This window comes from Hypomesus transpacificus, chromosome 19, assembly GCF_021917145.1.
Source record: "Hypomesus transpacificus isolate Combined female chromosome 19, fHypTra1, whole genome shotgun sequence".
Lineage (NCBI taxonomy): Eukaryota > Metazoa > Chordata > Actinopteri > Osmeriformes > Osmeridae > Hypomesus > Hypomesus transpacificus.
In genome coordinates, this window is record NC_061078.1 from 11,791,406 (window position 1) to 11,935,584 (window position 144,179).

The 144,179-nt window shown below is 42.2% G+C and overlaps 2 protein-coding genes and 1 long non-coding RNA gene across 3 annotated transcripts; 1 reads left to right on the top strand and 2 right to left on the bottom strand.

The window, feature by feature from the left end:
- Positions 1-60,291: 60,291 nt before the first annotated feature.
- Positions 60,292-107,377, bottom strand: mapk6 (mitogen-activated protein kinase 6). The gene is made up of 8 exons (XM_047041489.1): positions 107,247-107,377; positions 92,296-93,122; positions 91,838-92,155; positions 80,867-81,011; positions 80,320-80,484; positions 79,155-79,350; positions 77,949-78,066; positions 60,292-62,697 (listed from the first exon to the last, which is right to left on the bottom strand). Exons 2-8 carry the CDS (start codon positions 92,530-92,532, stop codon positions 61,609-61,611), a joined length of 2,268 nt encoding a protein of 755 aa, XP_046897445.1. The 5' UTR covers positions 92,533-93,122; positions 107,247-107,377; the 3' UTR covers positions 60,292-61,608.
- A 23,034-nt stretch (positions 107,378-130,411) lies between these two features.
- On the top strand, positions 130,412-139,425 carry LOC124482049 (cyclic nucleotide-gated cation channel beta-1-like). The gene is made up of 16 exons (XM_047042379.1): positions 130,412-130,531; positions 130,607-130,646; positions 130,729-130,777; positions 131,266-131,368; positions 131,842-131,861; positions 131,990-132,004; positions 132,482-132,587; positions 136,314-136,338; positions 136,420-136,504; positions 136,593-136,711; positions 136,829-136,886; positions 137,085-137,105; positions 137,447-137,513; positions 137,665-137,689; positions 139,097-139,218; positions 139,309-139,425. Exons 1-16 carry the CDS (start codon positions 130,436-130,438, stop codon positions 139,423-139,425), a joined length of 1,068 nt encoding a protein of 355 aa, XP_046898335.1. The 5' UTR covers positions 130,412-130,435.
- Positions 132,810-134,719, bottom strand: LOC124482311. The gene is made up of 2 exons (XR_006957731.1): positions 134,646-134,719; positions 132,810-133,610 (listed from the first exon to the last, which is right to left on the bottom strand). It is a non-coding gene; the product is annotated as an uncharacterized LOC124482311 (long non-coding RNA).
- Positions 139,426-144,179: the final 4,754 nt, after the last annotated feature.

Consider the following 144,179-nt stretch of genomic DNA (forward strand, 5'->3'; position numbering starts at 1 on the left):
ACATAATTAGAAGTTTTGGGGTAGATTTTCACTGCTATGCAGATGATACTCAGCTATACATGTCTATAAAGACGGGAGAGTTTCCACATGCTATGGAAACCTGTGTTTCCGGGTTGAAAACTTGGATGACTGCAAATTTCCTTCTTCTTAATTCGGATAAAACCGAGGTTCAAATTTTTGGTCCGAAAAAACACCGAAATAATTTATCCCATCTAACCTTAGACTTAGACGGCGTCAAAGTATCTCAAAGCCAGCTGGTAAAAAATCTGGGAGTCACAATGGACCCAGACCTTTCGTTTGAGTACCATATTAAGCAAATCACCAGAACAGCATTTTTCCATCTACGTAATATTGCCAAAATACGAAAATTCCTCTCAAAGGATGATGCTGAAAAACTAATACATGCTTTTGTTACGTCCCGATTGGACTACTGCAATGTGTTGTTCTCTGGCCTCCCAATTACCTACCTAAAAAACTTACAGCGGGTGCAAAATGCTGCTGCTAGACTATTGACTAAAACTAGAAAGTTTGATCATATAACATCGACTCTTATCTCTTTACACTGGCTCCCTATCCAAACCAGAGCTGATTTCAAAGTTCTACTACTAACTTACAAATCTCTGCATGGATTGGCACCACTGTACCTCTCCGGTCTCCTTGCACCCTATTGCCCCGCAAGGTCTCTAAGATCTCAAAATGCCGGCTATCTGGTAATACCCAAAGTTAAGAAAAAAACTGCTGGAGGTAGGGCGTTCTCATATAGAGCACCTCTTCTTTGGAACAAATTACCCATCTCAATTAAGGAAGCTGATACTGTCTCGACATTTAAAACTAGATTAAAAACGTTCTTGTTTAGTCAATTCTATGATTGTTAAAGGGAAGTATGTGTGTACTTTCTATGTAAACCTGGGATGTGTGCTTGCCTATGTGTGTATCACATGTAACTTTTAAATTTTAATTATAGCTTATGTTCACATTGCCCAGCTAGATGTTACAAATAAAGTAAACCTGTTACTGTATATTGTTAGTATTATTATTATTATAGTTCCGTTGCTGTATATTGTTACTGTTATAGTTTTTATTACTAGTTGGAGACAACGGGGGACTGGCTGTTTTCATCCTTATTCGTATAAGTATAACCTACTTTAGAGTTATTTCCCCTGGAACAGATTTCATGTTCCAACTGAGGGGGGCTGTCGTTGTTTTGGTGTGTGGGGCTGCATCAAATACCCTTTTTGCTCTGTTAAATTGCTGCACTAGTCCACACTTGACCGGTGGGGATCTCATTCTATTTTGACTGTAACTGTTAGCTGCTCCTGGCATTCTCTAATCCCTGCTCTCCTCTCTGTCCCCCCCCCACACATTCCCTGTGGTGTGGGGGGTTTGAGCTGTCAGGACCTGCTTGGTCGTCGGTCTGCCAACGCTGAACCAGGTCGTCACCCGGAATCCAGTCTCCATGACGGCCAACAGCGAGTTTCCCGGTCCCATCCAACGTCTATAAAGCCGAACAATGGATTTTGGTGTTTCAAAACCCATTGACACTGTATGACTATGTTTAGCTTGTGTTCTGCTCCTCTCTCTTACCAACCGTCTCTGGAGGAGGGGATCCCTCTCTGAATTGCTCCTCCCAAGGTTTCTTCCATTTTTTCTCCCGGTGGGAGTTTTTCTGGGAGTTTTTCCTTGTCTTCCTTGAGGGTTTAGGTTGGTTGAGGGGCAGTTCTATGGGCGCATGTGAAGCCCTCTGTGACATGCTTGCGTGTAAAAAGGGCTATACAAATAAATTTGATTTGATTTGATTTGATCCACAGCCCAATCCCTCCGCAGTGATGCAGGTGCATGTGTCAATAGTATGAACCTGCAGAGCCGGAGAGCCGGAGAGCCGGAGAGCTGCTGTTTCAGGACCGCAGTTTCAGGGCCGCAGTTCTAGGACCCTGACAGCGCCACCTAGCGAATTGAAAGGCAGTGTCACTAGATCGCAACAAGATATTTGAACGGTTTGCGAGGAACAAGGAAAACTCGTGGTGATTTTTGGATGACACAATTATATAGAAAGGTATAATATTTGAAAATATGTTCTAATAATATAGAAAGGCATAATATTTGAAAAATGTTCGAATACTAAATATTGGATAATTGAATAAATCAAAATCACATACAATTTGAAAAAAAATGCATATTTCTTAGATGTCAAGATCCAGTGTAATTTGATAAAATTAAGTAAGCAAATGAAGAAAGATAAAATAGTCTAAAGAAAAGGTAGAAAATATATCAATGTGGACAGATGTGTGATGTCTGGAGTGGCCTTAAAGGTTTTCTGGGACTACAGAGAACCAATGTATACCCTGCAACATGAGCCTTAAGGATTGTGGCACCTTTGCAGATACTCTGAACTCGTTCTAGAGGGCTTAACTTCACCAAATAGCCAAAGTCAATAAAAGCATTATGTCCTGATAACATCAGTGATAACAAGCTCCTGGAGACCTGCTACAAACAGCTGGCCCTGTCTTCTGTGAACCGTTCAACTGGTCCTTGGAGGAGCTGGAATACACAGACCTCTGCCATCTGCCTTGTTCCAAAGAAGAGCAGACCCAGGCTTCCCAATTACTTCCAACATGTAGCTCTTTCATCAGTGGTGATGAAGAGTTTTGAATGTCTGATACTTTTGTAACTACAAGGGACAATCCAGAACCTGGCAGATCAACTCCAGTTTGCTACATGAAGTGTAGAAATCTCGATGATGCTGCCCTAACTTTTCTGCATCATGCACTCCCATCTGGAAAAACTAAAAGCACATGCTAGGCTTGCATTTGTGGAATATCTCTAGTGCCTTTAACAGAATGTAACCACATCTGTTGGGAATACAACTACTAAACATGAGTAAATCCTTGATTCATACAGCAGATAATTAAATTCCACACACACACAGGGTTCTGTCAAAATACTTATGCAATGTACGTATTCTGTGATTCGTTTCATTATTTTATTTTATGCTGTATTATACATAAATATCCAAGCTATCTGAGGAAATACAAGTTTAACTCTAATCTCCGTCCGTCCGTCATCTGCCGCTTGTCCGGGGATCGGGTCGCGGGGGCAGCAACCCAAGCAGGGAGGCCCAGACTTCCCTCCCCCCGGCCACTTCCACCAGCTCTTCCTGGGGGACCCCGAGGCGTTCCCAGGCCAGCCGAGAGACATAGTCCCTCAAGCGTGTCCTGGGTCTTCCCCGGGGCCTCTTCCCAGTGGGACGTGCCCGGAACACCTCACCAGGGAGGCGTCCAGGATGCATCCTAATCAGATGCCCGAGCCACCTCAGCTGACTCTTCTCGACGCGGAGTAGCAGCAGTTCTACTCTGAGCCCCTCCCGGATGACCGAGCTTCTTACCCTATCTCTACGGGAGAGCCCGGACACCCTGCGGAGAAAGGTGACAGGGGAAAACCCACCATCACTCCGCAGAGTGGACATTCAACATCCATGTATCCACGGCAGACCCGGACATGCTCTCAGGACCCCTTCACCACATACATACAACTTTAGCCAAGCTTTTTTGAATTATAATAAAGAAAAAATAAAATAAATTATCAAAATAAATGTAATTCAAAATGTAACTGTCAAACCAATCTCCTGGTTTAACTCCTCCACTCTTTGGGTTACAGCTTCACCTGGAACAGAATTTAGCAGAACATATCTCTTTTCTAGTTAGCATTTTTTATAAAATTGGTTAACAATTTTGATCCGCCTTTTCATCATGCTATGTGAAAGGTTTAAGTTGTGGTATTACATATGATCTCCAATAAATCAATTCAAATCGTGTTTTGCATCTGGTATAGGACTGGGAAAGACTTCAATTCACATAGTAAACATACTGTATCTATAATTACCAGGCAGTATTTTCCCCTTCACATGTCTTTAGTTCAATAAAGTTCATGCATATCATGTTTGCACAAATAGGGTATGCTGAAAAAATCTTACGGTTTTCTTGAATAGTTTTTAAATCCATATGCTATAAACACTCTTTCGTTATCTCCACCCCTCCTGTTTGAGACATGATTCATCCCATGGCTCAAATCAGCACATAACGAAACAGGTTCCATAAGTTCCTCCTGCGAATTTACATAACCTACCAGAATTTACAATCTGTTTCTTTATTTGCTCATTTAAACAAAATCAACTGTTAATCTCGTTTCTTTCACTTCAAAAAAGGTTTTCTTTCTTTTAAAAGTTATGTTTAAGACCTATATTGTTTCAGATTCTCCATTTTACCAAATCACACCTCTTTTCATCAAAGATAAATAAATGAAATATAGACAATTAATGTAGCTATTAACCTAACATTTGTCCCAATTATATTTTCTACAAAGGTCAGATAGGTAGAACTTCATAACTCGCTTTGCTGCAGTTCAAAACGAGTCATTTAGCTCAAACCATCATAACCACAATTCAGACTTCATGAGTCTTCCCAAATTATTTCTGAACTGAATGTTATGATAACCCTCTTAATGCACAAATACCATTTATTAATACAACATTATCACAGCCTAACTGTTTATCCCAAACATTATGCCAGGCTCTGATAAAACTTTCAAATAAAACTTAAAACCATATTACAATTAAAATCAAATTAAAAATACATTTAGTTTTTTCTCTGGCTCATGTTTAACCAAATGACATCTAATACCTTTATCAAAACTCTTAAAAACTCTAGATTTGACTATTTTGACTTAAAATGTTTGCCCCTATACTTTCAAAGTATATGCATAGTTTCCTCTTCAAAACATCATCTGTTCACATCCACAAAACATTCTCACGTTTCATTTCATAACCTTCCATGATCCACTCTAAACCAATCTTTTATGTAACCATCTAATCACTTCCTCAATCTTTCACATTTCCTCAAACCAAAATAAAATAATGTTAAATACATTTTTTTTTTTTTTACTTTACACTATATCATAATTTTGTGTCATGAAATCCATGTTTAGATAGGTTAAAACTGCTCCTAGACCTACGTCCCTCATGTCAGTATTACAATTGATGAAGAAAATTACGTCACCCTGCTGAAAATGATGGAGATGGGTTACATTTATGGAACTATCTAATTGAAAAGTGAATGTCTCAATTATTCCTTATATTATACTCTAAGTTGTATTATGGGAAATGTGATGCTAAGCTCTGACTGATTAAAAACAATAGAGGTGTGAAACGTTGATTTTAGCAAAGGAAGATAGGGGAGTACCACTCTAAGGAATGCAGAGGCCTAGCCGTGAATTAGAACGTACACATAGGGCCAAGCTGCAGGAAAACTCCTCCAAACCAAGTCTGAAACTGTCACCCAGGTCAGGCCTAGGTCTGTGTCAAGGGGTTTTCTATGTTTATAAAGCACAAGCATCCCATACCAACTAGAAGAAAGTCTAAGATATGTGTGCACCCAACACGAGCCTGGACATGGTCAGATTTATGTAAGGACAGAGATGCCAACGTGACACAACTTCTGTAATCAGAAACCCTAGTATAGGGGCCAATTGGGTGACGAAGCGTAGAAATGCTCATCAACAGAAAGGTACCAATAATGTGAGGATGCATAATGTATCTGTGACCAACAGTGTTGTACCAATAGCAAAAAATGACACAAATAATAGGCAGAAAATACAGTATATAAGAGGACGTTTTGAGAGAACTTGCCAGTCTGCTCTTGGGAGCTTACTCACTTGGATACCTTTTTTTACCCTGTGTTGGAATAAACCTTTGCATCAATACTCTGAGTTTCAGTGCATCTGTTGGGACTTAGCCTGATTTTTGACTGGTTTGGACTTAGAATAATTTTCAACGTTGGGACTTAGCCTGATTTTTGACGGGTCAACACTTAGAATAATTTTCATCGTTTGGACTTAGTTTATTTTTGACTTGTACGGACTTGGGATTTTCCTCACTTCGACACTCTGATTTATTTTCACTATACACGGGAACTAGAATAATTATTTACGACACGCTCTGTAATCATGTCAGCCAAACAATGCCCTTAAGACAAAAAGAAAATATAACTCAAAATGCTCCCTTTGTCGTTTTAAAACCCGCAATTTAACAATGTAACCCCTAAGACACAAAACCTTACTCCTTAACTTCTCAACAGTCTTATCAAAGCATGTAATATAGAATACTCCTTTGCCCTCAGCATGCGTAATGCATGGATCTCGAATTGACATTTGCGGACCCATAGATCGCTAATGAAAATATTTCATTTTCATATTTTGTTGTATATGATTGAATGTAATACTCTTCTCACTTTCTCAATGACTCTTAGTTTTTACTCCTCCCTGTTTGGCTAGGAATTATAACAAATGTTGATCATGCATTTGTTAACCACCAAACTTGGAATTCATCTAAACAAACACACAGCATTAATACTCACATAATTATGCAGAACCATACCCTCTGGGATCACTTTTGTAAGATCTCAAGTAACAGGACTCTTTTAGCCCCACCTTTCTCCATCTCTCCTCGGGCTTTCTTTAACTTCTTGGTCAAAGAAAAAACCACCACACTCTTCACTATTTTTATTCAACACAATCTGAATCCACACAAATATGACTTGTTCAAGGACTGAAACCCTCTTGTACCGGAGAGGACAAAGAAAAGAAAATACACCCCACACTCCTCTCTATTTTTATTGAACACAATCAGACTCCACACAAATATTGTTTAGGGACTCTAACAATTTTGAGGACACAACCTGAAGCATTAACTATTTTGAGGACACTTAACCTCAAGCACTGACTATTTTGAGGACACTTAACCTCAAGCACTGACTATTGTGAGGACACTTAACCTCAAGCATTAACTATTTTGAGGGACACTTAACCTCAAGCACTAACTATTTTGAGGGACACTTAACCTCAAGCATTAACTATTTTGAGGGACACTTAACCTCAAGCACTAACTATTTTGAGGGACACTTAACCTCAAGCATTAACTATTTTGAGGGACACATAACCTCAAGCACTAACTATTTTGAGGGACACTTAACCTCAAGCACTAACTATTTTGAGGGACACTTAACCTCAAGCACTAACTATTTTGAGGGACACTTAACCTCAAGCACTAACTATTTTGAGGGACACTTAACCTCAAGCACTAACTATTTTGAGGGACACTTTACCTCAAGCATTAACTATTTTGAGGGACACTTAACCTCAAGCACTTACTATTTTGAGGGACACTTAACCACAAGCACTAACTATTTTGAGGGACACTTAACCTCAAGCATTAACTATTTTGAGGGACACTTAACCTCAAGCATTAACTATTTTAAGGGACACTTAACCTCAAGCACTAACTATTTTGAATTATAAAATGGTTGATTTCCCACTACTGATGGTTTGACTAGGTACGATGAGACATAGTAATCGTCTAAATTTGGTTCTGAGTTCCGAATAGCAGTACTTTGAATTAACAGGTGTCTGCTTACCTTTTTTTTATGTTGAGGCACGCCTGACGATTATGTCTGCCTCCTCGTACCGGTGTATGGGTCTCTCTCCCGATCTGTCGGTCGGGCCGGAACCCTCTGGACTCCCTCTTTTCAGTGTCGGGGTCACCATTTGAAGGATTGAAAATATTTGTGTCTAATCCAATATGTAATGATGATATCCAATGACACAAATATGTGTTCTAGAAAGAGTGATCTGGAGTCGCAGAGGTCCGATAATATCAGCTTTAATGCAGCAGTTGGAAATCAACAAGTACAGAGGTCTGGGGTTGTCTACGTTTCCCTACCCGCAACAGAGTTTGGGTTGGTTCACGAAGTCCAACTGGCTATCTGTCCCTGCCCCAGCATATATCACACAGTGCAATTGAAACAGAAATATCAAACAGGGTTGAGCTTGTTCTCTCGTGTATCAAGGAGTTTGTTCTTCCCTACGCATCCCTTCTGCTCGGGTGCTGTCTCAGCCTGGATTCAAGGTTGCTTCTGAAATGGAGAGATAACACACAAAATACAGCCTGTGATGTATTTGGTGATTAAGTTGCCAGAAATATTAATAACTGGTAATTATAGATAGTGCCATGCCCGTGATACAACTAATGATTATTAATGACTGGAATTATAGATAGTGCCATGCCCATGATACAGCTAATGATTATAGTTCTAGAGTTGTACTTTAATGTATTATAAATTCTTTAGTATAAGGTGGATAGGGTGAAATGGAATAAGAAATGCAATGCAAAATGGCAGAAAGGGGTGTATTTATTTAAATGTACATATTGCCTCAATATCTTTGTGTCAGTAAATCAAATATCATTTTGACTGATGGTTTTTCAAAACTAATAGGGTTCAAAATTACATCACTCTGAATTACCATTAACAATTTCACCTTATGTCAAAATATGATTGAATTACAGCTGTTTACAAACTTTGGCTGAATCAAACAATGCTCTCCACCATGGGCGGAAATCCTGGGGGACACGACCCCCCCAATCCTGGGAAAAATATGATTTGTCCCCCCCAATAAATCACTGTAACATAACTATCTAATTTCAATAACATCAATGATATGCAATGAAAGTGCTTTGCTGATTATGGACACAATGGCGCTTTTTAAAGTTTTAAATGATTGCAAACCCCGCCCTTGATCCCACAATGGTTTGATCCACAGCCCAATCCCTCCGCAGTGATGCAGGTGCATGTGTCAATAGTATGAACCTGCAGAGCCGGAGAGCCGGAGAGCCGGAGAGCTGCTGTTTCAGGACCGCAGTTTCAGGGCCGCAGTTCTAGGACCCTGACAGCGCCACCTAGCGAATTGAAAGGCAGTGTCACTAGATCGCAACAAGATATTTGAACGGTTTGCGAGGAACAAGGAAAACTCGTGGTGATTTTTGGATGACACAATTATATAGAAAGGTATAATATTTGAAAATATGTTCTAATAATATAGAAAGGCATAATATTTGAAAAATGTTCGAATAATAAATATTGGATAATTGAATAAATCAAAATCACATACAATTTGAAAAAAAATGCATATTTCTTAGATGTCAAGATCCAGTGTAATTTGATAAAATTAAGTAAGCAAATGAAGAAAGATAAAATAGTCTAAAGAAAAGGTAGAAAATATATCAATGTGGACAGATGTGTGATGTCTGGAGTGGCCTTAAAGGTTTTCTGGGACTACAGAGAACCAATGTATACCCTGCAACATGAGCCTTAAGGATTGTGGCACCTTTGCAGATACTCTGAACTCGTTCTAGAGGGCTTAACTTCACCAAATAGCCAAAGTCAATAAAAGCATTATGTCCTGATAACATCAGTGATAACAAGCTCCTGGAGACCTGCTACAAACAGCTGGCCCTGTCTTCTGTGAACCGTTCAACTGGTCCTTGGAGGAGCTGGAACACACAGACCTCTGCCATCTGCCTTGTTCCAAAGAAGAGCAGACCCAGGCTTCCCAATTACTTCCAACATGTAGCTCTTTCATCAGTGGTGATGAAGAGTTTTGAATGTCTGATACTTTTGTAACTACAAGGGACAATCCAGAACCTGGCAGATCAACTCCAGTTTGCTACATGAAGTGTAGAAATCTCGATGATGCTGCCCTAACTTTTCTGCATCATGCACTCCCATCTGGAAAAACTAAAAGCACATGCTAGGCTTGCATTTGTGGAATATCTCTAGTGCCTTTAACAGAATGTAACCACATCTGTTGGGAATACAACTACTAAACATGAGTAAATCCTTGATTCATACAGCAGATAATTAAATTCCACACACACACAGGGTTCTGTCAAAATACTTATGCAATGTACGTATTCTGTGATTCGTTTCATTATTTTATTTTATGCTGTATTATACATAAATATCCAAGCTATCTGAGGAAATACAAGTTTAACTCTAATCTCCGTCCGTCCGTCATCTGCCGCTTGTCCGGGGATCGGGTCGCGGGGGCAGCAACCCAAGCAGGGAGGCCCAGACTTCCCTCCCCCCGGCCACTTCCACCAGCTCTTCCTGGGGGACCCCGAGGCGTTCCCAGGCCAGCCGAGAGACATAGTCCCTCCAGCGTGTCCTGGGTCTTCCCCGGGGCCTCTTCCCAGTGGGACGTGCCCGGAACACCTCACCAGGGAGGCGTCCAGGAGGCATCCTAATCAGATGCCCGAGCCACCTCAGCTGGCTCCTCTTGACGCGGAGGAGCAGCGGTTCTACTCTGAGCCCCTCCCGGATGACCGAGCTTCTCACCCTATCTCTAAGGGAGAGCCCGGACACCCTGCGGAGAAAGCTCATTTCGGCCGCTTGTATTCGCAATCTCGTTCTTTCGGTCACTACCCTTAGTTCGTGACCATAGGTGAGGGTAGGAACGTAGATCGACTGGTAAATAGAGAGCTTCGCCTTTCGACTCAGCTCCTTCTTCACCACGACGGACCGATGCAGAGCCCGCATCACTGCGGACGCCGCACCGATCCGCCTGTCGACCTTGCGCTCCATTCTTCCCTCACTCGTGAACGAGACCCCGAGATACTTGAACTCCTCCGCTTGGTTCAGGATCTCCTCCCTGACCCGGAGATGGCACTCCACCCTTTTCCGGTTGATTACCATGGCCTCAGATTTGGAGGTGCTGATTCGCATCCCAGCCGCTTCACATTCGGTTGCGAACTGCTCCAGTGAGAGCTGAAGGTCACGGCCCGATGAAGCCAACAGGACCACATCATCCGCAAAAAGCAGCGACCCGATCCTGAGGTCACCAAACCGGACCCCCTCAACACCCTGGCTGCGCCTAGAAATTCTGTCCATATAGGTAATGAACAGAATCGGTGACATAGGGCAGCCCTGGCGGAGTCCAACCCTCACCGGAAACAAGTTTGACTTACTACCGGCAATGCGGACCAAACTCTGGTACTCTCGGAGCACCCCCCACATGAGCCCCCGAGGGACACGGTCGAACGCCTTTTCCAAATCCACAAAACATGTGTAGACTGGTTGGGCGAACTCCCATGTCCCTCCAGGACTCCGCGGAGGGTATAAAGCTGGTCCACTGTTCCACGGCCAGGACGAAAACCACATTGCTCCTCCTGAATCCGAGGTTCGACAATCCGACGGACCCTCCTCTCCAGGATCCCTGAATAGACTTTCCCAGGGAGGCTGAGGAGTGTGATCCCCCTAAAGTTGGAGCACACCCTCCGGTCCCCCTTTTTAAAGAGGGGAACCACCAACCCGGTCTGCCAGTCCAGAGGCACTGTCCCCGATGTCCACGCGATGTTGCAGAGTCGTGTCAACCAAGACAGCCCTACAACATCCAGAGCCTTAAGGAACTCCGGGCGGACCTCATCCACCCCAGGGGCCCTGCCACCGCAGAGCTTTTCAACCACCTCGGCGACCTCAGCCCCAGAGATAGAAGGGGCCCCCCCGATGTCCCCCGACTCCACGTCGGAAAGCGTGTTGGTGGAATTAAGGAGGTCTTCGAAGTATTCCTGCCACCGATCCAGGACGTCCCCCGTCGAGGTCAGCAGCGCACCATCCCCACCGTATACAGTGTTGACAGAGCACTGCTTCCCCCTCCTGAGCCGCCGGATGGTGGTCCATAACCTTTTTGAAGCCGTTCGGAAGTCATTCTCCATGGCCTCGCCGAACTCCTCCTATGCCCAGGTTTTTGCCTCCGCGACCGCCAAAGCCGCGTTCCGCTTGGCCTGCCGGTACACATCAGCTGCCTCTGGAGTCCTACCAGCCAATAAAGTCCGATAGGCTTCCTTCTTCAGCTTGACGGCATCCCTAACCTCCGGAGTCCACCACCGGGTCTGAGGGTTACCGCCGCGACATGCAACGACCGCCTTGCGGCCGCAGCTCCGGTCAGCCGCTTCAACAATGGAGGCCCGGAACATGGCCCATTCGGACTCGATGTCCCCGGCTACCCCCGAGACATGATCGAAGCTCTCCTGGAGGTGGGAGTTGAAGCTCCTTCTGACGGAGGGTTCTGCCAGCCGTTCCCAACAGACCCTCAAATTATGTTTGGGCCTGCCAGGCCTGACCGGCGTCCTCCCCCACCATCGAAGCCAACTCACCACCAGGTGGTGATCAGTTGACAGTTCCGCCCCTCTCCTCGCCCGAGTGTTCAAGACATGCGGCCCCAAGTCCGACGACACGACTACAAAGTCGATCATCGAACTGAGACCTGGGGTGTCCTGGTGCCAGGTGCACATATGGACACCCTTATGCTTGAACATGGTGTTCGTTATGGACAAGCCGTGTCTAGCACAGAAAACAACAACAAAACACCACTCGGTTTCAGATCGGGGGGGCCGTTCCTCCCAATCACGCCCCTCCAGGTCTCACTGTCATTGCCCACATGAGCATTGAAGTCCCCCAGGAGGACGAGGGAATCCCCGGGAGGAGCGCTTTCCAGCACCCCCCCCCAGAGACTCCAAAAAGGGTGAGTACTCTGAGCTGCCGTTTGGTGCATAAGCACAAACGACAGTGAGGACCCGTCCCCCCACCCGAAGGCGGAGGGAGGCTACCCTCTCGTCCACCGGGGTGAACCCTAATGTACAGGCGCCGAACCGAGGGGAAACAAGTATTCCCACCCCAGCTCGACGCCTCTCACCAAGGGCAACCCCTCTCAAGGAGACTGGTTCCGGAGCCTATGCTGTGCGTCGAGGCGAGGCCGACTATATCTAGCCGGAAACTCTCTACCTCGCGCACCAGCTCAGGCTCCTTTCCCGCCAGCGAGGTGACGTTCCACGGGAAAGGGGTGTATTTATGTGAATGTCCACATTGCCTCAATATCTTTGTGTCAATAAATCAAATATAATTTTGTGTGATGGTTTTCAAACTTAATTGGGTCCAAGAAGACATCACTCTGACATACCATAAACAATTTCACCTTGGTATGTCAAAATATGATTGAATTACAGCTCTTTAAACTTTGTCAGAATCTAACAATGCTTGCCACAGGAGACACAGAATACTTTTATTATCCAGAAACTGAACATGATAATGTTCAACACAAAGAATAGCTCAATGGGCTGGGATGGTGACCTACAAAGTACAAGGTTGTAGGTTCGATTCCAGCCAAAATCTTTGGGCCTGTCATAATTTTGATTATCTGTTTAGTTAAACAGAATGACATTATTCTGAAATACCATGCGCAATTTCATTCAATTTCACCTTGAAATGTCAACCGTTTCTTAACCTTTGTCTCAAAGCTGACCAAAGCTAATACTCAAATCACAGTTGGAGCACAGCTAGATAATCAGCGTCAGCGCCCCTTGGGTACCCAGCATGCAGTGCGGTATGTCAAATAGGCAAAGACTTGTGGAAAATAGTGCGGTTACAACAGCCGTGCAAGGGATTTCAGTTGTTGTGTTTGTTCAGTTAGATGTTTGTAATATTATTGTTTATCAGTTAATATAATCTTGTTGGTCACCCTGATTGTGCATGTTTTTTTTGGACCAGAGAGTCGGCTGCTGTACTGCCATAGGCCATTCTCAGAAGGAGCTGAGCATGAGCTCTGCCCTAGCCCGGTTGCCCACATGACTATTGTTCATTGTGCATTGACTGAGATTCGGGAAAGAGATAAACTCAAGAAGAGTTACAATGTCTGCCGTTTTTCAGCCATCTTGGGAAAAATGTGTCAATTGTTGGAGGCATACCTTGGACTACCCCTAAACTTCATGTGGCCGCCGCAGCATTTCTCCCTTGGCATGACCTGTGCTGGGAGAAAGGGAAACAGCATGGATGGAAGTTGTGTGTGGGCAGATGTGTCTTTGTATAGGGTGAAATGGAATATGAAATGCAATACAAAATGGCTGAAAGGGTTGTATTTATGTAAATGTCCTCATTTTTATTTATTTTATTTCACCTTTATTTAGCCAGGTAGGCTAGTTGAGAACAAGTTCTCATTTACAACTGCGACCTGGCCAAGATAGAGCATTGCCTCAATATCTTTGTGTCAATAAATACAATATAATTTTGACTGATGGTTTTCAAACCTTATTGGGTTCAAGATGACATCCCTCTGAAGTACCATCAACAATTTCACCTTTGTATGTCAAAATATTATTGAATTTGAGTAGTTCCAACTTTGGCTCATACATTCTCAACAGTTCAAGTTCAAGTCTTTTATTTGTCAGGTGCACAGAACAACACAAGGTTAGACTGGGCACTGAAATTCTTAAGACAAGACAACTCAAGCACCTGGAATAACATATAAGTACACAGAACAAATTTACATCTATGCTGAGCTTAAATAAGTGAAACTTCATAAATATACAGATAGCAATAAATAATCGACTATACTAACCCTAATACTAAAACTTCCTAAATTACAGATAACAATAAATAGTACACTATACTAACCCTAAATGCACATAAAACCAGTTTCAACCCTATAACCTATTCTAACCTAAGTGGAGTACAGTACAATAGTGCAAATTTGCAGATCAGTGACTAAGTCAATGACCATACAGGAGCCTGGTGGCAAGGTACAGTGAGGTACAGTAGTGCAATGTTACTGATAGTGCAACCAGTAGCTGAAAGTGACAGAGTATAAGTGACTAGTGTGCAGTAGATCAATGTCCATATCAGTGTCCATTCAGAAGCCTGATGGCCCTTTGGTAGAAGCTGTTGTCCATTCTGCGTGTGCGCGACCGGATGCTGCGATAACGCCTGCCAGAAGGCAATGGGGTATTGAAACTAAAGGATGGGTGAGAACAGTCTCTTAGAATCCTGCCCGCTTTCCTTAGGCAATGTGTGTGGTAAGTGTCCTGTAGGGCTTGGAGCTTCCTGCCGATGATGAACTCAGCAGAACGGACCACACTTCTTAGGGCCTTGCGGTCCCTGTCTGTGCAGCTCCCATACCACACTGTGCTACAACCAGTCAGAATGCTCTCGATAGTGCATCTGTAAAAGTAAGTGAGGATGACTGAGTCCTTACCAAACTTCTTCAGTCTCCTCAGGAAGAAGAGGCACTTACGGGCCGCTTTGACCACCTTGTCCGTGTGAAAAGACCAGCCACCACTTAATAACTTCTGTTAAACTTGAGGCTGTCAAATGAACGACAAAATCACTCAGGAAATGCATGTCATGCTAACCCTATAGCTGCCATGCTGTTACGATGCGCCACCACTCGTTTCTTCATTTAAAGTTTTATATCGGACCATTTCTTCTTAATTTCTGCCATGGTCCGGTTCTCTGAACCCACAGCATTGATGGCCCTATAATAATAATGATAATTTTATTTTTAATGCACTTTACATTTAGCTAAATCTCAAAGTGCTGCAGGTTAAAAACAAGAAAGGGCGCAAATAGTTTTATACATGTGAATATTTCTCTGCGTAGGTACTTTTCGAGTTTTGGCCATACGCCATCTTCTGGTATGAAAGCTGCGCAATCCTTTATACATGAGGCCCCTGGTGAGGTCATTGCTGATGTTCACCCCGAGGAACTTGACGCAGCTGACCTTCTCCACTTCCGATCCATTGATGAGTAGGGGTGCATGCTCCTCCTCCTGCCGCCTCCTATAGTCCACAATCATCTCCTTGGTCTTGCTGATGTTAGGAGAGAGGTTATTGTCCTGACACCTGATGTCAGGGTGTCAATCTCCTCTCTGTAGGCTGACTCGTCACTGACAGAGATGAGGCCCACGATGGTTGTCATCAGCAAACTTAACAAGGAGGTTGGAGCTGTGCGTTGCCACACAGTCGTGAGTGAACAAGGATAACAGGATAGGGCTGAGCACACAGCCCTGTGGGGTGCCTGTGTTGGTGATCAGTACGGATGAGGTGCGGTCACCGATTCTCACCACCTGTGGCCTCCCCGTCAGGAAGTGGAAGATCCACTTGCAGAGGGAGGTGCTTAGTCCCAGGTCCACAAGCTTGGAGACCAGTCTGGAGGGGATGATGGTGTTGAATGCAGAGCTGTAGTCAATGAACAGCATCCTCACATATGTATTCCCCTTGTCCAGGTGGGAGAGAGCGGCTTCTGATTTGGGAAAGACCGGACAACCTTTTTGGGGACAACGTCATCAATGCAGTGCTGGATGTAGCTGGAAACAGTGTCTGAGTATTCGTTAATGTCCCCATCGTCTGCCTCCCTGAACATCAGCCAGTCAGTGGTGTCAAAGCAGTCCTGGAGGGTCGCCACACACTCGTCACTCCATAGGTGAACTGACCTCTCAACCGGTCTGACCTGTTTAAGCTTTTGTTCATATGCGGAGAGGAGAATAATGGAGGTGTGATCAGCCTTCCCAAAAGCAGGGCGGGGAAGGGGTTTGTAACTGCCCTTGAATGTTGTATAACAATGGTCAAGGATCTGGTCTCCACGTGTGAAGAAGTCAATGTGCTGATAGTACTTACATTTACATTACATTTAGTCATTTAGCAGACGCTCTTATCCAGAGTGACTTACAGTAAGTACAGGGACATTCCCCCCGAGGCAAGTAGGGTGAAGTGCCTTGTCCAAGGACACAACGTCATTTGGCACGGTGGGGAATCGATCCGGCAACCTTCCGATTACCAGCCCGACTCCCTCACTGCTCAGCCATCTGACTCCCTACTTGGGCAGGACTTTCTTCATGTTAGCTCTGTTGAAATCACCAACAACAATGAAGGCTACCCCTGGGTGCACATTTTCCAGACCATTGATAATCCCATACAGTTCATCCAAAGCAGCGGCCTTGTCTACCTGGGGGGGCTGTAGACGAGAGAAGGCAAGGCAAAAGGCTCTGTTTGTAGCAGAAAGCTCTGCAAGAAAAAGATTGGAGAAAAACAAAAAAGAAGTGGAACTATTGGAGGAACTGAAAAGGCATAATGCTGCACAGGCCAGACTACAGGTTTATGCTGGGGAAGAACCAGAAGACCTTCCTGCTTTAGCCTCTCTAGATAGACAAGGCAGTTGTGTCACCGCACTCAACTTGCTTGGACCTCTTGTTCCTCCACTTGTGCCCTTGCAAGGCTGCACGGGCTGCAAGGCTTGGTCCCTTCAATTACACCATCCTCTCTCCTCTTACAAAGCTCCAGTCATGCAGCAGCTGTACCTCAAGCAGACATACTAGTTACTGCACCTTCAGCTACCAGCTAATGACCTACTTGCAGAGGCAATAACAGCTAACAGGATTCCGATTCCAGAACCTGCTGTCTTCTTCGGAGATCCCTTGCAGTACACAGACTGGAAGCTGTCCTTTCAGACATTTATTGATCGTAAGAATTTGCCAGCTCAAGGAAAACTATTTTTTCTACGCAAGTACGTAGGTGGCTTGGCCAAACGAGCTATTGAAGGATATTCCTTAATCGGAACACAAGATGCCTATCGTGATGCCTGGGACATACTTGATGACCGCTTCGGAAATCCCTTCATAGTTGGCAAAGCATACAGAGACAAGATACAGTCAAGGCGTAAGATTGCTTCCAAAGACTGTAAGGATCTTCGTGAGTTTGTAGTCTTCTTAATGAGCGTTGAAACCGCCATGCCTTATTAACAGGGGTTGCAAACTCTGAATGACTGTGTTGAAAGTCAGAGAATCATCGCCAAGTTGCCTGACTGGTTGATTTCCCGTTGGAACAGAACAGCTACAATCTTTCTAGATGAACGCAAAGCCTTTCCTGACTTCAAATACTTTGTTCATTTTCTCAACAAAGAAGCCAGGATTGCCTGTAATCCTATCACCTCATTGCAACCATTAAAGCCAGCAGAACAAGAAGGGTCTAGACAAAGTGATCCAGATCACAAGCTTCAAAGAAATCGTAACTCAAGCGTCAAGACGTTTACCACAAGTTCAAGTGAGAAGAGCAGCTCTGTGTGTGTTTTTTGCAAAAGGCATGGACATACTTTGCATAAATGTCGAAAGATCATGGAAAAGATCATGATCACCTTCACTACCTATCCAGTTCTTCTCCACCTGCCCTCTCTCTTTCCTTAGGGCTCTGGAACTGCCAGTCTGCTGTGAACAAGGCAGACTTCATCCCGGCGTTTGCATCCCATGCTTCTCTTCATGCCGTTGCGCTGACTGAGACATGGATCCGCCCAGAGAACACTGCAACTCCAGCTGCTCTCTCCGTCAACCACTCCTTCACTCACTCACCCCGCTCAACCGGGCGGGGTGGTGGGACAGGGTTGCTTCTTTCCCCACATATTAAATACACATCCACACCACTCTCTGTTACTGCCAAATCATTTGAACACCATTATGTGATGCTAACTAATCATATCAAAGCATGCTTAATTGTTCTTTATCGCCCACCAGGACCGCTAGCCAACTTTGTGGAGGAGCTGGACATGCTCCTCAGCGTCCTTCCGGATGATGGAACCCCCCTGATAGTCCTTGGGGACTTCAACATCCACCTCCAAGGAATGCAGGCTGTCGACTTCTTGTCTCTCCTGACCTCCTTCGACCTGACGCTGCTGAGTACACCGGCGACCCACAAGGCAGGCAAACAGCTAGACCTCGTCCTGACACGTAACTGTATCACTGACTTAACCTCTGTAACCCCACTGCACATCTCTGATCACTACTTTATCCAATTCACTGTCTCTCTCCCTCCAACCCCTCCTACCTCCCCTCCTACCTCCCCTCCCCTCGTAACTTTCCGGCGCAACCTCCGCTCGCTATCCCCCTCCCACTTCTCCTCTATTGTAACATCCTCCCTCCCTCCCATTGACGAGTTCTCGTCCCACCCCACTAACACTGCCACCGACACCTTGCTAACCACTTTAACTGCATCACTTGACTCTCTCTGTCCCCTGTCTACCAGGCCTGCACGATCTTCTCCCCCCTGCCCGTGGCTTACGGATGTTATTCGTGAAGAACGGTCCACCCTTCGAGCAGCTGAGAGGAGATGGCGCAAGTCCAAAGACGGTCTGGACCTTGATAAGTATCACTCCCTCCTCAAATCCTTCTCTTCTCACATAACTGGTGCCAAAACCCTCTACTTTCTTACAAAATTAACTCCGCTTCAAACCCCCACAAACTTTTCTCTACGTTCTCCACCCTTCTTAACCCACCTCCCCCACCCCCTCCCTCCACCCTGACAGCAGACGACTTCTCCTCCTTCTTTGAGAAAAAAGTCGCCGACATTAGCAGTCGGTTCCCTAAACCCACCCTTCCTACCCCCTCACCCTCCATTACTGACCCAACTAAATGTCTAAACTCCTTCTCTCCCCTGTCCGAGGCAGAGCTCTCTGACCTCATTCTCTCTCATCGCCCCACCTCCTGTCCCCTTGATCCTGTCCCCTCCCCTCTCTTTCAAACCATCTCCCCCTCTATCATAACTTTTCTGCTCCATGTTCTAAACTCCTCTCTTACCTCTGGCACCTTCCCCTCTGCCTTCAAACAGGCCAGAGTTACCCCTTTACTCAAAAAACCCTCCCTTAACCCTGCCGTCCTCCAGAACTACAGACCGGTATCATTGTTGCCCTTCTTTTCTAAAACAATTGAACGTGCTGTATCCAACCAACTGTCTAACTTCCTTTCTCAGAACAACCTGCTCGACCCCAACCAATCGGGCTTCAAGACCGGCCACTCCACAGAGACTACGGTTAACCACCAGATCCTGCTCTCCAGACTTTCTGAGATGGGCATCACTGGCACTGCACTCCAGTGGATCTCATCCTACCTGTCGGGAAGATCCTACCAGGTCTCCTGGGGAGGCAAACTGTCAGGCCCACGCCAGCTCTCCACTGGTGTCCCACAGGGCTCCGTCCTTGGTCCCCTCCTCTTCTCTCTGTACACCACCTCACTTGGACCAATCATCACCTCCCATGGCTTCTCCTACCACTGCTACGCTGACGACACGCAGCTGTACCTGTCGTTCCCTCCGACCGATCGGACCGGGGATCTCACCTAGGATTGAGGCCTGCCTCGCAGACATCTCCGCCTGGATGACTGAGCACCACCTCCAGCTGAACCTTGCCAAAACGGAACTTCTCATCATCCCGGCCAAACCCTCCATCTCCCATGACTTCTCAATCACCCTGGGATCTGCGACGGTGACCCCCTCATCCTCTGCCAGGAACCTTGGGGTTACCATGGATGACGAGCTCTCCCTCACGGCCCACATTGCTGCGGTCTCCCGGTCGTGTAGATTCACCCTCTACAACATCCGGAAGATCAGGAGATACCTCTCTGAGCACTCCACCCAGCTGCTTGTCCAAGCACTTGTCCTCTCCAAGTTGGACTACTGCAACTCGCTGCTCGCCGGTCTCCCATCATGCGCAACCCGCCCTCTTCAGAGAATTCAGAAGGCAGCGGCCCGTCTGGTCTACAATCTACCCAGACGCTCCCACGTTACCCCGCTCCTCATCTCCCTCCACTGGCTACCCATAACGGCCCGCATCAGATTCAAGACCCTGGTACTGACCTTCCGAGCAGTGAACGGGACTGCGCCTGACTACATCAAGTCTCTCCTGCAGCCTTACACCCCCACCTGCCACCTACGGTCTTCTTCAGACAACCGCCTGGTGGTCCCACCTCTCAAGACCGCCCGGTCCCAGCACAAGCTCTTCTCCTGCCTGGCACCCCAGTGGTGGAATCAACTCCCCACCTCCATCAGAGACACGGACTGTCTCTCCACCTTCAAGAGAAGGCTCAAGACGCACTTGTTCCGGGAGTACAATGGTACTTAGGAATGGTTTGCTGAACCCAACGCTAGTTTCCTCAAGGTTCACAATGACTCTTGCTTAGACTGTTGCTCTTGTTGGTTAGTGGTAGCTGATTTAAACTGTTGTATTCTTTTTTTTTAGTTAATCCTATTTTTATTGCTTTCCTACAGGTACACCTGCACTTAGAGATTAATGTTGTGTAATTTTAACTTGTTTAACTACATGCTCTTATGGTTTCTTCCCTTTAGCACTATTTTTTGGTTGTTCACAATATGTACTTCTTGTTTTTGACTACCCGCAATGCTGTGGGGCTATCTTGTTGTTATTATCAGTGACCTATGCACTTTGTGAAGCTCTCTCTTGGAAGTCGCTTTGGATAAAAGCGTCTGCTAAATGAATAAATGTAAATGTAAATGTACTCTGAGCCCCTCCCGGATGACCGAGCTTCTCACCCTATCTCTAAGGGATAGCCCGGACACCCTGCAGAGAAAGCTCATTTCGGCCGCTTGTATTCGCAATCTCGTTCTTTCGGTCACTACCCTTAGTTCGTGACCATAGGTGAGGGTAGGAACGTAGATCGACTGGTAAATAGAGAGCTTCGCCTTTCGACTCAGCTCCTTCTTCACCACGACGGATCGATGCAGAGCCCGCATCACTGCGGACGCCGCACCGATCCGCCTGTCGACCTCGCGCTCCATTCTTCCCTCACTCGTGAACAAGACCCCGAGATACTTGAACTCCTCCGCTTGGTTCAGGATCTCCTCCCCGACCCGAAGATGGCACTCCACCCTTTCCGGTATTACCAGGGCTTCAGATTTGGAGGTGCTGATTCGCATCCCAGCCGCTTCACTTTCAGTTGCGAACCGCTCCAGTGAGAGCTGAAGGTCACGGCCCGATGAAGCCAACAGGACCACATCATCTGCAAAAAGCAGCGACCCGATCCTGAGGTCACCAAACCGGACCCCCTCAACACCCTGGCTGCGCCTAGAAATTCTGTCCATATAGGTAATGAACAGAATCGGTGACATAGGGCAGCCCTGGCGGAGTCCAACCCTCACCGGAAACAAGTTCGACTTACTACCGGCAATGCGGACCAAACTCTGGCACCGGTCGTACAGGGACCGGACAGCCCCGATCAGGAAATCCGGTACCCCGTACTCTCGGAGCACCCCCCACATGAGCCCCCGAGGGACACGGTCGAACGCCTTTTCCAAATCCACAAAACATGTGTAGACTGGTTGGGCGAACTCCCATGTACCCTCCAGGACTCCGCGAAGGGTATAAAGCTGGTCCACTGTTCCACGGCCAGGATGAAAACCACATTGCTCCTCCTGAATCCGAGGTTCGACAATCCGACGGACCCTCCTCTCCAGGACCCCTGAATAGACTTTCCCAGGGAGCCTGAGGAGTGTGATCCCACTAAAGTTGGAGCACACCCTCCGGTCCCCCTTTTTAAAGAGGGGAACCACCACCCCGGTCTGCCAGTCCAGAGGCAATGTCCCCGATGTCCACGCGATGTTGCAGAGTCGTGTCAACCAAGACAGCCCTAAAACATCCAGAGCCTTAAGGAACTCCGGGCGGACCTCATCCACCCCAGGGGCCCTGCCACCGCGGAGCTTTTCAACCACCTCGGCGACCTCAGCCCCAGAGATAGAAGGGCCCCCCCCGATGTCCCCAGACTCTGCCTCCACGTCGGAAAGCGTGTTGGTGGAATTAAGGAGTTATTCGAAGTATTCCTTCCACCGATCCAGGACGTCCCCTGTCGAGGTCAGCAACGCACCATCCCCACCGTATACAGTGTTGACAGACCACTGCTTCCCCCTCCTGAGCTGCCGGATGGTGGTCCAGAACCTTTTTGAAGCCGTTCGGAAGTCATTCTCCATGGCCTCGCCGAACTCCTCCCATGCCCGGGTTTTTGACTCCGTGACCGCCAAAGCCGCGTTCCGCTTGGCCTGCCGGTACACATCAGCTGCCTCTGGAGTCCTACCAGCCAATAAAGTCCGATACGCCTCCTTCTTCAGCTTGATGGCATCCCTCACCTCCGGAGTCCACCACCGGGTCCGAGGGTTACCGCCGCGACAGGCACCGACCGCCTTGCGGCCGCAGCTCCGGTCAGCCGCTTCAACAATGGAGGCCCGGAACATGGCCCATTCGGACTCAATGTCCCCGGCCCCCCCCGAGACATGATCGAAGCTCTCCCGGAGGTGGGAGTTGAAGCTCCTTTTGACAAAGGGTTCCGCCAGCCGTTCCCAGCAGACCCTCACATTACGTTTGGGCCTGCCAGGCCTGACCAGCGTCCTCCCCCACCATCGAAGCCAACTCACCACCAGGTGGTGATCAGTTGACAGCTCCGCCCCTCTCCTCAACCGAGTGTCCAAGACATGAGGCCCCAAGTCCGATGACACGACTACAAAGTCGATCATCGAACTGAGACCTCGGGTGTCCTGGTGCCAGGTGCACATATGGACACCCTTATGCTTGAACATGGTGTTCGTTATGGACAAGCCGTGTCTAGCACAGAAGTCCAACAACAAAACACCACTCGGGTTCAGATCGGGGGGGCCGTTCCTCCCAATCACGCCCCTCCAGGTCTCACTGTCATTGCCCACATGAGCATTGAAGTCCCCCAGGAGGACGAGGGAATCCCCGGGAGGAGCGCTTTCCAGCACCCCCCCCAGAGACTCCAAAAAGGGTGGGTACTCTGAAGTGCCGTTTGGTGCATAAGCACAAACGACATTGAGGACCCGTCCCCCCACCCGAAGGCGGAGGGAGGCTACCCTCTCGTCCACCGGGGTGAACCCCAATGTACAGGCGCCGAACCGAGGGGAAACCAGTATTCCCACCCCAGCTCGACGCCTCTCACCAAGGGCAACTCCAGAGTGGAAGAGAGTCCAGCCCCTCTCAAGGAGACTGGTTCCGGAGCCTATTCTGTGCGTCGAGGCGAGGCCGACTATATCTAGCCGGAAACTCTCTACCTCGCGCACCAGCTCAGGCTCCTTTCCCGCCAGCGAGGTGACGTTCCACGTCCCTAAAGCTAGCTTCTGCAGCCGAGGATCGGACCGCCAAGGCCCCCGCCTTCGGCCGCCGCCCGTCTCACACTGCACCCGACCGGGCCCCATGACCCCTCCTGCGGATGGTGAGCCCACTGGAAGAGGGTCCCACGTTGTCTCTTCGGGCAGTTCCCGACCGGGCCCCATGGGAAAAGGCCCGGCCACCAGGTGCTCGCCATCGAGCCCCACCCCCGGGCCTGGCTCCAGGGGGGGGCCCCGGTGACCCGCTTCCGGGCAGGGGCAACTGAGAACCATTGTTGTGTTTCTTCATGGTTGGTTTTTTGAGCCACGCTTTGTCTGGTCTTTCACCTGGAACCTGTTTGCCTTGGGTGACCCTACCAGGGGCATGAAGCCCACGACAACATAGCTTCCAGGATCACTAGGACACGCAAACCCCTCCACCGCGGTAAGGTGGTGACTCAAGGAGGGGGTGTGAATTTGTTGTAACATTAAAACAGGAGATCATGACTGTGCTCAAAGTGATGCTCTAGCTCCAGCGGTTTGCTTTTTAGGTGAACAAAACTTTCGGAAGAGGTAGCAGAATAACGAAAAATTACAGGATATGCTTTTTTTCCATTGGTTGTTGCATAAAATCTTACCCAGATACAATGGTGCTATTTTCCGATTGGCTTTTGTATAAACCCTTTAATAAACTTTTTTTTGATTGGCTGATTAGTGGCAGGCTCGACTAAGAACTCCAGGGGAGACGCGCTTGACTGCCGGTTCCATAGTGAGAGTGGTGCGGCCAGAGGAATTTTGGTTCGGTGCTGCGGCATATTAAATATATATATATTTTTTTTTAATCTGCGTGAGAAATACAATGTGTGGCGGGAGGGCGTGACAAAAGACCGAAATGAGTGACTGTCACTCTCAATGCGTGACACTTGAGAGCCCTGATTGTTGCTATGATCAGGCAACTTGGAACAATAAAGCAATAAAGGCACAGCAGCAAGGTGAGCAAGTTAACTTTTCAGAACTATACTTGCCACAAAATGCTACATACTGGGAAACAACCCCAGTGTCAGAAATGTTAATCTATCAAGCATTAAACAGTCAGTCGGTGAACAAGTTTAACAAAGCTTTATTGTTTGCGGCTGGCCCACAAGGAGACAAAAACATTGCACGCCATTGTGCTACAAAGTTCGTTTGCTAGCATGTTGTGCTAGCTAGCTATTTAAACACAAGCGCTCTTGACTGTCATTGGTTAAGACAAAACATGCAAATGTTCCATGGCTCTTCTTTCATTGGCTCCTTTGCATAGTCCTGGCCCGCATGTGTGCGTGGAAACTTACAGAGTTCTCTGACCCTAGGCTTGACCATATGATTCACTCAGCACAGATAAGGTTACACATTTATTGCACCTCTAGTAAGATAATGGTCAGCCTAGGTCAGTTTGTTTACGTAACCCAGAGTTCATGTTGGGAGAAGGCTCTCTACTGACAAGGAATACTGAACACAGAATCATTCTTATTACAGGATAACAGTTAAATCTTTAACTTTTCTAACATTTCCCTCCCGTTTATCCTGAATAAAATGTGTTATTCCAAAACCATGCCTACACACAGTCAATAAAATCAAAACTACATCATATCAAAATTATTCAAAAAAAAAAAAAAATACAGCAATATAGTCTAGTAGTGTGAATGCTTGGACATAACCGGGAAACCCCTGGTATTGGGATCTAAACCCGTCATCACTCAGCAGAGTGGTCCTCTGACGTCTGATGCATTCACCAGTAGACCTGGGGCCTCATGTATAAACCTTGCGCACGTACAAAAAGCTTGCGTACGCTCGTTTTCACGCACACTTTGTGATGTATGAAGATTTACTTGACGTGGGAATGTGCGGGCCGTCACAGAAACTTTTGAGCAGACGTGAGAATGTGCGGACTGTCCACAAAGTCTTGTCTGGCTCTGTAACGTGGCAAATTCTAACTGAAAAGTGCCGAAACTCAACAGTATTACAAAATAAAGTTTCCACTAGTACGTTTGACTATATTTCCACTATTACGTTTGTTGACTATTCAACAAACATAAAAAATAAAAGTTTGATCATTAATGTGGATGATCATATCAAAATGCCAAAACCCAAAATGGGAAATGTTATATAGCCTTCTGTTTATTCTGCCACCACTTAATAACTTCTGTTAAACTTGAGGGTGTCAAATGAACAACAAAATCACTCAGGAAATGCATGTCGTGCTAAACCTATATATAGCTGCCATGCTGTTACAATGCGCTACCACTCGTTTCTTCATTTAAAGTTTTACATCGGACCATTTTTTCTTAATTTCTGCCATGGTCCGGTTCTCTGAACCCACAGTATTTATGTCCCTATAATAATAATAATAATTTTATTTGCATTTAGCTAAATCTCAAAGTGCTCCAGGTTAAAAACAAAAAGGGCGCAAATAGTGACAGTTTTCCAGTCCGCCGACTTTCTTTTGTCGCTAATACCTGATGATAGGCCGCCAAACAGGACACATTTTCTCGCCTCCACGTCTGTTGTCAGAACCTCGATCTCACAGTCACCATATTTCTTCGAATAAACGCCACAGCGTTTAACGTTCATTTTTGATGCCGCATTTTTTCGAAGAAATATGGTAATTCAGACAAGGAAATGACCACAGGAGTGCATTTATAGTCCATCTGCATATTTATTTATGGGAGGAGGCAAGGTGGGGTCAGTGGCTCGTTCACGTGCGGTCAATCTCATGTTGATTGTGACTTATAAGGAAAGGTGCGCAGGACCTGGCGTAGGACCGGTTTTATATATGTGAATATTTCTGTGCGTAGGTACTTTTTGAGTTTTGGCCGTACGCCATCTTCTGGTATGAAAGATACGCAATCCATTATACATGAGGCCCCTGGACTTCATCTAAGATCTCTTTCACTACCAAAATCAAATAGAAACAAAGATTGCAATAAAGAAATCAATACAGAAATTATCAGGGTACAAACAGGCCTACCTATTGTCAATATGGTCATCTCTAAAACCATCAACCATTCAGTAAACTGTCAGTCAGATTTTTCTAAAACTGTCGAAACCAGGCCCCGATTGTGCTCTTCCTCTCCAGGTTAGGTGATAAGCATTCTTCTCCAGGTCAGGGAGTCATCATTTAACCAAACAAAAACCTGTTTAACCCTTAGGTCACCCCAGATTGTCTCCAGATGTACTCCCCCGGTCAAACTTATCTCAATTTTATAGATGGCAAAAGAAGCTCCCCCTCCCCCGAAGGTGATCTCTTACAGAGCAATCAAGACTTTTCGGTCAGCAGACATTTCTCTCCAGCCTGCTGCTAACTCATTTACAACCTCTGAATGATAAGACACATCACTTTGGCACAAATCCTGAAATCTCATTACGCGTTCTCAATTTATGTTTCTTTTCAAATTAATATCAACTTTCTGTAGTGCAAACAGGTTTCTCAAAAACAAAACATTACGCTTAATCCCAAATAATACCTCATCAGGGGCCTGTTCCGTAAAGGCCGCTCAAATAAGTTGGACTTTAAGGGCCCTATCCTGCACCCAGCGCAATTGACAAAGTCAACGGCGCAAGTGTCATTCCTAGTTTGCACTCGAAGCAAAGCCGACTTTTCCCTCCACAGACGCAAGTCAAAAAGATTTTGCGCTCCAGTGGGCGGTTCAGCGAAAAAGGAGGTGTGTTCCGGCGCAAATGTTCCCTGGTGCTATTTTGCAGTTTCCGAAAAGCAATTCTGCTACTGACCAGGAAAAACGTGGTCTAAAGTCAATGGCGTATTATTCAGATGCTATTTTAAGGGCGCAAGATGGTCCGTGCGCACTGCTGGCGAGGCCAGGGTCTTCTTTCTGCGAAGCTACGTTACATTATTTTGATTTATGGCTTGTTACATTTCTTCAATGATTATAAAAAGATTTTCATGAGATACTATGTATGTGAACTTGATTTGTAACAATTGTGGCAATTTCCTCCCACTCCTGTTTAACCGAAGCTAATTTGGGCGGGTTTTTTCTCCCATCTCCATGAGGATCAGAATCAGAATTTGGTTTATTCGCCCATGTAGCCTATGTTACACAAACACGGAATTTACTGTGGCAGGAAGGCGCAAACAATAACCATATAGGGCCTACCGGTCTTAAATTAAGTAAAAAAGTACAATAGTTAAACTAATTCGAAGAACTTAACATTTAAAAAGTATTAAAACAATTAAAATAAAATATATATAAAAATATGAATTTGAATGAGCAGCATGAGCGGGCAATTTAGTGCAATGAGAAAACTGCTCTGCCTTTCCCATTCATTTCTCTATCTTTTACGGCCCTGACGAGAACGTCGGTCTCCTCGGCTATGAACCGCTCCTGGCGTGCGCCTGGCAAATTTGCCTTATAATAGCAATCCGCCATGGAACAAGCGCTGCACTTAAAGGGAATGTGATTGAAGGGAACGCTCTGATTGGTTTATTGCACGTTACGCCCAAACCACACCCATTAGTAATGTAGCTCCTTCAGACCAACCAAAAGTAGCAAAGTCATTCATTCCGCAAGCAAAGTCATTCATTCCGCCGGTATAATAGCAACAGCGGCGGAGTCCCCCCCACAAAGTTACTTGCGCTTTGCGTTTTGATACTTGCGTTTCAGATCGTCAAAATAGGGGGGAAAGTCCCAAACCAGACTTGAATTAGCGGTTCCATAAGGGCCAATTTCAGCTCACGCAGTCCTACTAATTCAAGTCAGATTTAAGTAGTCAAGCTAATTGCGTGGGCACCCTATTCTTAAGCAGCCTGAGAGGTAAAACATGGATCATACAATCCACCACGGCAAAAGCAATGCACATGACCACGTGACTTCTTCCAGAAAGAACGTTCCCTTTAAGGCCGAATCCCAATACTCCCCCTTACCCCTTCCCCTTAGTTTTGCGCGTTCCCGTGAGAGCTAGTGGTGTCCCAATACTCTTTTGGAACTAGGGGTAGGGCTAAGACTAAGGGGTATACACCCCTTAAAACCAAGTAATATCGGGAGCTTACTTGAAACCTAGGGCTATGTGAATCCTGCACGACCGGCAACAATGGCGACCAGATCATCCAGAGAGTCCGGTAAATATAATATTTTCTAGGGTCAGAGGGGAAAGGGAAGGGGTAAGGGGGAATATTAACCTTTAGTTACTTTGTTGATTAAAAAACCACACCCTTTCAACACATGTAAATTTACTTTTTTAACATTGTTTTAAAGGTCACATGATATACTGTTTTTGGATGCTTTTATATAGGCCTTGGTGGTTCCCTATTACTGTATCTGAAGTGTCTTTCCTGAAATTCAGCCTTGGTGCATAATTACAGCCACTACGAGCAGGGCCTCAATGAGCTTTCCTCAAAACACGCAGTTTTTGTGTCTGTAGCTTTAAATGCTAATGAGGAGGAGAGGGGCGGCAACATGCGTTAATGTTTACAACGGATGTATCGCAATGGCTCGTAGCCCCCGTTGCTTTAAAATTTAGCCATTCTCATCTGATCACTCTGGTTTGCAGAGGTGCAGATTCATAGTCATTTCAATTAGAAGAAAGGCGGATATCGCGAGCCATAACACCAACAGCAGAACGGTTATCCAAATAACAAAGAAGTGAACAACACTCGCGTTACAGCGCTTGTATTCACACACACACTTGATGCCATCTACCTTTACATTAGCGACAGTAACTCAGCTGGCTCGTAGCCCCGTTGCTGTAAGATGCTTCGAATTTGCCCATTCTCATCTGATCACCCTGGTTTGCAGAGGTGCACACTCATAATAATTTAAATGAAGGGATAGGCGGATATTGCGCGCACCATAACACCAACAGCGTTATGGTTGTCCAAATAACAAAGAAGTGTACAACACTGGCGTTGCAGCGTTTGTATTCACACACACACTTGATGCCATCCATCTTTACATTACCAACAGTAACTCAGCTGTTAGCTGCAGAGCTAATGTTACAGCCACATTCTAAGGGTAGCAAGCTAGGTAACCATATACAGTAAAGCAACAAAATGATATAGCGTTAGTTAACATACTTGTCCAAGGTTTGTAGCTTGACCAAAAAGATTTAGTAATGATCCAGAATTTTATTTCAGCAAGGCCAGCTTTGTGTTGGCTTAAGTTGAGGAAACAGTAGTGGCTGAAATGTTTGGCTCAGACATACAAAACTTTGGGAAGTTGTGTCGGCGCATTTCCATCGAAAATAAAATTAAGATACTGGTTGTGCAGAGGCTTGGATGAAGGAACTAAAAAAATACTTTTGATTTGTACATCTAGGCACTGAGCAACTGTTCTGCTTCGTTTGTTTGCTCGCCATTATGTCTCTCCAGGAAAAAACGATATTGCACTCGCCCTTGCACGGTGATAGCTCAGTTTCTCATTGGCGGGCGTGATGATCTGGGCGGGCAAAGCAGAGAGAGTGGAGGTAACCTTGCTCCTATCTACGTCACTAGGAGGAGATTTTCAAACAGAGCGTTTGAGCCTTCATTTTGTCAAAGGCGGAGAAGAACACCCAGAACACCCTATGTTTGTGTGTGGGGGGGGACAGAGAGGGGAGAGCAGGGATTAGAGAATGCCAGGAGCAGCTAACAGATACAGTCGTAATAGAATGAGATCCCCACCGGTCAATTGTGAACTAGTGCAGCAATTTAACAGAGCAAAAAGGGGTATTTGATGCAGCCCCACACACTAAGACAGCGACAACTTCCCTCGTTTGGAACATGAAATCTGTTCAAGAGGAAAGAACTCTAAAATAAGTTATACTTATACAAATAAGGATGAAAACAATCCGTCCCCCGTTGTCTCCAAATAGCAACAGAAACTATAACAGTAACGATATACAGTAACAGGTTTACTTTATTTGTAACATCTAGATGTAACATCTAGATGGGGCAGTGTGAACATATAAGCTATATTTACTACTAAAAAAATATAGCTGCAAGCAATAAAATATAGCTGCAAGGGTTCCTCCCGCATCGCTGCTTGCAGCTATATTTATAAAAATAAATATATAAAAATGTACATTGTAGAAGGTCAAGAGTTGGACAACAAGAGTGCAAAACTGCTTGATGTTGGGCCAACTACAATAGGCTGAATTGGGATTTGAACTCATGAGCATAAGGTTACAAGGCAGCTTCTCTATCCTCGCTGCTACACACCAACTGTTGAGAATGTATGAGTAGAAAGGGCAGAGTATTAGCTTTGGTCAGCTTTGTGACAGGTTAAGAAAAGTCAGATGGCTGAGCGGCGAGGGAGTCGGCCTAGTAATCAGAAGGTTGCCGGATCGATTCCCCGCCGTGCCAAATGACGTTGTGTCCTTGGGCAAGGCACTTCACCCTTCTTGCCCTTGTACTTACTGTAAGTCGCTGTATAATAATGTGTGACTGAATGTGACTAAATGTAAATGGTTGACATTTCAAAGTGGAATTGCATGAAATTGCGCATGGTATTTCATAATGATGTCACCTGTTTAACTAAACAGATATTCAAATTTAAGACAGGCTAAATGACTGCGGTTGGATTCAAACCTACAACCTTATACTTTGCAGGTCACTGTCCCAGTCCATTGAGCTATTCTCAGTGTTGAATATTGTCATGTTCAGTTACTGTATAAAAAAGTAAGCTGTTTCTTCTGTGGTAAGTGTTGTTGGATTCAGCCAAAGTTTAAACTACTCAAATTCAATCATATTTTGACATACCAAGGTGAAATTGTTGATGGTACTTCAGAGTGATGTCATCTTGAACCCAATAAGGTTTGAAAACCATTAGTCAAAACTATATTTGATTTATTGACACAAAGATATTGAGGCAATGTGGACATTTACATAAATACACCCCTTTCAGACATTTTGTATTACATTTCTCATTCCATTTCACCCTATATAATAAACACACCTGCCCGTACACTATCCCAATCCATGCCATTTACCTCCCTCCCAGCGCGAGTCACGCCAAAGCAGAAATGCTGTAGCGGACGCATGAGGTTTAGATGTCGACCAAAAATGGCCTCCCTCAATCAAAACACATTCATCGCATAACTGTTTCCAGAATTTCTCAATGATGGCTTGAAGACCGCTTTCCAGAACCACAGTCAATTTACAGTCAAGAATAGTTTAATTGGCAAAAGGTCTATGGCACAGCCCATGATCAACTCCTTGCATGAATCAATGTACAAGGCCGACTCTCACTTCCGATTAAACCACACAACATGCACTCTCAGGGTGACCAACAAGATTATTTTAACTAACAAACAACAATATTACAAACATCTAACTGTATGAACGCAACAACTGAAAATCCCTTGCATAACTGTTGTAACCTAACTATTTTCCACAAGTCTCAGCGTTTTTTGACATGCCGCACTGCATACTGGGTACCCAAGAGCGCTGACGCTGATTATCTAGCTGTGCTCCGACTGCGTGATATGACAAGATGCTAGTGACGCGCTAAGGTCTCGGAGAAATGGAACGCGTCTTTCTGCCTTGAAGCTGCGTGCGCATCATCATCAAGACCCCATGTATATGTCAAGATAACATCCAAGCTAACAATTTCGCCAAATATGACTGCAGCTTTGTATACCATATGTCCTGTGTTATGGTTGTTTGAGTTAAACAACTTGCTTAATGAATTCCATGGCTGTTAAATGTCAAATCCACCTATAAATGTATAAAAAAGAGAGTTCCATTCAAATCTGAATTCTTTTTAAACCTAGAGGTTTAAAAGACAACCTTTGCCTAAACTGACATGCACCAACTCAGAGAACTGAGTTTCAACATCCATTTACACATTTAGTCTCCATTTTTTACTCTACTCTTATGGCATAACTATGTTTAACTTAATGTCTGCACCTCTCTGTCACCAACTGTCTCTGGAGTGGGGGGTGGGGGCTTCACAGGGTGTCTACAGGTGTAAACAAGTTAAATGTAAGACTTTTTAAGACCTTTTAATACCACTTCCAATTGAAATTAAAGACCAAATTTACGATGGAAATACAAATCAAAAGTGGAAATATACAGTAATCTGTCCAAACAGATGTCTTTTGAAAATGAACAGTATGGTAAAATGACAACAATCGGTTGAGTTTATGAACATGACTAAATGTGTGTAATGCGAAAGGAGAACACAATTGCTGTCCTAAATTATATTATATTATACTAGCAATTCCATGAATCCCATGGAAACAAAGGCAAATGTGTGAGATGGACTGATGTGGAGCACAAATCATCCAAGGAGCAGTACTTCTCTTGAGTGGTTTTTATTCAGATGACTAATCATTGGATTCAGGTCAAAAGTCTATAACTTGAACTTCATTACTTAAGACACTAAAGGTCAGCAGCTTGGCATGCTTTCCAGCATGGACATGGAAAGTATTAAACATTAAGACTTTCATCAAAGGAAAAAATGCTGGTTTGTCCTTTTTCATCAATGTCCTCAAAAAAGCAGTCTGCAGAGCTACTGTGTCTGTGGGGTGACTGTCTGTCTCTGGAGGGCTGGCAGGCAGGGGCAAGCAGGGCCTGCAGGCAGGCAGTCAGGGCAGGCCAGCTGGATGAAGCTGTCCTGGGGTCAGGGCTGAAGAGAAGCTGTCCAGCTAGAGGGGGGTAGTCCAGCAAGGGATCTGTTTTTCTCTCAGCATCCTCTGTTGAACTCTGTTGAGCAGGCCTCTGCATGACCCTCCAGACCTGCAAAAATGAAGAAAGGATCCATGTCAGTTGTGAAAAATGAAGCTTTTTAAATCTACACTTGACATAAACTACAGTTTTGATTGTGAGATGCAGTGGCATTACTTGAACTTGAATCCAAATGTGTTGACCTGATGGAGACCCGGCCATGCAAAGTCACTCAAAACATTTGTCTCAATTCCAGGCTCTGGCAAGAGTATTTAGTTCTAAACTGGTCAATATATATGCATCTGACCAAAGACCAGCTCGACCTTTGCCTGTAAACAGTGATTCTGACTGTCAGAGACCTTTAAATAGGCTGACCTAGTGAAACTAGCCTGGCTAACGTAGGTCGCTTTCTCAGGAAAATGACAAATGAAATAGGCTTGTTTTGAAAGATCCTATATACTGGACTCTTGTCTACAAAAAGCAGCCCTCCCTGATGTTTTAGGAGTAGAATTGAGTGAATTACGATATTGTGATCGTACAAATCGGCGAGCTGCGTTTGAAAGTTAAATGAAACAGGAGCTAAAGACCAAGGGTGGGGGCTTGGTCAGCACACTATTTCCAGAAAGGATGTGTGTGCGTCTCGCCAAGCTCGCGCGTGTGTCAAGTAGGGTGACCACTTGTCACACAGCAATTTCAATATGCAACGTGCGGAACAAGGGGTGAAAATGCAGTGCGACACAAAGCGAGACAGGTGGTCACCCTAGTGTCAAGGAGCAGGATAAGCTTGTGAGAATGTGGATTGCGCGCTGTGAAGCAATTCAATTGAATTCAATCATATATAGACATACCAAGGTGAAATTGTTTATGGTACTTCAGAGTGATGTCATCTTGAACCCTATTAGGTTTGAAAAACCATGAGTCAAAATTATATTAGATTTATTGACACAAAGATATTGAGGCAATGTGGACATTTACATAAATACACCCCTTTCAGCCATTTTGTCTTGCATTTCTTAGTCCATGTCACCCTATGTAAAGACATGTATTCTACACATCTGTAACACATTTCAAGTTGATTGGATCTATGGTTCATAAGGAGAAGGGTTCTGAAGGTTGGACCAAATTTGGACAGTCCAAGAAAAATCATAAGTCTGACAATATGGTTTCTTGAGGTTCTTTTGTTTCCCATGAGAAATAAAGCATGTATACCAATTTACAGGCATTTTAGACCAATGGGGCGCTGGGGAAATCACTTAGACTTTGGGCGTGTTTTATAGCGCCACCTATGGGCGCACATGGGCCACTAGCCATGTGGGAGTAGTGAGGGACGTGGTGTATCATTGGGCCAAATTGGAAAAAATCGGGTCCCGGACGTTTTGAGCTATTGGGCCATTTAGCGGAGAAATATAAGAAGAAGAAGAATACAGAACAATACAAGGTTAGACTGGGCACTGGAATTCTTAAGACAAGACAACGCAAGCATTAGGCATAACATAACATATAAGTACACGGAACATAATTTACATCTATGCTGAGCTTAAATAAGTGAAACTTCCTAAATATAAAGATAGCAATAAATAATAGACTATACTAACCTTAATACTAAAACTTCCTAAATTACAGATAACAATAAATAGTACACTATACATTTAGTCATTTTTCAGATATACTAACCCTAAATGCACATAAAACCTATTTCAACCCTATAACCTATTCTAACCTAAGTGGAGTACAGTACAAATACTAACAAAATACTAACAAAAACAATAGGTTTCCTCCTACCGGAGGGACCCTAATTACGTGATACACACATAGGCAAACATACACCCAAGGTTTACATATAAAGTACATACACACATGCTTACCTTTAACAATCGTAGAATTGACTAAACAAGAAAGTTTTTAACCTACTTTTAAATGTCGAAACAGTATCAGCCTCCTTAATTGAGACAGGTAATTTGTTCCAGAGAAGAGGAGCTTTATATGAGAACGCCCTACTTCCAGCAGTTTTTTTCTTAATTTTGGGAACCACCAGAATCAGAAAGGGATTTATTCGCCATGAAAGTTTGCACAGACAGGGAATTTACTTTGGCAGGAAGGTGCATACAATAAACATTAAAATAAAAATTACAATATGTGGACTATCCATACTAAAGGGTACATAAACTATCAGTACTAAGTGAAATTAGAATTAAATAAAATGTACAATAAAAAAAAAAAAAAACTTTGCCAGAAATAAAATATAAGTTGCTAAATTACAATATGAAAATACAAAAAATACAAATATTACAAAAGATACAAATGTACAAGGTAGAATTGTGTAGATGTAATGTTTTTTTTGCAGGAAGTCATTTAGAGTCCGTGTGGACCCTTGGCCTTGTTGAAGAGGCCAACAACGGAAGGGAAAAAACTGTTTTTGTGGCGTGAAGTATTGGTCCTGATGGACCGCAGCCTTCTGCCGGAGGGGAGTGACTGAAACAGGGAGTGGCCAGGGTGGGAGGAGTCGGCCACAATCTTCCTCGCTGGCCTCAGGGTCCTCAAGGTGTGCAGGTCCTCGAGGGAAGGCAGATTGCAGCCAATCACCTTCTAAGCAGTGCGGATGATACGCTGCAGCCTGCTCTTGTGCCACTGCTCTCTGGCAGCATCGAACCACACGATGATGGAGGAGGTGAGGATGGACTCAATGATGGCTGAGTAGAAGTGCACCATCATTGTCTTTGGTAGGTTGAATTTCTTCAGCTGCCGAAGTAAGTATATCCTCTGTTGTGCTGTGTGTGTGATCCACCTGCAGGTGGAATCGGGCACGTTCAGCTGGGAGAGCTTGTCCTGAAGCAGGGCTGGGATGATGGTATTGAAGGCAGAGCTGAAGTCCACAAACAGGATCCTGGCGTAGGATGCAGGGGAGTCCAGGTGCTGTAGAGTGAAGTGGAGGGCCATGTTAACTGCGTTGTCCACAGACCTTGACTGTTTCCTGTCTGACGACCTACCGCGCTGCACCTGAGCTGCTCCAAACTTTTCCCAAACTTTTTTGTCTTGTTTATTGCTATATTTTATATATTACTTCATTTATTCATTTATTGTGTCGTTACCGATGTAATCTATACATCTACAGTCTCAATTATAGGTTTACTCGGCACGGCTTTTTTCCTTGGAGCTCGACGCTACTGTTCCTGTTGAACTAGCCAATTCAACGTTCTGACGAATTATCTTGGCTGGCATAAACTATTAACGTAAGTTAATTATAATGTCTCACACCCACTCACATTGTCCTACATGTGTCATTTTGTTCGAAAAGTTGACTCTATTAGAGAGTCGCGTTCAGTCGCTTGAGGAAGAACGTATGCTAGTAACTTTAGATGCGACTGGCGCAACATCACAGACAGGGAGTCCTAGCGTGAGTGAGGACTCAAGTTTAGCCCCACCGGTTTCACCTTTGCAGCATGGTGGGAGTGGGACTCCGCAGACGTTAGTGATCGGTGACTCCATCACTCGTAACATTAGATTGGAGGGACCAGCGACAGTTTACTGTGTACCTGGGGCCAGAGCTACCGACATAGAAGCTAATCTTAGGGTGCTGGCTAGCACTAGGGCTAAGGCAAATGCCCAAGCTAAGGCACATGGCGCACGCACTGATGATAGGTATGAGAATATTGTCATTCATGTCGGCACCAATGATGTTAGGCTGAGGCAGTCAGAGGTCACGAAGGTTAATATTGCTCGGGCATGTGACCTTGCTCAAAAGATGAGTCGGCATCGAGTAATAGTCTCTGGCCCACTACCTGCTAGGGGGACTGACGAGATCTACAGCAGGCTTGTCTCTCTCAACCGCTGGTTGGCTCGCTTTTGCTCAGAACAGGGTTTAGGATTTGTAGATAATTGGTCTCGTTTCTGGGCCAAACCTGGCTTGTTGAAAAGTGACGGGCTCCATCCTAGCTGGAGAGGTGCTTTTCTTTTGTCTAGGAATATTGAAGCTATTCTAAAGCAGACCTGACACTCACTAGAACAAGCCGGGCTACAGTCTCTTAGAGAGTCTGATAGGTATGTTGATAGGCATGCTGTGAGCTGTTGGGGCCCCGATAGCTCAGCTTGTAGTGTAGCCAGGGTGGTTGCTGATGTTGTTTTTCCCATTGAGACGGTGTCGGCCCCCCGCCCTTTTTCCAAATTCCGGCCCTCAATTATTAGGAATTATACCAATTTAATATATATTCAGCCTTGCTCACCCGTTGCTCTTCCAACTCAGTTTACTGATAACAGTGCCACCTTTTCAGAAGTATTATCTACGTCTAAAGCTGCCAAAAACCCATACTGGAATGTTGGGCTCCTAAACATCAGATCTCTATCCACAAAGGCCGTTTTGATTAATGATCTGATGTCTGACTGCAGCCTGGACCTGATTGGTCTCACCGAAACCTGGCTAAAACCTGATGAATATTTCCCCCTGAATGAAGCTTCGCCTCCTGATTTTGCGTATTCACACATCCCTCGTGTTTCAAAGAAAGGTGGTGGTGTTGCTATGTTATATAAAGCTAGCTTCAACCTCAGCCTAAAATCTGTCAATACCTTTAAATCATTTGAGATAATTTGTATGAAACCACCAACTACTTTAAAAAGGACTAATTCTACTACTGTTGCCCCCCCTCCTTCGTTTTGTATAGTTACTCTATACCGGCCCCCTGGCCCATACTCCCTCTTCCTTGAGGAATTTGCTGATTTTAGTGCTGATCTTGTGACATACACTGACAATATCTTAATTATGGGTGATTTTAACATTCATGTCGATGACCCAAAAGATCCTCTAAGTAAGGCCTTTACTGCTCTTATGGATTCCACAGGTCTCACTCAGGTGGTTTCTAAACCTACCCATCTTCACTCGCATACATTGGATTTAGTTCTCACGCGGGGAATCAAGATTAGTGATGTCATTGTTCATACCCACAATCCTATATTATCAGACCACTGCCTGGTAACCTTTAAAATGGATCTCTGCCAGAGCCTTGGAGGCACCCAGAATATTTCTATTAGCCGCTGCTTAACCCCAAATACAGCTCTGGAACTGGCTAGTATTCTACCCGCTGCACTAGAAGCACTTGATGTCCCGAATAAATCATTAAATGCTAAAACAAGGGATCTGAATTTGGTTCTTCAGCAATCCCTAGATTCTGTTGCTCCACTCAAACCAAGGAAAAGAATAGACAAGAAACTGGCTCCATGGTATTCAGAGGAAACCCGCACTCTCAAGAGGTCCACTAGAAAATTAGAGCGTAAGTGGCGTACCACTAAATTGGAGGTTTTCCGCCTGGCCTGGAAGGACAGCCAAATAGAGTACAAGCAAGTCCTCATCAGGTCCAGATCAGAATATTTCTCTAAGATGATTTCTTAGATTTCTTTGACCAAAAAATCTATGCAATAAGGGACAAACTACAGACTAGTCCTGGAGAAGTGGCCATCAACACTGATTTTCCCTCTGTACCCAGCATTCTGCATGTTGAGAATCTCACTCACTTTAACCCTATTTCTATGGAAGCATTCATCAAGCTGATAGATTCCTCGAAACCCACTAGCTGCCTTCTCGATCCCCTCCCTGCCAAACTTTGTAGGGAACTTCTCCATATTATTGGACCGCCCATGCTTAGTATTATTAATGAATCTCTTGTAACTGGACAAGTCCCTGACGATTTCAAACAAGCTATTATCAAGCCCCTTCTTAAAAAACCAAACCTGGATCCAGGTTGTCTTAGCAATTACAGGCCCATTTCAAATTTGCCATCTCTCTCCAAAATTTTGGAAAAAGCTGTGGCAAAACAGCTCACTGAGCACCTCTCCTCAAATCAGCTCTATGAACCTCTCCAGTCTGGATTTCGTCTTCACCACAGCACTGAAACTGCATTAGCCAAGGTAGTCAATGATCTATTATTAGCCTCTGACGCGGGCTTTAGCTCTGTCCTTGTTCTTCTAGACCTAAGTGCAGCTTTTGACACTGTAGATCATGAGATTCTCCTGGAACGTATGGAGAACTATGTTGGGATTTCTGGTACTTCACTTCAGTGGTTCAGATCGTATCTATCTGATAGATCACAATATGTCCACTATGATGGTTGCTCATCCAGGAGCTCCATTGTAAAATACGGAGTACCACAGGGTTCAGTTTTAGGCCCTCTGTTATTTTCACTCTATATGTTGCCTTTAGGAAACATAATTAGAAGTTTTGGGGTAGATTTTCACTGCTATGCAGATGATACTCAGCTATACATGTCTATAAAGCCGGGAGAATTTCCACATGCTATGGAAACCTGTGTTTCCGGGTTGAAAACTTGGATGACTGCAAATTTCCTTCTTCTTAATTCGGATAAAACCGAGGTTCAAATTTTTGGTCCGAAAAAACACCAAAATAATTTATCCCATCTAACCTTAGACTTAGACGGCGTCAAAGTATCTCAAAGCCAGCTGGTAAAAAATCTGGGAGTCACAATGGACCCAGACCTTTCGTTTGAGTACCATATTAAGCAAATCACCAGAACAGCATTTTTCCATCTACGTAATATTGCCAAAATACGAAAATTCCTCTCAAAGGATGATGCTGAAAAACTAATACATGCTTTTGTTACGTCCCGATTGGACTACTGCAATGTGTTGTTCTCTGGCCTCCCAATTACCTACCTAAAAAACTTACAGCGGGTGCAAAATGCTGCTGCTAGACTATTGACTAAAACTAGAAAGTTTGATCATATAACATCGACTCTTATCTCTTTACACTGGCTCCCTATCCAAGCCAGAGCTGATTTCAAAGTTCTACTACTAACTTACAAATCTCTGCATGGATTGGCACCACTGTACCTCTCCGGTCTCCTTGCACCCTATTGCCCCGCAAGGTCTCTAAGATCTCAAAATGCCGGCTATCTGGTAATACCCAAAGTTAAGAAAAAAACTGCTGGAGGTAGGGCGTTCTCATATAGAGCACCTCTTCTTTGGAACAAATTACCCATCTCAATTAAGGAAGCTGATACTGTCTCGACATTTAAAACTAGATTAAAAACGTTCTTGTTTAGTCAATTCTATGATTGTTAAAGGGAAGTATGTGTGTACTTTCTATGTAAACCTGGGATGTGTGCTTGCCTATGTGTGTATCACATGTAACTTTTAAATTTTAATTATAGCTTATGTTCACATTGCCCAGCTAGATGTTACAAATAAAGTAAACCTGTTACTGTATATTGTTAGTATTATTATTATTATAGTTCCGTTGCTGTATATTGTTACTGTTATAGTTTTTATTACTAGTTGGAGACAACGGGGGACTGGCTGTTTTCATCCTTATTCGTATAAGTATAACCTACTTTAGAGTTATTTCCCCTGGAACAGATTTCATGTTCCAACTGAGGGGGGCTGTCGTTGTTTTGGTGTGTGGGGCTGCATCAAATACCCTTTTTGCTCTGTTAAATTGCTGCACTAGTCCACACTTGACCGGTGGGGATCTCATTCTATTTTGACTGTAACTGTTAGCTGCTCCTGGCATTCTCTAATCCCTGCTCTCCTCTCTGTGTCCCCCCCACACATTCCCTGTGGTGTGGGGGGTTTGAGCTCTCAGGACCTGCTTGGTCGTCGGTCTGCCAACGCTGAACCAGGTCGTCACCCGGAATCCAGTCTCCATGACGGCCAACAGCGAGTTTCCCGGTCCCATCCAACGTCTATAAAGCCGAACAATGGATTTTGGTGTTTCAAAACCCATTGACACTGTATGACTATGTTTAGCTTGTGTTCTGCTCCTCTCTCTTACCAACCGTCTCTGGAGGAGGGGATCCCTCTCTGAATTGCTCCTCCCAAGGTTTCTTCCATTTTTTCTCCCGGTGGGAGTTTTTCTGGGAGTTTTTCCTTGTCTTCCTTGAGGGTTTAGGTTGGTTGAGGGGCAGTTCTATGGGCGCATGTGAAGCCCTCTGTGACATGCTTGCGTGTAAAAAGGGCTATACAAATAAATTTGATTTGATTTGATTTGATTTGAGACCTGTTGGCTCTGTAGGCAAACTGCAGGGGGTCCAGTAGAGGGTCTGTGATGGATTTAAGGTGTGCCAGCACCAGGCGCTCTAAAGACTTCATTACCACAGAGGTCAGGGCGACGGGTCTGTAGTCATTATGTCCAGTTGGCCTGAGTTTTTTGGGCACAGTGATGATGGTGGAGGACTTGAGACAGGCTGGCACATGGCATGTCTCCAGAAAGGTGTTAAAGATGTAGGTGAATACCGGAGACAGCTGGTTAGCACAGTTCTTGAGGGTGGCAGGGGTGGCAGGGGCCCAACTGCTTTGCGTGGGTTCTGCCTCTTGAAAAGTCTGTTAACTTCACTCTCCTGAATGGAGAGTGTTGTCACTGAGTTGGTGGGAAGCGGGGGGGAGGGAAGGGATAGTTCAGGGCAGTCCAATTGTCTTTCAAATCGACAGTAGAACTCGTTCAGGTCGTTGGCCAGACGAGAGTCGTTAATGGAGTGGGGGGCTCTGGGCTTGAAGTTGGTAATCTGCCTAAGCCCTCTCCAGACAGAAGCAGAGTCGTTAGCAGAGAACTGGCGCTTCAGCCTCTCTGAGTATAGTCGTTTAGCCTCTCTCACCGTCTTGCTAAACCTGTTCTTCGAGTCCTTGAATCTGTCCTTGTCCTCCTGAACGCGGCCTCTTTGTCCAGCCTCAGCCTTCTGAGTTTAGCTGTAAACCAGGGTTTGTCGTTGTTGTAGCTCACCCTGGTGCGTGTTGATATACAGCAGTCCTCACAGAAGCTGATATATGATGTCACAGCCTCCGTGAGCTCATCCATTGGTCGCAGTCATGAACATGTCCCAGTCAGTACAGTCCAAGCACGCCCGCAGTTCCTCCATAATCTCACTGGTCCACTGTTTCGATGTCCTCACAGCAGGCTTACAGCGCTTAAGCTTATGCCTGTATGCAGGAATCAGGTGGACCATGGGGTGGTCTGACTCAGTGCTGCTCGGGGAACCGCATGGTATGCTTTACTGATAGTAGAGTAGCAGTGATTCAAACTGTTCTCTTCTCTGGTAGGGCATTTAATGAATTGTCTGTATTTGGTTCTTGAGTGAGATTGCCTTTGTCGCCTAGCACAATAACCAAGGATTCAGGATTTTCATGCTCCACACTCAATATCTGTTTGGCGAGCACACGTTGAGCCTCGTTTGCGCTAGCCTGAGGGGGCATGTAGATGCCGACCAGTTTGAATGAAGCAAACTCATGTGGCGAGTAAAAAGGTTTACAGTTAATAAAAAAAAAATCAAGATCAGGAGAATAGTGTTGCAGAATCACTGTCACATCTTCACACCAGCCACTGTTAATAAAAAAACAAATACCACAGCCTTTCGTTTTGCCAGAAAGCAGGGAGTCACGATCCGCTCTCAGCAGTTTGAAACCTGCTAGCTGTAGCGCAGAGTCTCGGATCAGTTCACTCAACCATGTCTCCGTAAAGCACAAAACAGAAGATGAACGAAAGTCTCTGTTTTTCCACACCAGTAGCTGAAGTTTGTCCAGTTGGTTGCTCAGCGAACGCACGTTGGAGAGAAATACCCCCGGTAACACTGTGCGCGCTCCGCGCCGACGAAGTTGCATTAAAGCCCGGCCCGTTTACCTCTCCTATGACGCGCTAGGACAAAGCCGAAGGTGGCTTTGACTATAATTCCCACTAAATCTGCCACTGGAAGCAGAAAAGTGGGAAATAAATCCACAGGAGTTGTAGTCCTGATGTTAAGAAGTGCTTCTCTTGTTAGAGAAGCCCGGAAATCTTGGCAGAACACTGAATTAACAAACAAAACAAGACAAGAGCGCACCTAGCTACCGCGGCTGCCTTTGTCGGCGCCATCTTGGCGAGCCAGATTAGCCTGGTCCTAACCAGACTCTCGTACATTTCATTTGTACAGAGAGTCTGGCCTTGCTCCATTGACAAGCGTTGACTTCCTTGTAGGCGGGTACTCTGTTGAAGTTTAAAACTATTGGATCTGCCCAGAGCCACTATGATCTGCCATAGCCAATCGCTAGCGTTCGCCTTAGCCAATTCCTTCACCACTACTGTAACAGAGCCAGCTGCCGTAGCTGGAAAATCAAACTTTTCCGAACCCCGTGGGGAGGAGGGCCACAACATCATGGCCACCAACAAAACTCTGCAAAACTTGTTCTTGCTCCGGCTTTAGCTGTTGGATATTCGGCAGCGTTGCCACAATGGACTGAATGGCTTGGCTCGCATCTTTCTCCGCCGCCATTACGGAACTACAACACAAACTAGCGCACAACATCAACGTCATTGTTCTCAGCCACTCCCTCTGTTCGCTGATTGGCCAGTTAAAAAGTAACCTGCAAAATCTGATTTACCTACTGAACGGCCAGACCGAGTACAGAAGCAAAATCTAAATTGAGCAGAAGTACGTAGGTTGGCAGAACCAGGCTACCACTAGATAGCCGGCATCTTGAGATCTAAGTGACCTTGCGGGGCAATAGGGTGTGTTGGAGGCTCAAAAGTGGTTCTTAATGGTGTAAGAATTAACAGGCTTAGGAGTCGAGAAGTAGATTATAAATGCTTTCGTCTTTATTGCATAGGCTCTTGGGAACACACGCGGAACTTCTCTAGCCAGAGAAGTCTGACATGTATTCAATAGACACGTACTTTTATACAGTCCAACCCACGTCACACAATTATCTTGGCACCATTCAGACAACACATACTTTGTTCAAGATAAACAGATATGTCCACTTTATTTGTTGGTTTCCTATGATACCTGACCTGACTTCCTGCTGGAAAGAACATTCTAACGGGAGGGGTGAGTGACTCACAAAGAGGTTCTTGTCCCATAACTGAATATGGGACAACAACACTGTCTCAACTTTAAACTATTTCCTTACTAGGGGCTGTTTCTCCTTCTCAGCTGACCTCTGTCCTGGGCTACTCCCTGCACGTACCACCTCACCCTACATAGGCCCAAAAAAGACCCCAACATACCTCCCTTATGTGAACTAAACGTTTACATACTACGTCAACAATATATTTTTTGGGTGACCTTTAAAACATTTAAACATTGAAAAAAACAAACCTTACAGAAGAAACAATTTCTTTTAATTTTTGACTTATAGGTGAGTATATGGTTAAATAGTAAGCTAGTGTTTGTCTGTAATGGAGCTGTCCAGATTGATGTTGTGTAAACAAGGTGCCCAGTCTTAAGGAAACCTTGGTTCAGTCTACTCATATGGTTGTAAGCCTGCAATATGTGTGAGTATATAACCTTCCTTTTGGCGTGATAAGTACTCCTGATCCTTAAACACAGTTTCACAAAAACACGATGGTATACGATCAAACATTAAGTCCACATATAAAGTTTACAACAACATATGCAGTGCCCAAATATCTGTTCAGAATTGCCTTTGTTCCCCTGTATTATTAGATCCTGGGTTAGCCAACAGCCAGTCCAATACCTGTCGATTCTGCCAGGTCATTGCTGATGTTGCTGACAGCTGCTGGCCCAGGGCGGTGAGAGCCTCGTCTGTATAGTTAATGAAGCGCTGCTGGTTATAGTACAGGTAATTGATCCATTCAGTGTTCTTATTTACCGTTATCCAGGGTAAGATGGACTCAAACCCTGACGCCACCTCATTTCTAGCTTTAAAATCATTGGGCACCCCCCTTGGCTGACCTATGGCATCGATTGTTACATCAGACTTGAAAGCCCGCCTCTTGCGAGGAGTCTCCTCAAGTTTCTCTGTGGTTTGGTTTAGTTTGAAGTGGATCACCTGGGTGACGGCATGCACCCTTGCACACTTCCCTGCCCACCCTAATGGTAGAGTTGATCTTAAACCCTTGGCATAATCACACAGCCAGAAAACATCCGCAACTACTTGGTTTTGGTAATGGTAGGGACACGCAGGTGGACCAGGACGCCTTTCCTTCACTCCCTTGACCTGCCTGGCTTTTCCATCAATCAAAAAAAAACAAAAACCCTCCTGGTAAGTTTTAGACTGGGGCCCCTTATTACACATTTCTCATCAGACACCCCTATACTAGAAGTCTCCACTCTCTAACGTGTTAATTAATGGCATTGCATGGGCGATTACTTGTGCTATACATATTGTAATGAACTCTGCCTTGCTCTCCCCTTCTCCTAAAACATCTCGTGTCAGCCCACTTACCTCTCCCTCACCGAGCGGCTTGCTCGGGAAGGGGATTCTGCGGTGTGGGTGCGGGGTCTATGGGGTCTGCCAGGATCGTCCCCTGCTCGCTCAGCTGTACGTCTGTTAGCGGCTGCATGAGTGGGGCTGTTGGAGGTCGATGGTCTCTGGTGCTGGCCCTCTTTGGTGAACCTTCCCTGACTCGACCCCTTGACCTGGATCTGGTTTTACCTTCTCCTGGAATTAGATACAGTCCAGGAACAAGATACTTCTGTGGTCAGGGGAGAGTCTTATTGACTCTGTCATCATAATGGAGGTGAGTTTTATAGAAACCGGGACAGAGAGATGGATATATAGCCATAACAGCTTCAAACTTAGTGTGTTTAGTTTAGTCATAGCTTTTGTGAAACTCCATCAGAAACAATGTGGATGTAGGCATACATCACCAAACCCTATTTTCCTCTGCTACTCGCCAGTTGTTCTCCATGCACGGGCAGTGGACTCTGGGAGGTGTTAACTCAGAGCCACCAAACATCGTTAATGTCATCAATAAACCCTGGTTCTATCAACCTAAACCACCTAGGCATTTGTTAACAATTACTTTAGTTTCACATTTCAAATGACAATATTGCTGTTGCATCCACCTCATGTGTCCCCGTTTCACTCACCTCCCTTCTTCCCAGTTGGGACGCAACCAGGAAGGGATTGTTGTTATTCGGCGGTTGAGTTTCATTTTCTGATCCCTCAACAGGGAGCAGGGGTTGCGTGACTGTTCGCCGTTGTCCAGGGTGGCTTGGTAACTTCGAGCCCTGGATTTGGTCCTTGGTCTTAAGCACAACCTTGACTTCTGAGGCACGAGCAGGAAGCTCTCAATCCTCAGTCTCAGGCCCAGTTGGAGGGCTGAGAGTTAACCAACGTCATTTGTGTGCTTTGCCTTTAGGACAGCACTGTCCTGTACTGTATCAGGGAAATCAGAGTCAATAGTTGTTATAGGTGTGACCAAGTTTGATGTGGGATTTATAACGGTGCTTCCAGATGGACCACATGGTTGACCCTTCAAACTGTGTTGTGGTCATCGTTGCTCGTGACCCTGTGTTCAGGCAGTGTTTCTACATGGGGGTGTTGACTTTTCCCCCGGTCGCCTTTACTGGAGACTCGGCCACCAGGCTGGATACTGGTTGGTTTCTCCGAGGCTCGTTCTTTCCTAATTCTCCTCCCCTACTTCCTACAAAACATCTTCAACAAAAAAGCTTCACCATAGTCTAAGGGTTAGACTATCAAAATTATAGATGTTACTACTTAGGGTGTGCTTTGCGTGTCTATCAAATAAGTTATCAATTTAAAATTGCCTCTGTCTCTGAGACCATAGTCCAAATTTTTCCTATCCCCCCTTCCCCCCATCGCATAGTTCATATCTATGCGATTCCTAAGGGATAGAAAAAATATGTTAGTCAGTGACAACCCAAATTCTTCATATTCCTTCCCATATTATATAATATTTTTACCTCTTCTTTATATCTCCTGCTTTCAAGCAGAGTTTGGGGATATTTAATCAAACTTTAATAACTGTACCTGTTTTTGTCCTGTCCACCACAGCAAATCACTCAAACCACTGGGTTCCTGAAACAAAAATTGTCTACCGACAGGGTTAGTTCAGTCTTTCCAATGGCTAAGTTTTAAATTGGTTCTTAACTTCACAACCATGGGTTAGGCCCATGCAGCAGGAAAAAATTGTGTTTAGCTGATTTTACAGTGGTGGATGCAGGCATTTCACTTATTTAGAGCATACCCAATCAAATATGTTTTCTATTGCTTATGCAAGCATTTCCCCATCATTCAACAAAACCTGTGTGTGTTGTGTGGATTTCTACCTTGTGTTACATAATCATGTATGGTGTGCCGTCTCAGATGAGTTAGAGCCCTTTGGCAGCATGGCGGCGGCATTGACTCAGCTAGTGGCTGTGCCCACACGTAACTGGCTCTCGGTGCCTGCCCACAGCCCTCCGTCACTGGAACTCTAACTGAGGTGTCATTCTGTCTTCGGCCGGGGCAGGACTGCTTAAAATGTCCTTTTCCTCCACATCCCCAGCAAAGCCGTTCTTTTTTACCTTGTTGCAGGGTGGGATTTCCTCGGGACAGCATGGCCTCTGTCATTGCCCTTTGACCTCCATTCCCCCATTCGTAAGGGGGCGGACGATCTGCCTGGCCAGTTGTTGGATCGCATGAGGCAGTAGGCAGAGGGATGGTTGGGGATGGTCTTTCTTTCTCCCATTTTCCTTTCTTGCATTCTTTGCGAGCTCCTTTTCCAGCGTCTCTCACGAGGTCCTTCAGTCCTTTTTCAGTCAGTAGATACACCCTTGCGTCGACACCCCCCTTTGGGAGCTTGTTGGGCTGCTCATGGAGGGTCTTTCCAGTGGACATAGGACGCCTGTTAAGAGAGTCAATTGATGTACTTCCCACTCCCTGTACCTGAAGGCTCACTGCTGCAGACTGGAACTCAGCTTGGACATCAGTGACGTCATCATGTGGTCTTGGGATCCTGCCAGACTTGGCACGCTGCTTGGCTTTTCCCAGCAGACATCTTACGTAGAAGTATGTTGCTAAAAGTTGTTCGTGGGTCAAAACAGTTTCCAGCATTTCATTACCTGCCCCTGTTGGAATTGGCATTGCCTCTGCCCCCCTCTCAACCAAAGTCCTTCTGGGTGGGGCAGCGCTAGTACTCATCTGGAACACATGGGGTGCTGTAGAGAGAGTCTGGTCAGGGGTTGCTCTTCCGTCCTGCATCATTGCTCTCTCTGCCATGGGTGGTAGTTGTTAGGCACAGCAGCTCGGTGATCTAAGCTCAAATACAGGTATATCATTCAACAAGTCAAAACAACCCTTGTCCTCTCTATCACCAACTATAATGAGATATGAATCAGTTTGGAGAAACTCTCAAGACTATACCCCTGTATAGTATGTATGTGTTTGTGCATAGCATTTATGTGGCAGTGGCCTTGTTGAACGGGAAAATCACTCTGCACACGCAACAGAAACACAGTTCTATTTTTATTACTTCCTATATAAACACTTTGAGAAAGGGCTCGTGTAAACCCTTTTGTTGTGCCTGTGCCAGATTTTCGCCTCTCCGTCTGTAATGTTCAGAGAGAAGAGAATGTGAGACAACTTATATATGCATTCCTTCAAGTTTACTTTCAGATTTTTAGCTTACAGTTACTTTAAACATTTCAACCCGTTGAAACCTTTCTGGTCAGTTTCTACAAACTTTACACAGATATTTTCCTTTCATAGTTTAAATTGTTGACTTCTCTTGAAATTATATACATTTACTTGTTTTTTAATGTTTCCTCTTCTGTTGGTCTAAGGATATGCCACCATTACTTGATTGTGTTCTGTTCAGTTCACACTGCTCCCCGCTCAGCCCCGCACCGGGCCCGGCAAAGCAGCACAGACATAATGTTTCCTATGTCACAACTTTTACTCCTATCCTTTATATACAAACATTAAAACTCTTCAGGATTATGTATTCCATACATTTATCGTTCTTTACCATTTCTTGTGCATGATCAGCCATGTTTTCAGTTTAGGCTTGTCTGTTAATTTTATACAGGTAATTAGGTAGTTTTTTCTTAACCAGACTGAAAATCAGTGTGCCCACATATTCTCAACCGCACACGCACATTCATAGTCCACAATTCTATCAGGTCCAGCACATGCTTGTTATTTTCAAATAACTTAAGTCAGTTCACTGGCTTCCTTTTATCTTTATTCATGTCAACAGTTTTTATTTCTACTCCTCCTTTAGGAGTTTTTCACACAACAGGGGTCCAAATGCCCGGATCAGCGTCTGTAATGTTCAGAGAACAGCATGTAAGACACTTTTACCACATTTGATCTTGCTTATTGTATTTTTAATTACTTTAATTATTTCTCAAATTGAACATTTTTACTAATTAATTTCATAAATTTAGGTTCGGTAATTTCATCAATTAGTTAAATTATTGTTCTCCTAATCTCCTATATATTCATTCTTTCCTTCTATTGCTGATTCACGATATTCACACATTGCTCAGGGCGACGCCTTTATTTTGAAAAACCTTGCTCACCCCCTCCCCTACAACTCACTTTTCTGAAGTGAGCCTGGAACAATTGCGCAACAGCCGTAATCTCTCATGTTTCAGACTCAACTTTGCTGATTTTGTCAGGGTTTTACGTGTTAATATCAAAACAGTCAATAGATTTATTTCTTCGTCTTTACCTGACTCCATTTTACTCATGTTTTTAGCATTTTTTACACAGCTGTTTTAGGAACTTTCGGAATTTCGCAAAGACTTTTATCTCGGAATACGTCATAAAAACATAGTTTTCTTATACATTATATACATTATATACATTTTCTACGGATATCCATCTACCAAGTTTTTTAAGCACATCTTAAGATGACTCATTAGGATAGCTAGTCCAAACCACTTTTTACTAAAGAAATAGCGGCCGCTACTCTCTGCTTGTCACTTGTTGTTAATAGTGTAACTTTAGACAGGACGGATATTACAATAATAATTTGTTTGAGGTCTGTTGAAAACGTTAGTCACACAGATGCTCGTCCAATTTTCAACATCTTTGGCAAACATGATTTTCCCAACAGCCTTGTTTTGAAGCATAACGCAATTACAGTCATCACACACGTATTGATAACCATTTGTTGGTCAATTGACGATTTGTCCAGACTTTTTTGATTTTTACCCTTTTGCTAGATTCAAAAAAGTCCTAAAAAGTTATGCCCTCAGTTTACTCAAATATTTTTTAAAGAGGCCTATAGCAGTTTCGTACCTAAACCTCGAGTTATAATAGAGATCGCCGGATAAATCCTTGCCCGAGTTTACAGGGTACGACAGTAGAAAAGCTTTTAGCAAGGAACATTTAACATTCAATCTTCCTTACATTCAGGGAAACATACATCCTAGCAATTAAAAGCATTTGTAACCACTCCTCTCCTCCATAACCTTTTCACTTTATCTAGTTCAAGATTCGTATCTAGGCATTCATAAGGTTTCACAGGTTTTTTTCATTGCCTACCTTATCCAAATGTAGATGTAGCGAATCACGTCGGGGTCACCAATTGTTGGAGGCTCAAAAGTGGTTCTTAATGGTGTAAGAATTAACAGGCTTAGGAGTCGAGAAGTAGATTATAAATGCTTTCGTCTTTATTGCATAGGCTCTTGGGAACACACGCGGAACTTCTCTAGCCAGAGAAGTCTGACATGTATTCAATAGACATGTACTTTTATACAGTCCAACCCACGTCACACAATTATCTTGGCACCATTCAGACAACACATACTTTGTTCAAGATAAACAGATATGTCCACTCTATTTGTTGGTTTCCTATGATACCAGTGGTTATAACTAGGGGAACACGCTATCAGGTCATCCTGACCTGACTTCCTGCTGGAAAGAACATTCTAACGGGAGGGGTGAGTGACTCACAAAGAGGTTCTTGTCCCATAACTGAATATGGGACAACAACACTGTCTCAACTTTAAACTATTTCCTTACTAGGGGCTGTTTCTCCTCCTCAGCTGACCTCTGTCCTGGGCTACTCCCTGCACGTACCACCTCAACCTACATAGGCCTCAAAAACCAACAGGTGCAAGGAGACTGGAGAGGTACAGTGGTGCCAATCCATGGAGAGATGTTTAAATTAGTAGGAGAACTTTGAAATGGCTTGGATAGGGAGCCAGTGTAAAGACACAAGAGTAGAGGTTATGTGATCACATTTTCTTTTTCTAGTCAATAGTCAAGCAGCAGCATTTTGCACCCGCTGTACATTTTTTAGGTAGGTAATTGGGAGGCCAGAGAACAAGACATTAAAGTAGTTCAATCGGGACGTAACAAATGCATGTATTCGTTTTTCAGCATCATCCTTTGAGAGGAATTTTTGTATTTTGGCAATATTACGTAGATGGAAAAATGCAGTTCTAGTAATTTGCTTAATATGGTACTCAAACGAAAGGTCTGGGTCCATTGTGACTGCTAGATTTTTTACCAGCTGTCTTTGTGAGACTTTGACGCCGTCTAAGTCTAAGGTCAGATTGGATAAATTATTTCTGTATTTTTTAGGACCGAAAATTAGAACCTCGGTTTTATCCGAATTAAGAAGAAGGAAATTTGCTGTCATCCACTCGCTGCTCGCCGGTCTCCCATCATGCGCAACCCGCCCTCTTCAGAGAATTCAGAACGCAGCGGCCCGTCTGGTCTACAATCTACCCAGACGCTCCCACGTTACCCCGCTCCTCATCTCCCTCCACTGGGTACCCATAACGGCCCGCATCAGATTCAAGACCCTGGTACTGACCTTCCGAGCGGTGAACGGGACTGCGCCCGACTACATCAAGTCTCTCCTGCAGCCTTACACCCCCACCCGCCACCTACGGTCTTCCTCAGACAACCGCCTGGTGGTCCCACCTCTCAAGACCGCCCGGTCCCAGCACAAGCTCTTCTCCTGCCTGGCACCCCAGTGGTGGAATCAACTCCCCACCTCCATCAGAGACACGGACTGTCTCTCCACCTTCAAGAGAAGGCTCAAGACGCACTTGTTCCGGGAGTACAATGGTACTTAGGAATGGTTTGCTGAACCCAACGCTAGTTTCCTCAAGGATCACAATGACTCTTGCTTAGACTGTTGCTCTTGTTGGTTAGTGGTAGCTGATTTAAACTGTTGTATTCTATTTTAGTTAATCCTATTTTTATTGCTCTCCTACAGGTACACCTGCACTTAGAGATTAATGTTGTGTAATTTTAACTTGTTTAACTACATGCTCTTATGGTTTCTTCCCTTTAGCACTATTTTTTGGTTGTTCACAATATGTATTTCTTGTTTTTGACTACCCGCAATGCTGTGGGGCTATCTTGTTGTTATTATCAGTGACCTATGCACTTTGTAAAGCTCTCTCTTGGAAGTCGCTTTGGATAAAAGCGTCTGCTAAATGAATAAATGTAAATGTAATGTAATCCAAGTTTTCAACCCAAATACACATTTTTCCATAGCATGTGGAATATCTCCAGGCTTTATAGACATATATAGCTGAGTCTCATCTGCATAACAGTGAAAATGTACCCCAGAGCTTTTAATTATGTTTCCTAAAGGCAACACATAGAGTGAAAATAACAGAAGGCCTACGACTGAACCCTATGGTACTCCGTATTTTACAGTGGAGCTCTGGATGAGCAGCCATCATAGTGGACATATTGTGATTAGTGCTGTCAGTTAAACGCGTTATTAACGGCGTTAACGCAAACCCAAATTAACGGCGTACATTTTTTTATTGTGCGATTAACGCTCTTTTTGACCTAGCAAACGTTTTTTCACATTCTGTTGCAACAACCACTGACGTTAGAAAAACTACAATACCACACCGGATCTAGCTAGACCGGAAACAAAACAACAGGCACGCCACACACACTTGTTTGGGCTTGCGAGCCGGCTAAAGAGTAGTAGCAGAGCCCATATACGGATATTAGACATTCTCTGGTAGTAGGCTAACGTTACGTTTTGAGTTGATTGCCAGCGCCAGATGCCAAAATGGATGCCAATAAGATTCTGAATGGAAAGTTTACTTTTAAAAGGTTGCCAAATGGTTCCATTGACAAGACCAAAGTGATCAGTGTGTTCTGTTGTTGTGAACCGAGCTATCATCGCAGCACGTCGTGGAGTCTAAAATACAATTTTGATGGCCAAGCACACAGCTGATGCGAATTCTCCGCCCACTCGTCAAAGCCAGGCGATTGCAATGTTGTTTTCAATTTAAAAAAAACTTTTGCACAAAGCAATCCGAACCACTTTTTCATGTCGATAAGAGCATTACAATTTGAAAAAAGAATGGATGAAAGAAATCAAGGGACATTTAGAATAGATAAAAATGTGCGATTAATTGCAATTAATCGCGAGTTAACTATGACATTAATGCGATTAAATATTTTAATCGTTTGACAGCTCTAATTGTGATCTATCAGATAGATACGATCAAAACCACTGAAGTGAAGTACCAGAAATCCCAACATAGTTTTCCATACCTTTCAGGAGAATATCATGATCCATAGTGTCAAAACCTGCACTGAGGTCTAGAAGAACCAGGACAGAGATAGAGCCTGCGTCAGAGGCTTATAATAGATCATTGACTACCTTGGCTAATGCAGTTTCAGTGCTGTAGTGAAGACGAAATCCAGACTGGAGAGGTTCATAAAGCTGATTTGAGGAGAGGTGCTTAGTGAGCTGTTGTGCAGCAGCTTTTCCAAAAATATTGGAGAAACAGCAAATTTGAAATTGGCCTGTAGTTGCTAAGACAACCTGGATCCAGGTTTGGTTTTTTAAGAAGGGGCTTAATAATAGCTTGTTTGAAATCGTCGGGGACTTGGCCAGATACAATGGATTAATTAATAATACTAAGCATGGGTGGTCCAATAATAGGGAGAAGTTCCCTACAAAATTTGCTAGGGAGGGGATCGAGAAGGCAGCCAGTGGCGAAAATCTGCTATCAACTTTGGGGGGGACAATTATATGACATTTTCTCAAGAGCAATTTCTGAGGGGAACACCAAAAGGATTGCTGTAATACAGCCTACATTGTAATATGTTAAATGTATATTGAGGAACCATCATTAATACTCCAGGATAATTTATAGTTAGTAACTGAAGGTTTGTCTCAACTTGTTGAAATGTAGTTATAGTAGTGTTTCTGATCAGTCAAGAATGAATGCAGGTGTACAGTATTTACAACCAGCAATACCAAGAAAGGCCAGTATGTACTGTACACTGTATGGGTGCAGTTTATGTAATTACAATGGGCAGTCTCATCTCAAATAATCTCAATTGAACCATCATAAAGTCGGGGAAAATCGCGAAAACCATTTCTCTTGAAGTGTCAACACTTTTTTGGCAAGAGTCTGCGGTTCTATAAATTGTGGGTGTGGCTGATATGGTTCTGTGCCACCACTGAGGTGACTAGACAGTACTGTGCCACTGTTTCCTGCTGGCAAAAAGGTTGACCCCTGGTCCTGCCATGGCTGTGACACTGTCATCTGACGTCTCTCCCTGGCTCTTTCCCTTTCACCTCACTGACTCACAGTCTGTCTCCTAAAAAAGACATAAGGTTTTTACTATCCTTCTAACTACCAGTACCCAATACTACACAATTAATCACAACAACAAAACCATTGCCTCAAACTAATGGTTCAGTCACCAGTTTAAGGAGAGACTATTTAAGTCTAAAGAAGACCACCCGTAATGTTGCCAAACAAAAGATTCAACAAACTTACCCGAGACCCCCTGTCTCTGCCAGTCTGTTCCTGCCTACCTGCAGCTCTATTGTCTGTTTTTCATCTGGTGCATCCTCTATGGTGGCCCTGAAGTGCAAAACACAACAGCAAATAGCAAAACACAACGCCAAATAGCAAAACACAACGGCGAATAGTAAAAAAAACGGCGAAAAGGAAAACACAACGGCAAATAGGAAAACACAACGGCAAATAGGAAAACGCAATGGCAAATAGGAAAACACAACGGCAAATAGGAAAACACAACGGCAAATAGGAAAACACAACGACAGTAACTTCTGACGGAAAAGGTAGGGCCTATCTAGCAGAAGACGGACCCTCCTGATTGGACAGACGGACTGTCTGTCTTTTAACAGGAAGCAGAACGCCTATTTTGAAAACATGAATCCCTCGAAGATACTTTCGCTATTTTTAAGAATGATTTTGATGCAAAGCATAGGCTACATACCACGTGATAGTTGATATGTTGTCAACTAATTAAAACATCAGGATGAGTATAAGCACTTGAAGTCACGTTTGTCAAATTAGTTCTAGTTATCGGTGTTCGTTGGCATACAAAGTTAGTCTTCTTTTACTAGCGTAGTTAGTGATTAGAGCTAGCAACAATGAATTGCAGATCAAGGGTTCCTATCGTCCAGCTAGCTCTCAACGCTCGGCAGAAATTTCAGGTCCACGCAGTAAAAACAATGACCCTCTCACTGGACATATTGTATAAGAAAATGTTTTAATGAATGCAATTCGTTGCCTTGTATTTTCTGTTCTATTTACCAAACTCCTTTCTTGTCTTAAATTGAGCAGTTGCTGGTGTGATTGCTATCTAGATTAGATTCAACTTGCATCAAGTAGGCTACTACAAATATAAAGGCTCAAGTTCAAGTCTTTTATTGTCAGGTACACTGGGCACGGAAATTCATAGGACAAGAAGCAAAGCAACCTGGCATAACATATAAGTACACAGAACATAACACATGTTGTTAACGTGGTAAATTGTAAGTGGGCTGATGAATAAAAAAACGTGTTCCCATTTACTTCAACAGTCGAAAGTTAAATGTTCAGGAGAACAATAGTCCTCAATCATTAGGCTACAGTACGCAGCTAGCATAGCCATTTCTAGCTCTGCTTAACAATATGGCTGCCTATTGTTGTAGGTTAATCATGTAATACATGAATGTTAATAAAGTATGAGACATACATGATGCAACACACCAGTAACCAATTGATATTATGTGTTAGTATACCGAAAATGTCAGTAAATCGAGATAGTGCTGCTGTCTGTCCCGTCGAAAACCATTCAAACATATGCTGTTCGTGTTCTTCACCGCTCCTTCCTATTTAAAGACAGACAGTTTGTCTGTCCAATCAGGAGGGTCCGTCTTCTGCTAAATAAGCCCTACCTTTTCCGTCAGAAGTTAATGTTGTTGTGTAATCCTATTTGCCGTTGTGTTTTCCTATTTCCCGTTGCGTTTTCCTATTTGCCGTTGCGTTTTCCTATTTGCCGTTGTGTTTTGCTATTTGCCGTTGTGTTTTGCTATTTGCCGTTGTGTTTTGCACTTCAGGGCCACCGTACTCCTCTGCCTAATGGCATCTTTATGAAACATTCAATTAGCACATTTCACATCATTTTTATGAATATTTTATCAACTAGCTTTTGAGATTGTTAGAGAAACCCCAGGCCACTAGGGTTCTTTCTTTGCGTTCTGTTGTCCTAAATGCTCTGATGTCCGTCTTTCTTTTTTCTGCAATTTTTCTACCATGCTGGCCGCACACACAATGTGCAGGTAACTTACAGTAGGAGATGGGCTTCTATCATGTATTACCATTCTTCTAGAATAGGCTTCGATCTACCAGGTAGCTAGACAGTTAGGAAAGGTGAAACGGATTGCATTGACAAGGATTGACAGCTGTATGAGTTTACCCTTTACACAACGCAAACTGCAACCTTTTGTCATATACGATTAATAACCGTGGTAAAGTTGGTTGGAAGTTCGATATTCAACAGACATTCGGACGCCCGTATCGCCCGTATGTTTAGGGACCATCAACAAATTACACATTTAAAATGTCAAAATTCAATAGCTTTTCAACAACATGAACTAGAAACATAAACATTATGTTAAACTGTTCAAAAGGTATGCATACACATTGCACAGCCTTTATTTTATTTATTTCCATATCAGGTTGTAACAAATTGTTTTTTTAATCAAAAAAAATCTTCAAACTTCAATAGCTTTTTGGTCATGTGACTCATCATCCTCAAATTAGTTTCAGAGTGTTCATTGAGTATGCATACATGTTGCACAGCCTTTGGTTTTTTCATTTTCACTTCACACTATTTTCAGTGAATTTCTGAAAGTTTGAAACTTCAATGGCTTTTTGGTCATGTGACCTATCATCTTCAAATCCATTTCAGAGTGTTCATTGACTATGTATACATGTTGCACAGCCTTTAGGTTTTTCATTTTCACTTCACACTATTTTCAGTGAATTTCTGAAAGTTTGAAACTTCAATAGCTTTTTGGTCATGTGACCTATCATCCTCAAATTAGTTTCAGTGTTCACTGACTATGAACAAGAACAAAGAACAAAAAATTGTCATTTGTTGAATTTGCAGCATTAGGAGGTCATATTTAGTGAAATCAAGAAAAGTTTGAATCAAAAACATCTTAACAGGTCAAGTTACATGTTAACATAGGACCCCTTCTTTGATATCAACTTCACAATTCTTGCATCCATTGAACTTGTGAGTTATTTGATAGTTTCTGCTTTAATGTGTTCACTGACTATGCATACATGTTGCACAGTCTTTAGTTTTTTTTCATTTTCACCTAAAACTATTTTCAGTGAATTGTTTAGTATTTCAAACTTCAATAGCTTTTTGGTCATGTGACCTATCATCCTCAAATCCATTTCAGAGTGCTCATTGACTATGTATACATGTTGCACTGTGGGAAGGCCAGCGGTGCAGAGCAGTAAAAAACGCTGCAGTGTGAACGCACCAGTCTCACGCATTCTGGTACATTGTTCATGTCATCACGGACATGTATGTTTTTTAAGTGACTGAACAGGTTGGTCGTGTTTCCACCTTTTGCTAAGACAACACCACGACACAACTTGCATAGGGCAGTTTTTTGGTCGGGGTCGGAGATTTTAAAGCCAAACCAGTTCCAAACAACAGAGGTGCCCCCTTTCTTCTTAACCAATTCATCCTCCTGCTCTTGAGCAACATCTATTTCTGTGTTTTTGCTCATCCTGGATTGTTAATTTCCCCCCCAATAGGGCCTAGTAAACCTGCCTCCTAACTGCAGCTACCTGCACGCTTCTTTGTTGCTAGCCTACATGCGCGCAACAAGTGCATGCAACGTGCGCTCATTAAAATAGGTCAACATATTAAACATACATTCTTTTATCCGTAAGAACCAAGGAAGGTTGGATTAAAATTAATAAAAAGATGTAGCAACTTAGTACTATTACTCAGTTGAAATTTTGAAGAAAGAAATTGATGCAAAATTCGAATTTATTAATTATTAATAAATCGCGGTTTCCATGATATCGCAAAATCTATCATATCATGGCGCGGCACAATACCGATTTTTACAATCAAACCGGTATATCGCCCACTCCTAGTTTGCGTTAACGCCGTTAATAATGCATTTAACTGACAGCACTATTAAATACATACACCGCGTTCCACATTATTATGCAAATTACACTTTGCTCAGATTTTCCTAAATAGTAATGCAAAGTCAGTCAGTATCATTTTCAAGTCATCAACTGTTAGAGTATAATTCAAATTCTATTGAACAAACCTCCTAATGATAACAGTATTTTTTTCAAAAATAAAAAAACTCAAAATGCAGTGTTCCAAATTATTATGCAGAATTTCAAGATTGTTGAAACTCTGTAGGTTGTAAAGAACAAACAATTGTCATTTGTTGAATTTGCAGCATTAGGAGGTCATATTTACTGAAATCAAGAAAAGTTTGAATCAAAAACATCTTAACAGGTCAAGTTACATGTTAACATAGGACCCCTTCTTTGATATCAACTTCACAATTCTTGCATCCATTGAACTTGTGAGTTATTTGATAGTTTCTGCTTTAATGTCTTTGCGGGATGCCATAATAGCCTCCCAAAGCACCTGCTTGGATATGAACTGCCTTCCACCCACATAGATTTTTTGCTTGATGATGCTCCAAAGGTTCTTAATAGGGTTAAGGTCAGGGGAAGATGGGGGCCACTCCATGAGTTTCTCTCCTTTTATGCCCATAGCAGCCAATGCCCCAGAGGTATTCTTTGCAGCATGACATGGTGCAGTGTCATGCATGAATATGATTTTGCTACGGAAGGCACGGTTCTTCTTTTTGTACCACAGAAGAAAGTGGTCAGTCAGAAACTCTACATACTTTGCCGAGGTAATTTTCACACCGTCAGGGACCCCGAAGGGGCCTACCAGCTCTCTCCCCATGATTCCGGCCCAAAACATGACTCCGCCACCTCCTTGTTGACGTCTCAGCCTTGTTGGGACATGGTGGCCATTCACTAACCATCCACTACTCCATCCATCAGGACCATCAAGGGTTGCACGGCACTCATCCGTAAAAAAAACAGTTTGAAAGTTAGTCTTCATGTAGTCCTGAGCCCACTGCAACCTTTTTTGCTTGTGAGCTTGGTTTAGGGGTGGCCGAATAACAGGTTTAAGGACACTTGCAAACCTCTTGAGCATCCTACATCTTGAAGTTTGCGAGACTCCAGAGGCACCAGCGGCTTCAAACACCTGTTTGCTGCTATTCAATGGCATTTTAGTGGCTGCTCTCTTAACCCTACGCATTTGTTTGGCAGAAATCTTCCTTATTTTGCCTTTGTCTGAACGAACCCGCTTGTGCTGTGAATCGGTGACAAATTTCTTCACCGTCCGATGATCATGCGCAATTCTTTTGGAAATATCCAATGTTGTGATACCTTGACCAAGGTATTGCACTATTTGCCGCTTTTAAGCAGCAGAGATCCTTTTTCTTCCCCATTTTGCCTGAAACATTTAGCTTGCTTAATAATGTGGAACATCCTTCTTAAGTAGTTTTCCTTTGATTGGGCTCACCTGGCAAACAAATTATCACCGGTGTCTGGGATTGATTTCAATCATCCAAATAGCCCTGAGACACAATACCATCCATGAGTTTAATAGAAAAACCAAATAATTAATGTTTATGACCCTTAAATACAATTTGCATAATAATGTGGAACGCAGTGTATAAGTAGTAGGCTAAGTCTTATCTCAAGTCATATGACGGGAAGCAGAAAACGTCCGACTTGACGGCTCCCTTTTCAACTCCTCCCCTGACTACAAGCGGCAACTCTCGCAGATTGGTGCATCCAGCAGCAGCCGATGTCAAACAAAGCTATTGCTGTTGAGTTCCTGTAAACCGTTCACTGTATATTTGTATACATTTTTGTGATGACATATTCGAATGTTTAGTATAGTTTTATCCAAAATGTGAAAACTTTTACAAAATCTTTATGAAATTTCACTGAGGATTATCCTCTCCTGACGAGCCTCCACGGATGTGGACAGAGTTCATGAATGTGGAACATGATTAAGAAAAAGGACAAAGTGCCATTCATCTCAGCTGGTAACTTTATTTTTATATATTTTGTAGAACAAGGTAACTGATTACAAAAAATGCACAACCAGCATTTAAAGGCAAACAAATGTCCATAAATGGTCTACATGCTACACTTTTAACTAATGCATCATGCTTGCTTGGAAAAAGGTATACACACATTTAATAAAAAACAACGTATAATATACTTCACCATTAACCATTTTATCATCTGTTGCGACCATGCACACAATTTAAACTATACATATGAACTAATGAAAGAAAAATAAGACTTGTAGGTGCTTGATCTGTAAAGCAGTTTTTTTCCCCTCAATTTTTTTTTACAGAGCGTACCTATGAACATTTATGATATTCTAAAGGACATACAAGGAAACAAAGGTGTATGAATGTACTCTGTTAATTTATGAACAAACGAACCAATCAGTGCTGAAATGAGTCCATCCAATGCCTCGATCAAAAATAGTTACAATGAAATATCTCATGAAAATAAATATCACATCTGGTAAAAATAAATAATGATGATTGAAACACTTCTCTGTGGTTTATGCAAAACAGATGAGTAGGTCATTTTGTCACTGCATGGTATGAGGATGGTCATGTATATAAAGCACTAGTGCGGCTTTGAGTGTCTCTCGCGTTACCTTGAGGTAGATAACACATTTACAAAGGTCTACATTGAATGGTTGCTGCTGGCATTATGTGTCAAAATTAATTGGTATTTAAGGAAGCCTTTTATTGGGTGGTGGGTATATAAATAAATTACATGATGACAAAATGAAATTCTTAAATAAAAAAAGTCAAACCCTTGCCTGCGTTCCTCCAGTAAAGGCCATCGGTGTAATAGCACCCTACAGTGATGACGTCAATTACCATGTTTCCCACTCTCCCGGAGAAAATAATCACCCTCTACCTGTCTCTCTGCTCCAAGTCTAGCCTAGAATCCCATATCCAAGCCCACTAATTCTCCTTCCATTCATTTACCTCCCTCTGTTTTACTCTCTTCTTAAGTCTACAGTATTTTATATATATATATATATATATATATTTTGTGCAAATGTTATGCCAGTTTAGCAATGAGGGTGTGGACAAACTCAGGTAGGCATAGTGATAAAAGGCTCAGAGTAATGATCAACAATCAATTCATTAACTCAACCATTACAATTCAAACATTTTAAATAATAATAATAAAAAGATTCTTAAAAGTAGCCAAACATAAAAAGGTATGACATGTTTCAAGTCAAATAACAAATATTTAAACAAAAGAAAAGAAAAAGGACTGTCTTAGATCTTGCACTGCGAGGGCTTTGTTTAATTCAGATGTTTGAAGATGCTGCTGTAGGTTTTGTGCGGGGCAATCTGTGGGGAGCACTTGACAGAAGAGGGGGCGAGGGATGCTTGCATTGATTTCAGAGGCAAGTCGCCCGGGCTGTCGAAACTTGGCAGGGCCAGAGAGTTAAGCTGCATGTTGAACATGATCTCTCCATTCCTCACCAGGAGTCCAGCATCTGCATCCCTCTCCCTGTCCTCTGGTTCTGGGGTCTCTGCCACTCCTTCCTCCTTTCGGCTGAATAGATGGTCCAAGTAGCTGGTGTAAGTGCTCTCAATTTGGTGCTGCTCTTCTTTACGAACATCGCAGCACACCTCATCTATTAAACCACTCTCCTCTGCTTTCTCTCCCCCACAAAAGCTCTCCCAGGGATGAGCTGGACTCCCACTAGCTCCGCTGCCCCCACCTCCTCCCTCAAGTTGGGCAAGATTTACCAGGCACTTTTCCTCCTTTTCCTGGCTAATGGACTTGGACATTGAGCCTGGACGCAGAGCTTCCAGCTGGGAAACGGATAAGTTGAGCTCATTCAGGAGACCAACCTCATTCAGGACACCCACATCAGTTAAATGCACCACCTCCTGGAAGGGCTCTGACTGCAAGCTCAGTTTGATGGTGCCGGCAATGAAGGAGTCAAAGTCAAAACCTTGGTTTTGCTGGCTTTGGCCCTGGGTCTGGTTCTTCTCTTGTTCCTTATCCTTCTCCGCAGGGCTCTGTGTCTTCTCAGCCTGGAGGGCTATCTGAGCCTTAACCAATCCATTCTTCTCACACTTGCTCTTGGCCTTCCTGTCGGCCTTCTCCTTGCTCTGCTGTTCCTTCCAGTTGGATAGGTCAATGATGAGCTTGGGTTCGTAGTAGTGGTTGACCTCACTGTCCCTCCAGATGAGGTTGTCCAAGTAGGAGGGAGACACAGCTTTGAAGTTGCAGGTATGGCTACACTCTAGGTCACAGTACTTATTCTCATGGTGCTCCTCCTGCCACAAGCACTCAAGGGGGAACATGGAGGAGTAGTCAAAGGATGGCTCATCCATGAATTTCTCCCGATCTCCATCTGCATATTTACGAGGGTCAACCTGGAAAATAATATGAAGGAAATTAGAGTTCTTGTTTGTAAAAAGGGAAAATTGTATAATCAGGGATGCACACACAAATGATGAAAAAAGAAAGAGCTACCCAAAGTCCCAAAAAAGAGGGGGGGGGGGAATGTAAGTGGCATAATTGGTGGCCAAGCCGCAAAGCGGCGAAGCCACCTTAAATGTTTGTACGTATTATTATTATTATTAGGGGCCAAGCAGCAGCGAAGCTGAAAAGTTTTGAATTCTGGCACGCTGATTGGGAACGGTCTCCTGAATATCGTCACCAAGTTTCACTTTGACCACTGAAGCACTTTAGCGCCACCAAGGGGTCAAATTTGGAAGTGTGTTTACGCCCATAACTTTTGAACCGTAAAACCGTTTTTCTTAAGTGAGGTATCATTGGATTCCTTAGATGTAGACGATTCGACTGAACCCTATGGCGACTTTGTAAATAGTTTTACTTTGCTGCTTTAGCTACTGAATTTCCATATCGAATGCCGCTTGGCCCCTTCATTGCTGATTGCAGCTATATTTATTATTATTATGATACATCTTCTGCCATGGGAGTCTATGGCAGCCCCTAGAACCGTATTTTCAGAAGTTGTGAAAATTGGCACACTCTTTGGGGCCAGTCCCCTCATCAATTTCACCAAGTTTCATGTCTCCATTTCAAACCCTCTAGCTTCGCCAATGGGTCAAGATGAAGGTGTGTTTACACACGTTACTTTTGAACCAAATGTCTAATTTTCTAAAATGAGGTATCGTTGTATTCCCTGGATCAAGACGAGTCCAAAAGTTTTTCCCTATTCCTATATAGTCATGGCAATACTCACCAAGGATGGGTATCGAGAACCGGTTCTTGTTTAGAACCGGTTCCCAGTGAACCAATTCCTTGAAATCGTCAGCCAAATTATTTAACCATTCTGCTAACGGTTCTCTGTGGCGTTGTGCATGCGCGGACTTTTATAGTTTATTCAGACTGCAGCAAACATGGCAACTAGACAGAAGCATTCTAAAGTTTGGTTGTATTTCACACGACAAAATGACAACTGCTATTTTACTAACTACTATGCTAATAGAACTGTTTTGTTTTGATTTATATAAGTATGTATACATACTGTATATGGTGTGCAGCATTATAGAAAATTATATAAAAGAAAATTAATGTAAACTAGAAAGTGCATTTCCTGCAGAAAATGCGTTTGAATACTGAAAGCTGAATTTTTTTTTTTTTTTTATTGCTGAAAATACAGAAATGAGAAAATACCCGCAAGCTGAAATGACTTAAAAATTTGTGAGTCACACAAAAGCCAGTGTGGAAGCTGAAATGCATCCTCTAACAATGTTAAGAGCTGAAATTAGGGCTGTGAAATGATTACAAATGTTAATCAAATTAATCACAGGTTTCTGTGGATTAATCATAATTAATTACATATTACCAATTTTCAGAATTGTTGTCATTAGTGTGCGTCTTCGATTTTGCGGTACATTGATGCTCAAGTCACCCGTTGCCACTCGCAAAACTTTGGTGAACCCCTTGTCCTCATGAATATCAACCGGTCTACAGCTTTTTGCAATACATTTGGCAACTGTGCTGGTCACCTTGTCACAGGCAGTGAAGGCCCTACGCCAGTGTTCACCAACCACCGGTCCGCGGACTGGTACCGGTCCGTGGGCCATTTGGTACAGGGCCACACAGAAAAAAACTAAACAACATTATTTCCTTTTAATTGATTATCAGAGTCTGAAAGAAGTTTTATTCTGAAAAATGACCGGATTCTCTCCTTCTCTGAGGGCCTTTTCCCCTGAGCAAAAAAGCTCTGCAACAGACCTGCAAACTCCTCAGAGTAAAAAAGGTGACAATGTCGCAGGGGGTGGGGCTCGATTTTTTTGTGATTTTAATATGCAAATGACACATTTCTGAGCGTGACTTAACCTTTAGAGGAGTGAGTTCTAAATATTACCGACGCTGCCAGCAGAGTGAGTTATTTTTTCGAAACGAAAGCTAGCTAGCTTTAGTTAGCTTCCGTTACCTAGCAACCTAGCATAATACTCGTAGCAATGCTACTACCTGCTAGTGTTACTTGTTAGCCTCCCAATTGTAAATTTTGAAGCCATACTATAGCGTTTGTCATATCGTTTTTGTCTATCGGAAAATAGTCGGTTGGAATGTTCAGAATCACATATGTGTGACGGTACTCTGTGGGGCCCGCTTTCGAACAATCACATATACGTGACGCTACTAATTAACGGGTTAAAGGCCATTTTGCAGGTTAAACATCACTGTTGATAAATGGGTACTTGAAGCACTCAAGATATGTATATCATAAAAAAAATCTCCACATGGTGTTTCTAAATGGTGTTAAAAACCAGTTTTTGTCGTTTTTTGTGTTAGCATTAGCATATTAGCGCAATTTGGTGATAACGTCACGTTGGGGAGACGTGGAGGAGACTACGCATATCCATAGACATAATATAGATATCTATGGAGACTAGCCTCAGATTAGTACTATAACTATGGCGAATGACTGCAACTCACCAGGGCGCTTTACCAACTCCACTCATTCTCCTCGGACCATCCAACTACATAAAACATTTACACAATTTCTACAGAATGAAACACTTTCTGTAATGTATGCTATTGCAGCTTTGTCCCAAGATCTCTACAGACCATGCAGCTAATTTAATGCTCAACATTTGAACACAGGGGCTTATTACTTGGAAGAGGAACTAGAGATGGTACCATTTCTGGGGGAAATTGTAGGGCGTGCGTCGGTTGCAGATGAGGGGGTTGGGCTTGTTGTTATGAAACAAGCCGAACCCCCTTTGAAACTAGCTATTCTAACAACGTTGTCACCAGCAGTATTTTTCAGATGGAATCAGGATTCAAACAGTACCATCTGCTAACTGAAAATATACCCCCAAACACGTAAATAAGCTTGATATTTATTTAGGGGGAAATGGTTAATTCAAAAGAAATTTGCTGAAAGCGATCATTGTCAGTAAAAAAGCCGACCATTTGGTCTAAGTCTAGAGCCCTGCATGGAGAAGCTGCATGAAGAAGCTAGAAGCCAGCTAGCCTAACTGATGTTGCTAGCCAAACTTCACTGAATGTTCCGGAAATGAAAAACGTTTCTTTGACATCCTAACCTAGTTTAGCCTGTGGCATTGAAGACAGCGACGCACCACACAAGCTTGAGTTTAAATACATTATTTAATGTGACATTACTTACTGCACATGCAAGTCTTGAATTGCTTATAAGTTGCGGGTAAGTTTGTTGAGTCACTTGTTTGGCAACATGATGGGTTCTCTTCTTTAGACTTGTAAAATAGGGACATAATTGGTAGGGCTGTCCCCACTTAGTCGACTTTCTGGTCGATATGCTCTTGGTCGATTAAGATTTTTTTAGTCGAGCTGCCATATGGCACTGTGAGATCTGATTCCTGCGCGTGTCATCATTGCTGAATTAACAAAATGTTCTACAGAAATTGTAGATTATATTATTTAAGACAAATAAACCAACTCAAAAAATATGTATTGTAAAAGTGTAAAAGGTGTTACTGTTTTCCCTTTCGTTAATCTGCGCTTTGTTTTGGTTTTTGCACACGGCATCAGCACAATTGGTTGCAGAACTACAAACTCTGCCAAAGCCTACTTTGTCAGTGTTATAAGTCAAAATGGCAAAGAAATCTGTGGTATGGCAGCATTTTATTAGAGTACATTTACATTTACAAAGTACCGGGTGACTCAAAAAACTTTGAATGCAAACTCTGCCAACATCGGTTTATTTTTCATTTTAGTTTGACGTCGAATATGATGTAGCCTACCACCTGAAAAACGTAAGTTGGTGTAGCCCTACTTCCCTCATGCTAACGCGCTGGGTCGAAAAATGAATATGCCTATTATAAGAATCACATCCAAATCGAATTACATTATCTTCTCCGGCCAAGACAACAAAATCTTTCTCTGTTGCAACGTTCTCCACTTAGCTTCTACATAAGCTTGCATGCTACAAGTTCAGGCAATAATAAGCGCGCTCTGATGCTTTGCATATTAAACAAACAATATTTTGTATTTGAAGTACATTGTAAGAGAAACTAAATACCATCAGCATTCGGTTACAACAGGACTGGTAATACGAGTCTTATTATTAGTAGGCTATTAGCGGCTGAATCTGCAATGTCCAGCAGCCATTGAGTCCGATCGTGAAAATGTTTTTAATTTTTTTTTTGCGTTTCAAAGTTAGACTAGTCGATTTTCAGACGTTTTAGTCGAGTCTTGGTCGACCAAAGAAAATCTTAGTCGGGGACAGCCCTAATAATTGGACAATGCCATGGATACCCCCACTCTCTACTTAAACTGGTGACTGAACCAGGGCTTTCAAAATTGCTCAAAAATGACGTTAGAATATATTCCCTTAAAAAAAACACATTTGAATTAGTGCTGTCAGTTTAACGCGTTATTGATGGCGTTAACGCAAACCCAAATTAACGGCGTCAATTTTTTTATTGCGCGATTAACGCTCTTTTTGGCCTAGCAAACTTTGTAGTTTTTTTCACATGCTGTTGCAACAATTACCGACGTTAGAAAGACTACAACACCACACCGGATCTAGCTAGACCGGAAATAAAACAACGGGCACGCCACACACACACGTGTTTGGCTTGCGAGCCAGCTTAAGAGTAGTAGCAGAGCCCGTTTACGGATATTAGACATTCTCTGGTAGTAGGCTAACGTTACGTTTTGAGTGGATGGCGAGCGCGAGACGCCGAAATGGATGCCAATAAGATTCTGAATGGAAAGTTTACTTTTAAAAAGTTGCCAAATGGTTCCATTGACAAGACCAAAGTGATCTGTGTGTTTTGTCGTTGTAAACTGAGTTATCATCGCAGCATGTCCAGTCTGAAATACCACTTGATGGCCAAGCACACAGCTGATGCGATTCATGCGAATTCTCCGCCCCCTCGTCAAAGCCAGGCGATTGCAATGTTGTTTTCAATAAAAAAATATTTGCACGGAGCAAACCGGACCACTTTTCCATGTTGATAAGAGCTTTAAAATTGAAAAAAAGACTGGGACAAAAATAAATCAAGGGACATTTAGAATAGATAAAAATGTGCGATTAATTGATTAATCGCGAGTTAACTATGATATTAATGCGATTAATCGCGATTAAATATTTTTATCGTTTGACAGCACTAATTTGAATATATTCGAATTTCTGGTTGACATTAGGTGCGTCAATTAGGGATTCACCGATCCGACTTTTTCAGTCCCGATACCGATGCCAGGGCTTTGTGTATCTGTCGATAGCCGATACCGATCCGATACCGTTGTTGAATTAATAATAAACTGTATACCTCCCACCTTATACCTTCCTTCCACCATGTGGAAAATACTTTCCTAACTAAGACAAAATATCAGATGCAATCTACTGCATTCTTATTTTTGTTATTTAAAATACAATTGTGCATTCAAAATACGAAAATGGAATGTAATCAAACGTAGGGCCTATTAAAATAAATAAAATGTAGCAGTAGAAACAAAATAGTGTATTGGTCAAACACACAATTGTAATCAAACAGCAACCAAACATTGTAAACATGTAAAAATATTTGAATTCTTATTTATTTGTTGTCGCTGGTGTGTAAACTATGGAAGTTTTTAGCTTGAAGCATTGCACCGTGCGGTGTACAGCTCGTGTCCAACCAGTGGACAGCAACATGGAGCGAGCCAAAGAGTTGGCTGTGTGGAGATATCTCACGCTTGCAACTCGTTCGTCGGCTGTTTGCAATGTCTGCAAAGTAAATGTTTTGAGGGGTGGTGGTAGAACTGCAATGTAGGCTACAATAGTACCAATTTAATCAAGCACATCCAAAAGCACAATGCTAGGAGCACGCCAAATTCCTGCAGCTCAACGACTCTACTATACTGTAGAATCTACAGTGTAGAACGAGTAGCGTCGCACATATGTGATCGTTCGAATGCGGGTCTCACAGCGTAACGTTGCATATTCGATTTCAAAAATTCCAACTGAATATTTTCCGATGGACAAAAACTATGCGACAAACGCTGTATGGCTTCAATATGTACTAATGAGAAGGCTAACAGGTAACACTAGCATGCTAGTAGCATTGCTTCGAGTATTATGCTTGCTGTGGGCACCGTCGGAAATATTTAGAACTCACGCATCAAAGGTTGCATGGGTCGGCCAGTGGATCGGCTACATTTTCCGATCCCCGATCCAGCTATTTTGTTAATATCGGGGCCGATATCCGATCTTAGTATCGGATCGGTGCACCCCTAGCGTCAATAACAGGACAAATTAATACAACGAAACATAACTACTTGTATACTGTAAGTAGGTAGGCTTAATTTATTTAAGTTTAAACATTTGACAAATTAGCTACACAAAAATAAGTAAATTAACTAATGGCCAAGACCGCAGACCTTGGCCTCTTGCTCGCACACTTTCTGTCTCTCTTTCTCCCGCACCATCGCGCTCTTTGCGCATAGCGGTATAAAATGAACGACAACAATAAACAAAGGCTGAGTTCTGAGCAAGCAATTTAAGGTTGCGATTGTTGTCCCAAATATGGCAGGTTTCATTTAGTGATTGAAACAAATATTATTAACATTAAAGTTTCACAGTATAAAACCGACATTGAACGCTCCGAGCGAGCTGTGCTGTGGTAAACATGGAGATGTAGCCTCAAGTTGCTAGTTGTTGAATGGTAAGATAACTCCATCTTATATAATTTACACACTACTTTAGCTGTAGGCTCAACAAGTTTACCATCAGCTGACCAAAATCCGAAATATTTACAGACACTCATTAGATTTTTGGGGGTTACAATCACTTTCTCTGCGGTCAAGCTGAGTTCTGCACTTTCTGCCATCTTCCACGCAAGTCAACTGTCAGCAGTGACGCTGAGGCACGCGCCCACCCGCAAAGCAGACAGACGCGCTGCCGCTGCGGTTGCGTTTATTTTATTTTTTTACATCTGAATATACATTTTCACATTCAAAATTCGGTTCTAACCACTATTCAAATATATATTTGAATTTAGAATATTTGTTGACAGCCGTAGACTGAACCAACATTAGTTTGAGGCAATGGTTTTGTTGTTGTGATTAATTGTGTAGTATTAGGTACTGGTAGTTAGAAGGATAGCAAACACCTTATGTCTTTTCTAGGAGACAGACTGAGTCAGTGAGGGTGGTGAAAGGGAAAGAGCCAGGGAGAGACTTCAGATGACAGTGTCACAGCCAAGGCAGGACTGGGGGTCAACCTTTTTGCCAGCAGGAAACAGTGGCACAGGTCTGTCTAGTCACCTCAGTGGAGGCACAGAACCATATCAGCCACACCCACAATTTATAGAACCGCAGACTAGTGCAAACAAAGTGTTGACACTTCAAGAGAAATTGTTCCGCGATTTTCCCCGACTTTATGATGGTTCAATTGAGATTATTTTATGTGAGACTGCACCATGTCCATTGTAATTACATAAACTGCACCCATCAGAAGGTTGCTGGATCGATTCCCCGCCGTGCCAAATGATGTTGTGTCCTTGGGCAAGGCACTTCACCCTACTTGCCTCAGGGGGAATGTCCCTGTACTTACTGTAAGTCGCTCTGGATAAGAGCGTCTGCTAAATGACTAAATGTACAGTACATACTGGCCTTTTTTGGTATTACTGGTTGTAAATACTGTACACCTGCATTTATTCTTGACTGATAAGAAACACTACTAAAACTACATTTGAACAAGTTGAGACAACCCTTCAGTTACTAACTATAAATTATCCAGGAGTATTAATTATGGTTCCTCAATACACATTTAACATATTACAATGAGGCTGTATTACAGCAATCACTTTGGTGTCCCCCTCAGAAATTGCTCTTGAGAAAATGTCATATAATTGTCCCCCCCAAAGTTGATAGCAGATTTTCGCCACTGCTACGACCAACAGAAAATTAGCTATCTATTGATCCAAAAATGAAGCATGAAGAGTGAAAATTGTTGCAATGCTGGCAAACTAGAAATACTTTTTGAAACAGATTTCAAAGCTTTAAGCATTTCAGTCAGCACTCTAGGCTCTCCACGTACACACCCATGTAAATCTCAGAAACAATTTGAAAAACTCATGGAACATAATCAGTGATATTGAAAATTGTTGAATAGATATTAAAAGCTGAATTTAAAAACAAATGTTTAGGGTTTTGTCAACATTTTAAAGTTTAAATGGTGGCTGTAGGTAAAATATTGAGGAAGAAGAAGGATTTGAAAGTTGAAGAAGTTTAAGAGGATTGAGAGGATTTGAATTGGAAAACCATGTAAAAAATATCATGAATATTGATATATATATTAGATTTTATATTAATTAATTCAAACATAAGAGGTAGAAAGATAAAAAGTCATGGCAGTCATAGCCTGAAACTGATGAATTTTTGGATACTTGAACGGTTTTATTCGCTGAAGATTTGAAGGCGCTGAAGGGTGTCACGAAAGAAATAGAAGTTGAATAAAGTTTCAAAGAACAATACTTGGAATGCTGAAGCAGTATTCCAACAATAAACCCGTTTGTGCTCTTCCCCCCCCCGCCCCTTGCCCAATAAGAATTGATAAGAGAATCAATAAGGAATCAAATTGATAAGCAGAAATTGATAAGGAATCGGAATTGTTAAAATCTTATCTCATCCCTAATCCTCACACAAACTATCAAAATTATTTCAAATTTTCGAAACTGTTTGATCGGTACAGCCGATCAAAATTTGCGGCAAAGCCGGCAAACAGGAAGTTGGGTCGTATCTCAGCAAATCTTTGATGGATTCAAAGCTGCATTTACTCAGAACCCTGTTCTGAGAATGACTAAAATGTTTTTCGTTCATTTTACCTGCTTTACCGGCTTGGACACCTCATTGCATTACATTGACATTAAAATTATTTATTTTAAGCACAGAGAGCATCTAGCACATTCTTTTAAAAAAACGTTTTGGGAAAAAAGATCAGAATTGTGAATGTGGCATCCATCTTAAGCCATGACAACTTCCAATTGCACAGGCAACCTGCATCCAACTGTTGCACAATTATAAAAGATTCAAGATTAACGTTATTGTCCCACAAAGTGGAAAATTTGCCTTGAGCAAAAGGCAGCCGTAAAACACAACAAAGGTTTACGTTATACAAGATGTTGTTGTAATGCTACATGTACACTTCTTGCAAAACACTGGTATGATGAGCAACCTTGCCTTGCCTTTAGACTATTGTGACATTTGATAGAACTGCTAAGTTCAGAACACGAAAGCCTAGAAGTCAGTAGAGGGTATGAAGTTTCTAAAACTAAAATCATGTTTTTCTCGCCACAACGGTCGACTAATGGGATCCATCGAGTGTTTTACTGTGGAAATCTGAAATAAGAGATGGGGATGTTCATGAAATCATTAAATCGAATAATTGCCGCTTAGCCAGGTTTTCCGTCTCCATTGTTAGTCTACAAATGGCAGTAATGGCGCCCCAGTGTTTCCGCTATATTTATCATTACCGCTTTGCTTCCGAACTGTAAAGTCATGACAACCAAACAACAGCGAGAGTACAGCAAAGCACTTTCTGTTCGGCTCAGTCAGGTAGTGACAAACAGGGAAGAGGATAGTATAGGATACTAGCTAGAACTAACTTTAGCTAGCCACAGTAGCACTACTACTTGTAGCTATCGAATTCCGGCTGCTCGTTTAAACTGTTTGTGCTTTGTGAATCAATGCTTCCCATAATTAATGTGCCCCTATTATTGTTTAAATACAACTTAAACTGAGAGTGCTTAAAAGTGGGAGCCACAGCGTAACGGTGTATATATGTCATTCGAAAATATATGCATTACAATAGTTCTAATACTATATTATATATTATAATACTTTACTAAACAATAGTTCAGGCAATATTTTTTGCAGTATTTTACTAGTGAAGGATTACATATGACGCCACCAGTCACTCAAGGTAACTAGGGGGACCCCCGATAAACTCTCTTATTTTTTTCCGGTCCAAATATCAGGGGCCGGTTGGACAAAACACCTTAAGTTTTCTCCTTAAGGTTTCCTTAGGAACATTCACCTTAATGTTTTCTCCTTATCTTGGTCTTATACTTTTATAGTTCATTCAAGCGTTGCACAAAAGACCTTAGCAACCAAAGTAAGGAAGAAAACATAAGGTAGGTTCTCTCTTTTTTTGGACATGAGTCAAGTTATCATATTGTTATTGCATTTCTTTAATTGACCGCTTCACCAAACTTCTTGAGTTTCTGTTGCAATTTAGTCCCACATTGGTTGTTTTTGTTTGCAGTTATTTGTGGATCAAATGTCTTTCAGTATGTGCTTTCTTTTGTGGTATTCCTGTAGAAGCACAATGTTTTCCTCCTCTGACCAATTAGTTTATAAGGTCTATAAGCTTTTGTAAAGTGATTCACTAGCATTAAAACTGAACAAACACAGTCTCCATGGAAATGGTCAAATTTTACAACTGTAAAATCACGTTCAATGTAGTAAATCCCTTAACGTTTCTCCTTGGCTAAGGGATTTACTTAAGGGTGTTGCACAGATTCCCTTTGATGGTTTCCTTGGTTAAGGAGAAATTAACTCCCAAGTGTCATAGTTAAGGAAAAAAACTTAAGGTGTTTTGTGCAACCAGCCCCAGGGTTTTAATTGGTTCATTGACAATCGCATATCTTTATTGGATACTGAAATGCCAGTCAAATGTTTGAATATGAATTCAAATTGTAGGGTAAGCTACTCAGTAACGAATTGTGATTTTAAAAGTAGCGAAGTAGATTACTTAGCTTAATTTGTACTCAAGTACAAATACAATCACACTCATAAAATTACAAGTACCCAAAGAAACAACATAATTACAGTAAAGTGAGTAGTTGTAATTTGTTACTTCCATCCCTGCAAAAACACACCATGTATTTTTTTTAATTTATTGTATCTTTAACCCTTTCCAGCTGGACCATTCAAATATGGGAACTTAAATTCCCATGGTTCCTGCCTTAGTATCTTTGCCATCCAATCACCGATTTTATTTCTGAATTGCCAGATACTCATGAAAACATAGGCTAAAAGCACATCTAATTGGTTAAGTGGTTACTGGGCATGAATAATACATGTATCGTCATCATCATAAATGTTTTGCCAAAGCGGAGGCAGAGAAGATACCATAACATTTTCGTACAGCCATTTCCTACAGCCTGCTTCAACCTAGCACTAATTGTACTGTTCTCGAGTCAGATCTTATTGAACTTGCTCATTAGATGAAAGCAACATTAAAACCTCTTATTACACGGCTGTTCTTAACGCTGTAGAAAGCTCCATTCACTTGAATGGGCCTTCCCAACGTTCTGCGGTCAATTATTTTCTGATAATAGACCGTTGCTATGTATAACAGACCGCTGTCAAGGAAAGTGGCCTTTTTGCTTCTGATTCACTTCTTTCATAGCACTCCGACGCGAAGCGGGTGCTGTTTGCCCTGTCGGGGCTTATTTTCCCGATAATGACCGGAGTTATATACATTATCCCTTACTTAACAATCCTGTCAAATGAAAAAAAATGCCTAAAAAGGGCATACCCAAAGTCAATTGAAAGCTGTTCTTAAACCATTTGGAGTGTGGTCATGACTGTGGTCAAGGTGACACTCTGAAGTTATTTCCCCTGTTGTCAGGACCCCTGCAAGTCCTACTGGTGTTGAGTAATAAAAGCTTGAACACATGGAAATTGAAAGTTTCTATTTCCACCTAGTTTTTGTTTTGAAAACCGAGGCCTGAAGAGGCCTATAGGTGGTAGGTATTAGCTGGAAGACAGAATTGACCACAACATGAAGCCTTACCCAATTCAAGTCAAAAATAATAATACAATATATTCATATTTGACGAGTACATGCAGGCGTTTTCTAAAAGGGCCTTTTGGAGACTCCAAAAGGACCCTTGGTAACCAAGGTCAAATACTTAGGATACTAATTTATTATTTTTCATAATTATTATCTCTAATAAAAGGTGGTACTTAGAACTATCATATACCATAGCTAAATCCCCCATTAGTATTGCTGAAACACAAAAACTGAAGCATGAACACATTGGAGTGCTTTATCTGATTCAGCAGGGTTGACGCACAAAGAACACTGCTTCTGTCATCCATTTTGCACCTGGACTTTTATTTTGAAGGCTCCACAAATACCCATCATGTTGGCTATTAGCATTTGGAGCAGGGGGGGGCAGGACGCACAGACCTAGTTGGCTTAAGAATGCTATCACCAGGGCATGGAAGCTCCTATTGGGCCAAACAAGGTATTAATCGACAGGTCATTGTGTAGCGTCCATCATCACGTTTTCTGTTCTTAAATATTCAAAGTGAAACTCCTTCCATGAGCGATAGTGTGTGAGTGATTGGTGAAGGCAGAATGAGGCAACAAGATTGTGGCTTTGTGTGGAGGTAATACAATTGTTTTGGACAAACTACTTGACATGGTTAGATAGTTTGGACCTTTGGGAATGTAACCAGACAATTTTTGTTGGGATGTTTTGCATAATTGGACATCTGTGAGCCATATTAGTTAAGTAAATAGTTTTTCCTCATACTTTTCAACAAAGGTAGTATATAACAAAGACGTTGAGTGTACTTGCTGTTGAGACTCGATCTTGAAATGGTGTACATCATGGGTGTCAAACTCATTTTCACCGAGGACCACATCAGGATTATGGTTGACCTCAAAGGGCCAGTTGTAACTACGATGTAAAGTCAGTAACAATGTAAAAACATAGTGTTTTAGTTGTTGCTTTTGTGAACATAGGGCCTATTCTGCTGCATTGCAGTCCGCCTTTTAATTCTTGGACAATCTGCTGTTTTTCTTGGAGGATAAATTTGGCATATTTATCTGCTATATTATCGGCATATGTTTGGTGTCAAAATGCCGATGGAGATTGTACTCTTTGACGACCGACATCGCCTTATAACACAAAATACATACCGGGTTTTCTCCTTGAAGCACAAACATTCGCTTTCCCATCTTTATTAAAACTGCCTTCCATCAAGGGCCGGATGCAGCCGGCTTTGACTGGGGGTGCAGTGAAAGTTTTTGGGGTGTAGCCTATCACGATTATGGAAGGGGATCGTATTGTTTTTTTTATATTGATAGGCCTACCATTTTTGAGACTGTTATCGATCGAATTGTTAATCAGGCGCGGAGCCAGGCGTTGTAAACATATGGGGATTAGCCCAAACCCAAGACGTATTCTGTGTTTGTTGTGATGCTAGATAGGGACTTCCACACTTAATGCAAGCTTGCATAGCGCGCGTGCCCTTCATTTGAATGCAGAATAGCTTTTTAGCTTTATGTAAAATAAACATTGCCGTTTTCCAATTGGTAAAACATTGTCTAGTGAAGGCGATGTCTTCATTTCTGGCCCCAAATTGTCGACAGGGGAAGCAGAAACATGTTAGCTTGGCTGAGTACTCTAACCAAGTTCGACAGCAATACCAACTTGGGTTGAATGCCTGGGGACCTTGGCTGAAAATGCGCATGGGGTACGTTTGCAGAACCGGCTGCATTGGAGTGCTGTTATTCAAACCATGGTCGCCTTCACCCAGTTAAACTTTGCATTTAACACTGATGTGCATACACTGCTTTCTAGAGGCGGGATGTCGTCACTTTGCCGTAACATATTCGAAATGCATTGTGAGAGATGTAGTTTATGGTCAATGCACGCTGTAAAGCAGCGTATACTTTTTTCAATACACCATTTAAGCTTCCGTGGCGCGCAACATTTGGTCCGCGGGCCATGAGTTTGACACATGTGGTGTACATCAATGGAAGCACAACAATCGTAGCTTTCTAATGATGTGTTTCTGTTGAGTGAACATCGTGACTCATTTTACTAGTGGGTTAATCTGACCTCGTTTCATTATTGTGTTAGCTAGACTTAGTCTTCTCACGGGCAGAGCTTTATGGTACAGCAGCTAGATTAGTTTATGGTAACTAGCTAGGGATTGAGTTTCTGGGTACTTGCCGCCGCAGACCCAGCTCTGTTGACATTATAATTAGGGCCATCTTCAGCTGCGCCTTAGCATATTTAAAGCGCCTAGCACTGCAGTGGCAGCCTCGTCTGCCAGCCTCGGTGCACAAAGACTTGGTCAAACAAAGACAGGGAGTCGACCTGCGGGAATCCACCGAGGATGGCCGCCGAGGCCGGATCACCTCTTCTGATAAGCATCACCCTATTTGTAATCTAATCCACCTACAACATATTCATAGCTAGCATGTGTTTTTTCAGCATTCCCGCTCATTAAACCACTCGCAGACGTAGACGTAGATATGTCACAAAGAATATACGGTCCACTTCTAATCTTAGCTACCTATCCAGATCTTCTCCACCTGCCCTCTCTCTTTCTATAAGGCTCTGAAACTGCCAGTCTGCTGTGAACAAGGCAGACTTCATCCCGGCTTTTACATTCCATGCTTCTCTTCATGCCCTTGCGCTGACAGAGACATCTTCAGGTCTTCACAGCAGGATCTGAGAAATCTGCCGGTTTAGTAGATATTTTTGCCAATGCAGTTCACTCCTATGAGCATGACAGAAAAACCGTGTAGGAACTCAGAAGGAGTGAGATGGCTGAGTCGGGCTAGTAATCCGAAGGTTGCCGGATTGATTCCCCGCCGTGCCAAATGACATTGTGTCTTTGGGCAAGGCACTTCACCCTACTTGCCTCGGGGGGAATGTCCCTGTATTTACTGTAAGTAGCTCTGGATAAGAGCGTCTGCTAAATGACGTAAAAAATGACTGCTAAATGTACATGTAAACTGTTTGTCACTCGCACAACCCACCCTCGCACAATGACCCAAAGGTTCACAACAACCCATCCTTGTGCTGCAACAACTTTACCAATACAAAAACAAATAAAAAGCATTTTCTTTTAACCGTCGCGCTGTGGGGGGTGTGAGACAGCCCGACGGTTAAAAGAAAATGCTTCATTTTATTTTTTTATGAGGTAAAGTTGCCGCAACATGTGGGGGGGTCACAATGACCAGAAGAGAACACAACAGATATAACATTCAAACCAGGACAAATCACAGAAGTTACCAAATTGATATGAAAAAAGTAACATTTGATGAAAAGCAAGTTGTTTGAAACCTGATATAATACATAGGTTCTAAATAAATTTAAACTTAATATTTGAATGAATGTGTGTGTTTGTACATTTCACACACCTGGACCTCCTCTTCATCTGTGACATCTGAGAGCGCCCGCGGGTCAACCTGGACCTCTTCTGGATCATGAAAGCTGTGAAGGTGCCAATCAACATCAGACAGTTGGCTGTCATGATACCTGCAAAGGAGTTAGAGGAATGGTTCAACTGCAGGGTTTGACAAACGATGGACCGGGGCCAGTAAAAAGTAACGTCAGGACAGTTAAATAGAAACTCACTGGCCCGATCAGGCCACTGCAAATTATAACTAACTAACTAACTTTGCAGCTCGTGGGGCGCACATTTGGCAAATCAAGAGTTGAGTGAGTTGACGAGTGGTTGTCAAATTGTAATTCTCTAATCTCTAAACATTTTTTAACAACTGGCGCGAGACAAGCAAAGTAGAGCTATGAGTTCAAACGGAAGCAACTTTTTTTATGGAGTTAAGATGCACTGTGTCGTATGTTCCCGTCTAAAGCAGACAAAAGTGGATCTTTTTTTACACAGGCACCGAACATTTTCAAAAACAATCCCTGACCAGCCATGCTAGCAGACAGCACCTGGTTTGCGTGAGTTAAGCGGATTGTTGAAAATCCATCTTCAAGGCCGTTGACCATGCTGGTTAGGAATTTAAATGCAGATGCCCATCATGTTATTGCACGACTTATAACAACAGCATATCACGTAATTAAGACGGACAGACGTTCGCCTTGTTCCCCCGGGCTATTGAACTGCAGCAGAAGAATGGTGTCGACTTGGGTACTACGTATCATACTGATGAAATGCAATGGAAGCTTTTCTAAATTAGCATTGAGGGACCTGATGTTTCAGTTTAAGCCAGACAGTCGTGCAGAGATGGCTGTCAGCAGGGAAGAGAGCACGTTTTTGAGGTTAAAAGTCAATTGTTTTGCTGACTATTACCTTATTATTTTTTATCACTAGAAATGTGATTTCATTTTTGTTGTTTTTATATCCAGGATGTGTTTAATAAATGGTTAAACATGTTAACAGAATAACATAACTTATAAGTCTTTGGTTTTGTTGTAACAATGATTAATTACAACTTTTGGAGGGGGGGCCAGTAAAAATGGCCTTGGGGCCAGTAAGTTTCAAACCCACTGGCCCGTGGGGCCAGTTGCAATTTCTTTTAATGTTGAACCCTGAACTGGCAGCAAAAAAACAATATGAAAACAATGAATATAGCTCTAATGTTTTATGTCTCTCATACCTGTCCCAGGTGTGGCTGTGGCTCTGATCCATTAGCAAAATGTCGTCCACCTCATCCTCAATGTGGAAAGGATGCAGAGACACGGGCTCGTCCAGGGGGAAAGAGTAGTCAGCCATGTAGGGGTGGGCAAGGGCCTCCTCTGCTGTCAAACGGTCCATGGGGTTAAAAGTCAGGATCTTCTCCAGGAAGTCTAGGGCTTGGAAAAAAAAGAGAGAGGATTTCTGTGAGGATGGGACATGTGCCTGTAGCTGTTTGGGTAAGGTGTGCATTTCTGTGGATGAGCACAGGTGTAAGTGTTTACAAATAATAGTATTCAATTAAATAATTGCTTGATACCTGCTATGAAAAGCAGTCTAGTCTACATTTCAGATTTGTTTTGATTAAAGTAATCAATTAAAGAAAAGGCTCAAGACGCACTTGTTCCGGGAGTACAACGGCACTTTGGAATGCTTGGCTGGACCTGTTGTTAGTTTCCTCCAGGATCACAATGACTCTTATTGAGTGACTTGTTGCTCTTGTAGGTGCGTTATAACGAAGTTAAGTCTTGTACTTGCTATGAAATATTTTACTATTGATTGTTCTTCTACAGGTACAGTCCTGCACTTTTTTTGTGGTTCATGTTGTTTTAATTTGTAACTTGTATAACTGCATGCTCTTATGGGTCTTCCCTTTTGGCACTTGTTTTTTCACAATGTATGCTTCATGCTTTGGCTGCTTGCAATGTTTGGGACTACCTAGTTGTTATGATCAGTGACCTATGCTCTTTTGTAAAGCTCTCTCTTGGAAGTTGCTTTGGATAAAAGCGTCGGCTAAATGCATAAATGTAAATGTAAAGTACACCGTAGCCTAATTTACATATGAAAATGTTATAAACCAAATGTCTAAATTAAATAAGCAAGCTAACTGATGAGAGTATAAAAGTGGTATAATTTAAGTCTATGAGGACAACAAGCAGCAAATGTAATTCAGTATTATCATGCTAATAAAGCGAGCATATTAATGTTGTCTTATCCAATGCAACACTGGCAAGTTAGCTAGGCTAGAGTGCAAGAGTGCTGTCAACTGTAAAACTGTTACATTTAAAATCCCCTTCCTCAAGGCAAGACTAGCATGATTAAAATGTTCAAACAGTGAAATGTTATAATATCATCATCTGTGTTCTCACCCTGGGAGCTGGCACCAGGCAGTATCTTAGCCAGTGGAGTGTGTGGCTGCGTCATGTCACTGCGGATGAAGACGGGGATAACGCTGTGCAGTTCCTGTCTGTCCTCCTCCCTCAGTACAGGGATAGACTCAAGGATCAGCTGCATCTGTTCCAACTCATGGGCGCCTGGAGAAATAACATTCAGCCATTACATTAATCGTTTCCAACAAACATCCTAATAAAGAACAGGAGCCGGATTACAAATGAGACACAGAACCTAACAATTATTGTTGATGATACCCAACGGTGTTGGGGAAAAAGCATGTTATCAAAACACCCTCCAGATAAACAGTCAGGTGCAGGTTTAGCTGCAGGTGTCCACAACAATGACAGTGTCGCTGTGTCTTCTAGATGAACTGGGACATGTGCATGGGTAAAATACCAATGTATTACAATGCAAGAGGCCTTGTGCCACACACTGTCAACTGTCATCTGCTTCATGTACTACCAGTTTGGTGTGGGTGTGGGTGTGTGTATATTGCCATGTGTAAAAATAAGTGTCACTGACCTGCAAAGAGAGTTTTTCCAGTAAGCATCTCAGCAAAGATGCATCCAGCAGCCCACATGTCAATGGCTTTGGTATAGTTATTAGGAGACAGCAGCAGACGAGGAGACCTGTACCACTTTGTTACCAGACCCTCTGAGAGATGTCCCTATGGAGTGAGAGGGAGAGAGGTGGTGGTCATATGGTGCCCAGAGAATGAAACTAGAATGAAATAGTGCTTCACTGTTGAAAACTTGGATGAATCATCCCAAACTAGGACTGATAAGACTGATTTTTTGCAGAGAGCAGGACATCCATTCTTTTTTCATGTTGCAATGCTACGACAGGCAACCACCACACACAGTCATCCAAATTAATAAAGTGTGGTTTTTCCAGTAGAAACTGTTGATTGACTGCTGTGGGTAAGTAGGTATGAGTACAACTCTACTGCGACAGTACTATCAATGTCAAACACTGTCTTTCTATTGCTTGCATTACTTTCAAATGTATTAGAAAGTGGAAAACTATAATGTAATATGAGTGTTACGTAGGCTATTCACGGTCAATTGTGATTTTATGAAGGTTATTGTTTCGCAATGATATGCTTAATTCCTGTCAGAGCGTTAGCTCTAGCTCTTGTGCATATTCCACATATTCCACTCGCTTTCTTTTAATACATTTCCACATTATTATACATTTACACACAGGAAGCACGGTGGCTCAGTGGTTAGCACTGTCGCCTCACAGCAAGAAGGTCCCTGGTTCGAACCCTGGTCGTCCTTTCTGTGTGGAGTTTACATGTTCTCCCCGTGCCTGCGTGGGTTTCCTCCGGGTACTCTGGTTTACCCCACCATCATAAAGACATGCATGTGAATGAATGTCACCAGGCAACACCAACAATGGTGTTGAGAAGACAGGACTAGAAGAGAGGAGGTAGAAAAGAGGTAGGGAAGAAGAGGAAAAGATAGGACAAGAAGAAGAAACCTTGGCCACAACATCTGGACCTGTCTTTATATAACAACGCTCGGACCCCCAGACCTCTCGGAACATTTGGTCCCCTCCAATGTTGGCTACGGCCTTTGCCACTCTGAACAAGCGCAAATTCACTATAGCTACAACCACTGGGGAATATCTATGGAACGACCAACCAAGCGGCAGCTAATAAAGGTTACATTAACTAACTAGCCAATGCATGGATTACAGACATAGTCCAATTTAGGCCACATGAGAATGCATGTGAGCTAATGATGGCCTTTGGCCATACTGTTCATCCTTATGCCATGTTAAACTTATGCTCGGCAAATGCCCTTGTCCCATACCAGTGTCAGAAATAAACAAGGGCAAAACTGCCCCTAAGAAATATACTTTTGCCCCTGATACCACTAGGAGGGACAAAAAATGCCACCATAATTTCCTCTATAATAATGATAATTTAATGAACTTGTCAAAAACATCGTAGCCTATATGACCGGGTCCAGTTGTCATAGAATGTTTTAAATTTTTCGCCTTTACGATGACGCATGTGCGTAAACAACCAAAAGTTTAAAACTTTTTTTTTTTTTTACTAGAAAAATTTAGCGCTTATTAATCAGACCTGTGACTGCTAGTGTGAGGAGAAATGAGGATCAGCAAATACAGTCTCCGTCACCATCTAAGGTTATAAAGATGAATTTAACTCACCCAGTGACCATCGAAAAATGGAAGCTAGATTGGCTTGGGGTGGAGGGAGATGAGGAGAAAAATTCCCGATTTCTTTGCAAAGCATGTCGAATTTGTGGACAACGAGTTGCCGAAGTCGCTGTCAATCCAGCACAGATAAATTATTCTGCTGACTTCATCATGGGGAGCGAAAACATTAAGAAATACTTGGCCTTTCGTCACCAGGCGACCAAGCAACACGCCATTGCATTATAACTAGTAATAATTATTTTTCAATTATTTAGTTTGTTTTAGCTAGTATAACGTTAGTTAGCTAGCGTTAGCTAGCTCTGATAGTGTGTTAGCCACAAAGGCTTGCTTGCAAGTTAGCTAACTTGGCTAACGTTAGACAGAGTGCAGTCAGTGAGTGATTTCCCCCCCATCCTCATAAATTACTGCCATCTTGTGGTTGACAACCAACCCTCTATTTGGGTAAAGTTGAGACTGCAGTTGACTGATAAAAATATTAAAATAATAATAACACATAATAACCACAAAGAAATTAGAATAAATTTGAATATGATTGTCTGATTTATGTTTTCGGTTGAATCTGTAGACTGCTGCTTAATAGTCTTATTATGGCCATTTGATGACAATTGATCATATACTGTAAGCCTCAATAAGTATATTATAATCTTGAACAAAGGTTAAATGTTATTTCATCAAGTTTCAAAAGGTGCCCCCAATTTTGTTTTACGCCCTTGGATTTCAGTCAGTGGGGGGAAAAATTGCCTCCTAAAAATATGTAAATGTCCTACCCTGTCCCATACCCTCAGACAAAACACAGGGGGAAAGAGGGAGGGTTGGAATCACGTTAATTCCTGTAATTTCAGAGCCTCTGCCAGAGTAGATCTGCTGAGGGTCTCACGCAGCCTGAAACAACCCAGGACAGAACAGGCAAATACTCTCGCTGAATCCGACCTATACATACATCTGCAGACCTAGCCAAACAAAAAATATTTTCTAGTGCTAGTAATCTGAAGGTTGCCATCTCGATTCCCGCCCGTGTCAAATGACGTTGTGTCCTTGGGCAAGGGACTTCACCCTACTTCCCTAGTTGGGGGAATGTCCCTGTACTTACTGTAAGTCGCTCTGGATGAGAGCGTCTGCCAAATGACTAAATGTAAATGATGCCACCTCTTATCACAGCAGACACTGGAAGAGAGACGGTGGCTAAAAAGATAGCAGAAGCACAATTTAAGGTCCAAACAAGCCTCAGTGCAGGGTTCAACATAAGCAATGGCCCGATGGCCCGGGACCAGTAAAAAAGTATGTCTGGCAAGTAGATCTGGGCCAGTGAGAGTGGCTTTGTCTACATCAGAAGGCAGTTGCATCAGCATACGTCAGGCAACAGAGTGACACGAAGCACGTGAAACAAATGTTAGCCAACATTTCAAATTTTCACTTCAGCTAACATTAGTAAAAAAAAAAAAAAAAAAAATCCAAGGTGTACGAAGTTAATGTAAGAAGAGGGGTTTCCTAGTGTCATGGAAAACACAGTACACCTGGGTGGAGAAAGGTGAGGATGGAGATGGTATGTACTGCTTAGTTCGCCAATGCCGATCAAGGGTGGGTCATTTTTCAAGGGGAAACAGAACTATAGAAAACAGGTTTTAGATGCACACGACAAGAGCCGCCAACATTTGTAATGTGTGCTGGCAAAGCGGGTCGCGAACAACCATAAGCTGGGATACTTCATTACTGGACACTCATCCTACAGACTGTTGGAAAAATGTAAGATGTAACACATTTATCCTGTATAAGAATTATTCTGTGTTCAGCATTCCTTGTGTGTAGAGAGAGGCCTACCCCCAAATCTGAACTTTGGGTAACACAAGGAATTCGTAAACAAGGAGACCTGGGCTGACCACTCTCTCTTACTGGAGAAGCCATAAAAGATGTCTGGCCTTATCTGTGTTGGGTGAATCATCTGGTCAAGCTTACAGGGGTCAAGGAGCGCACATACGCACACAATCAAACACGCACGCACACATGCGCACCAGGTCTATGCAAGGAGCCAATGAAGAAGGGCCATGGGACATTTGCATACCTTTGTCTTAACCAATAAAGTAAAGAGCGGGGCTGCTTAAATAGCTAGCTAGCACAACATGCTAGCAGACAAACTTGTAGCACAATGGCGTGTGACGTTTGTCTCCTTGTGGGCCGGCCGCAAGCAATAAAGCTTTCTTAAATGTGTTCACTGACTGTGCAATGCTTGATAGATTAATATTTCTGACACAGACCTAGATGCGTCCCTAGCGGACGAGCTCATGCAGTTCACACACTGTGTCTAGTGTGACATCCCCTGTTAAAATGTTGCAGATTCTTAAAACAAATGGCCTTAAAACAACATTCCCAAATATATATGTTGCACTTATAATGTTTTTAACTCTGCCCGTCTCAAATTGTGAGGGCTGAGAGGTCGTTTTCTGTTTTCAAACAAGTAAAAAAATGCATTAAGAACCACTATGACACAGGCAAGACTTTCTGCTCTTTCTTTACTGTCCATAGAAAGTTGTTGAGGGAATAGATTTGAAGATGGGGAGTCAGATGGCTGAGCGGTGAGGGAGTTGGGCTAGTAATCAGAAGGTTGCTGGATCGATTCCCCGCCAAATGACGTTGTTTCCTTGGGCAAGGCACCCTACTTGCCTCGGGGGGAATGTCCCTGTACTTACTGTAAGTTGCTCTGGATAAGAGCGTCTGATAAATGACTAAATGTAAATGAAGATATTGTGCACCAGTTTGCATATTTTAAGTCTAGAAGGAAGGCCAACGAGTAATCTTCTATGGAGAACATAATTAACTATGTGTTTATGTAACTATAGGTCATTAGGACAAATAATTGAATTGTTTGTTTCTTCAGAGTTCAGTGTTTTAATGTGAGAAAATAATTCATATGTTTATATGAATTGATATAATATATATGTGTATTAATTGTTACTGCTGGAATTGGTTATTGGTTGGAATGGTTACTGGATTTAATTTATGTTTTAAAAGTAAATATAGGTCATTAGGTCATGACCGCTCATAATTGTGTAGTCATGAGTTCAGTCGAGTTCGACTTGTTGACAAGAAAGGCAAAAAAACATTGTGTTTGGAAATACTTTGCGTTTGAGGCAGATGACCGAGCGTTATAATTAATCCGCAGAATCCATTATGCAAAAAATGCTACCGCAGTCTTCAGACCAAGGAGGAATACTTCCAATTTAGCTAAGCACCTGAAAGATCGTCATACGGATTTGTTAAGAGTATTCAAGGCGAGTTCTGATTCAGTTCCAGAAGAGGCGCAGCACCGATGCTTACATCTGGCATCAAATTAAAAAAATCAATGTTCGTAGAAATCGCGGCGAAATTCTGAATACATTCAAAGAATGCTCTTTTTAATCGGTCATACTAAAATACACGTAACATGATGTTTGAGATGGTGGGCACGTGTGTTACAATGGCTTATGTTATGTACATAGTTTAGGTTAGCTATGCTGTAGTTTTAACGTTAGCCCGTAGCCTATGGTTAAAGATAAACTCATGTCATGTTCATCTTGTTAGCTGAATGGCTTAATTGCACTTTAATATGTTGTGCTATGCTCTATTGCACATGTTTTGTATGTCTTTGTATGACATTTTGCTATTTTTCAAATATTTTAAAGAAGTTCATGTTTCAAGTTCAAGTAGCCTACATGAAATCTTAGACAATCCTTTTTTTTTAACCATGGTATCGAAATTGGCATAGAGAATCGTGTTATTTTAATGGTATTGGCACCGACTACTGAATTTTTGGTATCGTGACACCCCTACTCAATACACACTAATTGGCTGCTTCATGGCTGGTGATAATTTCACATTTTTGCATTTTTTTTAATGTTCTCTGGTTTTCAGTTAAGGCTTCCCTAGCTGTCTGCTTTATTTCACTGTTGCAGTCGACAGACGATTGGCTACATATTGAAACATTCAAGTACCAGTGATGGGCAAGCTACTTGATATGTGTAGTGAGCTAAGCTACCAGCTACTCTACAATAAATTCAGATTCACTACACAGAAGCTACCACTCATAAAAATGTAGCAAGCTAAGTTACAAAAATCTGTCACAACTAGCTTGATACATTAGTAGCTACTTTCAGTTAAACAAACTGCATGCCAAGTCAATGCAATTTTAGTGATCAACACAATTGTCAGTCAGATAAAGGCTAAACTATGTTTAGATTTATTTATTGAACAATAGCCTTATCCACAATGCTAATACACAATTTCTGTTATCTAGTCAGACGGGCCGCGCAGGTGCTGTGTGAGTGGAGATGAGACGATGACAGCCCTCGCTGAACTCAGTTCTCGTGAGATCAGTTGTAACTTGAACTGCAGAACGGGATATGTGAGATGCTTTTTCAGTGCTTTGTCAACACATTAGCTGTGTTCGACTTCATGCAGCCGGCTTACTTTAAGCTGAGAATGCCATTGGCTGCTTCAAGTCAGCCGGGCTGCAGGTGGCTGCAAGCGACGCCGGTGCTGCATGAAGTCGAACGCATCTATTAATCCACTAACCTTATGTATGAACATAAGAAATGTCCAGGAAAAATTAGCTTTCGTGGACGCTACTGCGCTACTTGATAAATAAAAGAGCTTAACTACAGAAAAGTTACTTGGTTTTGTAAATAGCGAAGTTACCGCCAAGCTACTGACAAATGTAGTTAAGCTAGTAGCGTTGCTACTGCCCATCACTGTCAAATACTCATCAAGCCACAAAGTTATGTGAAAGATTAATTGTAAAAAGTTATGCACAGTGTATGGCACTGACAGACAGTGATCCTATTGTATGTGTATCACCGAGGGTCATCATATCTTTCATGATGAACGCTGTGACTGCTTGAGTAATTTTGTATATGGAGTTAGGCTTTGAAACATTTCCATCAGTGATCCTGTTGGGCAGGGATGTGCACAGGAATTTTGAAGGGCAGTTGCTCTGGCCTGAAAAAAGCCCCCCCCCCCCCCCCCCAAAAAAAAGAAAACAAATAGCCTGCCTACTAATGATAATAATGTAATGCATTACTTCCATCGTTTATTCTTATTGTTTAAACAAATTGTTATAAACTACCCATCAGCGGACATGTAGCTAGTTTTCCTACCCAAAAAAATTGCATGTGATTAGGGCTGGTTGTCTGGTAGGCAAGCTAGCCGTCTGATTATTTAGGCTAAACGTGGCAAACTGAGCCTGGATTTATGAAGATTTTAATTTATTTCATAAAACTTGATGATGATTGTTCGTTTGTTATACATTTCTCCAACTTAAAACTCACCTTTTCTGACAACTTCAAAGCAGTTTTTTATGGACACAGAATAAAACAACCGTGACCGTCTCTTAAGTGCAAGAAAATGCAGGCTCAGGTGGCGGTTGCGTGCAGTAGCTACCGCAGAGTAAACAGAGTAAGGCGCACTCTCGTTGCCCATAGGCTTATCGATTGGAAGTGATTAAGGCAACTTTATGAAATGTTTCGGATGGCGATTTTTTAAATCTAGGTCTACATGAAATTCTGCAGCTGTTTAAATTCACTATTATTTATTCATTTTCCTCGGAGGGGCACTTTGACTCGAGGAGGGCAAACGGGCAGGTGCCCGGGCAACCTTAGCCATAGCGTGTGCTCGGCCCTGCTGTTGGGGGTTATTTGACACACTGGTATTCAGCATTTTAGCTATGCATCGTACATGGCTTTGTGGCATTTTTTAGGGCTGAATTAGGTTGGTGATGTTGCCCCATGAGGTAGTAACGTTAGCAAGGCAGGTTTTGCACAAGTATTGGGCAGCAATCTTTTTTAAAGGCAAAATTTTAACTGGAGAGAGAGGGACCTTCTTGTGTAATTGCTCTCCTTGTCTCTCACACACATGTAAAATTACCACTGTCATATTTACAAACCTAAATTAGGAATGCAACCAAGCTCCGAACCAATGTCCCTACAGGGCCCTGCGCAAACAGCAATGAGCTCAACACAACAGTAAGGCCACAACGAAGCAGAAATACAACTTTTTAGGGATACAGATCTATTCTATGACAACAACCAGATAAGCATGGACACACTGACACGTCACCATCGATCCAGCCCCCATATGACCAATGCACAGGCCAGCACCACAAAGGCAGGATGATAAAATATGCTTTCACTCACCAAGGCTGAGAGCTCACTTGAAGAGAAAGGTGCCTTCTTTTGTATGCTAACTAGACTAACCGTTAGCCACTCTTCTTCAAAAAACCCTTCACGTTAAATCTGCGGTTACTTTTACCAGCAGTTTGAGCGATGACAATATCGTGGCTGATGGGCACCACTTAAGCTGCTTTACGTCAACTTTTTCCTCCACATTAAGGGTTTATAGGGTATACAACCGGTGCTCAAGTATTAAATCCACTTTATTCATTTTCTCAAATTATCTGGCATTTGTGAAGCTAACAAGCTAGCTAAGACAATCTAGCTACATCTCCTCGCTCTTCTTGCCGACTTATGTTGGCGACAAGCAGCCAATCAGGGCTGAAATACAAAATGACGCTGTATTGGGGCAACCGGCTCTCAGCCCCACTTGGCATAAAATTTGTGTGATCCACATTACATTACATTCTGAGCATGCGTATTAATACTTTCCCACCTCCAATGTACATTGCATTGTGAAAGAGGGGCTAGCCCCACCACGCTCTCCTTTTTGCCGACTAATGTTGGCGCCAGAAAGACAGATAGCCAATCAGGTCTGAAATACGAAATGACGCTGTGGTGGGACAACTGGCTCTCAGCCCCACTAGCATCAAATTTGTGTGATCTACTTTACATTACATTCTGAGCATTCGTATTAATACTTTCCCACGTCCAATGTACATTGCATTGTGAGAGAGGGGCTAGCCCCACCAGAGCCCCACCTTCACGATTAGCTTATGCTAACTCGAATAGGCAGAACGCAGTCTGAAGCAACAAGGCAGGGATCAATGAACATTAAATAAATTATTAACACAAACGAATGAAACGAAACAATTTAAGAAGACGCTATATTCATAGATAATAAATTATTCGAAGTAAACGAAAATAAAAATGTTCGAGAAATTAAAAATAACAATTTTGTTGCAGTTCTTTCTGTTGATAACAGGTGGGGACCTGCCCCTAATGACCAGTCGCCACTGACTGTATAAATGGGCATCATGTCTTTGGCCAAATAGTATGTTACAGCTTTGGTGATTTAATTATGTCTCTTGGAGCTCTTGTCGTAGTTACCACTAGCAAAAGCAATCGCTTAGCGATGTTTGCTTTTCTAGCTCTGTGGCAGATTTTTTATGGGATATTACTAGGGGTGGAACTGTACACTGAAGTCGCTGACATCACAGTTTGGTACAAGTTCGGTACAATGGAGGGAAAACCAAAACAAACCAGGTTCCCCACAAGTGAATACGGCGCATTGAAGATGACATGTAAATTCTGATTGCTTCAGTGACTTTTTTGGCCCTATTTGTATGTGTATCTAAAGGCTGGTTAAGCACTGTAGGGAGGAGAAGTTCAACAGTTTTTTTTGTCTTGTTCCAGTGATTAGCACACCTGGGTGATGGCGTTGGATATTTTTAGTAATTTAGCACACGCTCTTATCCAGATGCGTTACATGCATTAGCATGTTAGATGTATTTCCACTCACATGCCCCACTACTGCTGAACAACGCCGACACACAGTGCTCGTCTTATCCACCACTCACTCGCCTGTACTACTGTGACTGGGAAACAAGTTAATTAATTGGCACGCAACTTATTTATTTTTATACCGTGTATTTGTGTAATTTCATGCACCGAACTCCTGTACCGTTTCGGTTCAATACGAATACATGTACCGTTCCACCCCTATATATTACTGTGCATTTTTGGCTATTAACGTTTCCTCTTCAATTTCCATCAGTGTTTCCCACACATAGACTAATTAGTCGCGGTGCGACATTAAATCAACACCTACCGACATATTGCATTTCGTAAATATATATTTATGCAGCGTATTCGTTCAGCTGCATTTTCTTACCCTGCTCTCTGTCACTTAAGCGTCTTTCTCACATACATACACAGTCACAACATCAGCACATGTTAGCAACAATGCATACATACGCCATTCTAGTAAGACAGACAGATGTCAGCAAGCCTTCAGCATTAATGCCGTAGCTAAAGATCTAGGAAAGTTGAGGCTACTTTTCGCTAGGTACCTACGAACATGTCTTAATTGAAGGTTCCCCTTCATTCTTTTGGTGAGAAGTCTCAGGAGCTAGCTACTTACCCGGCATCATGGAGCCGACCAGTTAAATTGTTATTTAGCACTAGTGTTGCTACCTGCATATGCAGAAAATATTTGTTTGTTGCTGATGAAGGTGTGAATCATTTTGGATTAATATTTAATCAAATAAAGTTCTGTGTAACAAATTATTAACAAAGGAATTATTTTGAACCCCCCACCCCCTTGTGACATGAAACAACCCCCAACCCCCCTGCCACAAATAGATTTCTAATCTGTGGGAAACACTGTCCATAATTTTGTCATCTCCCTGAGCCACACTAATATTCGTACTTTTCTGTCTCTTCTTTCCTTTTGCTCCACACACTTGATTCGCAGTTTGCACTTTCTCTTTCTGTCCTTTCACTTATCGCTTATTTCGCTGTCTCCATCTCCCTCTTCACTCACACTGTTGAAGTGTGGATGTGTGACAGGGCAACTGGCCAATGAGATATGCGGGCTCTAAATTTATCACAACACAGCCTCGGCGCATCTTTCCACAAAATATTGCATACTTTTTGGGACATTTTCGATATTGATATCGCACAACGTGATATCACAAAAACAATATTGAGTCGATTTATCGTGCACCCCAAGTACCAGTACCGGTATACTGTGCAAAACTAATATAATCTTTGCCTGAATGACAGAACCCTTGCAACATCTGCTGATTGACAAGCAACTCACAGCCTTGAAAGGCAACAAAAAATGGCAGAATGCGCAGATGGCACCATTTAAACCGAAAAATGAGCAAAATATCCTTAAATTCGCTTTTCCCGGTGTGAAAAATAAATACTAATCTAATGGGTTATAAAACACATCTAGGAATGACCCCTGCTTGTCACCTCTAGTGTTAAAAATAAGTATAAGTAAGTTACTAAAATAAGTATCATCCATCAACAACCTATATGCTAAACTCAGACATTTGTGGCATTGAACTCAAACTCATTACACAAAGGTTAGAAAGTAAAGTCAAAGTACATCAGTTTTATAACCCTAAAAACAGCCTACTTATTTGTGTGTAGTGCTTACCTTGTGTGAGTAGTGTGGGTCCATGATCCGTGCCAGCCCAAAGTCCCCTATCTTAAGCACCAAGTCCTCAGTGTTGACAAACAGGTTGGAAGGCTTCAGGTCTCTGTGCAGCACATTGGCAGAATGTATGTACTTGAGGCCCCTGAGGAGTTGGTACATGAAGAGCCTGGCATGGCCCTCAGAAAGGAGCCCCCTCTCCAGGAGCTGGCATAAGTCTGTCTCCATGTACTCCTGTACAATATAGACAGAGTTTACCTCGGTCAAAGACGCTAAGTCCTCAGTTAGTCTGCGACCACTGGGGCCCAGTGTCTCAAACACCTGTAGACGAGGCAAAAAAACAGGAATCCAAATGTTATTAAATTACAGCAGGTTTGCCTGCTGCAGTCAACACGGTAGACAGACAGCAAACAGTGTATGCCTTTAAGTGGGATCATTTTAAAATGAGCTGTTGTTCTTACTTTGACAATGTTGTCATGGTCAAGGCGCCTGATGATCTTGATCTCTCTGAGGGCATGTTTCACACTCTGGGGGTCAGTGAGGACAATCTTTTTGACAGCTACACGTTTGTCACAGTCCATGTCCACCGCTGAGAACACTAGCCCATTCCCTCCATAGCCCAGAGGCTTCAGGTCCATGTAGCGGGGGCCCAGATCAAAACCATGGATGTTCATCAGAGACTCAAACTTCTCTGCCATCTTGATTAATTTGTTGTTGCAGTCGCCTTGCTGTTCTCTATGCTATTTTGGCTTTCGATGAAGCAACCAATTTCCCCAACTTCAGGATGTAATTATTTTGCTTACTTGAAAAATTACTGTATTCCCCCCATGTATCCCTCAATGTCTGATTTAATGCCCTAATCTGTAATCAAATTTTAGTTAAAAATAATAATAAAACATAGAAAGTTCATATAATTGTTTTTTACATTTGTGGATTGAACTGAAAATAAAGTTATCAAAAAAGCAAATGGAATGGAAATTGAGGTCAATGAAAAGGTTTTGAACTCATGAGAAATTACAAAAGTATCTAGTTGCATCTTCACAGTGCTAATACATTCAGTGTGTGACTGTTCCTGAGCAGCTGCATACAAATGTACATAACACCACAAAACATATGTTATATTTATATGTGTATATACACATATACACCTGTTCTCAGTTTCTTTTCTTTTTTTAACTGCCTGATCCAAAATCCGTCATTTACTGAATTGTCTTCCCCTCAGTGATCAGGTGGCTCAAGCTCACCACAGTCGCAATCAAAACTATCCTCCATTTTACATGGCCGTAACCTGAAAGACAAAAACATAATAATAAAAATGTAGCCTACATCACAAAATCAAGATGTTTAAGCATCAATTACTGGATAGTTCAAATAACGTAATTTCTAATATCAGACTAGCATAGTACAAGTATTATACAGTATCAGGGCTGTCTGGACCATATATACTTCCAAAATGATCTACAACCACAAAATATAATTGGGAGCATTTGTGCTAGTGCAAATAATCGTTATGGTGCCACTATAAATGTGTTCACAAAACGCTTGCAAATAAGCCTACTGCACAGTACATGCTTACTGTTAGCTGATACAGTTACCAGTAGGGATGGGCAGGGCTCTACAGTGCGAGCATTTCACTCGCATTTGCGCCTAAAAATATGTACGTGCGAACTTAATAATTTAAGTTCGCACAGTGCGCGAGTGACGGGCTGTTGTCAATACACGGAACAACAGCGTGATGAAGCATACCATTGATTTCATATGGAAAGCAAGTGACGGAGTCGCGACTGCACGATGTGAACATAGCATAATGACGCGCGAGCGACAATTCGCAACCAATGGGCCAGAGCCATATAAAAAGAGAGTTACGACACTCTCTGATCTGGCCGACAAGTGTTCCCTTGGTTCAAGTAGCTCGCAAAAAAAAACCCACTGCTGGCAACCTGTTTGAAGGTTTTCAACGGGACAGACAATAGCAGCATCTCGATTTACTGACATTTTCGGTATATTAACACATAATATCAATTGGTTACTGGTGTGTTGTATTATGTGTATGTCTGATACTTTATTAACATTTATGTATTACATTAACTCATAACACTCGGCAGCAATATCGTCAAGCAGAGCTAGAAATGGCTATGCTAGCTATCATACTGTAGCTCACACCAGCTCAATTTAAGACAAGAAAGGAGGGCTCTTTTCGCTGAACTGCCCTGGGAGCGCAAGTTCATTCCCTAATTTACCGATGTGCGTCTGTGAAGGGAAAAGTCCGCTTTCCGTTGAGTACAAAATAGGAGAGATACTTTGTACTTTGTACATTGTACAAAGTCAATTGCGCTGGGTACAAGAAAAGGACCCCTTATCTTTTTTTAGATGGCGTTGTTGTCAAATTACTATTATAAAAGTTCAGAATGGTCACCAATCCTCTTTAGCTGTGAATACTCTCACCCAGTCTTACAAATTATTTTGAGTAATAAACACAAAAATAAATTATATATATATTTGTCTTTTTTGGAAAACCAGCATTTCGGATATGACGAGTCTGGACCAGTCTTCTGCAAATATATAAAACGCCTACATGAATAGGGATTTTACATTACATTTACATTTATGCATTTAGCAGACATGCTAAAAGTGCGTCTTGAGCCTTTTCTTGAAGGTGGGGAGACAGTCAGTGTCCCTACACTGATTTTCAACACTAAACTATTAATAAGCTTGATCCGACAGGTATGAGCGCCGCCTTAAATGCCTAACCCAATCGAGTCCCTCGAGCACTTTCGACTTGCCTCTCTTGTAGGAAGTAAATATTATAAACATGGAGCGGGGATCGAGGTTATGGCAAAGACAGTTGCGGCAAGACAATTAGGCTACTCGAAATTTCAGTATCATTGGAGAAGATTTCGATTGTTGAAAATATGTTTAGGCTATATCATGTTACCCATGATTCCGACTATAATCATGACTGGAATGTCTGTTTCACTGAAACACGTCAGTGAAAGGGGTTATACAGCCAAAAACACGATTGTCAGCTTTGCCGTTTCATTTGAGAACATTTCCATTGTGTTGCGAACAGTGTATTGTGAAGATTTACATTGTGTAGCGTCCGTAACGTCACGTCCATAACACATCATTAACGTTTTTAAAAGTAACAAAGGGGCAAGATGTGTTAATTAAACTAACCATTGGTATAAATAAGCTTTGCACAGAAACTTTGGATGTTGTAGCATCGGCACTGTTTGATAGGCATAAACTTATTCTACAAAACATTACGGACGTGACTTGGCCATGGAACTCACTGACTCATAAACAAGAGACTTAATGCATTTAAGGAGTTGTGCTTTTAACTCAAGCTGAGCATACACAATGCTCTATCATTCCCTTGTCAATCAGGAACATTTTAAATTGTAACATTTTATTGAAAACTGTCCATTTACCCCGTTCTTGAAATGGAACAGAACGGCCATTTGACAAATGTTTTTTTTGCATGAGTGCACAACTTGTATAGTATGTAAAAGAGTGCAATTGTCTATAAATTTTGATCAGAGTGCTTACATGCAACAAAATATAGACCTAAGTGAACATTTATATTTGTGTGGGCACAACTTTATTTTCTATGGTAAGGGTGACCTTTGCATGGAATTGCCCTTTGGTAAATAGAACAGAATATACAAGGCAACCAATTGCATTCAATAAAACATTTTATTATTATGTCCAGTGAGAGGGTCTGTAGCAACCGATAATGTAATAACGGCCAATAACGTAATAATTTAAATGTAATAAAACCAATAACGTAATAAATTGCCAATAATGTAATAAAGTTGTTGAGCCAATAATGTAATAACTAGTGCTGTCAAACGATTAAAATATTTAATCGCGATTCATCGCATTAATGTCAAAGTTAACTCGCGATTAATCAATTAATCGCACATTTTTATCTATTCTAAATGTCCCTTGATTTCTTTTTGTCCCATTCTTTTTTCAATTTTGAAGCTCTTATCAACATGGAAAAGTGGTTCGGATTGCTTCGTGCAAATATTTTTTTATTGAAAAAAACATTGCAATCGCCTGGCTTTGACGAGGGGGCGGAGAATTCGCATGAATCGCATCAGCTGTGTGCTTGGCCATCAAGTGGTATTTCAGACTGGACGTGCTGCGATGATAACTCAGTTTACAACGACAAAACACACAGATCACTTTGGTCGTCAATGGAACCATTTGGCAACTTTTTAAAAGTAAACTTTCCATTCAGAATCTTATTGGCATCCATTTCGGCGTCTCGCGCTCGCCATCCACTCAAAACGTAACGTTAGCCTACTACCAGAGAATGTCTAATATCCGTAAACGGGCTCTGCTACTACTCTTTAGCCGGCTCGCAATCCAAACAAGTGTGTGTGTGACGTGCCTGTTGTTTTATTTCTGGTCTAGCTAGATCCGGTGTGGTGTTGTAGTCTTTCTAACGTCGGTAATTGTTGCAAGAGCATGTGAAAAAAACTACAAAGTTTGCTAGGCCAAAAAGAGCGTTAATTGCGCAATAAAAAACTTGACGCCGTTAATTTGGGTTTGCGTTAACGCCGTTAATAACGCGTTAAACTGACAGCACTAGTAATAACGTTTTGCCATTAATGTAATAACTTATTACGTTATTGGCTGGTTATTACGTTATTGGCCTCGCATTGGAAAAAAAACTTTGAAAATGTAATAACCGAGCCAATAATGTAATAACTGAGGTATTACTTTATTTTATCTTCAATTTATGGAGAGAAAGTGTCACTATTAGCCTTAATATTGGATCTTGCAACAGATAATTATTAGGTCGGATTAAATATCCGACCTTACAGATACCCCTCCACCCTTGAATCCCCCTCCAAGGGAGGCCTTAAAAGGTTCTTTTAAGGCTCTTAGGGTTCCCTTATGTTTCGCCGAGTATCCAACTCTTTGACCATGCAGGCCCTTTGATGGAGTCTTGAGTCTTTCTAAGTTCTGCGTTGCAGTTTTTGGTATGGTTTTAAAATTCACCGCCGGAACGCTAGGGGCTGCGGGAATGAGTCGTTATCTGACCAATGACAGCCCCGCGGTCCCTATTGGTCACAGTCGCCTCATCAATGTGTATAAAAGACACTTTAATACTAAAATAACTTAACAGCACACATGTACCTGAACTCATAAAGTGTAATCTAACTGTAAAACTGTAAAATTGCTAGCATAGTTTACATAGTTGTTGTAGATAAATAGAGCATCTGCTAAATGACTAAATGTAAATAGATATCATTTGTTATTGCTGTGCAGAAATATCTGTTAATAAGACAGCTGTTAGGTTTATACCCAAGTAGGCTAGTTTTATTTCAGTTTTATCCATTAGATGACAGTGTAGATTAAGGAATTTAATTGTGTTAGCTAAGCCTGATATGAAAATTTAACTTAATGACAAAATAACTGCTTAGAGAATAATATGAACTAACCTACTGAGTTATTCAGCATGTTTTGCAATAGAATATTGACTGTGTATTGCAATTAATTTAAAATTCTCAGTTATAACTATATATATATATATATAAATATATGCCAGTGGGGTATATTACGAAGAAAGTGACACTCGGAAATCTTTGAGTTAGCTCCGCAAGCCCTGAAGGTTTGAGTTCATAGTATATTTACCTGTCAAACCAGGCTTTTAGCTCAGACTCTGTGCGTGTTCTCATGTTGAGGCTGTATTGCATCTTCTGATTCTGATTCTATTGCGATGATGTTGGCCATTCAGAACTGTGTAATATACTGGTTCATTTAAAATGAGAATGAGATTGTTGCCTGAATGTTTGATCAAACACATTTTTTCTCCCATTTTGAGGCCCTCAAGGGCCAAACACAGCAGGCATTCATATCTGCACATGTTAGCACTCAACACATCTAGGTACATTAAATGTTTGGATAGGAGGAGCTCCCCTCATACATTTCTCACATGAAGTAACTTCAAGTTTGGTTAGTAGGCCGTGCTTTTACATGTTTTGCGCTCTAACTTAGACATAACCTGTTCCAGGTTAAGTTTGCAGCATAAAAAATAAAAGCCAGGTTAAAAAGCCACTTTTGTGTCACCACATACCCTTGCTTTGAGCAAAACATACTTCGCTAACTCACCAATCTCTCTTTGTAGTATACCCCACAAGTTGTATTATCCCGTGTTCAAAGTTGTAAAACATAACTGTGAAACATAACCGTCTCTTTAGATCAGGGGCGAAAGTAGTTTTTATTTCTTGGTGGTACTGATACCGGTTTAATGCGTGCGCACACCGCGCGCGCCGAAAACGTCAATTAGCCTAATTATTTGTTTATTTACCGTATTATAGCCTACTTATCAAGCATTCACTAGGACTTCACATCACTCTAGTCTCACTCTTTAACCCACCTGTATCTGTTTTTGATAATTACGCTCCATGATGAGTGCCGACTGACAAGGTTTTGTATTTTGCCAGCAGCACAGATCATGAGAGGGGCCCCTTGAGGGGGATCCCGATAACAGTATCATTGCACTTTACTGCATTGACTATCAAAGGGGCGCCCACACATTTTGTCGTTGCATTTTATTCTTAACCAGTAGTTGTCTTGGGGGCCCCAAGCCAGCTCGGCGCCCCAATCAATTGCTTGTTTCGCTTGCCTTGTCGCGACGGGCCTGTGCGTGTGTCGTAATTTCTTCCCGGTATGGCATGGTTTTGCATATGTGGATGAATGAGTGCATTAAATCAGTTTAGGAGCAGCATCTAGATTATAAGCATTAGACAAACATTTAGCTTTTAAATATTGGTGATTAAAGCAGTATGATATGATATTATTGAATGAGGGGGCTGCAGTCATATTTACATATCATACATTATCGGCTCAGTTATTTCATTTTCAGCCAAATCTGCAAGCAATTGAATGTTACTTTGTAGATAAGAATGGCCCTAACAGTGTTTTGGCCAATTCAAGAATCCCAGAGTAAAAGTAAAGCTTTGCTTATGGTAGCCCGACGTGTCCCTCCAAAAAATGTTACCAGTCGAGGCGACTGAGACCAATGGAGACCGCGGGGCTGTCATTGGTCAGATAACGACTCATTCCCGCAGCCCCTAGCGTTCCGGCGGTGAATTGCAAAACCATACTGAAAACTGGAACGCAGAACTTAGAAAGACTCACGACTCCATCAAAGCGCTTGCATGGTCAAAGAGTTGGATACACGGAGTACTATAATGGAACCCTAAAAGTGAGGTTTGAGGGTGGAGGGGCATCTGTAAGGTCAGATATTTAAACATGTGTTGCAAGATGCAATATTAAGGCTAAGAGTGACACTTTATTTCCAGAAATTGAAGATAAAATAAAGTGATACATCAGTTATTACATTATTGGCTCTGTTATTACATTTTCAAAGTTCTTTTCTAACGCAAGGCCATTTATTACATATATATACATATATATATACATATATATATATATACATATATATATATATATATATATATATATATTCTTTTTTTTTTATCAATGTATTTATTCCCAAGTGTTTTGCACCCCCCCCCCCCCCCACCCAACACACACACACATATTTTCGTCCTATTTCCCCTAAAGCAATAAAGTTATAAAGTATGTTCTAAATGGCATAAATGCTGCCAATTAATAATTGACATAACAACTTATTGTAAATGGTCAGTAGCCTAGCCTATCGATTAAGGTAGGCCACTCAGAAGCATGTACACTGCCTGCTTCATTTGATCTTGATAGGCTAAGCATTCTGTAGCAAATATTAACAATAAACCCACTTTTTATTAATTAAAACTACTTTAGCATAATAATGCACCTAAAATACAAACCTGAGAAAGGGCAGCAATCGCTATCAAATCAACAGACATGTGCTATTTAGCTAGCAGGGGAAGAATACAAACAACAAAAATCACCAGTTAACTTGATTTAAATTTGCAAGAACTATAGACTTATACAATAACGGGCTTAAGAACTGACAACACAAGTTATACGACTTACAGTTCTCAAGGACGCACACGCGCAATCTCAACTGCGGTGTGAAGCGCGTGTCCGTGCTATAGAGGGTTTTCACCGACGTCACGTTCTGGGTGGTAACCCGGATGCGCGGCCATATTGGAGGCACTCGGTGTAAACAACTGAACGGAGTACAACCAAATAACATATATTCTATACTCTTCGGTACAACTGTAGCCATGTTTAAACGACCGAAATGGTCATCAAAACGCGTCCAGATCCAATATAGGGAAGGACTTGGACCACAAGAAAAGGGTCGATATTTTGAGAAATTAGGATTTATTGGCAGTCCAGATCCCTACCAGTTAGCTCCCTCTACTTGGAACCGTGACGACCCGGTGATTTTGCCTTCAGTTGGATATCCCGTTATTGTTAACTACCTGGTTTTCTCGCCGAACCCATACACATGCAGTAGTTTGATATGAATTATATTATGTCAATGTCAGCTTTACAGTAAAATAAGCGCACAGTAAAAACAATAAAAGCAGTCATTGTTTTTACTATTTAAAATATTATCATTACAATATAAAATTTGTTTTGAGCCACTGAAATAAACATTTCACAATATTTGACAAGAAATGTGCCGAACAAATCCGTATGTTGTCCAGATTTTTCCCTCGTAGATCTTGGTTGAGCTTTGCCAACCACAAGCGCCTCCGTTCCTCTGACAATCTCTGGCATTCCTTTCTCTGGTTTTTAAAAACTTTTGGAAGTCGATAATATACCAAATGTTTTTCACGATCTGTCCTATTTGTACAACCTGAAACACGGCAATAATTCACCATTTTCCTTGACGACGTTCGGGACATACTTCAGTGCCAATGCTTTGTTGTGATGCGGAGTGCCTCCAAGATGGCGACTTCCGGTCTGATGACGCGTCGGTGAAAACCCTCTATTCTCCGACATGCACTCTAAAATCACTGCTGATATACGGACTAAACTTTTGTATAGCCTGATTTCTAATACCGTGGCGGCAGAAATGTAGCCATAGAGGAAACACTGCACTATATGTATTTGAAATCATAAATCAAACTTATGTCAGCATTTTGAGTGGAAATGTAAGTTGCATTTGTAGGCTACAGGTGTACTATTCGTGCACGTTGGGCTGGCCCTCGCAGCGGAACGACAGTTTAGTGGCTGCTCTGTCCATTCGCGCACCTCACAGTTGCGTATTGATCAGACAAGAACACACACTTATCAACTTGATTATTATTGATCAAAACAGAACGAGGGTTCGGCTGTAGCCTACTTGAAACATACTATTGAGAACATATTCGCTGACATGCATTGCAGGCGTGATGAACACAGTTTTATTTTCTTTTATTCATCCCTCACTTTTTTTGCCTTTGGCGCTCGGGATTTGACATTGGCGCTCGGGAAAACGGCTTTGGCGCGCGCCAAAATGTTCTCTATGTAGGAAAAACCCTGAGCTGGTTATATAAAATTTGGGTGACCAGACGTCCTCTTTTACCCAGACATATCCACTTTTCGAGACCTAAAAAATGCGTCTGGCAGGGATTCCAAAATTGTCCGGGATTTTGCCTCGTCGGAAATGTGTGGTTTTCTGGGTCTTTCACAAACGATTACGCCATTCATGTTCAGTGTTACAAAGCTAAGTTACAAAGTTAGCTGGTAAATTTATCAAATTACTGCATTATTTTAAAACTATTTTCACCATCAGCTAACTTAATTCGTAACACTGAACATGAATGGGGTTGAACGTTCAAAATACAATGTTTGGGACTATAGGTCGCAAATTACGCTTTACTTCTGCCTTCTTCGATTAGACTACAATGGAAGTCTATGGAAGTGTCCAAACTCTTTTTATATGGCTCTGGGTCTACCTAGCTTTGACTACCAAGCCTTTTAATACGTGGCGTGCTTACATAGTCTATAATGTCTAAGTATTTTAAGAACATATTAACTATATACATGTTTCTTAAACTATTTGTTCTAGTTCTATCAGAGAGAAAGTTGCTAGTTGTCTAGCATTAACTGTTAAGTCAGTGGCGTTGTTAGACATAAAACTGTACTGGGGCACAGGCCCCTATTCATATCCCTTCTTCCAAGCTTGTTGCGCACAATGCACTATTAGGCTATAGAAACTCCCCTTGCTTAACCCACTATATAACAGTTCAGGGACGCAAGTTTGATATCAGCTTTGGCAAGGACATCTATAGTTAATGCAAGTTTTGTGTTTTCGGTTTGTTAAAACTCAAACTTTAGATTTTACTGGGGCACAGCAGATTTATACTGGGTCCGTGCCCCTGTAAAAAGGGTCTAATGACGCCCCTGTGTTAAGTTATGTTTAATAAACATAACTTGTTTAATACAAACTTTTGTATTTAGGTGCAACAGCACACAATTTAGGTGCACCCAAATTTTTCTTGCGTCGCCACAATTTCAAGGTCACCTTTTTATCACGCTCCATATACATTCATATATATATTATGTAAATGATCTTAAACAAGAATAAGGTGTAGATAATATTGGTTTTATTTGAAGCACAATTAAAATAAAACTGTTTTAAGTGCTTCACTGAGCTGCCAAACTAAAACATTGCAAGCAAAATAAAATAAAAATAACTTGAATTTAATTCTGCTCACTATTCATTTTCCCCCATTGTAAAAAGCAGTAAAGTACATATTTTGATTAGCTGCTACTGGTTATCAGAAGAATAAGGATATTCTGTAAATAGTTATTTACATGTACATTTAGTTATTTAGCAGACGCTCTTATCCAGAGCGACTTACAGTAAGTACAGGGACATTCTCCCCGAGGCAAGTAGGGTGAAGCGCCTTGCCCAAGGACACAACGTCATTTGGCACGGCGAGGAATCGATCCGGTAACCTTCTGATTACTAGCCCGACTCCCTCACCACTCAGCCATCTGACTCCCTTTATATAAATAGTTATATAAATATTTTACATGTTGGTCAACTAGGAAAAGACTATCGAAGCAACAGTAAAAACTAAAATAATCATTACATCAGTGTTTCATCTTATTTGTAAATAGTTATTCTTCACAAACACTGAAAAGTTGTTTTGCAGTATGTTAAAGATATGCATGTAAAGATATGTGTACTTATTAAAACCGTGTACACGGCATTCTTGGTTGTGGCAAACACTTTTATTGGTGCTACCCTCCCGCTTCCTTCACCACTGTGCGGCCTAGGGCAGTTGCGTGCCCCTCCTCTCCTGAGCCATTGGAGGGGGCGTAACAGTCGTTCTACTTTCTTGGTAAGTGTCATTTTTCCGCGTTACGGACGTTACTATTTAATGGACCAATGGAAATATGCATCAGAGAGAAACTCCAGCTGACCAAAGTGTAGATGATATTCATCAAGCCTGACTATGTCCTACATACAAAACATGCTACTACAGTGTTTCCCCTAGGATTTTCTTTAGCAGTGGGGGCGGGGCAGGTCAGGTCTACCCCTACCCCCCCCCCCCCCCCCCGGCCAAAACAAAGTGCTAACCCTATATTTCGGAGCAGCTTAATGTATAGTCTAATAGCTAATGTAATATTGCACATACTTTCGTCCTATTTCCCCTAAAGAAAATACAATTAGCATACTTAAAGACAACTTACAGTATGTTCTAAATGGCATAAATGCTGCCAATTAATAATTGACGTAACAACTTATTGTAAATGCAGTGGCCTAGCCTATAGATTAAGGTAGGCCACTCGGAAGCATGTACACTGTCTGCTTCATTTGATCTTGATAGGCTAAGCATTCTGTAGCAAATAATAACAATATACTAGGGATGGAATGGTACATGTATTCGTACCGAACCATAGGGTACGAGCGTCCCGGTTCTGCTCATGAAATTACACAGAGGATACACGGTATAAAAATTAATAAAACTTGCGTGCAAATTAATGAATGTAATGCGGAACTACTGTAAGATATTCGTGTTCTTTAGGGACAATCTGTAGCCCCGCTTTAGCTCTGAAACTGATTGGTGCCAGCATCTGTGTAGCCGAGTTGTGCCTGAATGAGTCAGAGATAGCTAGCAGCAGCAGCAGCACTAAAGACGTAGCCTATGCAACGCTAGTGCTAAATATGAATGTTCGTAGAGTAAGTATAGCGAAAAATAGCCTAAACTTTCCTAGACTTTTAGCTGCGGTACTAATGCTGAGGGCTCGCTGATATTGCTGTCTTACAAGAACATGCATTTAGTCTAGCAGACGCTTTTATCCAGAGCGTAGTATCTATGAGTTGTTGCTAACGTGTGCTGACGTTGTACACACCCAATAAATTCCAAATTTCCAGGCCTCTAGTTTCTACTCTGCCACGACCTTCTGTAGCTTCTCAGCTAGGTGAGTGCTTGTGTGCTGCTCATACAGGAGCCGTGTCTGTAGAACTGACGCTTTCATTTCCCACTCAGTCAATAAAATGAGCAGTCACCGTGAGGTAGCTTTCGGTAGCACGCGAAGTCCAACCATCAGTCGTTAGTGAAACGAAGGGTGCAGCTGACAACTCGCGCTCCATCAACGTCCGTGTTTTGTTGTATATGTAAGGGACCAGGGCCGGCGTTGCTGCTACTGTATCCCTGCCTGTGTTTGCGCTGTTGCTCAGCTAGTAGCCTATCATATTGTGGTGTAGGAGGACTGATCGACAAGCGCATCATACATTTAGCTAAGACTTGCATGTACAGTTAGTCTGGAGCCCTGCTTCTGCATTTTTGTTTTGCTTTTCCCCCCATTGTACCGAACCGTGACGTCTGAACCGCGGTACGAACCGAACCGTGACTTCAGTGCACCGTTCCACCCCTATAATATACTCACTATTTATTCATTAAAACTAGGCTTCTTAAGCATAATAATGCACCTAAAATACAAACGTGAGCAAGGGCAGCAATCGCTATCGAATCAACAGACGTGCATTTCGCTAGCAGGGGAAGAATACAAACAACGAAAATCACCAGTTAACTTAATTAAAATTTGCAAGAACTATAGACTAATACAATAACAGGCTTAAATGAACTGACAACATAAGTTATACGACTTAGGACGCACACTCGCAATCTCAACTCGCTGTGAAGCGCGTCTGTGCTATTCTCCGACATGCGCTCTAACAATCACGGCTGATAGATGGCCTAAAATTTTGTACAGCTCTAATTCTGATACTGTGGCGGCAGAAATTTAACTGTGGTGGCCCGCCATGGAAAAATCAACATAGGGGAAACACTGTACTGGCTACAGTCTCGTTATGCCACAGAAGAAAACAATACCGGCTTCACGTTAGTAGGCCCATTGTCAAAGCGCAGAAATGAAATCTAACATTTGGATTAAGAATGCATTCTGATGTGTTTCCCTTGTAACTGTTCCACATGCACCAATTGTTTACCTTTTAGGCTATAGTCTTGGACAGTAAGTAAGTTTGCGCCAAACTCATTTTGCCCTGCTAGGCTACTGCCCAGTTCAAAGCTGTGAATGCTCAATGCTGTGTGCACATGTGACGCCGGTGCAAGAGGTTGTGTGTTGGTAGCTCCACCAATAGGATAAACTATGACTCTACGATACATAATATGCGCGTTCGATTTCATGCAGTGCCGGTGTCGCCTGCAGCCCGGCTGACTTGAAGCCGATGGCATCCTCAGCTTCAAGTGGCACCGCATGAAATCGAACACAGACATTATTACATTTTTGGCACCGCAATGTAATGTACCATGTATTGTTACACCTCTATGGCTCTCAAATTGCTATAACGTCACACAAACTTAGCCTATTGGACATTGACTCTTTTTTTAAGAAATCAAGTATAATTAGGGATTGGATCATGTAAAACAGTAAAACCGAATGGATGGATTAACAATATAACACAATATGACCCAACTTCTACAAACAGAGTTTTGAAGCAATTTAGGTAAAAGCCTACTTTCTCCATTGTCTAAAACATTTGGTGATGACATGGGAACTACTGTAGCCTTTCAATTCCATGATCTTCGACTGTGCTATAATTGTATATCGCTATGTATAAAATAAAAAACAATGCCAATCGAATAAACTGTAAATGTCAAATGTAACTTCCCTGCCTGCTTGCACATTTGTATGCACTGTTGGGGAAGCCCTAAAGTCCAATATTTTATTGCCAATTAACATTATATTAATGTTCATGTGTACTATGTCAAAACAAACGACTCTAGTTGACTCGCTCTGGCCAACTAACAGTTAGTCTGCTACGTCTGATAAGCATTAAGTGGAGTTAAGTTCTAGCTAACTCGCTGCTGTATAATGCTAGTTCACAGCGAACTTACCGTTTGCAATTTGCTAAACGGTTTAGTCATACAATTACAGTTGTACTACTTGGCCAATAATATTAACTTGTTAGAGCTAGCTCTACCCATTTTTGCGCCGGTAGTAGACTAGCTAGTAGTACAAAACGTTTCTGTATTCTGGGTTTGTAACATTTGACACGTTGCATAACAAGACAGTGTAAATTCATACAAATATAGCCAGCTACTGTCCTGTACATTAGCTTGTAGTGTCGGACGACATGAATCTGTTTGGTTAGACTAACTTGCCGAAAGCTGCCCTTCGTCACAAGTGTAGCCTACAACAATTGAGCTAGTTAACGACTAAATAACTAGTCTAACTGGTTAGGCTAGCTTAGACGACAGATAGTGCTAACTTTAATATATTATTAATCAACTAGCTAAAAGGCTCACAAGTCTTGTTTTAAAATGGGTATAGTAGCTCTACAGTAGCTTGCTAGATATTTAGCGTTAGCTAAATGGGTAGAGCTAGGCCAGTCCCTAGCTCTACCCATTTAGCTAAATATCTAGCTAGCTACTAGCTAGCTCTAACCAATTTGATGCTAGACTATTAAATTAGAGCTAGGTTAGTTATATCTAGCACGCGGCTGACGTGTAGCACTAGCCAGTTATCTAGATAGGCTAGATAACTTATTGATAGAGTGAATTAACCAATGTAATGTAAATAACCAGCCAGCATGACTGGTATGTTGTCCGAAATCAACGTTTGCCGTCTTGCTAATTGTCGGTACAACACAGCGCGTCCGGCCTTGTTGCGTAGGTCGTCCTAATTATTTAATTTAGCTCTAATATATTGCCGTGATCATCGTGATTACAACATCAAATTTGCTAGCAAGCTAGTCAGATTACAACCCAGTTTGATCAATGCGCACAACACAAGAGTATGTGATTCATACCAAGAACAAAGGATACCGTAGGTTTAAGATAGCTGCATGCACGCTTGCTAGCTAGCTCTGCTGCTGCTGAGTTTGACTATGACGTTGACTAGCTAGTCTACGTAGTCGAAGCACTCTCCCCCACACAAAGCAATGCAGAAACCGCTTAAACCGAAATACAACGATTAACTACGACGTACATTATAAACCAGAGTTATGGCCGAATCAACTGTAACCACTTACTATTTCGTCCGCATCATCTGATATGATTTTCAAACCGAAATCGTGTCTGAGACGAGATCTGCTGACTCCTCTGTGAATCTGTTGCAATCCCCATTCAGTCAGACGACTGCAAACAGACAGGCTCAAAGCCTGCGTCAGTTATTCGAGAGGGGCGGAGAATGATACGAAAACCATAGGATTCGGCGGTACATTTAAAACTTGAAACCATCCAAGCCTTTGTTCTATATACTACACTTCAACATTTCATTCCTTTTTATGAAACCCTTCCTCTTTTGTGAACAGTTTGGTCATTGGATCGTAACCTGGTGGTTCCTGGGTCATCGAGCCCAGCGGCGAAAATCTGCTGTCAACTTGGGGGGGGGGGGGGGCAATTATATGACATTTTCTCAAGAGCAATTTCTGAGGGGGACACCAAAATGATTGCTGTAAGGATACACTGCTTGGCCCCTTATAAAGGTTAACGTGTCATTTTAAACACACATTGCATTTATGGTTAATACAATCAGACCTGTGTAGGCTATAGTTTGTCCTTTGTTCATAAATTCCAGCGTTCCAGATAAATGCCGCAAAGTGCTGTTCCATTCCAATTTCGAGCTTTTGAGCCCTTGCAGCCTCTTGCAGTCAATTACTTACTAGGTGACATCAATTAAGTCTGTCAGGGTTTAGGGTTTAGGCTGGACATTGGGATTGGGCCCGACATGGAGAAAACAATGAATCAGAATCATGTTTAATCGCCAAGTAAGTGGTCACAAAAAAGGAATTTACTTTGGTGGGTAGGTGCATACAGTGAACATTTAAACATAATGAACAAAAATAAAATAGAAAAATGCTGTGTCTGATCAATGTTGAGAAAGCATACTTTTTTGATGTGGCCTGTTGAATCACCTTTGGGTAATGATGTACACTATGTGGTGTGGCTGTTAATTTTGGCTTAGTTGCAGGCTATGTGGTGTCACGACTGTACTGAGGACCCAAACCCACGACACACAAGGTTCTGGGTGTGCGCAGACTTTATTTGGGAGAGAGATGTGGAGGAGGGGTGAGGGTAGCTGGTGGATGGTGGAGCGGGGGTACCGGTAGGAGGACTGAGGACTGGAAGCGGTGATCTGGTGGTAGACAGAAACCTAGGCCGGGGACATGACAGTTGGTTGTTGACCATTTTAGAATGAATCCTAAATAAAAACAGGAAAAGGGGCTTTAAGAAATATGTTTAATGTTTAAAGGCAAAAATAGAGAGACATACATTGTAATGCAATTTAAAACAAAATAATAACATTGTTTTGAACACAATTATTTTGGAATGTATGTGAAGTGTACAATTTGGGAAATTAGTTATTTGTTTACACATTGTATGGTGTCCCAGTATAATAAGAAATATTGTGTATGTTGTATGTTCCAATTGTGTGATTAGCCATGCTGAGTTCAATACATTCCCATGCATGAGAAAGGTTTAAAGAGGTTGACGTTGAAAAAGTCCAGTATTAGGTTTGGCATTGTCATTCAATAGAGTGTTGGTTTTGAAGAATAGTCAATCAGCATCCTTGTGAATTTAACTCATAATTCCAGGGGTTGAAGACTTCCTTGACTTCTGTACATTCAGTTGTTGATGTTCCATTGAGTTGTGCTACATTGATTGTGATCATTGTGGTTGGCCTGTGTGAAAACATAAAGTAGACAATATGACATTAAAAGTTGCGCCTGTGACAATAGCAAATGTTTACAATTATGCTCTTTACAGTAGTTAAATTAGCACATATGTAATGAGTAGTTTTTGTCATGTGGTTGTAACACAATAACTCACTGGTGTTGTTTTAGTGTTGCCAGACCAGGATTGATGAATGATGAAAGCAATGGAAGTTGAATAAGTTGAGATAGTTGCTGAAATATATAACAAATATTTACAACGTGAGCTTTACAGTAAACAATGATTATAAAAAATGACTTGCAACATGTAATATAACTCACCTGATATGGTACGGAGGCTGGAAAGTATTCAGATGTTGGGTGGTTGCATGTAGTCAAACATTTGAATGCACAAGATTCAGTGTGCACATAGGAAAGTATTGCAAACAACTGTATGTATGTAAATATTTTGTATGTGAGATTGAGAGGCAGTGTGTGTGTGTGTGTGTATGTGTGTGTGTGTGTGGGTGTGTGCTTGTGTTGTAGTCCCCAGGATGTTGTTGTCGTCGTCGTCGTCGTCGTCGTCGTCATCTGCCGCTTGTCCGGGGATCGGGTCGCGGGGGCAGCGACCTAAGCAGGGAGGCCCAGACTTCCCTCCCCCCGGCCACTTCCGCCAGCTCTTCCTGGGGGACCCCAAGGCGTTCCCAGGCCAGCTGAGAGACATAGTCCCTCCAGCGTGTCCTGGGTCTTCCCCGGGGCCTCTTCCCATGTTGGATGTTGTTTGGGAAGATATATTAACAGAGGATTATTTAAATGATAAGTGTAAAGTGGACAAAATATGGACATGCATACATGCACACATTGTAAAATAGGTCATAGTAATAGTAATGATAATAGTAGTGTGTCAGTTTTGGTTAAGCATCTGTTGTTTTGCTGAAAATTGGTTTGCTACTTTATGCGAATAAGAATAGCATTATGGTGACTGTAGTATGTTGACAATAATTCAACAGATAAATGAAATCTGACATTATTTGTATATACGTAGTCTATTAAAGTGTTAGCATCAGTGGTTGAAAAATCAACTAATTGATTGTAATTGTGTTTTTCAAATAGTTTTTGTATTGTTTTAGAATTGAGAAGATTATCGTTAAAGTCCCCCATGATAATCTTTCCACCTGGGAAAGTATTCATTTCATCAATAAGATGTAAAACATTTTCGTTAAATAGGTCAACTTGGTATGTTTGGGGCCTGTATACAACTGCAGCAAGTATTTGAAACTGTGGAACGTGGAAAACTAATGATTCAAGATTTGTATTGCATGGGGTTTTGACTTCAATGTATTCATCTGTCTTGCAATATATTCCAACCCCACCGTTTGCCTGATGTTTTAAAGTGTTGGTGATGATGTTCATAGGATTGTAACAATTGTAACGGGTGTTGTGGTAGAAGGTAAAGTTATTTAAAAGTAAATGTTGTGTTGGACTGTTTGGTTGCAGCCATGTTTCAGCCAAACAGATGCACTGTGACTTTAATAAAGAGTTGTTTGCTTGCATTTCTTTAAAATGTGCATCGAGGCTTTGAATGTTATGAAAAGCAATCGTGAACCAGGGTGAAGTCGAAGAAAGGTTGTCAGATATGAAAGGAGGCATTGTTGAAAGAACATTGTTGATGTCCTTGTTGCAATAAATAACTGACTCTTTAAAGTCTTCAATTACTAGGCCTGACAGAAAAGAAACACGACTCAAAGCTACGTAAGCTTGTCCTGGTGCAAATATTTTTTTCAAGTTAACGACTGCGCTGTTGACTGTTAGGCCTTGAACCTTGTGAACGGTACAAGCCCATGCTAATTGTAATGGATACTGACGCCGTATGCCACCATTGTTAGATACTTTCTCTTCTTCAGGGTTAATGATTGTTATGTTGTGTGTAGTATTATTTGGTTTGCGTATTTTAGCTCTTTGGTGCTGTCCAATTTTGTTGTCATCAAATTCAACATGTATTACAAATGGAAAATCTTTGGACAACTGTCCCAAAGGCACCATTAACAAGTCCATCTGAAACATCAATGTTTTTAGCAAGCATGATTCGAGCTTGTATGCCCAAAGAGACACTTGGCTGAATTAATTATAGTATTAAAAACTTTGGTGTGGTGGCCATTCTTTCTTTCCATACGTCCAGTTTTGGGACTACGCTCAAAGTCTTGTGCTTCAATGGTTACAGCATTTTGGCAAACTGAACTCAGCATTTTGGAGTTGTAATCGCAAACCTGTTTGTTGGTAGCATAAATGTGCAACACGTTTAATTTTTCTGAGTTAAAATTTTCTGCTCTAACGTGTTACTGTGGGTGTTACTACATGGTAAAGGTGTTTTCTGAAGCTGTGTAGCCCTCAGATTCAGTTTTAGAGACTTTCATTTTTTTATTGCTTTAAAGTGCTTTTCAGCTCCTGAATAGCGTTTTCCATGCATTTACAATGTTTGGCATGTAACTTCTGGCTGAAGGGTTTTCTTGATGTTTTCACTGCTCTAACGTGTTACTGTGGGTGTTACTACATGGTAAAGGTGTTTTCTGAAGCTGTGTAGCCCTTAGATTCAGTTTAAGAGACTGTCATTTTTTTATTGCTTTAAAGTGCTTTTCAGCTCCTGAATAGCGTTTTCCATGCATTTACAATGTTTGGCATCTAACTTCTGGCTGAAGGGTTTTCTTGATGTTTTCACTGCTCTAACGTGTTACTGTGGGTGTTACTACATGGTAAAGGTGTTTTCTGAAGCTGTGTAGCCCTTAGATTCAGTTTAAGAAACTTTCATTTTTTTATTGCTTTAAAGTGCTTTTCAGCTCCTGAATAGCGTTTTCCATGCATTTACAATGTTTGGCATGTAACTTCTGGCTGAAGGGTTTTCTTGATGTTTTCACTGCTCTAACGTGTTACTGTGGGTGTGACTACATGGTAAAGGTGTTTTCTGAAGCTGTGTAGCCCTTAGATTCAGTTTAAGGGACTGTCATTTTTTTATTGCTTTAAAGTGCTTTTCAGCTCCTGAATAGCGTTTTCCATGCATTTACGATGTTTGGCATGTAACTTTTGGCTGAAGGGTTTTCTTGATGTTTTCACTGCTCTAACGTGTTACTGTGGGTGTGACTACATGGTAAAGGTGTCTTCTGAAGCTGTGTAGCCCTTAGATTCAGTTAAAGAGACTTTCAGTTTTTTTATTGCTTTAAAGTGCTTTTCAGCTCCTGAGTAGCGTTTTCCATGCATTTACAATGTTTGGCATGTAACTTCTGGCTGAAGGGTTTTCTTGATGTTTTCACTGCTCTAACGTGTTACTGTGGGTGTGACTACATGGTAAAGGTGTCTTCTGAAGCTGTGTAGCCCTTAGATTCAGTTTAAGAGACTTTCATTTTTTTATTGCTTTAAAGTGCTTTTCAGCTCCTGAGTAGCGTTTTCCATGCATTTACAATGTTTGGCATGTAACTTCTGGCTGAAGGGTTTTCTTGATGTTTTCACTGCTCTAACGTGTTACTGTGGGCGTGACTACATGGTAAAGGTGTCTTCTGAAGCTGTGTAGCCCTTAGATTCAGTTTAAGAGACTTTCATTTTTTTATTGCTTTAAAGTGCTTTTCAGCTCCTGAGTAGCGTTTTCAATGCATTTACAATGTTTGGCATGTAACTTCTGGCTGAAGGGTTTTCTTGATGTTTTCACTGCTCTAACGTGTTACTGTGGGTGTTACTACATGGTAAAGGTGTTTTCTGAAGCTGTGTAGCCCTTAGATTCAGTTTAAGAGACTTTCATTTTTTTATTGATTTAAAGTGCTTTTCAGCTCCTGAATAGCGTTTTCCATGCATTTACAATGTTTGGCATGTAACTTCTGGCTGAAGGGTTTTCTTGATGTTTTCACTGCTCTAACGTGTTACTGTGGGTGTTACTACATGGTAAAGGTGTTTTCTGAAGCTGTGTAGCCCTTAGATTCAGTTTAAGAGACTTTCATTTTTTTATTGCTTTAAAGTGCTTTTCAGCTCCTGAATAGCGTTTTCCATGCATTTACAATGTTTGGCATGTAACTTCTGGCTGAAGGGTTTTCTTGATGTTTTCACTGCTCTAACGTGTTACTGTGGGTGTTACTACATGGTAAAGGTGTTTTCTGAAGCTGTGTAGCCCTTAGATTCAGTTTAAGAGACTTTCATTTTTTTATTGCTTTAAGAGACTTTCATTTTTTTATTGCTTTAAAGTGCTTTTCAGCTCCTGAATAGCGTTTTCCATGCATTTACAATGTTTGGCATGTAACTTCTGGCTGAAGGGTTTTCTTGATGTTTTCACTGCTCTAACGTGTTACTGTGGGTGTTACTACATGGTAAAGGTGTTTTCTGAAGCTGTGTAGCCCTTAGATTCAGTTTAAGAGACTTTCATTTTTTTATTGCTTTAAGATGTAATATATTTGAATGTGTATATATTTGATCAGTAAAAAAAATATAGAAAGCAGGTATTTGATGTTTGTTTACATTTGTCTTCTCTATATGTTGTTTTTGTTCATGAACCTTTACAATGTTCACAAGACATTCAGCTATTCCCAAATGATTCAGCTTTTTCAAATATTCAGCCAATTTTGAATGAAGACAGTTTGAAAGCTAATTTGATTTTTATGCATACATTTTCTGATATTCAATTAAATTGTCAAACAAATTCCTCTACCGTTCATATAGTTTAACTTACAGATACAAGTTATACCTTAAAATGTGGGAAAACTTGGCCACTGTAACTACTAAAGAGCTCATATTTACAGATTTTCAGCTATGAGCCTTGAAGCGATATTAGCCTTTCAGATTCTCTCACTAACTTCAATGGAGAGGTGGGTAAAATTTGTCAGAGAAAGCCGAAAGGAACAAGATTTTGAAACTGCCAATAGAGTTGTACTTCTGACCACACAGACATCTAAAGGACATCTCTGGTTTCGGCAGAGTCTTGGGACTCGGAAAATATCCTTATTCTTTGGATTGGACGTATAGTTTGAGTCTAGGTTAACTTTTTTGAGGTGTGGATGCTAGGTAAATGTTGGTTATTCTCTCTGCCCAGTTGGTCAGGGATCACAGCTGCCCCATCACCGTGGCAACCAAACAGACACGCACCATGAAAGCAGAATTGGTAAACGTTTTGGAAACTGCCAAAAGAGTTGTATTTCTGACCGCACAGACACAAAGGATATCATTGGTTCCGGCGGAGTCTTGGGTCTCAGAAAATATCCTTATTTTTTTGATTGGACGTACAGTTTTAGGTTAACTTGTTTGAGATGTGGATTCTAGCTACATTTCTGTTATTAGGTGCGTTCGACATGGACTGCGGCTGCATGAAACGACCAGCGAGAGTAGCCGCTTGCAGTTGGGGAGGAGTTGAAAACGGCTCTGTGAAGTCGGACATTCCAGCTTCTCGTGGTTTGCTGCGTTGATTTCAGTCATGGCCGATCAAGCGCTGTTTGCTTACTTTACTTTATTTATAATTTAACTTAGTCTTTCCGTTAGTTAAGAGGCTGACTAAAACCCTTTCTTCAACACATTTTTAATTCAATTAAACTTTTTTGAGCGTTGGTGAAACTAAAGGTGTCCGAATATTCCAAAACACTCAAAGTTGTCGTGTGTGAGTCTGGAAATCATGAAATTGCTGTGTCGTCACTTGAACCCGTGCAGTTGCTCTTGAGAAAATGCGCTCGGCTACACAGCCGGCAGTTCTCGAATCGATCTCACGGTACTTTGATGGCGACGTCACAGTGACGTGTCCTCTGCGCCGTCTCAAGTCGGACAAAAAGTCTAACCAGAATGCACTTTTTCAAGTCAGCCGCCTGCAGCCGGCTGCGGCGCCGCATGAAGTCGGATCATGTCGAACTGACCTAATTTCTTATAGAGGGTTTTCACCAACGTCACGTTCTGGGTGGTAACCCGGATGAGCGGCCATATTGGAGGCACTCGGAGTAAACAACTGAACGGAGTACAACCAAAGAACGTATATTCTATACTCTTTGGTACAACTGTAGCCATGTCTAAACGACCGAAATGGTCATCAAAACCCGTCCAAGATCCAAAGGCATATAGGGAAGGACTTGGACCACAAGAAAAGGGTCGATATTTTGAGAAATTAGGATTTATTGGCGGTGCAGATCCCTACCAGTTAGCTCCCTCTACTTGGATCCGTGACGACCCGGTGATTCTGCCTTCAGTTGGATATCCCGATATTGTTAACCACCTGGTTTTCTCGCCGAACCCATACACATGCAGTAGTTTGATATTAATTATATTATGTCAATGTCAGCTTTACAGTAAAATAAGCGCACAGTAAAAACAATAAAAGCAGTAATTGTTTTTACTATTTACTAATAAACATATTATCATTACAATAGAAAATTTGTTTTGAGCCGCTGAAATAAACATTTCACAATACCTGACAAGAAATGTGCCGAACAAATCCGTATGTTGTCCAGATTTTTCCCTCGTAGATCTTGGTTGAGCTTTGCCAACCACAAGCGCCTGTCACGCCTCCGTACTCTGCGCAACCTGCAAGGAGGCTGCGCTCTGCTTCCCCTGAGTTTTGATTATTGATTTCACCTGTTGCTTGTTTGACCCATTTTAGTTTCCTATTTAAACCCCAGTGTTTTGTAGCTTCCTTGCGAAGTCTTACTTGTTTCTTGCCTCGTCAGTCTGAGCCTTGTTACTCTGTTTTTGTCAGTTTTGCCGATCGACCACTTGCCTGTCTTTGACCAAGAATTAGAATTACCTATATTGCCCTGTTTGCCTGTGTACCGAATTTTGCCTGTTCCTGGACTACCCCGTTGAAATAAAAGCCTCTGCCCCTGGATCCGAGTCGGTCTTGGTTACAGAAGACTTCGCCAAACTCATGGATCCAGCGGAGGCTGAGGCCCTGCGCTCAGCTTTATCAGCCCAGGGAGGTTTGTTGGGTGAACACGAGACCCAATTGCGTCATGTCAAGTACCTCCTGGAGGAGCTCCTTACCCGCATCCCTCCACCAGCCATTCTGGAGACACCACAGCCTGCTCCTGTAGACCCCTCTCCACCTCCCGCAGCTGCGGCACATGCCCGGATAGCCTCGCCGGAGAAGTACGACGGGTCTCCCGACCAGTGCGAGGGTTTCTTGCTTCAGTGCCCACTGGCGTTTGCGCACCAGTCGTCAGCCTACCCCTCGGACGCAGCCAAGATGGCTTTCATAATTTCTCACCTTACAGGCTCGGCGTTAAAGTGGGCTACAGCAGTCTGGAAACAACAAGGAGCTTCTACTGTCTCAATAGACTGCTTTCTTGACCACTTCCGTCAAGTATTCGATCACCCTGCTCAGGATAAGGATGATCCTGCAGTCACCCGGGTTGGACCTGGTTCTGGGCTACCCATGGCTACAACATCACAACCTTTCCATTTCCTGGGATATAAAAGAAATCATTGCTTGGGTGACTGACTGTTTTAATCGGTGCCTGTCTTGGCCATGTCGCGCTACCCAGGTAGAAAGTCCAATCACACAGAAGGTGGTCAGTGTTCCACCAGACTACGAAGACCTAGCGGAGGTATTCAACAAGGCCCGAGCCACAGTCCTTCCGCCACACAGACCAGGGGATTGCGCTATCGACCTACTGTCGAGCACCACATCCCTGAGGGGGCGTGTTTACCCATTGTCCATCCCTGAATCAGAATCCATGAAGTGCTATATCCAGGAGGCCCTGAATCAGGGGTTCATCCGTCCATCCACGTCCCCTGCAGCGGCCAGTTTTTTTTTCGTGAAAAAGAAGGATGGGGGGTTTACGGCCGTGCATTGATTACCGGGGCCTGAACCAGGTTACCGTGAAGAACAGGTACCCCCTTCCTTTGGTTCCAGCTGCCCTAGAGCTGATTCGTGGCGCCAGGTGGTTCACCAAACTAGACCTCAGGAGCGGCTACAACCTCATTCGGATCCGAAAGGGGGATGAGTGGAAGACTTCGTCCCAGACCAGCAGCGGGCATTACGAATACCTGGTCATGCCATATGGCTTGGCAAACGCCCCTTCTGTCTTCAAGGCGTTCGTCAATGAGGTCCTCAGGGAGTTCCTTAACAAGTTCGTCATCGTCTACATTGATGACATCCTAATCTATTCGCCATCCCTACAGGAGCATGTCTCTCAGGTCCTTACCGTGTTGTCACAACTGCTGTGGCACAACCTGTTTGTCAAGGCAGAAAAGTCTGAATTCCACCAAACACAAATCGCCTTTCTGGGGTATGTCATCAATGAGAACGGTATTGCCATGGACCAGACCAAGGTCACAGCTGTCAGAGACTGGTCACCTCCTGACAATGTTAAGGCACTACAACGGTTCCTAGGCTTTGCTAATTTCTACAGGCGGTTTATCCGCAATTACAGTTCTGTAGCCGCACCTCTCACAACCTTGCTCAAGGGAGCTCCACGCAAACTTGACTGGACAGCCGATGCGAACAAAGCCTTCCACCACCTCAAGACATTTTTCACCAGTGCTCCCGTACTGTCACTTCCTGATCCCTCTCTCCCGTTTCTTGTTGAAGTGGATGCATCTGAGTCGGGAGTAGGGGCGGTCCTGTCACAACGTCATGGCGTTCCTGCTAAAATGCATCCGTGCGCGTTCTTCTCCAGAAAGCTCTCTCCAGCGGAACGCAACTATGACGTCGGCAACCGCGAAATACTTGCCGTGAAACTGGCTTTTTTTATAACGTGATCTAACAAGACGTGTTAATAATGTAATAAATAAAAGCTCGAGAAGTGTGTCTAAAATATACTTGTTTTAACATTTGCCTTTGAAAGGGGCATATTCATAGAACCATATAGGCTACAAGACGTTACCATCAGATGTAAGTGGGGGTATAGTCACTGACGACCTTCATTGTCCCACAAAAGCAGTCTGGCACGATCAAAAAAAGAATAATGGGTGTTTTTAACAAAAGCTTTTGAAGGCAAGACTAACATTATTTAAATATACATCCTTTCCTATTGTGGTTAACAGTTAAAGTATTAATCTTCGTCTTTGCTCCAGATAGACATGTCAACAATCTATGCTCGTGCTTAACATAATATATTTGCCATCATGTCATGAACGTTTTTACGAAAAATCAAATTCGTTTTAAAATAACGGGAATAGACTATATTGACAACATTTCATGTATGTGTGACAACAATTTGCTAAACTTGCTGCAACAAGGCAGGCAACTCAAGCCATTTCTCCCTGTGCTCATTCAATATAAGTCTATGGCTCATTCAGCTCAATGTAAATTGGCTATCGACCAATGTGAACTTTTGTGCTCGTGCCCTGTTAGTATCCGCCAGCACATTTGCAGGCAACTTTTATTGACGTAAGCAAATAAATGGGGTGCTAGTTTACCCATTTCGGATTGGTCTCAAACTTAGCAAAAATCGGGAAAAAAAATTATATGAAAAAGCTAGTAGTATGAGCCAGGTTCGAGAATCCAACCAAAATTATTGGGGGAGATAGTTTTGTAAATGTTGACTGGAGTTAATAGAATAAAATGACCGGAAGAGTCGGAAACCTAGAGGCTGAAAACCAAGCCCCCACCCCTCGCCCCTCGGCTTGAAGCAACAGCCCCGGTGGATGTAGGTGGTATTGCATTACGGTTAGGTTTCCGACTCTTCCGGTCGTTTTATTCTATTCACTCTAAAAAACTAATTAAAAGTAATTTTTTATAATATTTTGCCATTTTGCGGAGGAACCCGCATCGCTGCTTGCAGCTATTTTATTTTTATTCTTGTAATTTACCTCATGAACATTGGCATATTGATACAACATGCGACAACTACGGCCCAAACACAGACTGGCCCACATCAGACCATAGGGGGCGCCACAGGCCACGCCCAAATGTCCACTTTTCAGAGTGATTGCATTTCCACCACATTGCTCTAATTTTTCTGAAACGTGTGTGCATGCCTCATTTTTCATGGTGAACAAAAAAGCCTCAAGGACCCATAAGGTCCACCATGATGGATTTTTCTGAACAGATAATTTGGGAAAACCTTCAAAATAGATCTCCTCCTACAAAAAATGAAATTTTGTACAGATATGTATCATTGACAAATTAAAAAATTACTTAAGACAGTTGAATCAAATACAAAATGGCTGAAATTGGTGTATTTATGTAAATGTCCACATTTACATTAATTAAACATTGCCTCAGCAAATTTGTGTCAGTAAATCAAATGTCATTTTGAAATATGTTTTTTCAAACCTAATAGGTTTAAGATAACACCACCCTAAAGTACCCTACAAAGTTTCACCTTGATATGTGAAAATATGACTGAATTACAGCTGTTTGATCTTGGACCAAATCTGACAATGCTTGCCATTGGAGAAACACCTTATTTTATATCCATTTTATGACTGAATGTGGCAGTGCACAAATCTTTTAATGGCTCAATTGGATGAGATGTTGTGCTGGTTCAAAACCAGTCAAAGCAAAAAAGTCTTTTTTTTACAGAACGGTTTCTAGTTTTCCGGTCAATCTTCCGGTTGTAAAACATAGCGATGAGTGTTTATTTGAGCCCATAACAACACTCCGATCATCTGTTTAGCGAGACTGTGTAAACCACTGCAAAACAAGCCAGGTTTACAACAGTAGCTAGCTACTTGGAGTCTATGCATGGTAGTGTCAGATTCACAACCGAATTAGCTCGAATGAAGTATATTGATTGTTCAGCCTGTTGCGCAAATTCATTTCAGGAACCTAAGCCAGGAAAATCGCCACTGATGCTAGTCATGATTTAAAATTCCCTTCCATGACAAGTTATGGCACCCCAAGCAACCTTTTTAAAGCACTATGAGTAAGCTATTCTTTACAGCAGCAACCCAGTCATCCCGTTGTCCCGCTTTTATGTCCCATATATAAATAGGACTAAATTACAGCTGCTTGAAATTCAACCAAATCTGACAATGGGTGCCATTGGAGAAATGTCTTATTTTCTGATACAAAAACGGAATAATCTAATATCTAAGTGTGTGAATGGCTTAGTAGGATGAGACGCAAGTGAAGGGTGGTGGGTTCGCATCCATTCAGAGATAAAAACACTTTTTTTATTCTGACAGAAATTACAGTTTCAAGTCTTCTGGTTAATCTAAGTGTAACTATCTATTATGTCAATTTTACAACATTTTGCCATTTTGAAGGAGGAATCCTCCATTGCTGCTTGCAGCTATATTCTCATTTTAATGCTCTTATCAACATGGAAAAATTGATCGGATTGCTGGTTTTGTTATTTTCACTACATACATTTACACTTACAGTTTAGTGCAGTGTAATTGTTTGCCGTGATAATTAAATGCTAGTGTGATAACCAAATCATCCAAACCGTCATAATACATTATTTTAATGTATCACATCCGGTGCGCCTAAGAGATGGCCGCACTGACGAGAGCTCCGCAAAAACCTTGCTTTTTATTCGTAATTTTAGTGTTTGTTACTTGTTTTGTCAGTGTTATATCGTCGTTTATTCAGTACGACCGGCAGACACTTCTGGCTATAAATTGTAACCTGGCAAGGATTATTTTACGAACTTTAATTCCACTTTTCGGAGTGCGAGTTCGGACTGCAGCTGGGACTTTGTTGTTCCGCCGCTCAGACGGAGGAAGAAGAAACGTGGCCGGCGTGCTGGAGTCCTCGTTCGGACTCGGAAACGGTGCTTCAAACCTGCTTTACCAACCATCTTACTAGCTAACGTTCAGTCCATCGACAACAAAATGGAGGAACTTAACGCTCGTGTCAAATTCCAACGGGATATCAGGAACTGCTGTGTACTGGCGTTTCTCGAGACCTGGCTGTCTCCGGAGATCTCCGACGTAGCGGTTACACCGTTGGGATTCACCATATACCGCCAGGACAGAACAGCTGACTCAGGGAAGTGCAGGGGCGGAGGGGTCTGAGTTATGGTTAACTCTCTCTGGGCTACGGATGTAGCGGTATTAGCATCTCACTGCTCTCCGGTCCTTGGGCTGTAAAAATCAGACCCTTCTATCTACCTCGGGAATTCACTGCGGTCGTCATGAGTGCAGTCTACATCCCCCAGGTAGACAAGGCCGCTGCTTTGGATGAACTGTATGGGAATTATCAATGGTCTGGAAAATGTGCACCCAGAGGCAGCCTTCATTGTTGTTGGTGATTTCAACAGAGCTAACATGAAGAAAGTCCTTCCCAAGCACTATCAGCATATTGACTTCTTCACACGTGGACACCAGGTCCTTGACCATTGTTACACAACATTCAAGGGCAGTTACAAACCCCTCCCCCGCCCTGCCTTTTGGAAGGCTGATCACACCTCCATTCTTCTCCTCCCCGCATATGAACAAAAGCTTAAACAGGTCAGACCGATTGAGAGGTCAGTTCACCTATGGAGTGACCAGTGTGTGACGACCCTCCAGGACTGCTTTGACACCACTGACTGGCTAATGTTCAGGGAGGCAGCTGATGGGGACATTAACGAATACTCAGACACTGTCTCCAGCTACATCCAGCACTGCATTGACGACGTTGTCCCCAAGAAGGTTGTCCGGTCTTTCCCAAATCAGAAGCCATGGGTTGATGCCGCGGTCCGGGCCAAGCTGAGAGCCCGCACTGTCGCCTTTAACTCTGGGGACCCTGATGAGTACAGGAACATCAGCAATGACCTCACCTGGTCTGTTCACACGGACAAGGTGGTCAAAGCGGCCGTAAGCGCCTCTTCTTCCTGAGGAGACTGAAGAAGTTTGGTATGGACTCAGTCATCCTCACTAACTTTTACAGATGCACTATAGAGAGCATTCTGACTGGTTGTATAACAGTGTGGTATGGGAGCTGCACACGGCAGGATTCTAAGAGACTGTTCCCACCCATCCTTCAGTCTCTTTACCCCGTTGCCTTCTGGCAGGCGTTACCGCAGCATCCGGTCGCGCACACGCAGACTGGACAACAGTTTCTACCCAAGGCTTCTGAATGGACACTGATATGGACACTGATATGGACATTATTTTTTTGCACACTAGTCACTTATACACTGTCACTTTCAGCTACTGGTTGCTCTATCAGTAACTTGCACTACTGTACCTCACTGTACCTCGCCAACAGGCTCCTGTATGGTCATTGACATAGTCACTGATCTGCAAATTTGCACTATTGTACTGTACTCCACTTAGGTTAAAATAGGTTATAGGGTTGAAACAGGTTTTTTGTGCATTTAGGGTTAGTATAGTGTACTATTTATTGTTATCTGTAACTTAGGAAGTTTTAGTATTAGGGTTTGTATGGTCGATATTTATTGCTATCTGTATATTTAGGAAGTTTCACTTATTTAAGCTCAGCATTGATGTAAATTGTGTTCCGTGTACTTATATGTTATGCCAGGTGCTTGCGTTGTCTTGTCTTAAGAATTTCAGTGCCCAGTCTAACCTTGTGTTGTTCTGTGTACCTGACAAATAAAAGACTTGAACTTGAACCATATACCTAGCTATAGTTTAGCTTCGTTTTGCTCCTAGATTCAAACCTAGCTCTTGTAGAGCTAGCTAACTACTAAACTTCTGCCTGACATTTTACAACATTATTTATTGATTAAAGAGTTTCTTGATTGAAGAATTGCTTTTCATTATAGTGGATTATTACCTTGATCCGTCTTGCTGTATAATGAGGATTGATCATGTTATATGCAAGTGACACTGAATATTCAGTACAATATGTGCTATTGCTGAGGTCAACCCATTAAATGTGCCTTCTGGGCATACGAGTGACCAAGGTGAATTGTCTTAGAAATAAAATACTTTTCTTAATGTAACGCAAAAGTAGCTTATTGCCTTACTCTCTACAGCAAGTAACTAAGTAACGTAACTAGTTACTTTACAAGGAATGTAATTAGTGACTGTAATTAGTTACATTAAAAAGTAACGTTACCCAACACTGCTTATCACTGCCTGAAAACTTGCAGCATGCAAACTTACGTAGAAGCTGAGTGGGGAACGGTGCAACCATGGGCGTAGATTTAGGGGGGGGTTAGGGGGCTAGGTACTTGTCCCCACCAACATTTGAAAATGACAAAATTGTCCCCACCAATATTTTAGCGAATTGTGCTGCTATTTCGATCGATTCACGCACCCGGACGCAACACGCACGGGAAGAAGCACATGCTACTTTGCTTGCTTGCACTGGCAGTGGCAGACAAGCTAGCGGGTGTGTCCGCGACAACGGTACAGCTAACTTACCAGAGCTGTCTGCCGACAATACATACATAAAAGGCCAGAGTAACACATTTTAATATTCCCTTTGCCCTTCAGCATGTACATGTTTGCCCCTCTTTGTGCTTTGTAGATCAGATATGCCTCCACCCAAGAAGAAAGGGGACATACAAAGGGGGGGGGGGGGTAGATGGGTGGATGTCCCCACCAAGTCTGAGACCAAACCTACGCCCTTGGGTGCAACAGAGAAAGATTGTGTTGTCTTGGCCGGAGAAGATAATGTCATTCGTTTTGGATGTGATTCTTATAATAGGCATATTCATTTTTCAACCCAGCGCGTTAGCATGGGATCTGTTAGTAGGGCTAAGCCAACTTACGTTTTTCAGGTGGTAGGCTACATCATATTCGACATCGAACTATGACAAATAAACCGTTGTTAGCAGAGTTTGCATTCAACGTTTTTCGAGTCACCCAGTACTTTGTAAATGTAAATGTACTTTAAAGAAATTCTGCCATACCACAGATTTCTTTGCCATTTTGACTAATAACACCGACAAAGTATGATATGGCAGAGTTTGTAGTTCGGCAGCGAATTGTGCTTGTGCAGTGTGCAAAATACCAAACGAAAACACAAAGCAGATTAACGAAAGGGAAACAGTAACACCTTTTCTTTTAAATTATATATTTTTTGAGTTGCTTTATTTGTCTTAAATAACATAATCTACAATTTCTGTAGAACATTTTGTTAATTCAGCAATGATGACACAAGCGGGAATCAGATCTCACACTGCCATAAGGCAGCTCGACTAAAAAAATCTTAGTCGACCAAGAGCATATCGACCAGAAAATCGACTAGTCGACTGAGTGGGAACAGCCCTAATTTTCAGTTAGCAGATGATACAGTTTGAAACGCGATTCCATCTATACTGCCGGTGAAAACGTTGTTACAATAGCTTGTTTCAAAGGGTGTTAATGACAATGAATTATACAATAAGAGTAGGCTAAATGCTTGAAAAATGTCACTAAAAGAGAAAAACTTAAGGGGACGGACCCACCTGCAACCGACGCAAGCAAGCACACCCTACAATTTCCCCAGAAATTGTACCCTCTCTAGTTATAAATCATCTTCCTCTCCCATTGGAGTCTATGGCAGCCCCTAGAACCGTACGGCCACTTTTTGTGAAATTTGGCACACTCATTATAGCCTAGCTCTGCCCTCCTACGTACTTCCGCTCAATTTGGATTTTGTTTCTGTACTCGGTCTGGGAGCTAGGCTCTGAAGTCGGTTACCAGAAACACATTTTTTGTAGGTCCAATCAGCGAACAGAGGGAGTGGCTGAGAACGATGACGTTAATGTTGTACACTTGTTTGAGTAGTTCAGTAATGGCGGCGGAGAAAGATGCGAGCGAAACTATTCTGCGGTTGTGGCAACGCTGCCGAATATAGGTTAAAGCCGGAGCAAGAACATTCCTTGCTGAGTTTTGTTGGTGGCCATGATGTTGTGGCCCTCCTCCCCACGGGGTTCGGGAAAAGTTTTATTTTCCAGCTAGGCAGCTAGCTCCGTTACAGTAGTGGTGAAGGAGTTGGCTAAGGCAAATGCTTGCGATTGGTTATGGCAAATCAGAGTGGCTCTGGCGGATTCAATAGTTTTACACTTCAACAGAGGACCCGCCTTCAAGGAAGTTAACGTTTGTCAATCGAGAGATCCCAGACCCTCTGTACAAATGAAATGTACGAGGGTCTGGTTAGGACCAGGCTACACTCATTAAGGACAAGCCCCTCTTTATTCTCACCAACTTTCATGTCTCCCATTTGAGCACTCTAGCACCACCAACTGGTCAAAGTTGGACTTGTGTTTACACATTTTACTTTTGAACCGTATGACCGATTTTCAAAAATGAGGTACCGTTGGATTCCCTAGATCGAGACGAGTTCAACCGTTTTTTCGCTTCTCCTCCTACAATTTTGGTCCAATCTTTCCCAGAATTGGCACACATCATCGTCTGAGCAACCCTTACACAGGTATTATAAGGATTTGTGATTTTCAAAACATTTTGTCCGGTACAGCCAATCAAAATTGGCAACAAAGCAACCAAACAGGAAGTTGGGTGAAGTCTCAGCAAATCTTTGAGATGTCAACATCAAACTTGGTATGATGACTTCCCTTACAAAAAAGAAGTATACTTCAAGTTTATTTTGTAAGTATACTTAGTATAAAAAAGTATACTATTATCATGGTACTTAAAGTATACTAGCAGTGTACTTATTTATATACTATTTTTGTACTAAGTAAACTGAATTGGCCCTCTTTCTAGGTCATTTAGTACACTTTAAAGTGAACTTATAGTGTATTTAAAGTTTACTTTTGAATACTGTACAGTAGCCTGTGTAGTGCACTTCTAGTTTATGAAGTATACTTCCTAAAGTACCTCAAGTACACTTTGCAATACTTTCAAGTGTACTTGAACTTAATGCAAGTACTTAGAGAAGTAAACTAATAAATGTCCATTTACTATGATTTACTAACATATAAAAAAAATAGGGGCCCCTCATACGCTGCTAACTTTGCGTCACTTGGGACCACTCTCTAGGTGCCATTGTAGAGTTTTTACTAAAACAAGCTATTTACAAATTGAGCGATAACGTTGTCGGAATCCAGCTCTTCTTATCAAATGTACCAGTCATTTAACTCATGGTTACAATGGTAAACCAGCACAACAATGACAATTGCCACGCAGCAAAATACTACATTCTAAGCAGACACATTTAAAAAACAAAATTCATGAAGTTACATTTGTATTTCGAACAAATGGCAAACTTATCATCAATGTTTAACATTATATACCGCCTTGCATCATTGGAATTGACCAGCCAATGTGCCACGCCAACCTCATTTTTTCACGTCGTTATTTCGTTCTTCAGTCAGTTTGACAGTATAACCTTCAAATGCATAAAGCAACCCTTCAGTAGCTTTTTCGTTTTTCCATTAATACTCCAATTTATAATTATTAGTATAAGAGTATAGGGCTTCAAAATTAAAAAATATTCAATGTGCAATGCATTATAGATTTTCCTGGACATGAATAATTAGAATATACAAGATGGATCTAAGAAATTTAACCTGTAACGTACTGTAAAAGTATTTTGACTGTTTTTGCTGTATAATAATAGAAAACGTACATCCTACTCCAGAAGAAATGTACACAATTTTCTGTTTCTAAGCACACTTCTTAAAAGTAAGAGAATTATTTTCAAAGCATACTTCAAAGTATATCAAAAGGGAACTATTTTCAAAGTATATTTCTTAAAAGTATATCAAAAGTGAACAATTTTCTAAGCATACTTCTTAAAAGTATATCAAAAGTGAACTAAAAGTGGACTATCCATATTTTAGTAAACTCATAGTATACTTTAATAAACTTCTTTTGTAAGGGTCGGAACCCTCTTCTGAGGATGTCCACACAATTTGGTGTCATGTGATCACTGGGCGTGGCCACAGGAAGCAAACATGTGTTTTGGCCAATAACTATTGATTTTATTGCCTTTATTAAGTGATTCCTTTGTCTCATGATATGTTGGAACATCCCATGTGACTCATAACAAAATGGCCGCCATTTTGAATTCATGACAAAAGTTTTTTCTCTACTCCTCCTACAACATGTGTCCAATCTGAACCAAATTTGGCAGAGATTATCTTCAGACCAAGCCTCACAAATGCAATCACATTGTTTTTTGATTTTTGAAACCGTTTGCCCGGTACAGCCAATTAAAATGTGCCGTTCAGCCTGCAAACAGGAGGTTGGGTTGTATCTCAGCAAATCTTTGATGGATTCACACCAAACTTGCTGCGTGTACTCGTTACCCTCTTCTGAGGATGTCTAAAATGTTTTCTGGGTCATTTGACTGCTTGGCCACCTCATTGTTGCTTGCAGCTATATTTTATTTAGATGTATTTGTCTCCCTCAAAGGTGTCTGTCAAGAACATAAAAAACGAATAATAAGATTTTAAAATGGTAAAATAGTGTATATTGTGTAGGGGGCTGGCGGGTTATCCTTATATTCTGTCTGTAAATTGATTATTTTAGTCCTATTTTTTATAATAAAACAATATATATATTGTTGAGTATTGTTTGTAATTGTTGAAGACTTCAAAAATAAATTGAATTCATGATCAAAACTCATTACAGAGTTCATCCTTGGAGGTCAAGGGCTAAATTGGTGGAGTTATATGTTTGTGATGTCCCTTTTGGGGGAGTGGCATGCATTTTTTCAACAGCAGGATCTCAAAAATCTATGATAAGCCTTAATGAAATGTCAGCAACATGAAGCGAATAGTGTTAAAGCTATAAAAAAGTAAAACTTGTTCCACCTGCAGGTGGATTACTGACTTCCTGTCCAACAGGAAGCAGTGGGTGATGCTGGGGAAACACGTCAGACTCCCGGTCCATCAACACTGGATCCCCTCAGGGCTGTGTATGCTTTCCCCTCTGCTCTTCTCCCTGTACACCAACAACTGCACCTCCAGTCATCAGTCCGTCGAAATCCTGAAGTTATGGCATAACACCACCCTCATTGGGCTAATCTCTGGTTGGGATGAGTCTGACTACAGGTGGGAAGCTGACAACCTAGTGACCTGGTGCAGCCAGAACAACTTGGAGCTAAACGCTCTCAAGACAGTGGAGATGGCTGTGTACTTGAGGAAATACCCAGCCCCACTCAACCCCATCACCCTTTGTGACTCCTCAGTCAACACTGTGGAGTCCTTCTGCTTCCTGGGCACTATCCTCTCCCAGGACCTCAAGTGGGAAATGAATTTCAGCTCCCTCACCAAGAAAGCACAGCAGAGAATGTACTTCCTGCGGCAGCTGAAGAAGTTCAACGTGCCAAAGAGAATGAGGGTGAACTTCTACAAAGCCATCATTGAGTCCATCCTCACCTCCACACCAGGTGATCGGCTGCAATCTGCCATCTCTCGAGGACCTGCACACCTGTAGGTCCCTGAGGCGAGCAAGAAAGATTGTGTCTGACTCTTCCCACCCTGGACACACACTGTTCCAGCCACTCTCCTCCGGCAGGATGCTGTGATCCATCAGGACTAAAATCTCACACCACAAGAACAGTTTCTGTCCATCTGCAGCTGGCATCATCAGTAAGGTCCAGAACTCCCAACTGTCACTAGCACTCTCATACAATCCACCTGTCACTTTACTGCACATTACACAATTTTAAATGTAATCTTGCCTCGGGCGCCAAATGTGCTAGGACCGCTACTGCAGAGCATCTTAGAAATTCAAAGAGTGAATCAGGTTCTTAGACTCTTCCTCTTGGTCTTTAGCATCTTATCACCTAATGGGATTCTGTGTGTGTGTGTGTATTGCTCTACTACTATCTACCCAGACATAAGAAAGAACATCCCCCTGTTTAACTTTTACTTGGAACTTTTACATGGAAATCACAATGTATCTGTGTATGTACTCACTCCATTTTGTGTATTATACTAGATGATTATGACAGATTGCTGCGATAACCTTTCTTTCTTTTCTTCTTCTGCATTTTCTCTATATGTTTACTAAGCTGCATATCTTCATTTTACACTTTAATTTACTTCACTACCTAACGCTCAGCGGACCCTGTAAACAGTGTGGCCAGGAAACCCAGGACCCCTCACTCCAGCCTTTCGTTGTCCGACCACAGAGACCTATATCCACAGCTTCATCCTATTCCAAGATCTGTGATGCCAGCAGTTCAATCCTCTCTTTTGCTGACGCTGAACTGATCCTTGTTAACAGCTAATCCTTCTAGGGGGCACATTAACAGTTTTAGAAATCTGTCACTCACCATGGTTACCAGGGAGACACACCTCTATGGTGTAGCATAGCATACTGCTCACACTGACACAGAACACATCTGCCCTCACAGATCGGATGTGCCATAGGAATTCCTTGCCTGCATGTTCTCCTGTGAGACCCACTGTACATACGCCTGTAACTGGCCTGGCGATGACACATTAAGTAAAGCACATCACCCCAGTGTTTTTTGGGGTAATCCTGTGTCCAATTAAAATGAAAGCCTTTGAAAGCAACCTTCCCGTATCTCTCTCTCTTTCTCTGTTCCTATTTTCCTCTTTCTCTCAGTATCCTATCCTTAAAACAGGGTCTTACTGACAGGAAGTGGTATTACAGATTGTCAGAGGTTGTTCTGTTTGTGATGCTAACCCTTCCGTCATCCTTCTAATGCTATGATTAGAAGAGACACATTGATGGGAGGGGCTAAATACAATAAAGTTAATGAGAACCAGACACAGTGAAAGTTTCTTTTTTTTTTTTTTCATTGTTCAGTGATCACAGTTTCCTAGATAGCAACTAATACATCAAAGGAATGAGTCTACCTAGGCTGTGAGAGTCCCGGACCTTGGGACAACATACCTAGCTCTGGTTCTGGCCAATGGACCTTGATTTATAATATTGGGAACCGGTGTGCCAAATCTGGTTCCACTCTGCCCCATGCCCTGGCTTATTCCCTCATGCTGCCCCAGGATCCAGGTCTCTAATCCTAGCCCCCACCCCTTCTACCTTACAGAGGGAAACTGCACAATCCTTTAGCCAGTAATCCCATTAGCAGAGCCCAGTTTCAGGTAATCCTCCCACATCTCGAAGCTCCTTGCAGCCTGCACACACTCACCACCTCTGGGATGCCGGGTACCTGCTGAAGCCCCTCAGGTAAGCTGTGCAGACCCACCTCAGAAATCCATCAGGGCATAGGCACCTTACACTCCCTAACTGCAGCTAGGACAGCAGGTCTACACAGCTGGTTTCTATCAAGGACGTAGTTTGAAGACCTGTTGGACACATACTTAGATATTTTGATAAATGTGTACAACCAATACTTGCTGTGTTGGTTGGATGTTGTAACTTGGGATAACTATGGTAAAGACCCATGCATGGAGCAGTAGTGTATACTTCTGTGGGCCACAATGCTTAGCTTTTTTTCTTCAGTGTACAGCTGTATCCATAAGATTTTGCCTTAATGCACTCCTCTGTTGTCTAACTACAGTAAATGTTGATTTTGTCATAATATGCCAAGATTGAAAGTAGTGTGTTACTACTAAAATTGCACATTTCCAAGAATGCCTCTTTTAATTTGTCCCCAACATGAGAATGGACAGGTTAAGGAGCTGAACAATGAGGTGATGTTCAGGAGAGTGAGAGAAGACTGAAAGAGGGCCAAAGGCCATCAGAGCTGATTGAGAGTGACACTCAGCCACTCACAGCCATGATCCACAACCCAGCCACTGACAGGATGACGGAAGGGGAGAAATAGGGAATCCTCTTGTCTGTGTTCTCGTTCGTTAATCAGTGTGTTTGTGTGTTTCAGAATGTTCAGCTGGGTGGTGAAAGTGGTTCCCCAGCCTCCTGAATCCCCTGGGATTTTAGGAAATTCAGAAAAACCTAATGAACCTCCGCCAGCCTCAGTAAGTGTGTGTGTGTGGAACGGAGGTCTTTCTCAACCTTGTTCACCATCATAACAATTTGTTTTTTTTTCACAGGAGAAGAAAGTATCTTTTAAGGAAGACAAGAAACAAGAAGGTAAGAAGTCCTCTCAACCAACTATGTAAATAAATTGATTAGTTTTACATCCCATAGTCTAATACTCTGACCTGATTGTTAGCTTCAAAGCCTGCCAAGCCAAAAGAGGAGGAGCAGGTGTCAGAGGAAAAGTGAGTAACTACTTTGTGTGTGTATGTGTTTTTTTCAGTGTTTAGAGGTCTTTCTGACCCAGTAACCTTGTCTGGTATCACAGATACCAGGACAGAATAAGAGCGATCAGATAAGGATCACATGATCAGAAGAAATCCACTAGACATCAGTATCCCCTGTACAGGACAACAGTGCAAATTTCAACACCACCCAGGATTAGAGTGACTTTCCACTACATGTAACTTTACACAGCACAGTACACACGCCTCTAATATCTACATTCTGATCAGGCTTCTACTCTGTTGAGCCACAGTGGGATTTATTGAAGTAAACTATTATTACCTAAATTGGGTTAATGGTAGGAAGGAGCTACTGATCCTCCTGTTAGTGTCTGCAGGTATAATACAGTGACAAAAATCTGTCTTTGGTGAATGTCCAATTAAAAGTATTTGTATCTTTAGTTCTCCGTTAAGCCTTCACCTTAAAGAGATGTTGTGTTTGTTTCTAGTAGTCAGAGCGGGGTTCTGACTTGGATATCGCACGGCTTTGTCAACGCCCTCCCCCAGCCCGCCGGAACCCCCAGACTTAACCGGGCCAATGCAGAGACCAAGGTAAGAACCAAGTCTAGTTTTGTAGTTTAGCACCGCTGAACATTGTAATCTGGCTCGGTTGGGCCACAGCCACACCAAGAATTGTGTTTAGCCCCACCATGATACAACCAAGAAAATGGTGTGTTCTATTGTGTATGTATTCACATTTAACTTCTGACATTGATTTGAGCCCCACGACTGGATGGATTACTTAAATAGTGTTGAAAATAACCTAGACCCCTGTCGGAATGTCAAAATGCAAAAACACAAGAACTTACATTTTGGGACAGGTTCAGTGTGGGATGGTTAATTTTGCACTTCGGGATGGCACTGGGACAGTGAGGAAAAAAGTTAGTTGTGAGTCCTGATTGTAATCCTAGCTGTAGTATTGCGAATCAGTATATGGTATGACTGGAGCCATGGTAACATGGTTTAACACATGTATTTGTCTTATCTTTTCTTTATCTGATCCCACATTAATCTTTGCTGAACAGGATGACACTGCAGTGAGCAGGTATGACACTGTGTGTTTTTATTTAAAAAATGGTGTGTGTACATTTGTGCGTGTGTGTGTATATGTGCACGCAGTCAACTGATGTGTGTTGTGTGTCATGTGTTCTTTACCTCTTGGGTGAACTGCAGTAAGACTGATGAAGAGTGAGTAATCAAGAGAATTACATTTACACCATGCTACAATGCTAATAGCGAAGCTGCTATTTTAAAGCCTGGCATGCATTCTTTCTACCATAGAAGGTGGAATAATTCCATCAACTTAAGTTTTAGACAATGACACTTAAGACAATGACACACATTTTAAACACTTAAGTAATATCTTCACAAATCTAAATAGATCTTTTAAAATGAAGTGGCAGAGTTGTTTGGTGTTTTTTAAAAAAAAGATCTAAAAAACCTTCAATATAAATTAAGTTGTTTGTGGAGGCATACAGAATTATTCAGCCCTTCCAAGAAGGGTAGAGCACCTTCAATTTGCAGCAACATGAGATTGCTTTTCATTGACCCCCTACTGCCCACTAGTGCATACATCTAGCCATGCATCCAAGCAGCAGGTTTGCAGAGCAACTGAACATAGCATGCTGATGAATGTTGTTTGCATTGTTACCTTCATCAAAATAGACAAGGGCCAGGAGTCATTGGATGGATCGTCCAGGAGTTGGGCAAAGTGGTTCCACAGCCGGATGAGAAATACAAGGAGGGGGCAGAGCCAGAGGAGACCACAGAGGTACAGCAAATTCATCAAATCTCTACTCTTGACATAAAGACGTACTTAAGGTCTGAATTTAATGTACAGTAAAAAAAGATATTTCTGTGGAAATCACAGAAAGAAATATAGCTGCAAGAAGCAATGCGGGTTCCTCTGCAAAATTGCAAAATATTTGAACTCATGAGCATAAGGTTACAAGTGAGTCTATCTATCCTCTCTGCTACACACAAATTGTTCAGATTTTATGATTAGAAATGGCACAGTATTAGCTTTAGTCAGCTTTGGGAAAAGGTTAAGAAACAGTTGACATTTCAATGTAAAATTGCATGAAATTGCGCATGGTACTTGATGTCATCTTGAAGCCAATAAGGTTTGAAAAACCGTCAGTAAAAATTTAATTTGATTTATTGACACAAAGATATTGAGGCAATGTGTACATTTACATAAATACACCCCTTTCAGCCATTTTGTATTGCATTTCTTATTCCATGTCACCCTGTGTAAAAGCATTTATTCTACACATCTGTAACACATTTCAAGTCGATTGGATCTATGGCTCATGTGGAGAAGGTTTTTGAAGGTTGTACCAAATTTGGACAGTACAGCCAAATCTATCATGGTGGACCTTATGGTTTCTTAGGCTTTTTTGTTTCTCATGAGAAATAAGGTATGTATACCAATTTTCAGGCATTTTGGAGTAATGGGCGCTGGGGAAATCATGTAGACTTTGGACGTGGCTATAGCACCACCTATGGGCGCACTTGGGCCACTAGCCGTCTGGGAGTAGTGAGTGACCCGTTGTATCATGGGACCAAATTTGAAAAAATCGGGTCAAGGACTTTTTGAGCTATTGAGCCATTTCACGAAGTAGAAGAAAAAAAATTATACCAACAAAAAATATAGCTGCAAGCAGCGATGCGGGTTCCTCCGCAAAATGGCAAAATATTATAAAAAGGTAGGGTAGTCCAGCAAGGGATCAGTGTTTCTCTCAGCATCCTCTGTTGAACTCTGTTGAGCAGGCCTCTGCATGACCCTCCAGACCTGTAAAAGTGAAGAAAGGATCCCTGTCAGTTGTGAAAAATGAAGCTTTTTACATCTACACTTGACATAAACTTCAGTTTTGACTGTGAAATGCAGTGGCATTACTTGAACTTGAATCCAAATGCGTTGAACTGATGGAGACCCATGCAAAGTCACTCAAAACATTTTGGCTCGATTCCAGGCTCTGGCAAGAGTATTTAGCTCTAAACTGGTCAACCAGCTCGAACTTTGCCTGTAAACAGTGATTCTGACTGTCAGAGACCTTTAAATAGGCTGACCGAGTGAAACTAGCCTGGCTAACGTAGGTCGCTTTCTCAGGAAAATGACAAATGAAATAGGCTTGTTTTGAAAGATCTTATATACTGGCTATCTTCAGTAGACCCTTGTCTACAAAAAGCAGCCCTCCCTGACGTTTTAGGACTAGAATTTAGTGAATTACGATATCGTTTACACACTGCCAGTGAGTGAGCGAGCCGAGTCTGATATTTAGGCTTAGTCAAAACAATGTACCCTCGGGACGCAGTCTCACTCCACTTGCAAGTTTTCCACAAATCACAAAAATAATCGGAAAAATAATCTGGCTAGAAGTACAATTCCGACATCTCCTAAAGGCTACCCTCCGCGAGGTTTGGTAACAAACACATTTTTGGTGTCGACCGAACTGTGAAATGGTGAATTTATGAACATGACGCAACCAAAACATGGCTAAGCCTATGCGGTCTCCTTGGCGCATAGGCTTATTACAAAGACTTTCACGAGCCAAATAAAAATTCTGAGCCGACAGGTCAGTGGGGAATTGCTTGTTCTCCTAAAAGCTGCCCTCCTCTACCTTTTTGATGAATTCGCCGAGATGCTTCATGATTCAGTAATTACACAGAGAAAAGCTAGCTACTTTTTGAGTTCGGTTTTCCGTCACTTCAAACTCACAATTTAAAGATCTCAAAGTGCTCAAACCTTTACCATAATTCAAGAGTAGTGTACTTTCACAAACCCAATCATTGATTCTAGCTTAAAATGTGTAAAAATAGGACTTACCGAACGTGGCTGCCTCCAGCACGGCAATTCCAGTTGAAAACAACAACGGCCACCGAAAAAGAATTTATATTCGTAAGGCAAGCTGCGATTGGAAGCGAAATGAGGGTGAGGGTGGGGCTTGGTCAGCACACCATTTCCAGAAAGGATGTGTGTGCGTCTCGCCAAGCTCGCGCGTGTCAGTAGGTTGACCACCTGTTCCTCTTTTCGCTGTACAGCACAGCATTTTGTATATGCGACCTGCGGAACAAGGGGTGAAAATGCTGTGCGACACAACGCAAAGCGGGACTGGTGGTCACCCTAGTGTCAAGGGGCAGGATGAGTCTGTGAGAATTTGGAGCGCGCACTGTGGAGCAATTCAATTTAATTCAATCATATATTGACATACCAAGGTGAAATTGTTCAAGGTACTAGAGATTGATGTCGTCTTGAACCATATTAGGTTTGAAAAACAATCAGTCAAAATTATATTTGATTTATTAACAAAAAAAATATTGAGGCAATTTGGACATTTACACAAATAGACCCCTTTGAGCCATTTTGTATTGCATTTATTATTCCATTTCACCCTATATAAAGACATGTATTCTTCACATGTGTAACACATTTCAAGTCGATTTGATCTATGGTTCATGAGGAGTATGGTTTTGAAGGTTGTACCAAATTTGGACAGTACAGCAAAATCTATCATGGCGGACCTTAAGGGTCATTGAGGCTTTTTTGTTCCCCATGAGAAATAAGGAATGTACACCAATTTTCAGGCATTTTGGAGTAATGGGGCGCAGGGGAAATCACGTAGACTTTGGACGTGGCTTATAGCGCAACCTATGGGCGTACATGGGCCATTAGCGGTCTGGGAGGAGTGACCTGTTGTATCATTGGAACAAATTTGAAAAATGTTTTGATCTCTTCAGCCATTTCTTGGAGAAATATAATGATAATAGGAATACTAACAAAAACAATAGGTTCCCTCCTACTGGAGGAACCCTAAAAAGGTTCCCTCCCAGGGAAACAGGGAAACTCATTAGCCCACTGTTGTCAGTGGAGCAGTGTGGCACTGTGCCCTTTTTAACAGCATTTCCATTTAGATTGCAGAGGTGAGCAAGGTGCCGGAGGTTAAGACATAAGTAAGTGAGTAGCATGCATGGTCCTTGCAAACCAAAACCTACTGCTGTTCAACCACTCTGCCATAGATTTGCTCAATAATGGTCCTACAGATCCAAGTAGTGAAGGACTGGCTTGCTCCATTGATCTATGCAACATCAACTAATATAGTTGTGAGGTTAATCCCATCCATGACTTCAGATTGATCAGGGTAGGAGAGCAGGAAATGTTTATGTGAAAAGGGTGAGTTGAACAACTCTTTACCTTGAAAAAGAGTGAGTTGAACAACTCTTGACCTAGAAAAAGAGTTAATCTTACCTACGCGATATCAATGTAATATTTCACATAGCAAATCCAAAAGTGTTGTATTTTAGTTATGTTTGTAGCCACCAGACCTTTCACTTTCTTACTCTCTACATTGTGACATGCCTTGACTACATCTTTGTTAAGGCACGAGATATGATCCAACTCATGACCTTCTCTGGTTCAGAGTTGTTCATCAGTGATTTACTGTACGTCCATCAGGATCCTTAGGGATCCTTTCTGACTTCTTGTGTTTGTCCTCAGGTGCATGATATTAAAGATGTTCCAGGTGAGACAAACACAATTTCTATTTTTAGTGGATAGAAACAACAAGGATGATGATGATGATGATGGTGATGATCATCTCTAGATGCAGAGCCTCTTCCTCACATCCCTGTGGTGGAGCTTGTCTCTGACGAAGAGCCTGATGACAATAACAAGCCCTTTCCACCAAGGTATTTTTCCCCTCCCTCTCTCTGTCTGTCTGTCTCTCTGGATACCAAAATACTTTTTAACGTGTGTGTTTGTGTGTGTGTTTCTTAGGGTAATTGACTGGATAAAGCATGGCATTGAGAAGGTGATTCCTCAGCCAGAGATATACATCACAACCAACACAGAAAGCCAGGTGAAAAAAGAGAAGACAGACTCATGCCCACAGAAAGGTACATTTCCACATAGATTACCACAGTTCGAAATATCACAATCAGAATAATGGAAATTATTTTTGTATTTTAGAACAGAAACATATCTGTACTAAAATGTGTGGTTCACTCTTGCAGTGATTGCTCCACCACCTGAGCCCCCCAAAACAGTAGAGGAAGAGGTCAAAGGAGAAAAGTAAGACTCTTGAGTTCTCATTATATTTACACATACACAAGTGTTTCAAGCGATGCTGTAACATAACAGTAACACCAACAACTGTTATCTCAACATTCGTTAGGGTTATACTGTAAGCAGCAAGAACTGCTGCTTAATAAAAACATATATATACAAAAAGTTTATCTTAACCTTTCATGGTATTTCATGCCATGACAGAGAAGAAGGACAGAAGCCTAAGTAGGTGATATGCTTTTGATCAACTCAATTTTGAATGGCAATAATGCAATGCCAAGCTGCTTTTTAGAATCTCATTCTATCCAGGCCGAATATATTGCATTGCTGCTGCAACTGTCTTTCAAAATCAGTCTGTATGCTGATGCTGTGTACCAACAGTGCTGGAGAGATTTTAGATTAGATATAACTTTATTAATCCAGAAGGGGAAATAACCATGAAATAACCATGTACCAAATAACAATAACCATGAAAACCACACTGCTGTTACTGCTGTTACTATAGAAATGAGTCCAATGACCACGCCTGTATGGTGCATTCTCAGATGTGTTCTCTCATTGTGCAGTGTGGTGGGCTGGATCGTTCAGGGCCTGGGGCGTATACTGCCACAGCCAGTCCCCAAGACCAACGGAGTGAGTGACATTTTGTTATACAACCAGTGTTGGTGACTTCCAAACAAGCAAACATTTAATTTATAATGAAATAATAATAAATAAATCAAACAAAATGCCCATGCACAACCCACGATGTTACCAATTAACTACATTTTTCTGTCACACACAGGATGGGTGTGAGGATGTGCAGAACAGTAAGTAGTGTTCTCACCCAATACACACACAACAGAAGAGCCCAATGGTGAATTACAGTAGTGGGTAACAGACCCAATCAAATAGCGTACCATGGTACTCTACACCCCACACAGCAACAAAACCAAGTCCTGTCAGAGAACACAGGGGTGTATGCATGTCTGGTAGTCCAAAACATCAAAGACCAAACAGGCAGTTTTATCATTAATGAGTTACGGATGGTTGGACAATGGTAGGTCTATAGGGTGGCTTTTGGCTGAGTTACTAGGCTAGGCTTTGGGGGACAGTGTAAAGCACAGGGGATCTGATCTTCATTGATCAGTTACACAATATATTTAATTAGAGAATTACACGTCTATTATATTTTCTGAGTTATGGATGGATTGACTGATTGATTGATGAGCTGATTGGTAGATGATATGGTCAGGGTTAGTGTCTGTTGAACAGACTCTAACTAGGCTCCTCTTCTCCTTCTGTTTCAGGGGGGAAGGCGCTGAGAGCCCCTTAAACATAAGGAGAAGGAAGACTGGGAGAGAGTCACTAAAACACACAAACAGACACACACACACGCACTCAGATGCTCACGCAGACTGGGAAGCATGGAACAAATAGACTAAACCAGTTGCTCTGTAAAGCTAAGGCTTTCAGTTATTTTTGCGCAGCTATGATGCATAATGCACTTTTTCCTATATTTTCCACAATGTTTGAAAATAAGGAATTCCTTGTAAATAAATGAGTCATTAAAATGTACTATAGAATATTAAGCATCCAAATATGCTGTAATTTAAACCTATGATCATCCTGTATAAATCCTAAATGGGCAATTTAACCCATCCTTTATCATGACTGTGTGGTACCTCAGGACTATACTGTTGTTCAATCATCAGCAATTCTGTTGCATATGTTCTTTTTGTTGTGAAACATTGATTGAGGGACAACATGGTGCAACAAAATTGCTGATGATTGAACAACAGTAAAGTCCAGTACAAAACTCCCATGGTTTGGCTCGGATCAAGATGAGTAGAGCCAAAAGCTATTTATTGCAGTAAATGACAGACAACTGTTCACAGAGGAATTTGCTTGTAACACATAATGCTGTGAAGTGTTTTTGAGGACATTTGTTTTTGTTGATGTCACATGAGAGCAATAGCTAGCTATGCCCAGGCAGCTATCCTATTGTTTATAACAATTATGTAATTACATTAGATGCAGTTTGTTATACAGTATAAATGTCTATGTCTAATAAAGAGCGTGAAATGTATTTGGGTGTGTTGAATGACGATGGCCTTTTGGATTGTAATTATTCTGTTGTTCCCAGTGAGGTGTTAAGATTTAAGGTATATAGGTTTATAACTTAATCCTTAACATTTGACCTACTACCCACTTCCTGTTTCCTGTTTGGTGTGTAGTCTGCATACTGCAAGACCCAACATACATGGTTCTGGAGGAGGTGGATGCCAACTGGGTAATGGAGAACCAGGATCCACCCAGTTGTCAGATCCAGCATCCCCTCCCTTCCCTGATGCCAGAGGTCAGAGTCTGACATTTTGAAACCATTATTGTTAATGACCTTGCCTGGGAGCTCCAATGATTGTGAATGAATGTTTTTCTGTGATGTCAGGTGATGGCCATGCAGGCTGAAGATGCAGAGACCCAGACAGAGAGATGGACTCCCCTGATGGAGAACATTAAGAAGGAGGCTGAGCAAACAGTCTTAGCTCAAGTGGAGGAGAGGTGAAGAAGAATTAATGTATTTCTCTTGTAATTTCTGTTAAGTTGAATGTGACACCTTGATGCCTGGCCCCTGGCCGTTGACCCCTAATGCAGGGCTCCAGACTAACTTTTTTTACTAGGAGCACAGTATCCCCTGACTGAAGATTTTAGGAGCGCAAGAGGAAAATTTAGGGGTACTCCTGCAATGTCATTATTAATGTAACTAGAGAGGGTACAAGTCAGTGGTGAATTTTTGACCCTTTTTAGAGGTGCTCAGCACCCCTAAGTTTCATCTCAACAACCCTAAAAATAATAATAAAAAATAAAATATATTGTTTATTATCATTTGATGCTGGTAGTTCATGAAGAAAGGGACATCCTTAGTTTTCATTCTTTCAATATTTTGCTAGCCTGACGTTGTCATACTCATAATTCTAGTCAGAAAATGAGTCTTATAACTCTCCTTTGGGCTGTGAGTATGGGGCGTGTTTCAACCGAACTCGTAAAACAAATGCCTCTTTGCTCAATTGGATAGACCTACAACCAATCAGAGCAACGTAATATGTTGTTTGTTGAAAACAAATTCAACCCAAGTGCTCTTTGGGGACGTGGTTGATTACGTTACTGTTGATCATCTGTCCATCATCGTATAAAGCCCGCCCTGACAATTTCATTGGTCCGAACAGCTCCTGTTCGGGTATCCACCTTATTTTCAGGGGTCTACTGTAGAAATGATTATGGGTGCAACTTCCTGTGAGAAGCGGAAGTTGCTGTTCGCTATCCACCTTATTTTCAGGGTGTCTACTGTAAAAATGATTATGGGTGCAACTTCCGGTGAGTAGCGGAAGTTGCGGTTTGCTATAAGTTAGTCCCAGCCAGCCGTCAACAGTGATTATTTCTAAAGTAATTTCAACTGTAATTTAACAAAAACTGGTTTGTTTTTAAACATATGTTTTCATTTATATTGTTATTATTATTGTTATAAAATGTCATTGCGGGGCTCTGGTAGGATACCTGTTGCGCTGTTCGCGGCTTTACTAACAACCAGACTTAGCTAAATCTGTGGCTTCAACGACAGTGTGTTGAACACACATCCACAGCAAAAAGGGATCGTTCTTGTGACAAACGGTACGGTTTCCAACGCCTGCCAACAGATGAGGACTACAAAAGAATGTAGCCGAAAAACCTAGCCTTGAAGAGACCACCCAAAACACTGTCGTATGTGTACTCATTTCGTTTTGTGGACAAAAAGCCGACGGAGGTAATCCGCATCCTACTTTGTGTTTGGGCTACGAAAGACGTCCACAGATTTAGTTGCAGTACTGCCAGTAAAGGTGGGATGCAAGTGTTTATATAGGAATTGCTGTGGGTAAGTAGTGCCCTGGTCCAGCAATACATGAGCACCCAGCCGTTTGTATTTCACCTGACGATGAAACTAAAACCCAGGACAGGTGATGTGGGACTTTGAGCCTCTGACTAGGCTCTGTCTGCTTTAAGGTAGATATGGTTGTGTGTCCCAACTCCTTTATTAAAACGCGACCAACTTTATTGCTGTGGAGGTAGCTACTGATAAGACTCAGAGCTTTTCAGGTTATTCATCGCTTCCCCGTCCGCAGCAACAGAGTTAATAAAGTAGCTAAATATGCTAGTGTACATTATTTGAGGCCACCTTTTTAGGTCGTCCTCCCATCCCTCGATAGTAAAAGGCAGAGGTATGATCAAATTTCCCGTTTCAGGTGTAACAGACTGTGTTCCCACATGTTTTATTTCGCTTCAGAATTAGCTTACCGCAATGACTGTTTATGAGCGTTACCATGACAATCGCCGGCTCCGGAAGTCGCGCCCATAATCCAGGAAATGGATAATGGGAGCTAGGAATAAGGTGGATAGTTTTTCCGCAACCGAGCTACTCCAGACCCAACTTCCCGTTTTTTTTGTGGGCGGGGCTAAGTTGGGCTGGCAGCCAGGCTAATATTTTGCATAATAATACATAAATGTATTGTTATTCAGTGAAATTAGGGATTTATATTAGCAAGGGGGTTTAGCACATTTGCAAGGGACGTATTCACGTCACATACTCATTGGGGGCTGAGCACCCCATTACGCACTGTACATGCAAGTCTTAGCTAAATGACTTAAATGTATGATGCACTTTTCGTTCAGTCGTCCCCCGACATCACGACACAATACTGGCTGAGGATGACAACGCAACAGCGCAAACAGACAGGGATACAATGGCAACGCTAGTGCTAAATAAGTATTTAGCTGCTCGGCTCCATGACGCCGGGTAAGAAGGGCTTGTAAAACTGCTCACCAAACGAACGAAGGGGAATCCACTTGTCTGGCAGATTAAGACATGTTCGTAGGAACCTAGTGAAAAATAGCCCAAACTTTCCAAGACTTTTAGCTACTGTACTAATGCTGAGGGCTCGCTGATATCGCTGTGTTACTATAACGTCGTATCTATTGCTAACCATGGGCGTATCTAGCCCTATTTTGGGATGGAGCCCCCCCAAAAGTTTCATTAGCCCCCCCCCCCCCAAATAATTTATTCTGGGGGAACATGCCCCCAGACCCCCCTAGTTTTGCTGGGTCACAGGAAAAATAATAGGTTGTATCTAGGGGCTTCGCCCCCCCAAAAGTGGGAACCTAGATTCGCCCCTGTTGCTAACGTGTGCTGACGTTGTGCACATCCAATAAATTCCAAATTTGTAGGTCGCACATGCGCGAGTGCTTGTAAAAAAAATGGTCGCACTGTCTAAAAAAATGGTCGCACAACGCGACCATTTGGTCGCAGTCTGAAGCCCTGTCCTAACGCCTGACCCCTGCCTTGTGGCCCTGGCAGGCTGCAGCAGGAGCGTTTGGAAGCGGCACGGCTGGCTGAAGAGGTGGCCAGACAGGCAGCAGAGCTGGCAATCCGACAGCTGGAGGAGGAGCAGGTTGCCAATAAGGCCACAGGCACACAGCAGGAGGCTGATGGAGAGCAGTAAGTCACACGCACGCAAATGCGCATTCACATACTTACACTCTCTCTCTCCAATCTAACTCATCCATCCTCTTTCTCACTTTTACCCATACGTTTTTAAATCAACTTGCAAAGTTGAATGAACTCTGTCTCCTGTTGTTCAGGGTTACTTTGTGCCATTGCTGCTTGGTCTGAATCACTGAGGTGATAATCACTGGATTATGATGAAAAGCGCTATGTAGGGCTAAAAGCGGCACTTAGTGCTATGGTACATCAATTCATACACAAATACACGCACATAACCAATCACACAAACTCACACACATATACACACCCAGGACATGTAATCACTATGGAGACTTTATAATTACCCTGTCTGTTTTGCAAAGATTGCACAATATCCAGGAGGAAGAGAACGAGGAAGACCCAGAGTAAGTCCCACCCCCTTCTTCCTGCTATCTCGCATCTATCCTGCCGCCTCCTACTCTCAGAGAGGGTAGAGGTTGTCCATGATCACTGATACAGGATCAGATGATACTTCACAATGACTGAAGGTAATGGAGTAAGGGTTATCTGATTCAAGATCTGTGGTTATGGGCAACTTCCATCTGGAGCAGTAAAGGGAGACTCAGCAAGTTGACGTCATACAAAAAAAATGGGACATTCAACCACCAGAGATACAGATATTAAAAAGGGAGGAAAGCAATCAGGAACTGACAGGAGATTGTGAAGCTTATTCATTTATTTAACAGTACCTGGCAATTGTCATTCCTCTTTTTTCTCAGTACCGTCACACAGCTGAGCCTTTCCTTTAATGACTGGTAATCTAAAAGTGACCACTCCTACCATCACAACCCTACTCCCACTTAACTGCATTCTGCAGTTATATAAAATGCTTAAGTTATATCGATGAACTGCTAAAGTTCTGAAGCTGTCTCCTCTGTTCTAACACTTAACCATTAGAATATGTTTACAACCTAGACATATTCTTTGATAATTATCAGTATTGTTTAACAAAGGGAATCAGTAAACTTCTGGGGCCGGTTGCACTTAACACCTTAAGTTTTTTCCTTAACTATGACACTTAAGGGTACATTTCTCCTTAGCTAAGGGATTTACTTAAAGGGGTTGCACAGAATCCCTTAAATGGTTTCCTTAGCTAAGGTGAAACGTTAAAGGATTTACTACTTCGACTATTTCCACAGATACCGTGTTTGTTCAGTTGTATCGCTAGGGGTGCATCACTGTCCTTAGACCTTAGATCTAGCTAGCTACAACCTACAAAAAGAAGGCAAGAAAACCAAATTGGTCAGAAGAAAATATTGTGCTTCAGAAAGCACATACTAAAACGTAAATTTTATCCACAAATAACTGCTAACAAAAAACAACGAATGTAGGACGAAATTGCATAAAAAATAAACAAGAAGTTTGGTGAAGCGGTCTATTCAAGAAATAAAAAATATAGCTAGCTCTAGCTATATGATAACTTACTGTTATGTCCAAAAAAGAGAACCAATTTCAGGAGGGAGTCCAATAAAACCGGTGATATCAACTTTACTTAAAGGTCTTGTTGCTACACAGTAACATTTACGTGAAATTTAGTTTACTTCTTAGGTAGATCAAAATGAGATCAAAAGCATTACTGGTGGGCGTCTAGGCTAGCTACTTACTTTACAGCGGTAGCCGACGCATAAATAGCCTTCATGTTTAGACTGCAGCACAGTAGCCTAACAGAGTGCTATAGGTTTGGGATGGGTTAATTCATCTCCATAAACTCAGCCATGTTGCGGTAAAGCATAAGTCAGAGGTACCTT

Coding starts and splice junctions, on each gene's coding strand:
- LOC124482049 (XM_047042379.1), top strand. CDS start 130,436: ATGTTCAGCTGGGTGGTGAAAGTGGTTCCCCAGCCTCCTGAATCCCCT. Junction 136,887..137,084: donor GAAGAGGTCAAAGGAGAAAA/GTAAGACTCTTG, acceptor ATGCCATGACAG/AGAAGAAGGACAGAAGCCTA. Junction 137,106..137,446: donor GAAGAAGGACAGAAGCCTAA/GTAGGTGATATG, acceptor CTCATTGTGCAG/TGTGGTGGGCTGGATCGTTC.
- mapk6 (XM_047041489.1), bottom strand. CDS start 92,532: ATGGCAGAGAAGTTTGAGTCTCTGATGAACATCCATGGTTTTGATCTG. Junction 92,156..92,295: donor ACCATGACAACATTGTCAAA/GTAAGAACAACA, acceptor CCTCGTCTACAG/GTGTTTGAGACACTGGGCCC. Junction 80,485..80,866: donor TGGAAAAACTCTCTTTGCAG/GTCAGTGACACT, acceptor TTATTTCTCCAG/GCGCCCATGAGTTGGAACAG.